The sequence below is a fragment of the Leptodactylus fuscus genome, chromosome 2 (assembly GCF_031893055.1).
Source record: "Leptodactylus fuscus isolate aLepFus1 chromosome 2, aLepFus1.hap2, whole genome shotgun sequence".
Lineage (NCBI taxonomy): Eukaryota > Metazoa > Chordata > Amphibia > Anura > Leptodactylidae > Leptodactylus > Leptodactylus fuscus.
Window position 1 is genome coordinate 249,870,391 of NC_134266.1, and position 144,179 is coordinate 250,014,569.

General features: G+C 44.9%; 1 protein-coding gene across 1 annotated transcript; it reads right to left on the reverse strand.

The window, feature by feature from the left end:
• Positions 1-29,874: 29,874 nt before the first annotated feature.
• Positions 29,875-85,676, reverse strand: WDFY2 (WD repeat and FYVE domain containing 2). The gene is made up of 12 exons (XM_075262957.1): positions 85,434-85,676; positions 72,170-72,237; positions 68,635-68,708; positions 58,055-58,109; positions 57,475-57,625; positions 55,893-56,005; positions 52,265-52,391; positions 37,632-37,737; positions 35,013-35,114; positions 33,147-33,277; positions 32,239-32,347; positions 29,875-30,447 (listed from the first exon to the last, which is right to left on the reverse strand). The coding sequence occupies exons 1-12, from the start codon at positions 85,568-85,570 to the stop codon at positions 30,418-30,420; spliced, it is 1,203 nt and encodes a 400-aa protein (XP_075119058.1). The 5' UTR covers positions 85,571-85,676; the 3' UTR covers positions 29,875-30,417.
• Between the last annotated feature and the right edge of the window lie 58,503 nt (positions 85,677-144,179).

Sequence of the window (144,179 nt, forward strand, 5' to 3'; positions counted from 1 at the left end):
ACATAGCCAATCATGTAACCCCGTATTTATAAATCGCCAATCATGTAACCCCGTGATTTGTAAATAATCAATCATGTAACCCCGTGATTTGTACATAGCCAATCATGTAACCCCGTATTTATAAATCGCCAATCAGGTAACGCCGTGATTTGTAAATTGCCAATCATGTAACCCCGTGATTTGTAAATAGACAATCATGAAACCCTGCAATTTGTAAATAGCCAATCATGTAACCCTATGATTTGTAAATAGCCAATCATGTAACGCCGTGATTTGTAAATAGCCAATCATGTAACGCCGTGATTTGCAAATAGCCAATCATGTAATCCAGTGATTTATAAATCGCCAATCCTGTAACCTTGTGATTTGTAAATAGCCAATCATGTAACCCCGTGATTTGTAAATAGTCAATCATGTAACCCCGTGATTTGTAAATAGTCAATCATGTAACCCCGTGATTTGTAAATAGTCAATCATGTAAACCCGTGATTTGTAAATAGCCAATCATGTAACCCCGTGATTTGTAAATAGTCAATCATGTAACCCCGTGATTTGTAAATAGCCAATCATGTAACCCCGTGATTTATAAATAGCCAATCATGTAACCCCGTGATTTGTGAATAACCAATCATGTAACCCCGTGATTTGTGAATAACCAATCATGTAACGCCGTGATGTGTAAATAGCCAATCATGTAACCTCGTGATCTGTAAATAGCCAATCATGTAACCCCGTGATTTATAAATCGCCAATCATGTAACCCTGTGATTTGTAAATAGTCAATCATGTAACCCCGTGATTTGTAAATAGCCAATCATGTAACCCTGTGATTTGTAAAAAGCCAATCATGTAACCCCGTGATTTGTAAATAATCAATCATGTAACCCCGTGATTTGTACATAGCCAATCATGTAACCCCGTATTTATAAATCGCCAATCATGTAACCCCGTGATTTGTAAATAGCCAATCAGGTAACGCCGAGATTTGTAAATAGCCAATCATGTAACGCCGTGATTTGTAAATAGCCAATCATGTAACCCCGTGATTTGTAAATAGCCAATCATGTAACCCCGTGATTTGTATATAGCCAATCAGGTAACGCCGTGATTTGTAAATAGCCAATCATGTAACGCTGTGATTTGTAAATAGCCAATCGTGTAACCCCGTGATTTGTAAATAGCCAATCAGGTAACGCCGTGATTTGTAAATAGCCAATCATGTAACGCCGTGATTTGTAAATAGCCAATCATGTAACCCCGTGATTTGTACATATCCAATCATGTAACCCCGTGATTTATAAATAGACAATCATGAAACCCTGCAATTTGTAAATAGCCAATCATGTAACCCTATGATTTGTAAATAGCCAATCATGTAACGCCGTGATTTGTAAATAGCCAATCATGTAATCCCGTGATTTATAAATCGCCAATCCTGTAACCTTGTGATTTGTAAATAGCCTATCATGTAACCCCGTGATTTGTAAATAGTCAATCATGTAACCCCGTGATTTGTAAATAGCCAATCATGTAACCCCGTGCTTTGTAAATAGCCAATCATGTAACCCCGTGATTTGTAAATAGCCAATCAGGTAACGCCGTGATTTGTAAATAACCAATCATGTAACCCGGTGATTTGTAAATAGCCAATCATGTAACCTCGTGATTTGTAAATAGCCAATCATGTAACCCCGTGATTTATAAATCGCCAATCCTGTAACCTCGTGATTTGTAAATAGCCAATCATGTAACCCCGTGCTTTGTAAATAGCCAATCATGTAACCCCGTGATTTGTAAATAGCCAATCAGGTAACGCCGTGATTTGTAAATAGCCAATCATGTAACGCCGTGATTTGTAAATAGCCAATCACGTAACCCCGTGATTTGTAAAAAGCGAATCATGTAACCCTGTGATTTGTAAATAGCCAATCATGAAACCCTGCAATTTGTAAATGGCCAATCACGTAACCCCGTGCTTTGTAAATAGCCAATAATGTAACCCCGTGATTTGTGAATAGCCAATCATGTAACCCCGTGATTTATAAATCGCCAATCCTGTAACCTTGTGATTTGTAAATAGCCAATCATGTAACCCCGTGCTTTGTAAATAGCCAATCATGTAACCCCGTGATTTGTAAATAGCCAATCATGTAACGCCGTGATTTGTAAATAGCCAATCACGTAACCTCGTGATTTGTAAAAAGCGAATCATGTAACCCTGTGATTTGTAAATAGCCAATCATGAAACCCTGCAATTTGTAAATGGCCAATCATGTAACCCTCTGATTTGTAAATAGTCAATCATGTAACCCCGTGCTTTGTAAATAGCCAATTATGTAAGGTCGTGATTTGTAAATAGCCAATCATGTAACCCTGTGATTTATAAATAGCCAATCATGTAACCCCGTGATTTGTAAATATCCAATCAGGTAACGCCGTGATTTGTAAATTGCCAATCATGTAACCCCGTGATTTGTAAATAGCCAATCATGTAACCCCGTGATTTGTAAATAGCCAATCATGTAACCCTCTGATTTGTAAATAGTCAATCATGTAACCCCGTGATTTGTGAATAATCAATTATGTAACGCCGTGATTTGTAAAAAGCGAATCATGTAACCCCGTGATTTGTAAAAAGCAAATCATGTAACCTTGTGATTTGTAAAAAGCGAATCATGTAACCCCGTGATTTGTAAATAGCCAATCATGTAACCCCGTGATTTGTGAATAACCAATCATGTAACCCCGTGATTTGTAAATAGCCAATCATGTAACCCTGTGATTTGTAAATAGCCAATCATGTAACCTCGTGATTTGTAAATAGTCAATCATGTAACCCCGTGATTTGTAAATAGCCAATCATGTAAGCCCGTGATTTGTAAATAGCCAATCATGTAACCCCGTGATTTGTAAATAGTCAATCATGTAAACCCCTGATTTGTAAATAGCTAATCATGTAACCCCGTGATTTGTAAATAGCCAATCATGTAACCCCGTGATTTGTAAATAGCCAATCATGTGACCCCGTGCTTTGTAAATAGCCAATCATGTAACCCCTTGATTTGTGTATAGCCAATCAGGTAACGCCGTGATTTGTAAATAGCCAATCATGTAACCCCGTGCTTTGTAAATAGCCAATCATGTAACCCCTTGATTTGTGTATAGCCAATCAGGTAACGCCGTGATTTGTAAATAGCCAATCAGGTAACGCCGTGATTTGTAAATAGCCAATCATGTAACCCCGTGCTTTGTAAATAGCCAATTATGTAAAGTCGTGATTTGTAAAAAGCGAATCATGTAACACTGTGATTTGTAAATAGCCAATCATGTAACCTCGTGATTTGTAAATAGCCAATCATGAAACCCTGCAATTTGTAAATAGCCAATCATGTAACCCCGTGCTTTGTAAATAGCCAATTATGTAACGCTCTGATTTGTAAATAGCCAATCATGTAACACTGTGATTTGTAAATAGCCAATCATGTAACCCCGTGATTTGTGAATAACTAATCATGTAACCCCGTGATTTATAAATCGCCAATCATGTAACCCTGTGATTTGTAAATAGCCAATCATATAACCCCGTGATTTGTAAATAGCCAATCATGTAACCCCGTGGCTTTTAAATCGCCAATCATGTAAGCCCGTGATTTGTAAATAGCCAATCATGTAACCCCCTGATTTTTAAACAGCCAATCATGTAACCCCATGCTTTGTAAATAGCCAATCATGTAATCCCGTGATTTGTAAATAGCCAATCAGGTAACGCCGTGATTTGTAAATAGCCAATCATGTAACGCCGGGATTTGTAAATAGCCAATCATGTAACCCCGTGATTTGTAAATAGTCAATCATGTAACCCCCTGTAACAGGAAGTGGAGTTGAGAGCCGGGTTTTATGCACAGACAGGGCACGTTACTTTAAATAGGACGGTTCAGCCCCTCAACCACTATGTTTGAGCTACCCAGCGTAAAGGTAAGAGGCTAATCTCAGCTCCTTATCTGTTCTTTTCTTTTAAGACTTAGTTTCTCGGGCGTAGTCTTGCTGCAGGGAGTTGCAGCAGGTTGCGGCTATTGTGAAAACCTTGTAACATGGTGTTTCAGGAAAGATGTTTTGTCTTTTATTCCTTTTTATTTTAATCTACTGTTAACACATATTGTGTACTAAGTCTATCTCTAGATTTGATCATTGCTATTATTTTAAATATGGTCTTGTACTGGCTTGTTTTTTTACTGGCTTGGTTTTTATTATATTTTTATGTTATTTTTGTGTGATATTTCTGTTTTATATTTTCCATGTCTTGTGTTTTTAAACAGTTTATGCACTTGATAAAGGGCATTTAGGCCCGAAACACGGTGAGTCTGTGTTGTGCACTCCAGTTTTTTCCCAATAAATCTATTGACCTGTGAGCACGGTCCTTTTGGTTTTTTACATTTCTTTCACACCTGGTCCTTTCCTATTGGTGTTCCTGTGACGTGCTGCTCCCTCCACCTAGTCATCAATCTTCTAAACGTAACTGTGAACGGGATCACAGTCACATTAGGTGAGAGGCCAATCAGGTCTATTTGTCACTTGTGGGTTTTTCAAATTGCCACAGAATATTTATGATTATCTGCACTATGAGTGTGCTCGGTGTCTACTTTTTGTTCTAATCATGTAACCCCGTGATTTATAAATAGCCAATCATGTAACCCCGTGATTTGTAAATAGCCAATCATGTAACCCCCTGATTTTTAAACAGCCAATCATGTAACCCCGTGATTTGTAAATAGTCAATCATGTAACCTCGTGATTTGTAAATAGCCAATCATGAAACCCTGCAATTTGTAAATAGCCAATCATGTAACCTCGTGATTTGAGAATGACCAATCATGTAACCCTCTGATTTGTAAATAGCCAATCATGTAAGGTCGTGATTTGTAAATAGCCAATCATGTAACCCCGTGATTTATAAATAGCCAATCATGTAACCCCGTGATTTGTGAATAACCAATCATGTAACCCCGTGATTTGTGAATAACCAATCATGTAACCCCGTGATTTGTGAATAACCAATCATGTAACGCCGTGATGTGTAAATAGCCAATCATGTAACCTCGTGATCTGTAAATAGCCAATCATGTAACCCCGTGATTTGTAAATAGCCAATCATGTAACCCTGTGATTTGTAAATAGCCAATCAAGTAACCCCGTGATTTGTAAATAGCCAATCATGTAACCCCGTATTTATAAATCGCCAATCATGTAACCCCGTGATTTGTAAATAGCCAATCATGTAACCCCGTGATTTATAAATCGCCAATCATGTAACCCTGTGATTTGTAAAAAGCCAATCATGTAACCCCGTGATTTGTAAATAATCAATCATGTAACCCCGTGATTTGTAAATAGCCAATCATGTAACCCCGTATTTATAAATCGCCAATCATGTAACCCCGTGATTTGTAAATAATCAATCATGTAACCCCGTGATTTGTAAATAGCCAATCATGTAACCCCGTGATTTGTAAATAGCCAATCAGGTAACGCCGAGATTTGTAAATAGCCAATCATGTAACGCCGTGATTTGTAAATAGCCAATCATGTAACCCCGTGATTTGTAAATAGCCAATCATGTAACCCCGTGATTTGTATATAGCCAATCAGGTAACGCCGTGATTTGTAAATAGCCAATCATGTAACGCTGTGATTTGTAAATAGCCAATCGTGTAACCCCGTGATTTGTAAATAGCCAATCAGGTAACGCCGTGATTTGTAAATAGCCAATCATGTAACGCCGTGATTTGTAAATAGCCAATCATGTAACCCCGTGATTTGTACATAGCCAATCATGTAACCCCGTATTTATAAATCGCCAATCATGTAACCCCGTGATTTGTAAATAATCAATCATGTAACCCCGTGATTTGTACATAGCCAATCATGTAACCCCGTATTTATAAATCGCCAATCAGGTAACGCCGTGATTTGTAAATTGCCAATCATGTAACCCCGTGATTTGTAAATAGACAATCATGAAACCCTGCAATTTGTAAATAGCCAATCATGTAACCCTATGATTTGTAAATAGCCAATCATGTAACGCCGTGATTTGTAAATAGCCAATCATGTAACGCCGTGATTTGCAAATAGCCAATCATGTAATCCCGTGATTTATAAATCGCCAATCCTGTAACCTTGTGATTTGTAAATAGCCAATCATGTAACCCCGTGATTTGTAAATAGTCAATCATGTAACCCCGTGATTTGTAAATAGTCAATCATGTAACCCCGTGATTTATAAATCGCCAATCCTGTAACCTTGTGATTTGTAAATAGTCAATCATGTAACCCCGTGATTTGTAAATAGCCAATCATGTAACCCCGTGCTTTGTAAATAGCCAATCATGTAACCCCGTGATTTGTAAATAGCCAATCAGGTAACGCCGTGATTTGTAAATAACCAATCATGTAACCCGGTGATTTGTAAATAGCCAATCATGTAACCTCGTGATTTGTAAATAGCCAATCATGTAACCCCGTGATTTATAAATCGCCAATCCTGTAACCTCGTGATTTGTAAATCGCCAATCCTGTAAACCCCTGATTTGTAAGTAGCTAATCATGTAACCCCGTGCTTTGTAAATAGCCAATCATGTAACCCCGTGATTTGTAAATAGCCAATCATGTAACCCCGTGATTTGTAAATAGCCAATCAGGTAACGCCGTGATTTGTAAATAGCCAATCATGTAACGCCGTGATTTGTAAATAGCCAATCACGTAACCCCGTGATTTGTAAAAAGCGAATCATGTAACCCTGTGATTTGTAAATAGCCAATCATGAAAACCTGCAATTTTTAAATGGCCAATCATGTAACCCTCTGATTTGTAAATAGTCAATCATGTAACCCCGTGCTTTGTAAATAACCAATAATGTAACCCCGTGATTTGTGAATAGCCAATCATGTAACCCCGTGATTTATAAATCGCCAATCCTGTAACCTTGTGATTTGTAAATAGCCAATCATGTAACCCCGTGATTTGTAAATAGTCAATCATGTAACCCGGTGATTTGTAAATAGCCAATCATGTAACCCCGTGATTTATAAATCGCCAATCCTGTAACCTCGTGATTTGTAAATAGCCAATCATGTAACCCCGTGATTTGTAAATAGTCAATCATGTAACCCCGTGCTTTGTAAATAGCCAATCATGTAACCCCGTGATTTGTAAATAGCCAATCATGTAACCCCGTGATTTGTAAATAGTCAATCATGTAACCCCGTGATTTGTAAATATCCAATCAGGTAACGCCGTGATTTGTAAATTGCCAATCATGTAACCCCGTGATTTATAAATAGCCAATCATGTAACCCCGTGATTTGTAAATAGTCAATCATGTAACCCCGTGATTTGTAAATATCCAATCAGGTAACGCCGTGATTTGTAAATTGCCAATCATGTAACCCCGTGATTTTTGAATAACTAATTATGTAACACCCTGATTTGTAAATAGCCAATCATGTAACCCTGTGATTTATAAATAGCCAATCATGTAACCCCGTGATTTGTAAATAGTCAATCATGTAACCCCGTGATTTGTAAATATCCAATCAGGTAACGCCGTGATTTGTAAATTGCCAATCATGTAACCCCGTGATTTTTGAATAACTAATTATGTAACGCCCTGATTTGTAAATAGCCAATCATGTAACCTCGTGATTTGTAAAAAGCGAATCATGTAACCCCGTGATTTGTAAATAGCCAATCATGTAACCCCGTGATTTGTGAATAACCAATCATGTAACCCCGTGATTTGTAAATAGCCAATCATGTAACCCTGTGATTTGTAAATAGCCAATCATGTAACCTCGTGATTTGTAAATAGTCAATCATGTAACCCCGTGATTTGTAAATAGCCAATCATGTAAGCCCGTGATTTGTAAATAGCCAATCATGTAACCCCGTGATTTGTAAATAGTCAATCATGTAAACCCCTGATTTGTAAATAGCTAATCATGTAACCCCGTGATTTGTAAATAGCCAATCATGTAACCCCGTGATTTGTAAATAGCCAATCATGTGACCCCGTGCTTTGTAAATAGCCAATCATGTAACCCCTTGATTTGTGTATAGCCAATCAGGTAACGCCGTGATTTGTAAATAGCCAATCATGTAACCCCGTGATTTGTAAATAGCCAATCATGTAACCCCGTGCTTTGTAAATAGCCAATTATGTAAAGTCGTGATTTGTAAATAGCCAATCATGTAACCTCGTGATTTGTGAATGACCAATCATGTAACCCCGTGATTTGTAAATATCCAATCAGGTAACGCCGTGATTTGTAAATTGCCAATCATGTAACCCCGTGATTTCTAAATAGCCAATCATGTAACCCCGTGATTTGTAAATAGCCAATCATGTAACCCTCTGATTTGTAAATAGTCAATCATGTAACCCCGTGCTTTGTGAATAATCAATTATGTAACGCCGTGATTTGTAAAAAGCGAATCATGTAACCCCGTGATTTGTAAAAAGCAAATCATGTAACCCCGTGATTTTTGAATAACTAATTATGTAACGCCGTGATTTGTAAATAGCCAATCATGTAACCTCGTGATTTGTAAAAAGCGAATCATGTAACCCCGTGATTTGTAAATAGCCAATCATGTAACCCCGTGATTTGTGAATAACCAATCATGTAACCCCGTGATTTGTAAATAGCCAATCATGTAACCCTGTGATTTGTAAATAGCCAATCATGTAACCTCGTGATTTGTAAATAGTCAATCATGTAACCCCGTGATTTGTAAATAGCCAATCATGTAAGCCCGTGATTTGTAAATAGCCAATCATGTAACCCCGTGATTTGTAAATAGTCAATCATGTAACCCCGTGATTTGTAAATAGCCAATCATGTGACCCCGTGCTTTGTAAATAGCCAATCATGTAACCCCTTGATTTGTGTATAGCCAATCAGGTAACGCTGTGATTTGTAAATAGCCAATCATGTAACCCCGTGATTTGTAAATAGCCAATCATGTAACCCCGTGCTTTGTAAATAGCCAATTATGTAAAGTCGTGATTTGTAAAAAGCGAATCATGTAACACTGTGATTTGTAAATAGCCAATCATGTAACCTCGTGATTTGTGAATGACCAATCATGTAACCCCGTGATTTGTAAATAGCCAATCATGAAACCCTGCAATTTGTAAATAGCCAATCATGTAACCCCGTGCTTTGTAAATAGCCAATTATGTAACGCCCTGATTTGTAAATATCCAATCATGTAACCCCGTGATTTATAAATAGCCAATCATGTAACCTTGTGATTTGTAAATAGCCAATCATGTAACCCCGTGATTTGTGAATAACCAATCATGTAGCGCCATGATTTGTAAATAGCCAATCATGTAACCTCGTGATTTGTAAATAGCCAATCATGTAACCCTGTGATTTGTAAATAGCCAATCATGTAACCTCGTGATTTGTAAATAGCCAATCATGTATCCCCAAGATTTGTGAATAACCAATCATGTAACGCCGTGATTTGTAAATAGCCAATCATGTAACCTCGTGATTTGTAAATAGCCAATCATGTAACCCCGTGATTTTTAAACAGCCAATCATGTAACCCCAAGATTTGTGAATAACCAATCATGTAACCCCGTGATTTGTGAATAACCAATCATGTAACGCCGTGATTTGTAAATAGCCAATCATGTAACTCCGTGATTTTTAAACAGCCAATCATGTAACCTCGTGATTTGTGAATAACCAATCATGTAACGCCGTGATTTATAAATAGCCAATCATGTAACCCCGTGATTTTTAAACAGCCAATCATGTAACCCCGTGATTTGTAAATAGCCAATCATGTAACCTCGTGATTTGTAAATAGCCAATCATGTAACCTCGTGATTTCTAAATAGCCAATCATGTAACCTACTGATTTGTAAATAGTCAATCATGTAACCCCGTGATTTTTAAACAGCCAATCTTGTAACCCCGTGATTTGTAAATAGCCAATGATGTAACCTACTGATTTGTAAATAGCCAATCATGTTTCCCTGTGATTTTTAAACAGCCAATCATATAACCCCGTGCTTTGTAAATAGCCAATCATGTAACCCCTTGATTTGTGAATAACCAATTATGTAACGCCGTGATTTGTAAATAGCCAATCATGTAACCCCGTGATTTGTAAGTACTGGGGTAGCAGGAGTAGCGGCTGTAATAGGACGTTACTGGCTGGAGTTACTCCAGTCGGTAATGCACCCTATTTACTTGCCAATCCGGGCAGGGGCCGGGATCAGTAAGCAGCATCGTGGGCCCCACAAACACTATTATTATACTCGGGGGGGAGTGGGGGGGTTGGTCTTTTCAGACCCCCGAGTTTAATGATCGGAGGTCCGGTGAGGTAAGGGAACATAAAAAACAATGTTACTTACCTCTCCGGGCAAGCTACGGGTCATGTGACATCCCGCACGTCATTGAAGATGGCCAACACCACCAAGGAGTGCAACAGAGCCAGAGATAGGTAAGTGACTGTTTTTTATGTTGGCCTAAAACGACCCCAGATTATAAAAATTGTTCAAGGCTGTTCACCATGGGGCAAAATACTGTGTATAGGGGCCACTATGGGGCGTAGTATTAAGTGCAGGCCACTATGGGGCGTAATATTGTGTGCAGGGGCCACTATGGGGCGTAATATTAAGTGCAGGGCCAATATGGAGCATAATACTGTGTGCAGGGGCCACTATGGAGCATAATATTGTGTGCAGGGCCACTATGGGGCATAATATTGTGTGCAGGGCCACTATGGGGCGTAATAGTGTGTGCAGGGGCTTCGCCATTCTTATTTACGCCACTGGGTTTAGTATTTGTATTTGTTTAGACTCTATAGGGGCAATGATAAACTATAGGAGACTAGGTATGCAATAAACAATTTGATAAATTGAATGTTTAGAGGTTTCAACTCACACACAGGCGCTCATTCACACTATGATATTTACTCACTGTCAGAATGGCAGTATAAGATAAACAAATTAACCCTTGTCACAAGCCCCATCTCTGGTCAGGAGGGATTTTTAGAAAAGAAAAAAACCTGAGTTCAGGAGAGAGGGGAAAATGTGTCCTCTTAGGAGCAAGTATTCAGTCCTAACCGGTTGCAATGTCCTCCTAAATGGTATATGTTGTGATATGTAAAACTGTGATAGTAAGGGCTAGATCACACTGAGTTTTTTGGCAGCGGATTTTGACACGGGATCCACCTCAAAATCCACTGCCATAAAAAACAACTTCTATTGACTTTAATGGGAGCTGCTCACTTCTTTTTTTCTGTTAGCTAGTAGCGGAAATAAAAAAGTGACATGCCCCTTCTTCCCCCGGATTTCGCCGCTGACTCAGCCTCGGCGGCCGCAGTACAAAACTCCCTCCCAATTAGGCCCATTCATTCGGGCCTAAACAGGAGCGGAATACCGCAACAGGATGCCGATGCACTGCACCAGCTCGCTGCGTGGTATGTTCACACGCGGAATCCATTTTCTGCCGTCTGAACATACCCTAAAGCTTTGCTCTGGAAGTTCTCCACACAGATCGGATAATGACAAAGGGCCCCCCCAGAGCTGTTAGCCTGGGGGACGCATGGTGTCATGGCCCATAGGGATAGTTTAGAATGTTATTTTAGGTGATGTGTTTTTTTCGGATACTTTCTGCTGTGTTTCTCCCCCTTCTTTTCCCTCAGGTATTATCATGGTACTTACCAAGGATTCCCCTGTGGTCAACGTCGCAGTGGTATCAACCGCCTTCCAGAGGTTTCCAGAGGTTTCTATCGTCAACTGATTGGTGGTCCAGATGTTTCTCCATCTCCGGGCAGAATAGGAGGAGCCAGATGATTGGTCCTTGACAGCTGGATGGACATACTTGGATATAAAAGGAGGAGATTTACAGTGGGAGGCTGTTGCCTCAGAAGAAGTTATTGAACCTTTTGCAGCTCCCGCCCTCCCACCCGTTTTTTATATGTAACACGTAACGCGTTTAACAGCTAGTATCGCTGGATTTTTTTCAATGTACACCTTGCTATACCACCCATTGCCTGTGATTTTCAATTTTTAATCGTCACCAATAAAGTGGAGTTTACTTTTTAAAGAAGGACGCGCTGGATGTCTTTTTTTCCTTGTCAATACTTTATGGTTATTGGTTATGTTGAATTCTTGGTTTATAGTTTATTTGATTTTGGTTATTTCATTAATTATATTGGTTAATATATTTACTTGTGTTTAATTGATTGATCCAATTGATTGAATTATTATAAATTTAACTCTTAATAAACATCCTTTATTCATCCAAATTTTGGTGTAGTGTCTTTTATTTAGGGTTATGTATAGTTTTAGTCATATACTTGGGCCTATGACACCATGCAGATGTCCAGCAGTAGCTTCTCCTCTTAGTGCTCAGCTCAGGGTGACAGGAGACGGAAACCTGCAGGACTCTCTCATACTTATTCATTTGAATGGGTTTGAACACTGTCCGGCCGTGAGCGCCGGTGAGCTTTTTATGTTCTCCGCCGCGAAACCGTTTTTTTTAAACCGGACACAGGGCGGACATGCAGTACTTTGTGTCCTGTTTAAAAAAAAAACAAAACGGTTTTGCGGCGGAGAGAATAAAACGCTCACCGGCGCTCACGGTCTGACAGGTTTCCGTCTTCTGCATGCAGGTGCTAGTGTGAACCCAGCGTCACTGTTACATTAGCTCTGGTCAGAGCTGGTTAGTCTTTTCACTCCTGAGGGGAGATCTCTGTGACTTAATAGCAAGTGTCTCATAAAACAAAATGGAGGAGGCTCTATCTCTAGGGGTTCCTGAGGTAAAATGGTGGCTGCTCTCTTACTGTACCTCAGATGACACTGTAGGAGACTGACTTGCTCTTCTTTCTCTGCTTGAAGTGAAATGGAGAGGTTTTTTTCTCTCTCCCCTCAGACATGATGAAACAGTCTCTCCATATCTGCTCCCAGATCAGATAGCGCAGGGGTAGGGAACCTTCAGATCTCCAGCTGCTGTGAAACTACAACTCCCATCATGCTCCATTCACTTCCATGGGAGTTCCAAGAACAGAAGAGCAAGTATGCATGCTGGGAGTTGTAGTTTTGCAGCAGCTGGAGAGCCGTACGTTACCTACTCCTGAGATAGCGGATTCTTCCTTCTTTCTCCCCAGTCCTCCTCACAGCTCTGCCATTGCAGTCTCGTCTTCCTTACCCCAGGCTCCACTTACTTCCATTCTCTGCTAGTTTATTCAAAGTGAACATTTTGCAAATAAAGTTCTTTTTCTTTATAGACTGTTTATGACAAGATTATGGCAGGATCTCACTCACATAGGGATTGCTGTGATAGTTCCTATGTCCCTGGTGAACCTGCTATAGTCTGGCAGGGTAACAGTGGGGGTTACATATGGATGTCCATCTGTCTGCATGTGTTCTGGCATCTCTTAAGAGCCTTATCTGCAGCTGCTTTGCAAATAAAATGTACTCTGGGCCTGTCCATTCACCCCCACAATACTGCAGGCTATTGATACTGTGCACTTCGCTGATGTGGGGGAAACTGACATTGTGCTACATAAAACTGCACTGTAGGAGCAAACTGTTGTCTGGAGTCAGAGGCCACAGGCTGAAATGGTAATGTAGCTCTGGACATTAATATCTTCAAATACATTAGATTACTTAGGTTAGTCAGCTTTATGTGATACTAGCAATACCCGTGACTTCGTCTGCAGCCCTGTTCCCCCTGTGCGCGACAGACCTGCAGCGCAGCCCCGGCCCGCCGTCTCCGTGACACCAGTCTCCCCTCTCCCTCCACGCGTGACCCCGGCCTCCCTTTTCAGTGTTCCCCCACCCTGCGACCCTGGCCGTCCCGGCCTAAACCCCCCTCACTCCCTGCCAACACCCCCCCATCCCGTGACCCTGGCCTCCACCACCACCACCACCCCTTCCCGCTGCAACCTCAGCCTCCCCTAGACCTCCACCACCCCTAGCCCACTCCCCCTGGACCTCCACCACCCCTAGCCCACTCCCCCTGGACCTCCACCACCCCTAGCCCACTCCCCCCAAGACCTCCACCCCTAGCCCATTCCCCCCGGACCTCTACCACCAGACCCCTAGTGCCCCGACGTGCATAGGGTCTAAAGACTGCAGCTGCGGTCCTGCACGCTGGTCGACGGGTAGACGGCAGTTTAGTGTATTTTGCTCCGGGTTCCTCCTCCTCTTTCCAACCCCTTGGGCCCCACGTGCTGGGCTCCACCGATGCTGGCACTTTCGGGACTTCGCATAAGTGCCGCCATTTTATTTCTGTTGCTCAGTAGTCGGCTTGACCCGCTACAGCTCCGCCCCCTGTATCGGCCCCTCCAATCAGAGAACAGCGGGAAGGCTGTGTGGCAGGCTTCAGTCTGCACAGCTCCGCCCCCTCCATCGGAGATCAGCGCAAATGAGTGGCATGATGTCAGCGCAGGTCCTTCAGCGTCACTTCAGGTCACTCCAACTGTGATTTCGACCTACGGGGATCTAAAGGCTCACTATAATCCGTGCGGCCGTTTCAGAGTGATTGAGGAACAAACATCCAAACACACAAACTATTGTATCTTATCCATCTTCTGACTATCTAGACACCATTTTATACCACCTATCAGTTGGTTTAGCACAATCGTAGCATGCATTGTTGTGTCTTATACCCTTTTCAGCTAAGCCGCAGCCCCTTGTCAAACTAGTCAGGAAAATTTACCTACAATTAGGGGTGTCATTATTTGATTAAGATGGGCAAGGAAATAGTCACATGGTGCATTCATTTATTTACTTGTAATTCTGATTTAACCCTATAGAGACACAGCTCAAAAGTGACTTGAGGACCAGGCCTCTTTTTTCAAAACTGACATGTGTCACTTTAAATGGCAATAACTTTGAGACGCTTTAACTTACACAAGTGATTCTGAGATTGTTTTTTCGTAACACATTGTACTTCATGTCAGTAGTAAATTTTTGTCAATATGTTTTGTCTTTCATTATGAAAAAATAGGAAATTTGGTGAAAATTTTGAAAAAAATGCAGTTTTCAAACTTTGAAATTGCAAGCCTTTCAAATAGAAATCCATACTACCCAAATTTTTTCATAAATATAATTAACCATGTCTCTGATTTATGTAGCAATCAAATTTTAATCACCCTTTCATTTTTTTTCAGATATTATAAGGCTTACAAGTCAAGCAGTAATTTTCCAAATTTTCAAGAAAATTTCCAAAACACATTTTTCAAGGGACCAGTTCAGTTCTGAAGGGTACTTGAAAGGCCTCTCTAATAAACCCCCCCGAAAATCACTCCATTCTAAAAACTGCACTCTTGAAAGAATCCAAAACAGCAGTTAGAAAGTTTCTTAACCCTTTCAGCATTTCACAACAATTACAACAAAATGGAGGTCAAATTTACATTTTTCAATTTCTGTCACTAATATATTCATTTAGCCCTAGAATTTACACATTTACTAAGGGTTAAAGGAGAAACTGCACCCCACATTTTGTTACACAATTTCTCCCGAACACGATAATACCCCATATGTGCTGGTATCCTAATGTACGGGCACACGATCGCTCTCAGAACGGATGGAGCGCTAATTGGATTTTGTAGGCCAGATTTTGCTACAATACTTTTCAGGCGCCATGTCCCGTTTGCAAAGCCCCCAAGGTGCCAAAACAGTGGAAACCCCCAAAATGTCACCCCATTTTGGAAACTAGACCCCTCAAGGAATTTATCAAGGGGTATAGTGAGCCCTTGGACCCTACAGGTGTTTCACAGATTTTTTTACCATTGAGATGTGAAAATGAAAAATTACTTTTTTTTATAATAAAATGTCACTGTAGCCCCAAATTTTTCATCTTCACAAGGGGTTAAAGGAAAAATTGCACCCCACATTTTGTTACAAAATTTCTCCCGAACACGACAATACCCAATATGTGCTGGTACCCTAATGTACGGGCACACGGTCGCTCTCAGAGCGGATGGAGCGCTAATTGGATTTCGTAGGCCAGATTTTGGAACAATACTTTTCAGGCACCATGTCCCGTTTGCAGAGCTCCCAAGGTGCCAAAACAGTGGAAACCCCCAAATGTGACCCCATTTTGGAAACTATACCCCTCAAAGAATTTACTAAGGGGTATAGTGAGCACTTTGACCCTACAGGAGTGTAACAGAATTGGCCCAACAAAAGGAAAAGTGACATTTTTTGTTATAAAATGTTGCTTTAACCCCAAATTTTGCATTTCCACAAGGGGTTAAAAGAGAAAATGCACCCCAAAAATTGTCAAGCATTTTCTCCCAACTACAGAAATGCCCCTTATGTGGATGTAAAGTGATGTATGGGCACACTGTAAGGTCCAGAGCTGAAGGATCGCTATTGGGATTTTAGAGGGCAAATTTAGCTGAAATCTGTTTCAGGCACCATGTTGCATTTGGAGAGCCCCTGAAGTGCTAGAACAGTGGAAACCCCCTCCCCAAATGACCCCATTTTGAAAACTAGACCCCTCAAGGAATTTATCAAGGGGTTTAGTGAGCACTTGGACCCTACAGGTGTTTCACATATTTTTTTTTACCATTGAGATGTGAAAATGAAAATTACTTTTTTCCAATAAATCGTCCATTTAGCGCCATATTTTTAATTTTTACAAGTAGTTAGAGAATTAAAAGCCCCCCAGTTTGTCACACAATGTCTCCTGAACACGGCAATACCCCATATGTGGCCATAATCTGCTGTATGGGAACATGGCGGGGCTCAGAATGGAAAGAGGGCTATTTGGCTTTTGAGGGCAGTTTTCTGGTGCCATGTCGCATTTGCAGAGCCCCTAAAGTACCAATACAATGGAAACCCCTCAAAAGTGACCCCATTTTAGAAACTACACCTGTCAAGGAATGAATAAAGGGGTATTATCATTTTGAGCCTAAAAATGCTTCCCAAAAATTAATGTACAAAATGAAAATTTTAATTTTTAAAGAAATCTGCCATTTCGGTGCCCAATACGTTGCACCCACTTCGTGTTGTCAGAGACCTGCACTCCTAAAACTATTAAGTGGGCCATCCTGAGGGGCAAAAAATTATATATGTAGGTATAAACTGCTGCTTGGGCACATAGCAGGGCTCAGAAGGGAAGGAGCACTGCGCTTTTTAGCTTTTGGGGTACAGATTTAGAGGGACTTTCTGGGTGCCATGATGTTTTTGCAGAGCCCTGGAGGTGCCAGTGAACTGGAATTCCCCAAGAAGTGACCCCATTCTGTAAGGGCAATTTTAGGGTCTCTGCAAAAGTGTCATGGCATCCAAAAAAAAAACAAACAAACCGTCTAAGTCTGTGCTACAAAAACCCAATAACCCTTCTTCCCTTCTGTGTCTGGCTGTGCCCTAATATCAATTTATACCCACATATGACATTACGTGCATTATCCGGGGTACACCAGTATCATACATGTGTCATATATGTGGCATAAAATGCAGTTTGGGCACACAGCAGGGCGCAGAAGGGAAGGAGCGCGATGCGGCTTTTGGAGCGCAGATTCAGATGTTTGGTATCTGGACGCCATGTCATGTTTGTAGAGCCTGTAGGGTACCAGAAAAGTGGATTCCCCAAAGGTGTGACCCCAGTTTGAAAACTGCACCCCTCAAAGAATTTATCAGGGGGTGTAGTGAGTATTAGTATCCCAGACGTGACTGCACAGCGGATGGCGAAGAGTGAATATATAAGCTGTGCGGAGGACATTGCAAACACCGAATTTCCTACTAGGTCCCAGTAGCTCCTATAATTGGGGGAGTCACTCTGGGGGTCACTTTGGGGTCACTTCTGGTATATTTTCCCTCGTAAGCTCTAAATCTGGGGTGTCCCCTGATATTCGCTCGCACAGCTTATATATTCCCTTCCTGACGCCGCCAGTTGTATTCTAATGATTTGGCGATTTTTGCGGGTTTTTATTCTTGCATTACTAGATGCTATATTTTCTTTACTTTTCTGGTGACGCAGCCATATAAGGGCTTGTTGTTTGCGGGATGAGATGTATTTTGTAATGACACCATTTTTGGGTGCCTACAACTTACTGAATACATTTTATTAACTCTTTTTTTGCTGGATTTAAATAAAAAAAATCAATTCCGGTATTGCGTTTTACCTTGTAAATTTTTCGCCATGCAGCGTACAGTATAAGTAACATATTATCTTTATTCTGTGGGTCGGTACAGTTACAGCGATACCTCATTTATATTATTTTTTTATGCGTAACTAATTCTGCAGAACAAAAACACATTTGGAGACATAAATCAATGTTTTTTGCATCGCCATCTTCTGAGAGGCGTAACATTTTTATTTTTTGGTTGACAGTGTTGGTTGGGGGCTTATTTTTTGCGGGACAATGTGTGCTTTTTATTGGTACTGTTGTGAGGTGCATTTGACTTTTTGATCACTTTTTATAGCACATTCTGTAAGGTGAGATGGCGAAAAATCACTACTTCCGGCGGGTTTTTTCCGTTTTTTTTTTCCGTCATTCACCGTGTACATTAAATATTGTTTCAGTTTTATTGTACAGATTGTTACGGACACGGCGATACCAAATATGTATTGTTTTTATTAATTTTTAGTTTTTTTTTTTTTATAATTCATTTTCTATAGAAAAAAAGGGTTTTTGGGGCTTGATAACTTTATTAATTGTTTCAAAACACTTTTTTTTTTTTCCACTTTTTTTTTTTTTTTTTTTTTAACTTTTTCATGTGTTTTTCATGAGTGAAGCTTGCATCACTGATCCTGTTTACAGAGTGAGTCACAGGCTTCAGTAAGAGCCTGCACGTTATCACTCTGTAAACAGGAAGTGAAGCTCGGCTCCTGCAGACGGACGGGACATCTTATCTTCAGGAGATCCCGCACAGGATAAGAAAGGTAAGTGGGACTCAGGACTGCCAGGGGTGACTAATCAGACCCCTGGCTACATGGTAGGGATACCAGCACCCCCCGATCTCGCAGCGGGGGGTGCCGGGGATCCCTACAAGATCGGGCAACCCGTTGTTTGCCGTGATCATGTTTGATCACGGCAATCAACGGGTTAAAACCCAAAATCAGCACTCATGTCTGATGGAGGGGGATGGAGCAGGATGTTAGGTGTCAGATACAACTAACACCTGCTCCAAGAACACCCGCACTGCGCTGCGGGGATTGTTTACATCCATGTGGTACTATTACCACATCGGTCGTGAAGCACTAGACATCCATGTGGTAATAGTACCACATGGGTCGGGAAGGGGTTAAGGGATGGGTTTGCTCCTGTTGGTGCGAGACCAGAGATCACCATTTTAGCCTTTGACCTCTGCACTTAATATAAGTGAATGAAGGCGCATTGTAATCCTGAGGATGTTGCAATCACAATTTCTGCAAAATATCTAGTAGTGCTATGTACAGTCCTATGAAAAAGTTTGGGCACCCCTATTAATCTTAATCATTTTTAGTTCTAAATATTTTGGTATTTGCAACAGCCATTTCAGTTTGATATATCTAATAACTGATGGACACAGTAATATTTCAGGATTGAAATGAGGTTTATTGTACTAACAGAAAATGTGCAATATGCATTAAACCAAAATTTGACCGGTGCAAAAGTATGGGCACCTCAACAGAAAAGTGACATTAATATTTAGTACATCCTCCTTTTGCAAAGATAACAGCCTCTAGTCGCTTCCTGTAGCTTTTAATCAGTTCCTGGATCCTGGATAAAGGTATTTTGGACAAACAATTCAAGTTCAGTTAAGTTAGATGATCGCCGAGCATGGACAGCCCGCTTCAAATCATCCCACAGATGTTCAATGATATTCAGGTCTGGGGACTGGGATGGCCATTCCAGAACATTGTAATTGTTCCTCTGCATGAATGCCTGAGGATTTGGAGCGGTGTTTTGGATCATTGTCTTGCTGAAATATCCATCCCCGGCGTAACTTCAACTTCGTCACTGATTCTTGAACATTATTCTCAAGAATCTGCTGATACTGAGTGGAATCCATGCGACCCTCAACTTTAACAAGATTCCCGATGCCGGCATTGGCCACACAGCCCCAAAGCATGATGGAACCTCCACCAAATTTTACAGTGGGTAGCATGTGTTTTTCTTGGAATGCTGTTTCTTTTTGGACGCCATGCAGAACGCCTTTTTTTATAACCAAACAACTCAATTTTTGTTTCCAAAATGAAGCTGCCTTGTCCAAATGTGCTTTTTCATACCTCAGGCAACTCTATTTGTGGCGTACGTGCAGAAACGGCTTCTTTCTCATCACTCTCCCATACAGCTTCTATTTGTGCAAAGTGCGCTGTATAGTTGACCGATGCACAGTGACACCATCTGCAGCAAGATGATGCTGCAGCTCTTTGGAGGTGGTCTGTGGATTGTCCTTGACTGTTCTCACCATTCTTCTTCTCTGCCTTTCTGATATTTTTCTTGGCCTGGCACTTCTGGGCTTAACAAGAACTGTCTCTGTGGTCTTCCATTTCCTTACTATGTTCCTCACAGTGGAAACTGACAGGTTAAATCTCTGAGACAACTTTTTGTATCCTTCCCCTGAACAACTATGTTGAACAATCTTTGTTTTCAGATCATTTGAGAGTTGTTTTGAGTAGCCCATGATGCCACTCTTCAGAGGAGATTCAAATAGGAGATCAACTTGCAATTGGCCACCTTAAATACCTTTTCTTATGATTGGATACATCTGGCTATGAAGTTCAAAGCTCACTGAGGTTACAAAACCAATTTTGTGCTTCAGTAAGTCAGTAAAAAGTAGTTAGGGGAATTCAAATCAATAAACTGATAAGGGTGCCCATACTTTTGCACCGGTCAAATTTTGGTTTAATGCATATTGCACATTTTCTGTTAGTACAATAAACCTCATTTCAATCCTGAAATATTACTGTGTCCATCAGTTATTAGATATATCAAACTGAAATGGCTGTTGCAAACACCAAAATATTTAGAACAAAAAATGATTAAGATTAATAGGGGTGCCCAAACTTTTTCATAGGACTGTATATACAGCTCTGGAAAAAATTAGGAAACCACTGCAACATGTTCCGTTTCTCTGATTTTTCTCTTCATTGGTATATTTTTGAGTAAAATGTACATTGTTCTTTTATTATATAAACTACTGACAACAAGTCTCCGAAATTCAAAGCAAAACATTTTGTATTTATTTGCAGCAAATGAGAAATTGTCCAAATAATAAAAAAGAAGGCGCACTGTCAGACCTCAAATAATGCAAAGAAAACAAGATCATATTCATTTAGAAACAACAATACTAATACTAATATGTTATAACTCAGGAATGATCAGAAATCAATATTTGGTGGAATAACCATTATTTATAATCCCAGCTTTCATGCGTCTTGACTTTCCACCAGTCTTTCACATTGCTTTTGGGTGACCTTATGCCACTTCTGGCACAAAAATGTAAGCAGTTCTTCTTTGTTTGATGGCCTGTGACTATCCATCTTCCTCTTGATTACATTCCAGGTTTTCAATGGGGTTCAAATCAAATAGGCTTTATTGGCACATCCGAATGGATATTTGGCATTGCCAAAGCTAGTAAAGTGTGTGTGTGTGTGTGTGTGTGTGTGTGTGGAGTTGGAGTCGAGGGGGAGAGTATGGGGGGGGGGGCTGATTTGGGGTATAACAGTCCGTGGAGTCTCATCTTCCTCTTAGTTGGTGACCGCTATATGGGGAGGTGGGGTGGGGTGAGTGATTTGGGGTATAACAGTCCATGGAGTCTCATCAACCTCTTAGTTGGTGACCGCTATATGGGGAGGTGGGGTTGGGTGGGTGGTTTGGGGTATAACAGTCCGTGGAGTCTCATCTTCCTCTTGTTTGGTGACAGCTGGACATGTATTGGGCAGCGATCTCCACAGTGGCCTCTTCTTCTCTCAGTAGGATGTAGAGTTTCCTATTCTCTTCTGCAGATATGAAGTCTGGGATGTGGGCAGAGAGTCTTTGGTAGTAGACGGCCCTCACAGCTGAGTATTTGGTGCAGTGTAGCAGGGGTTCAGGTCTGGAGATTGGGATGGCCATGACAGGGTCTTGATGTGGCATTCTGGCAATGCTGAAGGTGTCCACTTTAGGAAAATATATAGGTATGGGGGGGGGGGGATGATTTTTTTAATGTTGCAATTTAGGTTTGATTTGTCCATCTCAAAACTGTGAAAATTGCTCTGGCTACCGGAGGTGCAAAATTTCCAGAGACCCTTGGCAGTGAAAGGGTTTAACCTGACAAACTAATTTTTTATGGGGAAACTGAACGTTAACTGCGGGAAAACAAAGGATGGGGCAGGATGGATTTTAATATACGTAAGGACCTTTGGGAAACAGTCAGTGAGTAGGCCGTAGTACCCGGGCTGAACTGGGCATAGGAGTGACTATATCAGAGTCCATTAAGATACAGTGAGCTCCAGAACCGCCCAATAGCTACAGTAATGGATTGATAGCCTTATGTCACTTCATTACTGTAGTGATCGGACTGTTCGGGAGCCGACTAAATGATAACTGACTATGATGCACTGACTCCTATGTACTGTACATGTCAGAGTTTAGTCCGGGTCCTACCGCCCACACACAGACAATTTCCAAAGGACAGGACTGTATGCTCATGAGATTAGTGTGCATGTATATGGCAGAATCCTCATAGTTGCTACAGAACAAGTCACTGTGTTAGTGTATTGCTAGCTCTACAGTCTTTGCAGAACGTCTACATCTAATGCTAAATAAGAAACCCTGGCCTGGGAAATCTGGGACACGACCCTGTCCTTTGCGCTTCATATACAGAATTGGCATGATCCACAAGTCAGATTATTAGAATTTCCAGCAACAAATGGAAACAAAAAGAAATGCTACAATCTACGTAAATGTTTGCAAATACGTTTTATTTTCACTAGGTATTCAGTAACAAAATGTCTTAAAATCAACATATACAGAGATGAGAAAATACTACTTACTTGTATCTAGTTAAGAGCGCAACATTAAATTAGAATGTACAGAGAATAACCTAGAAACAACTGAAATAGGTTTTCTGGGTTAACAATATTGATATCCTTAGGATAAGTCATCTATACCAGAAGAGTCTGGGTCTGACTCTCGGCCTGGTCCTTGCCAATCAGCTGGATTGAGGGGGCCGTAGCACTCGGACAATTGCCCTGGTCTCTCTATTGTTTACACCGCTCTGTCCATCTTCTTACGGCACGTTCACATCTGCGCCCGATCTCCTTCTGTCGGGTTTCTGTCGTCTGCAGACAGACGACGGAAACCCGATAGACAGTGTCCGGCCATGAGTGTCGGTGAGCGTTTTGTGCTCTCCATGGCGAAACCTTTTTTTTTTTTTTTTTTTTTTTTTTTTTTTTTTTTTTAACCGGACACAAAATCCTGCAAGTCCGACTTTGTATCCGGTTAGAAAAAAACCGTTTGCTCAGCGGCGCACACGGCCGGACACTTTCCAAACCCATTCAAATGAATGGGTTTGAAAACTGACTGCAGGTTTCCATCTCCTGTCCAGTTTTGTGCAGGAAACGGAAACCTGCATAACAGAGGCCGGGGCGCAGATGTGAGCCTGGCCTTAGACTACCAAGTTGAGCGCAGGCAGACAGACCCATGTAAACAAGAAGGAGGATACAACATTCATATGAGCACTGCAGCTTCTTACTCTTGGACCTTCATCCATATGATCGTGATGGCTGAACCCAAGGAATGGACATCAGATATTGAGAACTCAGTAAAGCCTTTCGTGTGGTCCCTTGTAGTTTGTAAATTGCCTTGTAAACAAATGTAACAGCAGCAGTTCAACAACATAGGAAGGCGATGAAACCTTTCACAAGATACACTCAACCCAAACATTTCTTTGGAACCCCCTCACAGCAATGGTCACAGTGTAAGAATTACATTTCCCTTTAGTTTAACAACACTTTTTTTACAGAGATTCTTACCCAAAGACTGAGCAGTCTGCAGGCACTTAGTATTAACCGTTTATTACACAGAAGAAAGTTTAGTACCTGCAAAATTGTGCAGAGTGACACTACTACAATTCACACCACTTTCTCCCCACTAAGACCCATGGTGGACAAGAGGTACAAATAGGGGGATGAATATGCACAAAATCCAAACTGAATGCAAAGGTTTAGTGAAAATCCATGGGGCTCCTCTGCCATGAAGTATTTACAGTCCACCTGCTTGTATTGGAGTAGAAGTTATAGACAACCTTTCACCAACTCTTTGCATTATGCAATAAGCACCACTTCATTGATTCCAGCACAGTTAGAATGATTTCTCTAGCCCCCACCATTCCTGAGCAATCGTTTCTGTTACTTTCAGCACAATTATATACTCTCTGCTGTCAGGTGGGCGGTTCTTGGCTGGAGCAGAAAAACAGAGACCGCCCACCTGACTGCAGAGAGTATAATTCTGCCAAGTAGAACTGCTACAGTAGGACACCAAGTAATGTCGCCGTACAGTGGGAGATCAGTAGGATTTTGTAGACCAATATGGCTGGGTTTGAAATGTACAACACGTGATGCGTTTCAGATGGGGGAGGACTTTACAGGATTGGTGGTAGATTTTCGTATTTGCCTAGGCTCGGCGTCTGCGGAGATCCAGAAGAATGGAAAAACTGATCTATTCTATGACCGACACAAATGGAGCCTGAGGGACCATAATAACTATAATGAAGTTCATCGGGTGCCTGTTTTTGTTTTTAAACTAAAATCTCGGTCTCCTGGGATGTTTTTATCTGGAGATTTCTGACAGATCTGCACCAAGACTTGGACACAGATGTGAACCCAGCCTTATGTGTTTTAGCTACCTTAAAAGGGTTGTCCCATCACAAGGATCCTATCTATACTGCTTGTTAATGTGGATGTAAGACTTCTGTATGCACTTCTTCAACAAAACTGCTTTGTTTGTCCACTATCTTACTTTATTCAATTCATTGTTGACACAGCCCTGACTTATCTGCTCAAAAGTCAAGTGATGTATCTACTGCTCTCAGGGGGGAGGGGCTAAGTTCAGGGAGCAAGCCTGTGTTTCTAGCTATTCCTGTGTCTACACCACGTGACCTAGGTCCTGCTCTCAGATAGAGGAGAGGAGCTGCTTTCATTTCTGAACTCGTCTTCTGTTCTCCCAGTTATCAGGCTAGCTAATTCAATTGTGTTCATTATGGCAGAGACAGGCAGTCTCTGTATGTAACACAGAATGGAGTTGCTCCTGCCTGTACTTCATAGTCCAATATTGTGCATATAGTGTTGTTTAAGGACCTTTGATGACATCACAGGCCCTTCAGCCGCCCCATAGGATCACGCTATGCGGAGCTACACACTAATTTGGGGGCGGAGCTAAACAGCAGGTTGCATGTGAAACCCCGCCCACCAAATGATGCAAGGAACCAGGAAGAAAGAAGATTTTACAACCGTGAAGACTGGTGAGTATGCGACGTGGGAATACCCCTTTAATATGTCTACATGACTTCCTTACTCTGCACCTTCCACAACTCCATGGCTTACATCCAATGACATGTTTATCTTTGAGCATGGGATTGCTGCTGGGGGTGACAAAGTTTTGTAGGTTGCCAAGTAGCTGGAGCTTTATTACCTGGGAAACACCAAAAATTGCCTGCAAAAAGTTTAAAGGGGTTGTTTGGGATAATTTGTTTTATGGCCTGTCCTCAGGATATCTTCCGCATGTCTATTTTTGTCTAGACCGTGCATGTTTCAATCTGGACCAGTTTCCTTTCCGTATGTGTGACTGTACTGACCCAGTAAAAAATGGCTGGACATAAATGTGTATACGTCATAGACTGTATGTAGACAGCCTGTATTTGACTATAGACATGAGTACATGACATGTATTATACACAGCCTTCTATAGAACATTCTAGAGACTTCCCTCCATTTCAAGTTCCCTATTCTAGAAATATTCCAGAAACACTTCATGTGTCATATATGGAAGAGGTAACTGGATAATACCCAGGGGATGAAGAACATAAAACTATAACATGGTGTGACCCACTGAAATAACCCACAACCTTTTCCCATATATTACATTTACTGATAACTCACTTTATAGGTTTTGTCCTTTTAACCATTACTATGACACTAATCTCAATCTCCATTACACTGGACGGATTAGGATGTGTCAGTAAATAGATTTCTAAATTACTATACCTTTTATAGAAAGTGGATCTACAAGTCGCCACAATCTCCAGCATCCTATAAATCCTTAATACCACGAGTGGTAGTTCTTCATCTACCAGTTTAGAAATACTGAGCCAGGAAATGCTGGGACTTCTAGTTCCACTGCTGCTCTACCAGTCTTCTGGGACAATGTCCCAATCATTTGCCTTACTATTACAGTAAATGTAATACACATCGTCTTCCCAAGTATCTGGACAAGTCTCAGCACTGCTGATCCACAGAAGATGGGACACATGTCTATATATTATTCCAGGCGGCTTGTATCACAGGAGTGATCAGCCCAGATTTTATTTCTATCATAATTTACAATTGGAGTTATTATAATCTAACGTATTCCCATAATTCCAAATTTAGTTAAGACAATAATACTGTTAATAAAGATGTCAAATCCAGAAATAATATGGCCACATGGTATTCCAGTCTTGGAAAGTGACCAAACATTACTAGTATATCCAAGCCCTTACAGATTGATGGAAGTCCGCTCTGCACCCCACATGCATGGAACGGCTACAGAACCCTTGTTATTGGGGTGGGGACAGCTGCAGTGTTCCACTGAATGCCAGGGTCCTTTCATTCAAGAGGTTGGTATGGGCCCTGCATGATGGCCTAGTAGAGGCAAATTGCTAGCATATGACCGGAATACCCTTTTAGGGCCAACTGCACATATAATGGTGAAAATGTATAAGGGTGGGATCTGTATAGGAGACATGCAGATTGTACCACAGATTTGCAGCAGAAAAATCTGCCCCGTTTTCATTGCCCATAAACTGCTTAGAAATCTGTATTAAAATTTTTAGGCTGTCTGTATTTGTTAAAATGCTGAACTATGAATTATCAGCACCATAAACGTCCACATCTAGAGGATAATACTTGTGTCACCAGGGACAAAAACCCCAAAAAAGCAGCACAATATATATATATATATATATATATATATATATATATACACACACACTCACCGGCCACTTTATTAGGTACACCTGTCCAACTGCTCGTTAACACTTAATTTCTAATCAGCCAATCACATGGTGGCAACTCAGTGCATTTAGGCATGTAGACATGGTCAAGACAATCTCCTGCAGTTCAAACCGAGCATCAGTATGGGGAAGAAAGGTGATTTGAGTGCCTTTGAACGTGGCATGGTTGTTGGTGCCAGAAGGGCTGGTCTGAGTATTTCAGAAACTGCTGATCTACTGGGATTTTCACGCACAACCATCTCTAGGGTTTACAGAGAATGGTCCGAAAAAGAAAAAACATCCAGTGAGCGGCAGTTCTGTGGGCGGAAATGCGTTGTTGATGCCAGAGGTCAGAGGAGAATGGCCAGACTGGTTCGAGCTGATGGAAAGGCAACAGTGACTCAAATAGCCACCCGTTACAACCAAGGTAGCCAGAAGAGCATCTCTGAACGCACAGTACGTCGAACTTTGAGGCAGATGGGCTACAGCAGCAGAAGACCACACCGGGTGCCACTCCTTTCAGCTAAGAACAGGAAACTGAGGCTACAATTTGCACAAGCTCATCGAAATTGGACAATTGAAGATTGGAAAAACGTTGCCTGGTCAGAGGAGTCTTGATTTCTGCTGCGACATTCGGATGGTAGGGTCAGAATTTGGCGTCAACAACATGAAAGCATGGATCCATCCTGCCTTGTATCAACGGTTCAGGCTGGTGGTGGTGGTGGTGTCATGGTGTGGGGAATATTTTCTTGGCACTCTATGGGCCCCTTGGTACCAATTGAGCATCGTTGCAATGCCAAAGCCTACCTGAGTATTGTTGCTGACCATGTCCATCCCTTTATGACCACAATGTACCCAACATCTGATGGCTACTTTCAGCAGGATAATGCGCCATGTCATAAAGCTGGAATCATCTCAGACTGGTTTCTTGAACATGACAATGAGTTCACTGTACTCCAATGGCCTCCACAGTCACCAGATCTCAATCCAATAGAGCATCTTTGGGATGTGGTGGAACGGGAGATTCGCATCATGGATGTGCAGCCGACAAATCTGCGGCAACTGTGTGATGCCATCATGTCAATATGGACCAAAATCTCTGAGGAATGCTTCCAGCACCTTGTTGAATCTATGCCACGAAGAATTGAGGCAGTTCTGAAGGCAAAAGGGGGTCCAACCCATTACTAGCATGGTGTACCTAATAAAGTGGCCGGTGAGTGTATATATATATATATATATATATATATATATATATATATATATATATATACACACATATACATATACATACACACACATATATACACACATATACTGTATATATGACTTTACTGATGTGGTTCAATTCAGTCAAATGGACTGTTTTGGTGCATAAGTATAGGTAGTTTTTGGTAGTTCAAAATGAACGGGACTAAAATATAACATCTGTCTTGTGTATGGTCTGATATGTAAGATATCCATAGGCCACACAGAACCCTACTCATGTGTCTCGTAGCTACAAATAAGACTAGCTTTCTTAGAGGGAGTCTATCACTGCGCCAGCTACTATAAACTTCTTCCACAGTGCTGTAGATGCTGGTAGCAAAATACCTTTCTTATGTTTCACAGCCCCAGGGATGCAGAGAAAAAGCACTTTTATTCATTATTCAAATGAGGATCTTAGAGCCCAGGGAGAGTTTTCTTCTATGAGAGGGTTCACACGGTGTAACGTGCCGCGGCCGCAAACTAGCGCGGCGCATACGATCCCCGCTCCCATTGAAATCAATGGGAGCGTGTACGGCCTGCAAAAGGTCCCGCGGCGTAGACGTGCGACATCACGCGGCATGTTACACCGTGTGAACCCTCCCTATTACTGAACACTGCTGCATCATCACTAAACACACCCATCCTGCATTCAGCTCCTCCTCTGGGCAGTGGAATTTGATCCTACCAGTGTCAGTTGATCCTCACACTGCTCAAGGGGAGGAGTTGAATGCAGGGTGGGCGTGTTTAGTGATGATGCAGCAGTGCTCAGTAATAGAAGAAAACTCTCCCTGGGCTCCAAGATCCTCATTTGAATAAAGAGTAGAAGTGCTTTTACTCTCTGCATCCCTGGGGCTGTGAAACTTAAGAAAGGTATGGTTTTTATTATGCTAACAGCATCTACAGCACTATGGGAGTGGTTTAAAGTAGCTGGAGACAGTGATAGACTCCCTTTAATGGCTTTCTAAAAAGCAATGATCTAAAATTTCCTGCTGAGCTTTAAAGACTGAAGCGCCTTTTGAAGGTTGGGGTCTGCAGCCTGAGAAGCCCTTCCCTGAATACTGAACAAATAGGCAATACGTAAAGACCCCAAGTCTCAGCCTCGTCTCGCACTTCATTATTCATACAGTATATCCATAGTTGCTAACATGTCTGAATTTGCAGATAGTCAATAACCATCCAGGCAAATCCATCTGGTCTCAGCCCCAAAAGGGACAGGGTTTGTGCACACGCCAGCCTAAAGTGGGTGTTCCCTGAATGGGTTGGGACAGTCCATAAATACCCTAATTTTTGCCAATGAAAAGTTGGCATGTATGTAGATGACCTAATGCAATGTAGAAATTCTAATTCTCATTCTATTTTACATCTATATTAAATTCTAAACATTTAGTTTAGAAGATTAAAATAAAATAAATTAATTTTTAGCGAATATTGCTTCATTAAATTACAATGACTTGTATATGCTATGGAGGTGTGAGATGGTATTCTCCTTGTAAGGATCCATGGAGAGCAGCAGAAGGGGGAGGAATGAATGAGTTGCCATTAAAGGATGAAATTGCTGTAACATTTTGGGGTTTTCTTCCAGACGTAGTCACATTAATACTGCAGTAGGAATGTATGATTGAAATAAAGCATGATGGGGGGGGCTTAAGATAAAAGATGGAGGACACCATCTATATATACAAACTCCAGTATATAGCACAGAAAACCTCTGCATAGTAAACTCCAAACCAAACAACAAACCCAAAAGTAGGTTCAAACAAGGAGATGGAGCTGCCATAGGCCCGGGCTCAGATTAGTCTATACCATTTATCATTCAATGTAGCAAGTATAAGGAGAGCATCTCCCCTCCAGAGCTGTATTCAACAAAACCTTAACATCTAGATACTCCGCCTACTGCGCTCCTGTAGAGTCTGCATTGAATCTTCTACTTCTTGTGGTACCGGTTCTGAGATGGATCCATTAAATGTTATCAAGAGACGACTGGTGTCATATCCCAAAGCTGCAGAATAAGAGGAACAAAATGGTGAAAAATTGGTTCTGTTCACCAAAGAGATGTTTTGAGGTTCTCCAGGTTGAAAATACTCATGTCCTAACCTAAGGATCGGTCATTGATATCAGATGGGTGGTTTTCCAAATCTGGGCACCCCCACCGATCAGTTATCATATGAAACACAGAATAAGGAGCTTGAAGGAGACGGCTCCGTTCTCTGTGTACTGCCCAGGCCCGGATACTATAGATTAGTTCCTCTTAACTTGCATAGGAACAAAGCTGCAGCGACCTGGTACAGCCACTGCACAGAGAACACCGCTGTCTGCTTCCTGCTCCATTCTCTGTGTATCAGCTACTGAAAACAGTTCATTATGGGAATGTGGGACCCCGATCAATAATTGGAGCCCAGAACCCCCCCCCCCTTTAAGTCTAAGGCCCTACGCGAGTCACAGCAAAAATAATGCTGCGCAAAAAAATAAAAATCACAGCATAAACGCAGTGCATTATTTCCAAAAGAAACGTCCGCAGAGTTTTCCTCTGCGCACTTTCTGCCCCTAATATATATATATATATATATATATATATATATATATATATATATATATATATATATATATATATATATATATATATATACAGAAAATGCCAGATGTGATTTCCAAAAAAGTGACACTGTTGTTCAACTCAGTCATCCGACCTAAGATCAGATAACAGGTCGGGTGCCTCGACAACAATGTTTAAACAATGGGGATAATAATTTTACATAGCAGTTTAACAAAGCAGCATTGCTAAAGCAATGTATTTAGGAAAACTGTTAGATTTACATAAGGTAGCAGTATAGATAGGATCCTCGAGATGGGAATACCCCTTTAAAGAGGACCTTTCATCAGATTGGGCACAGGCCGTTCTATATACTGCTGGAAAGCTGACAGTGCACTGAATTCAGCGCACTGTCGGCTTTCCCGATCTGTGCCCCGGGTAAAGAGCTAACGGTGGAGGTACTGTAGCACTTTACAGTCTGTCAGGTACGTCCTTCTCCACAGCAGCGCCTATCGCGCTGTACAGTGTGAGCGGGGAGGAACACCCCCTCCCTCTGCTCACAGTGCTCGTCCATAGACGAGTATTATTAGGAGGGGAGGCGGCGTTCCTCCCCGCTCACACTGTACAGCTCTATAGTCGCTGCTGTGATGAAGGACGTAGATGACTGACTGTCAGGAACGCCCTTCTGACTGTAAAGCCCTACGTTACCGGCACCGATAGCTCTTCACCCGGGCACAGATTGAGAAAGCTGATAGTACGCTGAATTCAGTGCACTGTTGGCTTTCCAGCAGTATATGTTACTGCCTGTGCCCAATCTGATGAAAGGTCCTCTTTAATGAGTAATAAGAAATCCAAATAAAAATAAGTGCAATTATTTATTTATTTATTTTTTAAATTAACCATGCCAAGTATATAACTTAGCTCAGGCATACCCGAACAGTCAGGCAGTTGTATCTTGCCCATTACCTATCATTTAAATCACCGCCAGGGTTTACTACACTAAATTGTAAGCTTTACATACATTGGTCCCTTTACGCATTAGTATTTATATTGTACTGTACGTTCTTGTATTATGAAAATATGAACAGTCTACAGTATTATTCTGGCTGTCAAAACTATTGGAACCCTCATATAAACCAGATAGACTGCATTATAAGTCAATGCGGTCTCTCAAGGTTCTGTTGAAAATGGATCCAGCATAGTTATTATGGCCCCAGTATGAATAGAAGATCACCGCCATGATCCTAAATCACTACTAACCTTAATGATCTTGTCTGTTCCTGAAGTCAATAACCAAACTCTTGTCGGGTCAAAGTGTACATGGACTATATTGTGTTTACTATTATGGAATGTCGCAGTAGGCGCACGTCTGAAAAGAGACAAAGAAGAACAGCTAAGAGTCCAGTCAATATAAACACAGGTTTTACCCTTTAGACCTTGTTCACACAATGCAGTTTTCAAATAAAAATTAATCTTTTTCCTTTCTTGGTTGAAACAAAAAATGGGATTTTTTTTGTACTCACCGTAAAATCCTTTTCTCATTCTTTCACTGGGGGACACAGCACCTTAGGTATAGACCCGGCCCAGCTATAGAGGTAAGTTTCTCTTGTCTGGCTTACTTTGCGTCATGGATTGTTAATAGGGGTTGAGCAAGATTAGAAAACATGCCTGATTTCGTCTTCTGGGAAGTGACGTCACATCCGTTGATCACACGGCCATGCTGCAACTCAGTGCTATTCATTATAATGGGACTCAGCTGTGGCATTGCCATGTGACCAATGGACATGACGTCACTTTCTGCAAGGAAGAAATCAGCCATGTTTTCTGATCCCACAAAACCCCTTTAAATATAAGAAATAAAAATCCACTGAGCTTAGAGAAGTATCACCATTTGTATCACATAGAGGACAGGACTAGACACCCAGAGGACACCGGACTACTCCCATCATCCAATCCCACACATGTAATATAGTATAAGAACATGTATAAAACCCCTTCATGCTCCACATGACACAGAAATAACTAATTTAATTAATTAATTAAACTTTTTCTCCCTTCCTTTCTTCCCCTCCGAATATATAAAATAAAAGATTTAATTCCTAAAACACTTACAGATTTTTTTTGTTTTTATAAATTTGTGCTCCTGCATCCAGCTTTCCCTTACTTACTGTTCATCCGTGATGGACTCGTAGCAGCTATCACACACACGTACTTCAAACTCAAAGCCCATGAGGGGAATCGTGGACCTCTTGGAGCTGCATTTTCCACAAACTGCTTTGCCACATTTCCTGCAGTGATGCTAAAATAATAAAACAGGAATTTTAGGAGCCTCAAAGTATCAAAACAGCGTCAAAGAAAAAGTGTCAGTCTTCTGTATAGTTATAGGAGTTTGTAAAATGTTAAAAATGTGAACAACAGCGCCACACTTGTCTATTGGCTGTGTGTGGTATTGCATATTATGCCCATTCATTTTGCCCCAGAAAACCTAAAATCAATTACAAAATATTCTAAATTGATACATAAGGAGCACAATGTGATCTCCAGAACAGAACTACTGTATGACGTATAAGTGAATGATAACATGTGAATTGTCTGACCCCCTGTATAAGCAATGCCGCCCCTGCTAGCTCTTGTGTCACCCCCTCTACATCAAAGATTGTAAGCTCTTCCGAGCAGGGCCCTCAGTCCCATTGTGTGAAATGACTTTTTTTGTAGTGCATCTTTCTTTCTGTATTTGAACCCTACAAATTGTACAGCGCTGCGGAATATGTTGGCGCTATAGAAATAAAATTTATTATTATTATTATTTATTACTGTGGCTGCATTTGGGAATTGTCCTTGCCAATGTTGTGCAGCTGGGGGGGGGGGGGAGGGAAGGGGGCGAGTGACTGGGGTCCCCTATTCTATTCTATCCAATGTGAGAATCTTAAAACTGTGACTGGTTGCCAAATTAAGATTTTTTTTTCTGATACAGTTTTCATACTGAAGAACCATGTGAAATAAATCAAACTAAATAAAAATAATAGGCAAAACCATTAATACAGAGGTCTAATCTTATAAGGAGTCACCGACTAGGCAGATTACTGGATATACAATACTGAATGCCACATGGGGTCTCTGGCTCCCTCTCATGGACAGCTGTGGATATGACATGCACAAAGTGAGAACTGGAGAGAATTACAAATCTATGTCTATAGATAGGATGTACGATGTAAATAGGATTCTCTTGTGGTCCAGGACCAGGCACAATTTAGTTTTTTTTTTTTGTATGTGCAGTTTTGAAGGCTGTAATGTTTTTCTCATAGGTCCCATTCAACAAATGTGTGTCTTTTCGGGCTTTATTTTTATGTTGTTTTTATTTTAGAATGTGTTTTAATTTCTTTAATATCCAGGAAAATATAAACAAAATAGGAGGGACACTCTTTGTATAAGCTAGGATCAAGAGGTCCTATGGTTGTTTGTCATATACGGCAAAAGCCCTTCATGCAGACACTCCAAATGTATTTAAATAATAAGCTATGGACCTGGTGTAGATAACCAGAGAATCACTGACCAGTTTATGATATCTCTGTGCCTACAGAAATAAAATTATACATCTAAAAAAGACTGTGCATCATCCATGTAAAAGATTGAGGGACATTAGACATTCCCATTAATCTGTTCTGAACAGCCGATATGCAGAGAACGGAGCAGGAAGCAGACAGCACTGCTCTCGGTGTAGTGGTTGAACTCATTCACTGCATTTTAGCACCAATTCAAGTGAATGGGAACTGATCGGCAGTACCTAGTCTGTCCACTACGCAGAGAACAGCGCTGTCTGCTTCCTGCTCCATTCTCTGTGTACCAGCTGTTCAGAACAAGGGTGACGTGTTACATCAATAGACTAGAATGTTCTCAAAAACAGGAAACTCCTATTAGATAACTTTTCCCCATTCCTTGAGTCGTCTTCTGCGAACCTCTCTGGCTGCATGGCAGGAGCTTACTCCTATAGAGCTCACATTTACGGAGAAATAACATTAAGAACTCATACACACCTGTCGGAGACCAATCTTTTTGCTGTCCCACATCTGTTTGAAGTTCCAGAAGAAAGGCTGGTCACACTTCTGACAAGAGTCACTGTCTAACCATTCTGGGGTCTGAAAAACAGGCAAAACATGAGTGAGTAGTCCTCTAAATAGAAAGACTAGAGGGTGGCTGTGTTTCACTGGTTCTACAGACATGAAGGGGAGTGAGATCCTTTGGTTGAGAGAAAAATACAGTTAAGTGCCAGTGTGGTGAACAAGTGTAACTTTTTGACATTAACAGCCATTCCAGGGGCTTAAAGGGGTTGTCCATGATTTACAGATATTTCCAGGAAGCCAGGAAAGGTGAAAATTTAAAAGGGGACATCACAGGTGACATATGTGAGTGTCATCCTAGGTCCTTTACTTATCTATTTGTTGCCGGACCACTGGGTCGCTCGCCCTGCGGGCGCTGTGTTGCGGTGTGCAGCGCCGCACCCAGTAGAGTAGGGACCCACTATAAAGAGATCGCCATGAAGTGGCTAGTGGGCTTATGCACATTGATCAATATGTACAGTATACTAAGAACCTCATATTCGGTATTGTAAAATTTGCTAAGAAGCACTAGATCAATGTATAAGGTTTAGAGATGAGCGAACACTAAAATGTCCGAGGTTCGAAATCCGATTCGAACAGCCGCACACTGTTCGAACGGATTTCGAACCCCATTATAGTCTATGGGGGGAAATGCTCGTTTCAGGGGTACGCAAAATCGATAAAATTATACTTACTAAGTCCACGAGTGACGGTCGGGCTGGATGCTCCTTGAAGTCTTCTCCCGGCGCAGCGCCCCCGCGACGTCTTCCGGCTGGAATTCACTCTGCCTAGGCATCGGGGCCTAGGCAGAGCCGACTGCGCATGCGCGGTCGGCTCTGCCCGGCCCGACGCCTGAGCAGAGCCGACTGCGCATGCGAGGGCATGCCCGCGCATGTGCAGTCGGCTCTGCCTAGGCCGGATGCCTAGGCAGAGTGAATTCCAGCCGGAAGACGACGTGGAGACGCTGCACGCAGAAGACTTCTAAAGGTAAGAGAAGAACCAGCGTTGATTGGCCGACTGTATAGCATTCTGCTAATCAACGCTGGTTCTGCATTGAACCTTAAACTTCGAACAGCTAGTAGTGTTCGATCGAGTACGAGTATTTCAAATACCCTAGTATTCGATCGAACACCTACTCAATCGAAAACTACTCGCTCATCTCTAATAAGATTGGGATGTGCGGCCATGTTTTTCTCTTTTCGTACATCTAGGTCCTTTACTTAGGCTGCTGATTGGTCTTAGCAGTCACATGTGGGAAGGCCTTCCACCAGAACAAGCCCTGAGGCACCGCTGGGCTGATCAGCACCCTTGGATACAGTACCGGAGTGTTGAGTATTGGGGAGTATGTTTTATTGTTTTTTTTCCTCATCATCCTTGGTCTCCTGAAAAAAAGTCTAATTCCTGGGCAACCCCTCTAAAGCTGCAGTCTGGAGGCCTATGGTTACTTCTCCATCAATGTATAACCCTTGCCGAGTACTCTGCGCCTACGCTAATATCAGTATTATCTGCATACTGTCTAACAAAGCACCAGAACACAATGTCATATATATCCAGTGCACAAAGGATTTTATACATATATATGCAACAGGACAGATTCTCTAAGCTTTAAAAATGGAGCGGCGTTCAGAAGACACAACCCACATAAGGGCTGTTCTATTACCCTCCGTAGACAAAGCATCACACACTAATATGTTCCTGCGCTGTGATCTTCTTTACCCAATATAACTTTTTCCCTATGACACATAAAGCGAAGGATGAGCAGTCACATTCACCAAGGTTATTCCAATGACTATTGTCAGTATAAATGTAAGGTAATGTGACCTGTGCTTAGGATGACAATCAGGGAAAATGGATTCGCCATAGTCAACTGCTTTGTCTCACTTTTCGCGATCGCTGAAGGACGGAGTTCATTACTTTTTAATCATCTCCCATTATCAGTCCTTAGTTACATGGAACCGATCCAGTCATTAATGGGATGTACCGATTATAAAACTGCTGCCTGTCAGCGCCCGGGAGAGTAGTGGGCACGATAAAAGGACGGCATCGCAAATGTGGGCTCTGTTCAAAAGATTATTTAGGAGGCCAGGATCTTACATCCAAGTAAATAGGAAGGCAAAGGCTTCATCCCTTATTTTGGTCAATGATTATGTTTGACCCTTGGTAGACACAGAGTTCAAGAAAAAGCATCACCAGAAATGGCCCTCTTTTTTTTTTTTTTTTTTTAATTATATTTGTATTGTAAACAATTAAGTATTTTTGTGATAATAAATGTATACACACTTTTTTTTTTCATTTTCCATGTAACTATCAATATAAAAGTACTAAAAAAATTTAAAAAAAAGAATGTAAAAAATCTTGAAATTTTTCTCTCTGACCACTAAGCCTAATAATAGGCAGACACTTGCCAATTCTGTAGAGGTCATTATGTGCCCCCCACCCCCACCCCGAGCTAGATAAGTGTTTATTACAATGCTATAATGTCACATTTATAGGCCAGGATTTATGGCCATCTCAACAATCGGACTATGACCAAAATGAAAAATCTAGAAAACCAACCTCTTGTCTCTCAACATCCATGTTCCAGACCACAATCCCGCCATCAGCACTGCAAGAAATGAGCTGCCTGGAGTGGTGCGCGTAGGCAATGGACTGGATCTTGTCACTGGGAAACAAAACAACAAGATTGGTTTAGTGAAAAGGCCACTATATATATTTTTTAGGGATTTACCCCTCTGCACTCTCAGCAATGGGTGGAAACCTATTATCTTATAATGCTCACAGCAAGTAGAGGAGAATCTGCTCTGTAACAACCGTAATATGCAGGACACCTATAGCGGAATACTGACATGTATATATGTGAATAAAGGGCATGTGCTTTGATTGAATGTTTATTTGGCTGCAGCATCAGCCTCCATCTCTGCTTCCGCTCACTTCTCCACTTTCCATAGGCTTCTATAGATGTGTAATTTGGTACATATGACATGCAGTCTGTCTTGAGACAGATATAACAGAGATTTCAGAGTGAAAGTCAATTTGGCAGTGGAGGCGAGGGAGAAAACAACTGGATAAAAGGAAAAGGAAGCGTTTTTCTCTGCTAACATACTACAGCGTTTCTGATTTGCTTGGACTATTTATCTTTTTTTAGAGATGAGCGAGTACTGTTCGGATCAGCCGATCCGAACAGCACGCTCACATAGAAATGAATGGATGTAGCCGGCACGCGGGGGGTTAAGCGGCCGGCCGCTGTCAAAGCGGAAGTACCAGGTGCATCCATTCAATTCTATGGTGCGTGCTGTTCGGAACGGCTGATCCGAACAGTACTTGCTCATCTCTAATCTTTTTATTTTAGTTCCTATGGGCTACAGCCATCTTGTTACAAATCTTGCATTCGTTATTGTAGGAGTGGTTTACTTTCTTTAAGCACAGTCTTTAGAGGGAATTCATCACGTTGCAAATTTTTGTCCTCTTTTGCAAAAACCTCGCTGACTTTCATGCTGTCGCAGTCTTCAGCAAGTGTCTGCTTTGCATAGAGGTACACCCTAGCTGTCAATTTCCTGGAGGAATAACAGAGGAACAGCACAATGCTGGGGAAAGAATTATAACTTTATGGACACTACAAGTAGTTACAATAATAGACATGTCAGGCGAGCAGACGGGTCCTTTTCAAAATGTCAGAGAAATCTCTGAGCGGTGCCAAAGGGGTTTAATTGTTCTATTCTACGTTTCTAAAATTCTGCTATCGGAGATCATTTGGACTTGTCTTCCCCTTTCCATATAGAATTCCTAATCCTTTGACTGCTTTTCAGTCCGCTCCAGGACAGCGCCCCACGCAGGCGGCGGGAAACAATCCTTCAGCTCAGTAAGGGCTTTGAGACATTGCAGAATAAGTTGGGCTCCAGCAGTAAAATGAACTGTCATGCAAAATAAATTACAAATTGTTCCTGTGCATTAAAGTGTCCAAACACAAAGATATGAAAATCATTCCTTGGCAGACACTTGTTTCCAAAAGCAGTTGTAATGCTGCATGACCCGTCTCTAGGCAACAGCCGTCAGATGGCCTCCCCGGGCGCAACGCACCATCCTCCGTGGGATTGTGTGCAAAATACTAACACACGATTGGACCCAGTTCTCACAAATAGAGGACAAAAAAAACAGCAGCAACAGATGTCACGGACTCATCGTGACTCAATACGGATTTATATTAGGTACACAGATGGGAAGCACAGTGTGACAGCACAGTTCCATATGTGATGTACGTAGAGGCAGCAATTTCCTTGCACCGTTGGAGTCCTGGGTTCGAATCCAGCCAAAGTCAACATCTGCTAGGAGTTTGTAGGTTTTCTCCTTGTCTGGGTTATTTCCAGGTACTCTGGCTTCCACACTCCATATAGAGGATAGACTATATAGGACAGTGAGCGGTGATATCTAACGCAAAATAAGTAATGCAAAGATGTAGCAAACAGTGTTGAGCGAATAGTATTCGTCGAATACCTTGCTCCCATAGGAATGCGTGTAAGCGGCCGTCAAATACTTACTGTACTTAACCCCTTGGTGTTCGGCTGCTTACACGCATCCCTATGGGAGCGAGGTATTCAACGAATACTGTTCGCTCAACACTAGAGATGAGTGAACACTGTTCGGATCAGCCAATCCGAACAGCACGCTCCCATAGAAATGAATGGAAGCACCTGGCACGCAGACTTTGCCAGCGGCCGGCCGCTTAACCCCCCGCGTGCCGGCCGCTTCCATTCATTTCTATGGGAGCGTGCTGTTCGGAACGGCTGTTCCGAACAGTGTTCGCTCAACACTAGTAGCAAAGTTAGGCCCCTTGCACATGACCGTGCACTATCCTGGTTTTACCTCGATAGCCCACTGGCCCATTCATTTCTGTCGGCCCATGCACATGACCATGTATTACACAGATTAATGTGCGGGCCATCACTCAGGACAGGTCCTATTTCTGTATAGGTTATGCCACAATCTGAATTTCTATAACTGGTCAAACTGCAGCAGTGATATCTTATAAGATTTAACCAATTGTAGAAGTTCGGTTTAGCTCTGATACATCTGTGTACAATGGCAGATTTCTAGAATCAGGTCTAACTTTTACTTGCCTGAAGTGTTCTGTCTTGTCTGGGGACCGTTGTTACATTTTTATTTTGGCAACCCACCCCTCTTTTAAGCTTTAAGAGAAGGAAGGGGGAGGGGGGACTTCTGCTGCAGCCAGTACCAGACACTAGAGATGAGCGAACACTAAAATGTTCGAGGTTCGAAATTCGATTCGAACAGCCGCTCAATGTTCGTGTGTTCGAACGGGTTTCGAACCCCATTATAGTCTATGGGGAACAGATACTCGTTAAGGGGGAAACCCAAATCCGTGTCTGGAGGGTCACCAAGTCCACTATGACACCCCAGGAAATGATGCCAACACCTCTGGAATGACACTGGGACAGCAGGGGAAGCATGTCTGGGGGCATCTAACACACCAAAGACCCTCTATTACCCCAACATCACTGCCTAACAACTACACACTTTCCACATTCAAAAAAACCTCTATCAAAGTGGGAAAATACCTGGAAACCTTCTTTACTCCCCAAATGGATGGACACAAACCCCAATTTAAGCTCAACAAACAGTAACAACCACCCCTTTAAATCACGTTCCCCATGACAACCACAAATGGAATAGGCAATGGGAATTCCAAAAGCCCTCACCCTTAACTGTCATTTTGAGTGTGTGTGTGTGTGTGTGTGTGTGTGTGTGTGTGTGTGTGTGTGTGTGTGTGTGTGTGTGATGTGGTAAGACCTTCCAAAATTCACTTTTCTAGCCCTTAACATGAGCCCTTCCAAACAAAGTTACATGACCTTAAGCTGAGCTACCAGCAGAGATTGAGGCCCTTGGCATGAGTAGAGCCTTGCACCAGCAGTGTTTTTGGCACTTAGGGTGAGTTGAGCCTTGTACCAGCGTGTGTCCCTTAACATCAGGCGGGCCCTAAGTTCTGCGCTTTGCACAAAAGTTCCACATTAACTAGGCTGAATGGTACAAAGATTAGTAGGCCCGAGAACCAGGAACAGGTCTTGCAATGGCTGTCGGATAACGCTTAAAGCACATTGTCCACCAGCCAGTCAGCCTCTACCTCCTCTTACCCAACAGTCTTGTCCTCCTTCCACCCAAAATTCCCAATCTTCTCAGAACAATAACCCCAACTGTCCCTGCTCCCCAGAGCTGTTCTCCCTTCCTTTGACTGTACCGCAACCTGCCCCTCCATTTCGCGATTCCACGGACCTAACAGACGAGTATCTGTGTCCAGATGCTCAAACACTAGAGTCTCCTCCATTCCATCTCCGGTCGATTTGGTGGCGGATGACCAGCAACCCACCCTCATCGACGACGATGAGACGCAGTTGCTGTCAGGGCAGCCAGTTGACATGCGCATTGTGCAGGAGGAGGAGGCGAGACAGGAGTTGGAAGAGGAGGTGGTGGACGACGAGGACACCGACCCCACCTGGACAAGGCAGATGTCAAGCTGGGAAAGTAGTGTGGATGTTGAGGCAGGTGCAGCACCAAAAAGGGTAGCTAGAGGCAGAGACATGTCCAGAGGCAGAGGTCAGCTGCTTTGCCGAAGCCAGGCCAGACCCGGAATGTCCGAAGATGTTCCCTTTTGTACCCAGCCCAGAAAAACTCCCCCATCGAGGGCACGTTTCTTGAAGGTGTAGAGTTTTTTCAAGGAATGCGCCGAGGACAGATATAGTGTCGTCTACACAATTTGCCTCTCGAAATCGAGTAGGGGCCCTGAGAAGAGCAACCTGTCCACCACTTCAATGCACCGTCATTTGGAATCCAAGCAATGGAATCAGTGGCAGGCAGCAACGGCAGGACAAACGTCGCCCGCCGTTCATGCCACTGCCTCTGCTCACAGTGCTGGCGATGCACTCCAGAGGACGAGCCAGGACATCACTTCATCTGCCTCCGCCACTTTGTTGACTTCTCCCTCATCCTCCCCTGTTTCTGTCTTATCTCCTTCTCCTGCACCATCAAAGGCACCATCAGGCGCTTCTTTACAACAACCCACCATCTCTCAGACATTGGAGCGCCGGCAGAAATACACCGCTAACCACCCACCCACGCAAGCCTAGAACGCCAACATCGCTAAACTGCTGGCCCAGGAGAGGTTGGCGTTCCGGCTTGTTGAAACTCCCGCCTTCCCGGACCTGATGGCAACTGTGGCACCTCACTATGCCGTCCCTAGCCGTCTCAACTTCTCCCGGTGTGGCGTCCCCGCCTTGCACCAGCACGTGTCACTCAACATCAGGTGGGCCCTTAGTTCCGCGCTTTGCTGCAAGGTCCACTTGACCACCGACACTTGGACAAGCGCCTGTGGTCAGGGATGCTGCAGTGCTTATCTTTAATGACAGGCAGGGTGAATGTGGTGGAGTCTGTTCCCCGGGTGCAAACTGGGGTGGCCTATCTCCTCTCCCAGGCCAAAATTCATGGCAGGAGTAGACTGAAACCCTACGACGCTGCAACCTCCACCACAGCTACTAGCGGCAAACGCTAAAACACTGGTGTGGGGAGACGTCAGCAGGCGGTGCTGAAGCTCATCAGCTTGGGGGACAGACAGCACAGTGCCTCCGAGGTCAGGGATGCCATCCTGGCTGAGATGGCATTTTTTTTTCCCTGCTACACCTGGGGCCTGGCATTTTTACGCCTGTGATAATGGCTGGAACCTGGTAGCGGCTCTGGAGCTTGCCAGCCTCCAACACGTTCCATGTTTGGCCCACGTCTAACCTAGTGGTGCAAAGTTTTTTAAAAACATACCCAAATGTACCGAAGCTACTGTTGAAAATGCGGCGCTTGTGCGCCCACTTTTGCAAGTGCACAGGAGTCGCTGCTAGCCTAAAAACACTCTAGCAAGGCCTACATCTGTCCAAACACAGGCTGTTGTCCATCATTCACACACGCTGAAACCCTACAATACCATATCTTGAGCAGGGTGTGTGAGCTGCACAGACCTTTGATGGAGTTCCATCTACAAAACCCAAGGGTTCCTCAAAGTCAGCAACCAAAGTTTCTGCACCATGAGTTTCCAGGGGTGGCAGAGTTATGGCTAGGGGAAGAGGCATGGATAGGGATGATGTCTAGGGGCAAAAGCAGTGTGGATGTGGAGGCAAGCTAAGCAGGAAAAACTGGGGGTACAAGCTAAGGCATGGACTGGGGTGATGTCTAGGGGCAAAAGCAGTGTGGATGTGGAGGCAAGCTAAGCAGGAAAAACTGGGGATACAAGCTAAGGCATGGACTGGGGTGATGTCTAGGGGCAAAAGCAGTGTGGATGTGGAGGCAAGCTAAGCAGGAAAAACTGGGGGTACAAGCTAAGGCATGGACTGGGGTGATGTCTAGGGGCAAAAGCAGTGTGGATGTGGAGGCAAGCTAAGCAGGAAAAACTGGGGGTACAAGCTAAGGCATGGACTGGGGTGATGTCTAGGGGCAAAAGCAGTGTGGATGTGGAGGCAAGCTAAGCAGGAAAAACTGGGGGTACAAGCTAAGGCATGGACTGGGGTGATGTCTAGGGGCAAAAGCAGTGTGGATGTGGAGGCAAGCAAAGCAGGGAAAATGGTGGCTAGAGGCAAAGGGATGTCCATAGGCAGCAAGGGCAAAGATGCAAAACTCTCCCGTTTCAAGAATTTTCCTGACTTGTTTCCCCACAAAACATTCCTGGGAGGAGGGCTGAAACACCACCCTCCTCCTCCTCCGCTGTTAGATTTACCCCAGCTACGAGCTGAAAACGCTGCAACACTGGTGTGGGGAGACGTCAGCAGGCTGGGCTGAAGCTCATCAGCTTGGGAGACGGACAGCACACTGCCTCTGAGGTCAGGGATGCCATCCTGGATGAGATGGCAATTTGTTTATCCCCGCTGCCCCTGGGGCCAGGTTTTTTAGCTTGTTGGAGGGCTCTGGAGCTTGCCAGCCTCCAACACGTTCCATGCCTGGCCCACATGTTCAATGTAGTGGTGCAATGATTTTTAAAAACATACCCCAAATTAGCTGAGCTAAGGGTGAAAGTGCGGCACTTGGACACCCACTTTCCCAAGTCTACAGTACCTGGAGCTAGCCGCAATACACTCCAGCAAGGCCTACATCTGCCTGAAGCACCTACTGTTGTGCGAGGTCACCACACGCTCTAACCCTAGATACCGTATGTTCAGCAGGGTGTGTGAGCAGCAGAGACCTTTGATGGAGTACCAGCTACAAAACCCAAGGGTTCCTCAGAGTCAGCTCCCTCACTTTCTGCACCATGAGTTTCCATGGGTGGCAGACTTATGGCTAGAGGCACAGGCATGGATAGGGGTGATGTGTAGGGGCAAAAGCAGTGTGGATGTGGAGGCAAGCTAAGCAGCAAAAACTGGGGGTACAAGCAGCCGGTGGCATCATCACTGACAAGCACAGCTGTCTGTCAGCTGACAGGCTGACTTTCACCAAAATGAACAGACAATGGATAGACTCATCATATACATGTCAGTTACATGACAAATTTAGTGCAATTTGCAAGTCCAAGATGGTTTGGAGATCTGCGGAGAGGAATCTCACCACCTCTTGCGGGTGCCATCATTTGGAAGGCAAGCCCTGGGCTCAGTGGGTGAGAGCAAGCGCAGGATAATCGTCGTTTGGCCTGGCGGCCACTGCCTCTTCCACTGTTGACAGGGCTGGCGCTGCAGTCCAGACCAGGAGCCAGGACACCTCCACATCTGCCTCTGACACTTTGGGGAGTTCACCCTTATCCTCACCTTTTCCTGCCATTTCTCCTTTTGCCCGCGCCATCATGCGCCTCTTCCCAGCAACTCCCCATCTCCCAAGCCTTTCATTTCATGCTAAAGTACAGCGCAACCCACCCACATGCCCAAGGCTTCAACGGCCTCATCTCAAGAAATCTGGCCCAGGAGATGTTGGAATCCCGGCTGGGGGACACTCTGCCCTTTTTGGGCAGAGTGTCTACTGCGCCACCGCACTGTGCCGTCCACACCAGCACTTTCCCCCAAACATGAGGCGGTCCCTAAATTCAGCGCTTAGCCCTAAAGTTCCATGTGACCAGTTACGAATGGACAAGTGCATGCGGACAGGGACGCTACCTTTCAATTTGGGCACAGTGGTTGAATGTAGTTGAGGCGTGGACCGGGTCGCAAAATGTGGTGGCCTGACTTGTCTCCCCACACAACATTCCTGGGAGGAGGGCTGAAACACCACCCTCCTCCGCTGTTAAATTGACCCCAGCTACGAGCTGGAAACGCTGCAACACTGGTGTGGGGAGACGTCAGCGGGCCGTGCTGAAGCTCATCAGCTTGGGGGCCAGACAGCACACTGCCTACAAAGTGAGTCATGCCATCCTCGATGAGACGGCAATGTGGTTTTTGCCACTGCACCTGGGCCCAGGCATGTTGTCATGTGTGATAATGGCCGTAACCTGGGATTGGCTCTGTAGCTTGGCACCCTGCAACATATTCCATGCCTGGGCCACGTTTTTAACTCATTGCTGCTAATCTTTTGAAAAAGGTACCCCAATGTTCCTGAGCTACTGGTGAAAGTGTGGCGCTTGTGCGGATAGTTTTTAAAGTGTATAGTTGCCGCTGCTAGCCTCTATGCACTCCTACAACGCCTGTACCTGCTGGAACAACGGCTGTTGTGCGACGTCTCCACACTGCTGGCACTAAACATATCATGTGTTGAGCAGAGTGTGTGAGCAGCACAGACCTTTGATGTAGTTCCAACTCCAAAACCCTCGGGTTCGTCAAAGTCAACTCCCTCAGTTGCTCAACCATGAGTGGCCATGGGTGGCAGACTTATGTGAAATCCCATCCCATCCATTGCACTGGACACGAAACATTAGCATGCGCTCAGCACAACTTCGGATATGGCAGATGCGTTAAGCAGGGTGCAGGGTACAACACAGACCAGGCCCGAGCACCAGGAACAGGTGTTAGAAATACTGCAGCATCTGCCATTTCCTTCCAATTTTGGGGTTTTGGACCCGCCACCGACTTGTCTGGACCTAAGTGGGGATCATGAGACACAGTTGCCATCAAGGCAAGCTGTGGTCATGTGCGGTTTGCAGTAAGGGGGCAGTGCGCAATTGGAAGAGGAGTTGGTGGATGACGAGGCCACCGACCCCACATGGACAGGGGTGATGTCTAGGGGCTAAAGCAGTGTAGATGTAGAGGGAAGCTAAATCAACAAAAAACCTGGGTAGAAGCAAAGGCATAAACTGGGGTGATGTTTAGGGGTGAAAGCAGAGTAGATGTGGAGGGAAGCTAAGCAGCAAAAACAGTGGGTAGAAGCAAAGGCATGCAAAACTCTACCCTGTTGGAAGACTTATTCCTAGGTCTGGAACACGTTAATGGCCCCCCTGGACAAATTACTGCCACTCAGGGGCCTAGTGTCACCAGGAGGGACAAGTATAGGCGCATGTTGTGGGAATACCTGGCCGACACCAGCTCTGTCCTCTCCGATCCCTCTGTGCTCTACAGCCTAAACTTATTTTCTCATCTTTTTTTCTGAACTGCACATCTCTTGCCTGCTTCCTTTGGGATCTTAGAAATGGTGGTCCACTTCCACAGATGGTAACTTCAATAGACAGTGTAACGGGAGTAGCTGAGGGATCGCTGTCTTAACCACTTTTTGGCACAAAATTAACTTCCAAAGCCAAATATGGTGCAAGTATATGATGCAAGGACACCTACACACCTATCTCTGACACATTGGGGAGTTCACCCTCATGCGCCCTTTTGGCCTGCACCATCATGCGCCTCTTCCCAGCCACTCCACATTTCCCAAGCTTTTCATTGCAGGCAGAAGTACAATACAACCCACCCCCATGCCCAAGCCTGTAACAGCCTCATCGATAAACTGCTGGCCCTGGAGATGTTGGTGTTTGTTTATGCTTCTGGAGACCCAGGCCTTCCGTCAGCAGATGGCAGCTGGGGCACCTCCCTATGCTGGGCCTAGCCGTTACTACTTCTCTTGGTGTGCTGTCTCTGCCTTGCGCCTGCATGTGTCCCATAACATCAGTCGGGCCCAGAGCTCTGCGCTTTGCTGCAAGGTCCACTTGACCACCGACACATGGACAAGCGCCTGTGGTCAGGGATGCTGCAGTGCTTATCTTTAATGACAGGCAGGGTGAATGTGGTGGAGTCTGTTCCCCGGGTGCAAACTGGGGTGGCCTCTCTCCTCTCCCAGGCCAAAATTCATGGCAGGAGTAGACTGAAACCCTACGAAGCTGCAACCTCCACCCCAGCTACTAGCGGAAAACACTGTAACACTGGCATGGGGAGATGTCAGTAGGCCGTGCTGAAACTGATCAGCTTGGGGGACAGACAGCACAGTGCCTCCGAGGTCAGGGATGCCATCCTGGCTGAGATGGCATTTTTTTTTCCCTGCTACACCTGGGGCCTGGCATTTTTGCGCCTGTGATAATGGCTGGAACCTGGTAGCAGATCTGGAGCTTGCCAGACTCAAACACGGTCCACGCATGGCCCACGTTTTCCAACTTGTTGGTGCCATGTTTCTTTGAAACCTACACCATTGTGCCTGATATACAGGTCAAAGTGGGGCCATTTTCGTAAGTGAGAACTAGCCTCTGCTAGGCAGAAAACATTCAGAGCACACTCCTCTCATCTTCGCACCGTTGGCTGGCGGAGGAAGACGAGGGGGTTGGAGTGGCATCTGATGTCCCTATCCCACACGAGGCTAGAGGGTGCACTTCAGTGCATCCCATTGCTTCACCACAAATGGTGTGAAGGGGAGTGGAAAATGGAGGAAATGGAGAGTGACCCTTACAGTTGGGGCCAGCAAAGGCATGCCAAGTAACACACTGGCACACATGGCTGACTTCATCTTGGGTTGCTTTTCAACACATATTTCACATCATGAAGAACAAATAATACTGGATTTTTTCAAGCCTCGAACCCCGGTCTAGGTCTAATGTCTGTTCCTTTCTTATATTAGGGGAGAGGGAAAAAAAATTACTTCAGTGATACGTTTAGCGTACATAGACTGACTATTAATGTGTATCCCACTTAGTGTTGTTAGGGTTACACACCGTCACAACCTGGCTAAAGCTTCTATAGCTGTTAATAAAGTCAACATAACTTTACGGTATCCAAAAAGACAGCTGGTACCGACAGAGAGCAAGACAAATGTCACCCAAAGCTGTGAGCTCTGAACACCCACAGTGACTTTGGCGTCATCATCATTATAAGGGAGCGGGTGGTAATAAATAACTTGGCAGTGCCTAAAACCCAAAAAGCTTATACAACTATATTTACATTAAGATACACAAATGAAACTTTTCAGTAGCATGTCATGAGACAAGCTGATAAGCTCTTCCTTTGTGCAGTGCTATTTGAAAGTTAAACGCTGCCTTTATTTTAATTCTGGAGAAGGTGCAGACATTAGATTTAGAACATGTTGTCTTCATTGTCCAAATCCTCTATATAGGTAACGTGTTTTTCGGGCCGAGCTGTCTGGGAACGAGCTGGTGCAGCACTGACAACCTGGGTGAATATGGCAAGAGCCTGAGATGTAGGGTGAATGAATCCCCAAATTATTTGTGGAATTCCCAGTGAGACAATGGCACTGTATACCAGTATTAAAAATTGTGGGTGCACATAACCCCCATATATTCTTTGAATTCCCAGTGAGACAAAGGAACTGTATAGCAGTATTAAAAATTGTGGGTGCACGTAACCCCCATATATTCTTTGAATTCCCAGTCAGACAATGGCACTATATACCAGTAGTAAAAATTGTGGGTGCACGTAACCCCCATATATTCTTTGAATTCCCAGTCAGACAATGGCACTGTATACCAGTAGTAAAAATTGTGGGTGCACATAACCCCCATATATTCTTTGAATTCCCAGTGAGACAAAGGAACTGTATAGCAGTATTAAAAATTGTGGGTGCACGTAACCCCCATATATTCTTTGAATTCCCAGTCAGACAATGGCACTGTATACCAGTATTAAAAATTGTGGGTGCACATAACCCCCATATATTCTTTGAATTCCCAGTCAGACAATGGCACTGTATACCAGTATTAAAAATTGTGGGTGCACATAACCCCCATATATTCTTTGAATTCCCAGTCAGACAATGGCACTATATACCAGTAGTAAAAATTGTGGGTGCACGTAACCCCCATATATTCTTTGAATTCCCAGTCAGACAATGGCACTGTATACCAGTATTAAAAATTGTGGGTGCACATAACCCCCATATATTCTTTGAATTCCCAGTCAGACAATGGCACTATATACCAGTAGTAAAAATTGTGGGTGCACATAACCCCAATATATTCTTTGAATTCCCAGTCAGACAATGGCACTGTATACCAGTATTAAAAATTGTGGGTGCACATAACCCCCATATATTCTTTGAATTCCCAGTGAGACAATGGAACTGTATAGCAGTAGCAAAAATTGTGGGTGCACATAACCCCCATATATTCTTTGAATTCCCAGTCAGACAATGGCACTGTATACCAGTATTAAAAATTGTGGGTGCACATAACCCCCATATATTCTTTGAATTCCCAGTGAGACAAAGGAACTGTATAGCAGTATTAAAAATTGTGGGTGCACGTAACCCCCATATATTCTTTGAATTCCCAGTCAGACAATGGCACTGTATAGCAGTATTAAAAATTGTGGGTGCACGTAACCCCCATATATTCTTTGAATTCCCAGTCAGACAATGGCACTGTATACCAGTATTAAAAATTGTGGGTGCACATAACCCCCATATATTCTTTGAATTCCCAGTGAGACAATGGCACTGTATAGCAGTAGCAAAAATTGTGGGTGCACGTCACCCCAATATATTCTTTGAATTCCCAGTCAGACAATGGCACTATATACCAGTAGCAAAAATTGTGGGTGTATATAGCCCCAATTCTATTGCTAGGGGACTTGCAGGGTATTTCTGAGGTGAAGGTGGGGGGGCACACCGTTGGAACGGGGATTTGGGGTGTATATATGGGGTATACGGGAATACACTGTCAGTGTGTTCCATTCAGGATCCTGGGAAAGCTGGGTTGCGGCGATTGAGCCCGTCAGTGCCACGTTACACTGACAAGCTTCTCCCTGGAATTGAAGTTATATGTAAGCCCAATATATTCTTTGAATTCCCAGTCAGACAATGGCACTATATGGCAGTAGCAAAAATAGTGGGTGTATATAGCCCCAATCCTATTGCTAGGGGACTTGCAGGGTATTTCTGGGGTGAAGGTGGGGGGGCACACCGTTGGAACGGGTATCGGGGGTATATATCGGGTATACGGGAATACACTGACAGTGTATTCCATTCAGGATCCTGGGAAAGCTGGGTTGCGGCGATTGAGCCCGTCAGTGCCACGTTACACTGACAAGCTTCTCCCTGGAATTTAGCTCTTATAAGAGCTGTTGGTTGTCTTCTCCTTCCTATCCTAGCCTGTCCCTGCCTACCCAGAATCTAACCCCTAGCTAACTGGACGGAAACCTCCGTCCTCGGTGAATTGCAAGCTCAGAATGACGCGAAGCTGGGCGGCGCTGTTCTTTTAAATTAGAGGTCACATGTTTTCGGCAGCCAATGGGTTTTGCCTACTTTTTTCAACGTCACCGGTGTCGTAGTTCCTGTCCCACCTACCCTGTGCTGTTATTGGAGCAAAAAAGGCGCCAGGGAAGGTGGGAGGGGAATCGAGTAATGGCGCACTTTACCACGCGGTGTTCGATTCGATTCGAACATGCCGAACAGCCTAATATCCGATCGAACATGAGTTCGATAGAACACTGTTCGCTCATCTCTACCAGACACAGAATAGTGAGGAAAGGGGCAGGACTGATCTCCTGGGACACCGAGGATTGCGTGGTAAAATAAATAAAATCGATGGACGCAAGGAAATGAAGAGATGAATGTCTGGGAGGTTTATAGATTTTTTTTTTCTTGTACATTTTCCATTAGGTTATTGTTCATTTATAGGTTATATAAATTCATTCTATTCATTTGAAGATATTTTCTCCCCCATGATTGCCGAGAAGGACGGCTCCCAAGGTGCTCAATACTCACAGCATATAAGATGGCGAAGAAGCGAGTAAGAATGAGAATTGTGTATTGGCTACTGTCCCTAGCTGTGTACAATCTTATTAAAGGATGTAGCTGACTGTGAACATGACTATCAGTAGCAATGATGGCACTGGGGTGAGGTGTAATATATATATTTTATCGGTTTTCAGTGCTCCATTGTCCACTGTCTGGTGACGCCACACACATCACTGGTTTCTTACCATGTGAGCTTCAGAGAATCCGGCAAAGCAGCCCCAACACAAGCCAGAAAGGGCACAGATGGTGGATAAAGGAGCAGAGACTTTTTGTTCTCTTATTATTAGTTATACCACGCGTTGCTCCACATCATGGACACTCCTTTACAATGGTGTATGACATGGAGCATTTTGATGTGTTGTACAGAGAGTTACTTTCGTCTACCAACATGACAGAACCTACAATGCCAACATGAACAAAGCCATAGGAGAATTTTGTTCTGTAGAAGTTATAACTAGAGATGAGCGAGTAGTACTCGATCGAGTAGGTGTTCAATCGAATACTACAGTATTCGAAATACTCATACTCGATTGAGTACCACTCGCTGTTCGAAGTTAAGATTCGATGCAGAACCAGCGTTGATTGGCAGAATGCTATACATTGCCAATCAACGCTGGTTCTTCTCTTACCTTTAGATGTCTTCTCCCTGATCAGCGTCCCCACGTCCTCTTCCGGCTCTGCATTCATTCTGCCAGGCATCGGGCCTGGGTAGAGCCGACTGCGCATGTCCGCTTGTAGTGCGGGCATGTGTAGTCGGCTCTGCCCAGGCCCGATGCCTAGCAGACTGAATTCAAGGCCGGAAGAGGACGTGTGGACGCTGTGCAGGGAGAAGAATCCAGCCCGACCCTCACTCATGGACTTGGTAAGTAGAATTTGATCGAATGTTGCCTACCCCTGAAACGAGAATTTCCCCCCATAGACTATAATGGGGTTCGAAAGCCGTTCGAACAGTTGAACAGTGTGCGGCTGTTCGAATCAGATTTTGAACCCCGAACATTTTAGTGTTCGCTCATCTCTAGTTATAACCCTTCATGAAAATGAATGAGTAGTGAACAATTTCTTACTGATGTCCTTGCAGTTCTAGAGCTGTTCCTTTCCGTCCTCCGATGTCCCATATGATAATGGAATGGTCGGAACTTCCAGAAAACAAAAGTCTCTGTACCGGGTCCCAACACAAGGTCGTCACACCAGCTGGGAAATAAGCACAGGTTAGTAGAGTCATTGGAAGATTCACAGGTCACCTGAGAGGGTCCTGAGTCACTGGTCGGTGCTTAAGGGTAAGTTCACATGGGTTTTTTTGGACCGGAACCTGAGGCGGAGGCCGCCTCAGGTTCCAGTCCAAAATACGGATGTCTGTGCAGTGCAGTCGTGCACTCCGATCCGGATTAGGCCCAAATGAACGGGCCTAGTCGGGAAGGAGTGTCCTCCGTGAATCCGCCTGAAAGAATGATCATGTCGCTTCTTTTTTTCCGGGAAACAGAACAAAGGGCTCCCGGAAAGAAGAACTGACCGGCTGCCATTGATTTCAATGGGAGCCGTCTTTTTGGTCAGGATTTTTAGGCGGATACAGCCTCAAAATCCTGACCAAAAAACCCCGTGTGAACTTACCCTTAAGCAACAGGGTCACACGCAGGAAGGAGAAGCAGATATGCTGTGACGTCACCTATTGTCAGTGGTGGGTGCAATACTGTTATTTAGCATTAGCTACAGAGGTTTTATCTTCTAATGTAATTCTTATAGAAAGGAGATCTTCTATTGTTATATTCCCTTGCCGGACACTCAGTTCCCAAGCGGACCTGAAGAATGGAAACCTAATACGCGTACATAATGGGGTCCACCGGGTTTACACCCAAAAAATGCGGAAAAATGCAGAGAGAGAAGACCTGCGTGCAGGAGTTTTTGAAGCGGATTTGGGGAGAGAAACCCCAAACAGGGTTCAAGCAATGTCGATGTACAAAACAGCTTCAGAAGTCGCTATACAAATACAAAGAAGAACACACTAAAAATATCAGGAAGCATAAAACACAATGCCGTGATAAGTCAGCTCTGTCATACGAGTCATGGAAAACGCCGACAGCTAAAAGGAGCTGGGGATTAAGAGAAAGTCTGTGCTTGTAAATTGCTGTAATTAGAGGTTGATGTTAATTCCTTGATGATTAGCGAAGTCTGAGCCCACGGATGGCGGCTATATGGGGAAAAACTGAAAAATCTCACAATAACAACGTACAGTGCGTTATAAGCAGCAACACTGAGCTAATAGTGCCCAGATGGAAAATAGAAGCATATCCCTATGTGCCAATTGTGAGAGCGACACAATAGCAATGTCACAAGGAGAGGTATAACAAAAGGCATAATCGGATGACTAGTCTCCCGGTAGTAAGGGCTCTACATTAGGAGGTCACTAGAAAAATCTGATATAATGCAGATTAATCACTATTAGTTTAATGGGGTACAATCAGCAGTCACAGTTATATACTGGATATAGTGCGTTTTGGATCAGGTCTGTGCAATAGCCGACGGTATCTTTCAGCATACACAGAACAGCAAGTCAAGTGAATCTTATAATACTAGCAGTTATGTGTAACAAAGGATGATAAATGAGATTCTTCATGAGTAATAGCTTCCGTATCAGACGGCAGTGACTAAGTGTGTGTGAATCTATACGGAAACCTGTAATGCTGACAATGTTGGATATCCACATACGATTGAGTCTGGCAGAGGCTACGCATGAGGACGTAGTAAGCGTATAGTTGTTCTTATTCATTAGATGAAACTCAACCAAGCCCAAAGATTTTTGGGATTGGACATATACGAGGTGTCCGGAAAGTAAGTACCACAAAACGAAATGGTGGACTTTAGCCGTTATCTGGATTTTTTCATTAAATGAAAATGTGACCGGAAATGCACCGTTGTGGTGCTGCAGGTAGACCGAGATGTCAGTTTCCTATTCCTCGCTGCGCCATGTGAAAGGAGAAACTAATAAGAGTAAGCGCTCTAATGGGAAATCAGTTTAATCACTGTTACTTATTACAAGAATTACTTGAAGTGCCGTCCGCCTGCCTCGATACAAGCAGTGCAACACCGGGAGATGGACTGAAGCACGCATTCAGACTCCTGGCATGGCCCTCACCGTGACGAATGCAGCCTGGATGCGGTTCATGAGCTCTTCGCGGGTTGGCACAGGCGTTGCGTATACAACAGACTTGACATGTCCCCACAATAAAAATCAAGTGGGGTCAAATCCGGCGAACAAGCGGGCCACAGCACAGGTCCGCCGCGTCTGATTCACCGATTGGACCAGCCATCGGTTGTTGATGTGTTTACGGATGATGTGGCCAAAATGGGGAGGTGCTCCATCCTGCTTGCCCTCATGTTCAAAGGCACGTCTTCAAGCAACACTGGCAAAACATCCTGCAGAAATGCACTGTGTCTGTCTACCTGCAGCGCCGCCACGGTGCATTTCCAGTCATATGTTCATTAATAAAAAAAAAAAAATGCTTCATATACCGGCTAAAGTCCACCCTTTCATTTTGTTCACTTATGTTCCGGACACCCTGTGTTAAAAGTCTATGGAGCAAGGCTTTGGAGCCGCAGTTGGGACTAAATTTGGGGGTGGAGTCAGAAGATTGCGATTATTCTTAATTATACAGTTATTAGTACTGTAGAAGATGTACAGTTTGTTATTTACTATCATAGGAATCAGACACTTCGTATGTTCATGAATTAGAGGAGCTTTACTGCTTCTGTCCAACCATCAGCCATTTATGAAGAAGTCAGATAGGCTGTGGAAAAATATAGGAGCCAGATTTACGCTAGATTCACACTAGTGTTTGGCTTTACGTTCTTTGGGACCGCTTGGGGACCCGAATAACGGAAGGCTGACCCCACTTAAAAAATGGTTACCTGGGTTTCTGTCTGGAAGCTGGAGAAAAAAAGTCCTGCTTGCAGGCGTTTTTTCTCTACATTTTTTTTTTGCACCTGTTTGGGGATGGGTACATAAAAAGTATAGCAAGCGCTAGTGTAAACCATGTATCAGTGGGTTTTACCTTCTAACTCTACTGTCCTGGTATTTATTAAGAGGTGCCCAATGTTCCCAAAGATGTTGGAGGAAAGAAGGATTGAGCATGTTGTATTTTAATATACCGTTCTTCTGATTCTGATAGGTGGATGTATGAACTCTAGGACCCCACAAATGCTGAGAATGCAGGGGCCAATGCACTGAACAGGGACCCAATAAATATCTGAGAATGCAGGGGCCAATGCACTGAACAGGGACCCAATAAATGCTGAGAATGCAGGGGCCAATGCACTGAATAGGGACCCAATGAATGCTGAGAATGCAGGGGCCAAGACACTAAACAGGGACCTGACAAATGTTGAGAATGCAGGGGACAAGGCACTAAATAACTTCTCCTTTGTTCTCTTTTCATGCACAGTGGTGCCCTGGTTATTCACCATGTTAGGAACACCAATGTGCAGGGAAACCAGTAAAGCGGCCATATTGCTAAATAAGCTCTGCAGCCCCTTTATTCTCAAGATTCGTGCAGGTCTCCAAGGTCACACCCTCATGGATCGTAACGTGACGACCTGCTCTATCAAAATACCATAACTGTAAAAATATCCCTTTAACCTGGCAACTCCTCTGAGGTCAGCAAATGGCTCGATCACCTAAATGGAGCAAAAAACACTCACCTGTATGTCCCTTAAATGTAGTAATGAGGCTACAGTTGTCTTGTTCAAGTTTCAGAATAGTGACCTGCCCAGAATGGTCACCGACAAACACGTGTCTAGTCTCCACATCAAATCTGTTACATCAGAGTCAAGGGAAACAAACCTGAATACTTGGCCCCCGTGACAATGATCTGGTTTTGTGTTTGGTTATAATTAAGGTCAATCATTGTGTCAACCCACTGAGCTCTGAACCTGCAGCTCCACAAGCAGTCATGTCAAAGGCGGCAGCTCAACCAATAACATGGTACACAACTTGAACCTTTCCGATTGCAAACAAAATCCCTTTCTTTAAGTATTTCTTTATACCTCCTAATCTTTAAGAATTTGTTGAATAACAGGAAGATGAAAGGAAGCAGTAAAGCCGTCTTTTACTTACAGGCCATGAGATTTACAGAGTACTGAATAGTTAATAAAGCAGTGTAAATCATCGGGGCAGAACATAAGGCTCTGCTCAATTACAGGCGCTGTAACTGGAGAGGGTGAGCTGTAGGTAATAGAAAGCGGTGGCGCGGTTCCCATGGCTGGTCTTGCAGGTAACACGTGCGGCCACAGCTGCTGCTCACAATGCAGATCTCATCATATACAGCATAGAAGTCCTTAAGGATCAATTCTGTATAAATTCCCCCCAAGAAATCAGCAATGTGTTAATTTCTTATTCCAGAAAACGTAAGTAATTCTGTCATCATGACTCTCAGCTCCATCCGAAACCACTGTAATTGTTGCGATCATTAAAAAGAATTAGAGGTCTTGATCGGAGATGACATTTCATCATCGGTGCCCAGCTTCATTTGTGTTTTTGTGTCTGAATGGGCATAAAATTCTACAATCATGCTGAAAATCTTTGTTTGTCGAGGAAGTTGTAGGAGCAGAGTGGAGACAACTCCATAAGACTCAACAAGCACATAAAGATGGGAGCCAAGTGATGTACGATCTCCGAGTGCCATCAGTGTCTGGAACAACGTTAGGGGGTACACCCAAAGTCACCTTAATGGCAAATCAGTCTAGTTATAGACCGGTATCACACCTAAGTCCAGTGCACCCTATGATCGCTGGCACTGTGAATGAAGTACAATGTTACACATATAGTAGAATTGTGCAATATTCCCAAAGGACTCTTCACGCTATTATCAGGTTCCATTGGCACACGTCTGGGGGGAGAGTGGTCGTACGTCACCTGCTCAGAAGAGTCGGGATTCCCAGTATACATAAGAGGTAGCTAGTCCTCGCTTTATTCTGACAAGTATAGCCACCTTAGCAGACGTTCTTCACTCTTCCAGTTCTTTCTTGAGTCCACAATATCCCCATTGGACTCTGTTGTATGGGTGAGCTGTTCCAATCCAGCCATTATTCTAACCAAGGCAGTATGGTGAACACTGTCCTTACCATTCTTGTCGACAGTTTTCAACATGGCACAATACTAGACTGAAGATGTACAGGGAAACTTGGAGGAGTGGAAGACTATTCCAATTGTAAAAGTAATAGAAGTGTGATAAAATGTTACGAAGACACCACAATGAAATTCCAATTTCAGATAAAAGGATACTGTAGACATGAAGCACAGGCTGTAGTACGGTAGTTTCCCAGGCGTTCTCCAGTCTCTGAGCAATGCCAGGTAAAGAGTTTGTCCTGACCTGTACTCAACATCCACTCCATCTCCAGAATGAAGAGAACCATGGTTACTCTGCTCTGGTGCGCTGTATGGTAACAAAGCATCGGGTTATTAATATTACTGTAGGCTCAAGTGGGTGACAGTGCTATAGATACACAATCATAGTTCTTAGATTATAGATACACTTATCTGGAGAACTTCAGTCTACAAAACTGATTGAAGAACAATAGTCTACAAAAATAATGAAGACAAAAAAGTTGTCCTAGAGTAATCGATATTGTAAGTTATTGTGCGTACTCCAATGGAGAAGGGGGAACAAATGCGGCTCCCCCCTCCTTGCGAAATCAAAAACTAGCACATATACTGCATATTTTTGCCACATGGCATGTATGAGATTTCCTAAAATTTCATTCAATAGTGTAACAAATAGAAATATGACTACAAAGTGATGGAAATTGCTACAAGTGTCAGAACAGTCCGTACAGTCAAAAGAGCAATTACATGATGTTCTTACCAGAGTATGTTCTTGTAGGGTTCATTTTGTTGTAATCCTCAGATAAAATAAATTCCTGGATAAAGAGAAATAAAATTCTTTTAAAAATATTTGTTAAATGAAGAACTGCATATACATGTTTGGTGCAGTGATCTGAGCCAAAGTCAGGAATGCATCTAGCAAGATGAAGGATAATCCCACTTTGGCCACGTTTCCATCCCTTGACCTCTATGGGAGTTATGGAACTGATCACATTTAGCTGACCACATCAGAGAGGCAGAGAAGGGTTCATGTCATCCCAGAAAGGTTAAGATGGAAATAATCAGTCCTCCTGTCTCCATCACTTAGACTATGTTCACATTTCTATTGTGTCAGGTTTCCATGGCATTGATATTAGTTCCTTACTCTTTGTCTCAGGCTGGAGGGGGGGGGTCACCTAAAACCAATATATTTCGGTCATTCTAAAAGCTTAAAAATTGAGTGTTTGAAAGATGTAGAAGGATGCTTTTTAGCGTTTCATCTTTTACATGACACCAAGATTGCAGTTCTACCTGTATTATTCTCAGTTATCACCAATTGAAAATACAGTTGTAGTTGGGAGTAGCTGCAGACGCCTATAAATATCACAGACCTGACAGTATCAAATGATATCTCTGAAAGTAACAGGTAGAACTGCAGTCTTGGTGTCATATGAAAGATGAGAAGCTCAAAAGCATATTTTTATGTTTTCTAATGCCAAAGATATAACTGGATGAAGTAAGGTCCACACCAGCCTCTGCTTTCCTATAGTGTACAAGAGCCTGTACATCTTTCCGTATCATGAGCTGTGCCCTTCTTTCACTAGAAAGGAGAAAAGAAAAAGATGCAGGATTCAATAAAAGTATATACACAGATGGACAAAACTGTTGGTACCTCATTTAATTAAAGAAAAACCCACAATGATCACAGAAATAACTTGAATCTGACAAAACTAATACCGTAAATAAAAATTCTATGAAAATGAACAAATGAAAGTCAGACATTGCTTTTCACTGCAACAGAATTAAAATAAATAAACAAATAAACAAACCTCATGACACAGGCCTGGACACAAATGAAGGTTCCCGTAACTTAATATTTTGTTGCACAACCTTTTGAGGCAATCGCTGCGATCAGACGACTCCTGTAACTGTCAATGAGACTTCTGCACCTCTCAGCAGGTATTTTGGCCTCCTCATGAGCAAACTGCTCCAGTTGTCTCGGGTGTGAAGGAGACCTTGTCCAGACGGGATGTTTCAGCTCCTTCCAAAGATGCTCAATAGGATTTAGGCCAGGGCTCATAGAAGGCCACTTCAGAATAGTCCAATGTTTTCCTCTTAGCTATTCTTGGGTGTTTTTAGCTCTTGGTCTTGGGTCATTATCCTGTTGTAAGACCCATGACCTTCGACTGAGACCAAGCTTTCTGACAATGGGCAGCACATTTCTCTCTAGAATCCCTCGATAGTCTTGAGATTTCGTTGTACCCTGCACAGATTCAAGACACCCTGTGCCAGATGCAACAAAGCAGCCCCAGACCATAACAGAGCCTCCTCCATGTTTCCCTGTAGGGACAGTGGTTTTTTTTTTCAAGATATGCTTGATTTTTCCATCTGTGAACATAGAGCTGATGTTTCTTGCCAAAAAGTTCGATTTTTGTCTCATCTGTCCATAGGACATTCTCCCAGAAGCTTTGTGGCTTGTCAACATGTAGTTTGACAAATTCCAGTCTGGCTTTTTAATGATTTGTTTTCCACAATGGTGTCCTCCTTGGTTGTCTCCCATGAAGTCCACTTTGGCTCAAACAACGACGGATGGTGCGATCTGAAACTGATGTTCCTTGACCTTGAAGTTCACTTTTAATCGCTTTAGAAGTTTTTCTGGGCTTTTTTGTTACCATTCACATTATCAATCTCTTTGATTTGTCATCAATTTTCTTCCTGCGGCCACGTCCTGGGAGGTCGGCTACAGTCCCAAGGATCTTACATTTCTGACTAATATGTGCAACTGTAGTCACAGAAACATCAAGCTGTTTGGTGATGGTGTTATTACCATTACCTTTAACATGCTTGTCTATAATTTTCTTTCTAAGCTCCTGAGACAACTCTTTCCTTCACTTCCTCTTATCCATGTTGAGTGTGGTCCATACGAAGTCACCGAACAGCACAGTGAATATCTGTAGCCCTATATACAGGCCACCACACAGCACAGTGAGTATCTGTAGCCCTATATACAGGCCACCACACAGCACAGTGAGTATCTGTAGCCCTATATACAGGCCACCACACAGCACAGTGAGTATCTGTAGCCCTATATACAGGCCACCACACAGCACAGTGAGTATCTGTAGCCCTATATACAGGCCACCACACAGCACAGTGAGTATCTGTAGCCCTATATACAGGCCACCACACAGCACAGTGAGTATCTGTAGCCCTATATACAGGTCACCACACAGGACAGTGAGTATCTGTAGCCCTATATACAGGCCACTGACTGATTACAAGATAGTAGGGACCTGTGATGCTATTTAGTGGACACACTGAGATGTAACATGTCCCTTTGGTCACATTTTCAGGGGTATCATCATTTCTGTCCAGGCCTTTTTTATGATTTTATTATTTATTTTTTTTAATACTAAAACAATGTCTAACTTTCATTTGTTCACTTTCATACAATTTTTTATTTATTACCACTTTTGCCAGATACAAGTTTCTGTGACCATTGTGGGTTTTTCTTTCATTAAACGAGGGGAAACAACAGTTTTGTACACGTGTGTAACAAAATGTATTAATGACATACAGTAAATAATGCCAGAAAATCAGCAGTTACCTGAAAGTTAAAGGGGTTGCCCAGGCAAAAATGAACAACCTGTTTATGTTTTAAACAGGCTGGGGGCATTGATAAATATAAAAAAATATCACACTCACCTTTCCATAGTGCTCCGATGCCTCCTTGCACGGTCCGGTTTTCTTGGTTCCGTGCTGACGTGTGGCAGAAGTACCAGCCACACATGAGTGCTGAGGCCATTCAAGAGCCTCAGCGAAGGGCCTGAGATGAGCGAACACTGTTCGGATCAGCCGTTCCGAAAAGAGCACGCTCCCATAAAAATGAATGGAAGCACCAGGCATGGCGACCGGCCGCCGGCAAAGTGTACGTGCCAGGTGCTTCCATTCATTTCAATGTGCGTGCTGTTCGGAACGGCTGATCCGAAGAGTGTTCGCTCATCTCTAGTCACTACCTGTAACATCATGGGTTGCTTCCAGAGGCCTGCTGAGGCCACTGACTGGCCTCAGCAGTCAAGTGACCACCGAGGCCAATCAGCGGAAGGGTTGTGTGATATCACAGCCAGTGAACATTTTCACTTTGAGAAGTAGAAGGATCGGAATATGCCAGAAGGACACCGGAGTATCAGGTTGTTTAGGCATTAAATAAAACATTACCCCTTAATTAAAGTTAGAGGTATATTATATCATATATAATATTTTATAAGCCCTAAAAAGTTAGTACGGAGGCTTTCACACTTGTGCCCGTTGTCCGGTTTGTGCATTGCGCCGGGATTCCGTCTGCAGCGCCGGCGAAACTGGACTGGGGACAGAAACCCGGCGGTCAGTTTTAAAATCCATTCAGTTGAATGGGTTTGTTAAGGTGACCGCCCGTGTCCGCCTGCTGCCGAAATAGGTCATCACACTCTGATCAATGGGCGGCAGCTGGGCTCTATACTACTATATAGGGCAGTGCTACAGCACTTCAGTCGGCGAGTGAGGGTCTATCCTAACAAGATGACTGGAAATAATCCATTAGGGGCATTGTATTATTAATGGCTACAGGTTGTAACAATTAGCATCATTTCTGATATTATGTGTGATATTCTATTCCATCATGATATATTAATGCCACGCTGTACTGCCGGGAGCCGGTGTGCTGTAAATCACTCCTTCCTTCTGCTCAGGTCAGCTATAATTGTCTTAAGCTAATGAGGACAGGAGAAGGCCTAAAATGGCTAAATACAGACACAAAGTAGAGCAGGCGCAGGGTGTTCTGAGGATACAGAGCGGATATTCAGGGCCGGTTAGGAATAGGACTCGGACACATATAAGATGTGAAATGTGAGGTGGGTTAAAAATATCATGTGTGCAGCGCCATCTATAGTATATATAGGTAACCTCCAGGTCAGTGCTGTGACTTCATTTGGAGAACCCGTGTAACGCGTTCTAGGAATACACCAAGTATGTAAATGTAAGAGCTGGACAAGTTACCGGCTGAGGGTGCTGACTGTACAGTAGTCCAAAACCAACATTACCACTAGCATATAACACTCACCTATACGTTGTCAATTACAGGGTGGACATCTCGTACCACTATTATGTACTTTATTATACATTAGTCAATTATTTTACCACAATGTTATGTTTTATAGGATTAAGGTGGTCCTTATATGAAGACACCCCATACTATTACTATATTACTATGGAAGTCACACAGGGGGTCCCATCCAAAGTGCTAAATAAGAACGATTCATGTCCTGGGCGGCCTGATGTAAGATTTGCTGCAGGGGATATGTATGCACAGAATGCACTGAAACCCGCTAAAGGTAAGGGGTCAGAGATGCCGGGTCAAAAGCAACCAGATGATTTCAAGGGTCTCCATTTTAGGAGGAGTTGCCTTCATGAAAACCCCCTTAATTGTATACAAGGAGAGAACAAATGAATTTTTTATGAATGCATAAAAAAAGCTGCATGTATGTTGAGTTTTGAGGAACAAATTTAGAGGCCTTTTCCTCAAATTCTGCTTCAACAAGATGCCTATAATCTGCCTTCCATTAATTTGAATGGTGGGCACAGGCAGAATTTTTCAGCTAGTCTCTCTCCCCCCTCCATCTAGCAAAATAAAAAAAATAAAAAAAAACATCCTGCCCTATTTTCAGTTCACTTTATATTTCCTACTAAATGAATGGGATGCAGAACAACATAGAAACAGATAAAAACAAACAGGGACAACACGGTGGCTCAGTGATTAGCACTGCAGCTTTGCAGCGCTGGAGTCCTGGGTTACAATCCCACCAGGAACAACATCTGCAAGGAGTTTGCATGTTCTCCCAGTGTTTGCGTGGATGTCTTCCCATTCTACAAAGACATACTGACAGGACAAAAAGAAAAAAGAAAACGTACATTGTGATCCCTATATGGGGCTCATAATCTACATTTAAAAAAAAACAACAACACAAACAACAACAACAACAACAACAACAACAACAACAACAACAACAACAACAACAACAACAACAACAACAACAACAACAACAACAACAACAACAACAACAACAACAACAACAACAACAACAACAACAACAACAACAACAACAACAACAACAACAACAACAACAACAACAACAACAACAACAACAACAACAACAACAACAACAACAACAACAACAACAACAACAACAACAACAACAACAACAACAACAACAACAACAACAACAACAACAACAACAACAACAACAACAACAACAACAACAACAACAACAACAACAACAACAACAACAACAACAACAACAACAACAACAACAACAACAACAACAACAACAACAACAACAACAACAACAACAACAACAACAACAACAACAACAACAACAACAACAACAACAACAACAACATGGGGATGGGGTTCCTATGGTTCGAAAATCTGCTTCAAAAACTTGTGCAGATTTTTTTTTTGCTACGAACGGTGCTAATCTATGTAAGTTTTGCACCGCACATGGTGTGGATGAATGAGCTGCAGAATCCTCAGCAAGATCCAGTAGGATACTTCTTTCTCTGCAACCTGAAAAACCGCTGTCTACCACATAATTAGCCTCAGAATAAGGGCATGTTCACACCTGCGCCCCGGTCTCTGTTTTAAGGTTTCTGCCTGAGACACTGGACAGGAGACTGAAACCACAGTCACTTTTCAAACCCATTCATTTGAATGGGTTTGCAAAGTGTCCGCCCTTGAGCGTCTTCTGGTCTCCGCGTCAAAACCAGTTGTTTTTTTTTTTGTTTGTTTGGGTTTTTTTAAGGGCAGGTTCACATCTGCACCCCAATCTCTGCTTTTAGGTTTCCGTCTCCTGTCGGCAGAAGACGGAAGCCTGAAAGTGGAGACCGGGGCACAGAAGTGAACCCACCCTAAGCACTAAAACTGCACCGTGTGAACAGCTTCACATGCTACAGTATCAGATAAAAGAGACTTAGATTATTTTATTATATTTTCAGATTATTCCTTTCCCATAATGTCACAGAACATATTACCAAGCGATTATTGGACATGTTACAGGTTCAGCTGTACATGAAGGATGTAACCCGCACTGCAAACGATCCATAAAACCACAAATATACAAGTAAGAATAAAAGCTGATCCAGCTATAAAGGGGTCCTGGCTGTTTATCGAGTCCGAACACTTCTCTCCACAAAACACTCTTCTTAATGTCAAGAATACAAACCCAAGTGGGAACAAAGGCGGCATTGTGGAGATGAAATGCATGGTACAAGGGCATCTAGTTACACTGGGTAATGAGATAGCTGTTTCTAGGTCAAGTGGAAGCTGACACATTGCAATGAAATGTAATAGATGAGGCTTTTGTTTTTATCGCTCTGCAACAATGAACTGGCACTGCTCACAAATATGGCCACGCCAACATGGCACTGGAGCCAAGGCTTCATCCTTTCTAAAGCGGGCACAAGGGGTGTAAATTTAGTGGGTGCAAAAGTTATGATTGCACCAGAGCCTTGGAGGTCCAGAGACCAGTACTAAAAATGAAGCATAGCTATGTTATAGATATACGATTGCGATCTCTGGTCTTCTATACCTTTCTGTATGACAGATTACCCAATATACTCAGCAAGGCTACCTGATCGTCCCGACATTACCCTGTAGTTCAATTCCCCAAGTCTATAGTTTTTTTTTTTAGTAAGAAATGTACATATGCGCCATATTCCAGCAGGTGGTGCTATATGCATCACCCTATAATGAACAATTGGTATGATATCATAGAACATATCTGGCTATATGTGCACATAATAAACAGAGTATATACTAGTAAATCCTAATATAACATGGAATTGATACGAGTGCTTTATGCCAAGCTTAAAATATTCAGCCTGTTATTTAAGAAGGAATTCTAAATAAGGCCAAAAATCGGCCAACTCTGCCCTAAGTGCCAAAAGAGCTTATCCTGTGCCACGTCATAATACAGAGGTAAAGCTCAGATGACACTGAAGCTTGTGGGTATATCAGCGGACCACACACAGGCACAACATGTGAGCCCAATTGTCACTTTATGTGCTTTAAAGGGGCTCCATCAGCAAAATTATGATGTATGAGCCCCATATATGCCTTTAATCCAAATCCCGTGCATGCACAATAGTGCTCCCTCCGGAGCACTACTGCGCATGCGCTGGCGCCATTTTTGTTGTAGTTCTAAGTATCCCTTAGAACTTTGCCAGCAATTGCAGTACGCTCGCGAACTTCTTCATTCCGTTAGAAAAGAAGATGAAGGCGGGGGAAGAGCCAGGAGAGGAGGGGGTTGCTGGAAGAAGAAAGAAGAGGAAGGTGTGGCAGCATGAAGACGTCGGACTGTGCATCACCGCCCACGATAAGTATGATTTACACACGCATTTCTGTGGTACCCCACAATTACCCATTTCTCAAAATCGGACAACTCTGCACTTCGTGGCATCTTGCATGCGACTAATGCCAGTGTTGTTTCATATTTAACAGCGGAAGTCGTGACTAGGGCCGGCTCCAGGTTTTTATGGACCCTTGGGCGACAGAGCTTCAGTGGGGCCCCTTGTGGAGGAGGTGGGAGTTTGGACACTGCAGGCGGACAAAGCGAGTGACGTCATGCAGGAGAGCGGCATCACCTACGCCATACCTCCCAACTTTTGAAGAGTAGGAAGAGGGACAAAATGTGCGGCATGCACTGCGCGCCGCGATAAACTTAGCTCCGCCCACTTTTGTTGACTCCGCACAGTCTCATTCATTTTTCATGTGCCCCCAAACAGTATAATCCCCCTACAGTCACCCGTAAATTATATGCCCCCCCTCCATCTCTCCCCCAGTTTCATATACACCCTTCCTCTGCCCCCAGTTTCATGTCACCCCCTCCCTCTGTCCCCAGATTCATGCCGTTCTCCCCCCCTTCATCTTCCCCAGTGTCATGCCGTTCTCCCCCCCTTCATCTGCCCCAGTGTCATGCTGTTTCCCCCCCTTATTTGCCACAGTGTCATGCTGCTCCCCCCCTTCATCTGCCCCAGTGTCATGCCGTTCTCCCCCCCCTTCATCTTCCCCAGTGTCATGCTGTTCTTCCCCCCACCCCACTTAATATGCCCCCAGTTTCATGGGCCCCCTTCATTATGTTCCACCTTAATGTTTAACAAAAAACAAAAACACTCACCTTCCAATGCTCCCCCGCCGCTCTCTCCGCTCTCACATAGTTGTAGGCCTGATGTGACGTCATCACATCGCGCCTACAAATGCAGAAGCTGGACCGCAGCGTTAAAGCAGGAGCTGAGCTGTGACAGTTCCTGCTTTAATCGCCTATGTATTCAGGGACAGGCAAGTGCTTGGGCAGGCAAGTGCCGGGGGGCCCCCAAAGGCTCTGTGGGCCCCGGCACTTGCCGATTATGCCTTGTGCTGACGTCGGCCCTGGTTGTGACGTACATCACGACCGCAGATATCTTCATTTACATAGGTGTCCAAATACTTATTGGTAGACAGTGTAGTCTAAAGGGGCCGCAGGTAACTACTTTTTAAGTGAATTGGGTTTCCAGTTTTCAGGTCCCTAAGCAGACTCAAGGAACAGGAACCTCAACGCTAGTGTGAACCTAGCGTAAAATAGTGATTGACCCTACAGACTATAATTGGGAAAAGTGCAAACCTCCATGCAGGACTTTTCTCTCCATCAATTTCCAGTGGAATCTGCAACTGGTTCTCTTATAGAGACTGACGCAGATGTAAATGAGGGGAAAAAGTGAGGAAAAAGCATATGGCAACCCTTTTTTTTTTATAAACATAATTTATAGAATTAGAATATAAAATCCAAAGAATTCTCCAATAAGCATCATGGATTACCAAGCCCAGTGCCATAAATTAGTGGCCATCCTGGATATTACACTTTATTGCAGTTCTGCTGTAGTCAAGCAAATTGGACTGTGTTGCATTACCAGGCACAGTCGCTAATAAACGCATGGCGCCGTGCCTGATCAATAAGGAGGTGGCGATCATCTACAGTCACTGTGACATTGAGCTAATATCCTATAGATAACCCATCAATATCAAAGTCCCAGAAACCCCCTATAAGTTTATTTTCCTCCTCAATTTAACATCACAGTTAAAAGTGTTTTTTAGAGATGAGCGAACACTGTTCTGATCAGCCGTTCCAAACAGCACGCTCCCATAGAAATGAATGGAAGCAGCTGGCACGTACACTTTGCCGGCGGCCGGTCGTTTAACCCCCCGCGTGCCGGCTACGTCCATTCATTTCTATGGCTATGGGTGCGTGCTGTTCGGAACGGCTGATCCGAACAGTGTTCGCTCATCTCTAGTGTTTTCCTATAAAAAGTTCTGTGACTAGATAATATACAGCTTCTCATTTCATCTCCACTTTCAAGATCTCCGTTTACGGTCAGTGGACAGGAAAATTCTTATTGACACCCATTGGCTGTAAAGCTCATCATATTTCTGATATTTTCAGCAAATCTGGCACCAGAAATCAGATTTCCACTGTGGATCTGCATTTGGCTGCCCAAGAAGTTTCTGCACGATTGTCATGCAGAATATGTGCCAAGATGTCGTTATAGGTCACGGTTTTATACTTCAATGTGAAATCAAACCCAAAGCCATGGCTTTATAAATGCAGTCACAGAATCCCATTAAAAGCAATGGGAGAGAGTACCTTGAGACTGCGGATTTTGGCAAAAAAAATAGGTGACATGAAAGACCTGCTATGGAAACGTAGCCGGAAGCGGATCACAGTCTCAACATTTCTGAACCATTCCCTGCAAATTTGGGTATATGAAATGGTATCTGAAAAGGGGAGCTGATGTGCAAAATCCCACCCAAGAGTAGACATGGCCAACATGGGTTGGGGCAGAGCCAGTCCAGGCAGGGTTTACCAATTGGGCTAAAACGGCGGCTTAGTGGTTAGCACTGCAGCGTTGGAGTCCTGGGTTCGAATCCCGCCAGGAACAACATCTGCAAGGAGTTTGTATGTTCTCCCCGTGTTTGCATGGATTTACTCCTATACTACAAAAGACATAGTAATCCCTATATGGGGCTCACAATCTATATTTAAATTATATATATATATATATATATATATATATATATATATATCCAATTGGTAAGTATTACATGACACATGGATGGCTTTTAGTAGGATATTATCAAGCTTCTGGATGTCTCCATTCACTGACAGCAAGAAAAGAATGGTTAGGATCAGAAATACAAAATATAAAAGTTGCCTAAATGTTCCTAATCTAATAAATCAGCCACAAAATCTAAATCTGTCCATCTTAGACAAGAGACAGAATTGACAATATACTTACTGAGATAGTACCATTGTCTAGCCCCACAGACAGCCTCCGGGTTTCCGGGTTAAAAGACATGCATGAACATGGAGCTGAAAAATATGAACATGAGGTGATGGTTAGCAAATGTTCCTATACCCAGCGCTAAATTCCTGACAACACCTGACATGGGACACTTATAAAGAAATGCTGGCTGTATGTAATATAGAGGTCCCTATTATAGAGCCACAACATGCCGAGTGCCATTGTATGGAGTCTCTGTGAGGCCGATGTATGGAAATAGGATGAAGCATGCTACATGCAATACCAGAGGAACACGGATAAACACTACTGACACATACGATTGTGTGCATGGAGGTGGATGATAAAATCTGTATGCTCAAATGAGTCTGTATGGTTATATGTCTCATACAGGTTTTGTCAGACAAAGCCTTGGGAACCAGATGTGACCCCACAGCTACTAGCAGCAACAGATACGATTATACCGAAGAGGACAAAAGAGGTCAGAGCCATACTGAAATGAGGCCAAAGAGACAGCGCTATAGGACTGGTCGCTGATAACATGGTCACTGGGTTCCTGAATCGGTGTCATGTAACTGGCTCAGAACAGTCGGCGTCTTATTACATCTTACGTCTAATTATTTTTTTCAGTAACCAGTTTATGACGGATTGAATAGAGGAGCAGCGTTACGCTTTACTGCTGCTCCATTCAACGCGTCCTGGTTACTGCAGGAAAATTGCCATTGGAAACATAAAATGGTGGTAGAAAAAAAAAAACAAACCCTGGTCCATATAGTCTGCCCTTATATTCTTACCATTTTGTCTTAGGCCGGTTCACATTTCGATCAGGGAGTCTGTTGGGGAACCCCCGAACGGAAAACTATCCACATAAAAAAAAAATCAGTTACCTAAGGAAACCCACGGACCCCATAGATTATAATTGGGTCCGTGTGGTTGCCGCTCATTTTCCACACGGAAAATGCAGAGAGAAAAATGCTACTTGCAGGACTTTTCTCTCCGCATATTTCATGCAGACAGGGGAATGGAATGGCCCGAGCGCAGATGTGAACAGAGCCTTATAGGAGAGACGTCTTTATCCCACACATGGTTCACTTACTACAGATTTCCTAACTACATCTGCTGGAAGTCTCAACTACTCTCAGTGTAATAATATATCCTGACGTTGCTTCTGATCCCCCCCCGACCCAAGTAATTTCAGATTGTGCCCCCTTGTTGTAGTCTTCCCTCCCGAGCCTTATTTATACCCTCAATATATTAAAAAGGTTTCAATCATTTCCCCCCTTTCTCTTCTTTTCTAAAATCCATAGATTAAGTTCTCTAAGGCTCACCAATATATTTTATGCTTCAGAGCTTCCACCATTGTTGTAGCCCCACTTTGCATCTGTCCTATTTTATCAGTGTCTTTTTTGTAGGTCGGGGTCTCTAGAACTGGACATCTTATTCCAGATGTGGTCTGACCAGTGCTCTATACAGCAGGATCACAATCTCTCTTCCTACTGGTTATATCTCTAGCTATACAGCCAAGCTTCCTCCTTGCCTTCCCTGCTGTCTGGCAAAACTCATTCTTACTAGATCCTTCTCTTCTGAAGTCATGAATAACACAGAATTGCTAAAATAACATTCTGAGGATTCCTTTTCCTCAAGTGTGCTAACAGTAAAGTGAGATCTTTTTCTTTGTTACAAACCCCTCCAGGAGTAACAACCCTATTCCACTGATTTTTTGGGGTTATTTTATTTTTTTATGTAGATTATGAGCCCCACATAGAGCTCACAAAGTACATTTTTCCCTATCAATATGTCTTTGAAGTATAGTAGGAAATCCATGCAAACACGGGGAGAACATACAAACTCCTTGCAGATGTTGTCCTCGGCAGGACTCGAACCCAGGACAACAGCGCTGCAAGGTGGAGCTAATCTGTGCAATGTCCCTAAAGTCAATTTGCAGCAGAAATCCAAAATTTTAGCTGCTGGTACACCCAGTTCTAGTGGACTAACATATTGAGGGTGTCTCTGAACAGGAGGGGGATATAGATCTTGTCACCACCAACCCCCCCCCCCTCAAAAGAGAAAACTTTCAGTGAATTGCGCCATAGTGTTTGCCTTCCCTCAGACTGCTGAGTTAAACTTCCATATCATTCAATGCACTTTGCCCTCAGTAAGCAGTGACAACACAACCCAGGCTGAGGATCACGCAACAGGAGGATGACGCCTCATGCCGATAACGGCAGCTTCATCAATGGCGAGCTTCTGCTTCTATATTAAGGAAACGCTCCCTTTACGTGCGAGGTAATGGGGTAGAGTGGTGGGAACATGGCCATCAAATGTCTCACTTTGAGGGTCAGAATGAACGCTATCTACTAAGGACTGTATTCCAGATAGAAGATATAGGCGGTCAAAACGGCCATGGTCTCCTTCAAGGATGTGCTGAAGATCTCAGGTAAGTGCTGAGATCTTCACCAGTCAGAGACTATTAGTATATCACACCAGTATTGTGGTGAGAGTTAAAAAAAAATTATATATATATATATATATATATATATATATATATATATATATATATATCTATCTCTGTCTAGATTCCCACCTGTCCCAACCACTAAAAAGGCAGCAAGGTGAGATGTGTCGCAGTGTGCCAAAAATGCACCAAGTCCTGGCATATTTTTGGACCCTTCCTATGTGGACGCCAGCTAGTAAATCTGAGCCGGTATGTGAACCCAGCCTCTCTCTGCTGACCAGTCCCATAAAAGCTGTAGACAATCTGATTTACCTGCAGCTGTTCTGTTATTTTATAGTCGTACACTTTAGATAGCTATTGGATAAACCCACGGCTGCTGGGACCCCTGCAGATCAGCTGTAAGCACAGGCCGTAGTGAGGACTGCAGAGGTTGTCCATTCAAGTCTATGGGACAACCACTGCAGTGTTCACTACATCCACCATTACAACTACTGTGAGTAGCGCCGGGACATAGTAATAATCTGATCTGCAGGGGTTCCAGCAGTTGCACCCTCACAACTTAGTTCTTAGTCGTGAGTGTTCTCAAAGTTGAAACGAGCCTTACAAATAAAGGGAAAAGCATAAATGAATGAGCAGATGTACATAAGAACAATGGAACAAAGAACAGATAGAAATCTCAGCACTGACCACCACCAGATCTGGATCTGACTATTGGATTGCATATACACCTGATGAAGAGCTCTCACCCACCCTCTTGATTGCTTCACTGAGTCCCAATGGGTATGGGGTGCTCCAACTACACCAATTCTTGACATTAGGATGTAAGTTTTACAAAAAGTCCACAGCTTATCACTTACAGGACATCCCCCCTATAGATTGTAAGCCCTCGCGGGCAGGGCCCTCTACCCCACTGTGCCAGTCAGTCATTGTTAGTATTATATCTACCTGTATATTCTGTGTATTGTATGTAACCCCCAAATGTAAAGCACCATGGAATTAATGGTGCTATATAAATAAACAACTTTAAAAACCTGAATGATCTCTAACATTTATCAGTAACGTAAACCATAGACTTACCTGGCATAGCATGATAAATACTGGGCCAGAACTGGCCGCTGTCCCTCTTCATCCACACACGAACAGTCCTAAAGCAAAGGCAAACACAAGGTTTATACATATATATAGGAGTTACTTAGGCAAGGACAAGGAACAAGAGATAACTTAGTGTTAAGGTGTCTGTACATGGTGTGGCCGAGCCGCGGTAGCCACATGGGGTTTACAGATAACTGCTCAGCGTCACCTGCACAAGATAAAAACACAGCAAATTGTATTTCTCTTTTATAGCACCAACATATTCCGCAGTGCTTTACAGACATTGAATAAGTGAAGCACACAAAGTAGCGGCAGGGATCTCAGACATGTGGCCCCTGATACTAGCATTGGCCTATCCATTGTCCTGGCCTAATGGAGGACCACAACAATGGAGAGGCGTACCGATGTAATAGCTTTTATATGGGGAGCACAGCAGACCCCATTGACTATAATGGTGTCCACTGTTCTAAAACTGAAACTGGCTGCGCTTGTAGGACTTTTTCATCAAGCAATTTCAGGCGGATCCTGCGACGGAGCCTCCAGATGTAAATGCAGCCCAAGGCGATTCACAACTGGATTGGTAGGGTTGGGAAAAGTACCCCTTATCCAATTTTAAAGCTCCCCAAGCTTGCAGGGACCACACCTGCAGCCTACAAGCAGCTTTGGTGTAGATCCCCTGGCACCTCCAGATCCGGATGCACTGCTGTTATGGATGTATACCTGGAACAGGGGAAGAGAGTAGTGAGGCAAGTACTGGCTGGGGACAATAAATTATGAGGAGCCACTGCAGGGGTTAAGCAACAATAAATTTATATTGTATAAAATTTGATAGGAATGCAGCCCTTGAACTTCCAATTTGTTTCTATGTGTGGTCCCTGATCTACAGTTGACTATACTCTAGAGCACTAGCACTACACACACAGATGCTTTGTCACATTCTGTTTTTCCTTAATTTCTAATTGAACACTTTCATAATAATGATGAACAAACAATAGATTAAACGATGCCACATTCTAAGAATACAAGAAATGGAAACCTAATGGGTAACATGTGACCTTACAATGTTGTCCCATTAGATTCCAGGACATCCAGATACACCGCAGGAGGAGATCTGGAGCTCATTCCGGGCTGCTCATTTTATTATGGGAGTAAACATTACAGCGGGTGGAGTTCTGCTTGTGTGACATTTGCATCATCTATATCCATACAAGTAAACAGCACAGTCTGCCACGGATACAAGGCAACGCACTACATGCGAGGGAAGTAAGACGCTGGATAATAGAGCACGACTGCTCAGGAAAAGGATTTTCCTCTGGGGGAACAATAAATGCACCGTGTTAAGACTCCCCGAGCCCGGAACGTACATGATGTGGCTCCAGGTTGCTTGCAACATATAAGGCCTTATTTACACGGACAAAAATTGCCATTTTTAAAACAAATTGCTTTCAATGTGTATTCACCTGGCTGTTGAAATATCTGCAGGGTCTTGCTGGGCAGACTGTTCTATGACTGGATAAGTCTTCATACACAGTGTCCTATCAGTTTTTCTGCTGCTAATAACCCCATTAGAGACGTAACACATTTTACCTTTGTCTCTGAGGCCATATATTATAAGGAACAGTTTGCTGCACCTCCCCTATCCATTACTACTACTATTGGTTTGCAATTCTGCCAGGAGTAACTGCAAAATAGCAAGCAAATAGCTTAGAAAACCAAAGTGACCATAATATAGGAGATACAGGGACACTGGACAGAAAATGTAGGATATCACGTAACGCTACAGGTACCTTTTTTACCATGGCCAACAATATCCTTTGGCAATTAATTTTGTTAGAAGGGTCCCCCTGATAAAAAGCGGGTGAGAGAGCGTTGATCCCCTTATAATATCTGGACAAAGCCTTATCTAAATAAGGACCCGATGACGATCAACTGGTTAGCTAAAACCACTGGAGATCAGATGTTATAGTCAGAAGGGGCAAGAACTGCACGTTTTTCCTACAGTGGCCACTACAGGATAAATGAGGTATTACAAGACGTGCACGCAAAATAAATGGGCACTGGGCTGCTCTCTGCTTTGAATAATAATGTGCACAACTTTATTTTGATTTCACTAGATTTTGTATTCTGTACATGAGTGATGAAGATTAGTAAGAACATGGTCAATGACCATGATGAGAGAGTCCTGGACCTCTAATCAAACTTTTTAGGCCTTGTCCCTTGTTTACCAAAACTGACCACCAATTTGCAGGTCAAAGAATGCCCCATACATTGGTCCCTACATAGTGTAACTCCCCTATATTGATCCCACAGTATATTTGCCCCTTTATTGGCCCCCAAACAGTATACCACCTCCTTAACTGGCCCCAACAGGGTACATTGCCCCCTCTTTTGGCCTCCACATGGGACACTGCCCCCTATATTAGGCCATTGCCTATTGAATTATATATAATGGTAAAATCGAACCTTATTTTCCTGTTTATCCAATACATACAAGTCTCATAACTATGTAATTGTACATCCGTCCCCGCCATCTAAGGCTTCCTGAAGTCAGGCTTTTAACCTTTTCCAGTGCACTGCAGGTGGCCGAGGACGGTTGTGACCCTGCAGCGGTAACTTGTGGTCTATGCTAAGCTGCAGGAGGCTACTGAAGTGAAGATAAGAAGCATTTCTATTCTGCATCCACATTTATGTAGCAATTACCATTTCCAAAACATCTAAGAAGGTAAGTACTGTAAGCACGCCACTGAATGTGTGTGGGAGGAACACGCTTGTCAACGCGGTAAACATTATCCTCACCGGATCATACAAGGAAGCTTATTAGTATTACTGCTGCTGCGGTACTACAAGGTCCATCATGCCATGCCAGCCTGTTGTATGGTTCATTTATGGCTCAAACGGTATCATATCTGAAATAGTATATGAGACAATGGAGGAAATATATAGGCTAAGTGCAAAGGAAAATACAAAGCCCATGGTCACCTATTAGGAAAGCAGAAAAAAGAAATGCATAGATGTGACTGGTTGTCGTCTCCCTCAATTTCATTCAAGCTAGTTCCATGTACAGTACAGGCTGGGGTCATCTTCCTGGGTGCGGGCGGCAAGTCTGAACCTCCACGTAAAATTTTAAGGAGACGATATAAAGACATATTTGTACGGTGACTGCTGAGCAGCCAAACTCATCCCAACTATTAGTGGGGGACACAGGACCCAGACCCCACTGATCAATACTTGGATATGTGTCATGATAAAATCAGTTATTAGACTTATTGCTGAAGGACATCTTGTTATCTCAGGTCATATGACTATTAAGTTTATATAAATTGCATTACATTAAATATAATTGATAGTCACACGTGTTATGGCTCTTTTAACAATTGTTTTTAGGGGATCCAACCGTACAAAATTATCCATATCCACATCCCTGTAGTACCCAACAAGAGGTTTCGAGTTCCCCATGAAAATATACACAATGCCATTAGATCCAAAGTCTATGGGACTGATGAATATAGGCAAGTACAGAGCCCCCCTACCTCCCTCAGCCCAGAGCCCCCCTACCTCCCTCAGCCCAGAGCCCCCCTACCTCCCTCAGCCCAGAGCCCACCTACCTCCCTCAGCCAAGAGCCCACCTACCTCCCTCAGCCCAGAGCCCACCTACCTCCCTCAGCCCAGAGCCCACCTACCTGCGTCAGCCCAGAGCCCACCTACCTCCCTCAGCCCAGAGCCCACCTACCTCTGTCTGTACTCTCCTATATTCATCAGTCTCATAGACTTTGGGACTTACTTCAAATATGGGACACAGGACTCCTGTTTTTATGATTGATGGGGGTCCCAGTGGTGGGTCCCCCAACAGTCAGACTCATCAATTCTTTGGATAAGTGATAAGTTATGGACTTTTTTCTATGTAACTGATATGTTGGCTATCTTATACATTATTTTGGCTAACAGTGTTGCATTCTTGCAGGCTCCAGTCATACTAGTGTTGGGTGACCGAGCAGGGAGCGCCTTCAAAGACATCCTATGCCCCAGTATGGCATATAGAGAGAGACATCAGAATTGGAGAACCCCTTTAAATATTAACCCCCTTTCCTCCCTCCGTGCTGATTTCTTCTAAACTTTTTATCCTGTAGGAGTGATGAGCAGACACAAGCTACGGCAGCTCCAAACCGGGTTATGTCTTGCAGGCAAGTGTGACCCAGATATTAAAAGTGGTTTCTGCAGTTAACCGTTTCATATATGTAAAGTAATGGATTTAAGTAATATCTAGAAATTCTAGGAATAAAAAAAAAAAAAAAAAAAAAAAAAACATGTAAAATTGCCTACAGCTAACAATTCTAGCAAGCGACTATTAAGACATAAATAATTAAAAGAAAAAAAAAATTGCAGTGCACACAAGACACTCACATACACAATAGACGACCTTTAAGCTTATTTGTTGTAAAATAAAATTTAAAAAAAAAAAAAAAATTACAACTTTTTCCATTTCCTTTCAGCTTCACTTTCTTATCTTGCAAACATCTTTGCTGTCAGTAAATAGTATGGACCCTTAGGGGACTCGCAGCTCCCACCTAATATTCATATGAAGGGAAGCTGATGATTTGGAAAGACCCCATGCACATGACTGAGTGTGCATCCAATGTGGGAAGGGGTTTGCAGCGGAATGCACTGAGATGACACCCCAGTGTTATGCATTCAAGTCTATGGGGGCATCTGATCCATGACGTTCCAATGACACGGATGATTATAGAACGGGTTCTGTCCTGCTCTATGTTATCGGAATAGAATGGATTGGAAATCTCCATAGACGTGAATGTAATCGGATGTCACCCGCTGCAAACTCGGCCCTGGAGACTGGAAGGGTGCATTGAAGGGGTTTCCTGGGAATAGCGGAGTATAACTTTTTCTTCTTTTTTTCTATGCAATACTGGTGACAGAGGGTAGGGGGCTACTTAAAGGAGTTGTCCAGGCTAATTTTTTTTTTTTTTTATTGAGGTGGGGAAAAAAAAAAAAAAACATACCTGTCAATAGTGCTCTGGGGCCTTCCAGCACAGTCCAGTCCTGCAGCTCTGTTTTCTTCTGAAAGAATGGAACTAGGGCATAACAGCTGCAAGAAGAGGACACTAGAGCACCAGGAACAGGTAGTTTTTAGAGATGAGCGAACACTAAAATGTTCGAGGTTCGAAATTCGATTCGAACAGCCGCTCACTGTTCGAGTGTTCGAATGGGTTTCGAACCCCATTATAGTCTATGGGGAACATATACTTGTTAAGGGGGAAACCCAAATTCGTGTCTGGAGGGTCACCAAGTCCACTATGACACCCCAGGAAATGATACCAACACCCTGGAATGACACTGGGACAGCAGGGGAAGCATGTCTGGGGGCATAAAAGTCACTTTATTTCATGGAAATCCCTGTCAGTTTGCGATTTTCGCAAGCTAACTTTTCCCCATAGAAATGCATTGGCCAGTGCTGATTGGCCAGAGTACGGAACTCGACCAATCAGCGCTGGCTCTGCTGGAGGAGGCGGAGTCTAAGATCGCTCCACACCAGTCTCCATTCAGGTCCGACCTTAGACTCCGCCTCCTCCGGCAGAGCCAGCGCTGATTGGCCGAAGGCTGGCCAATGCATTCCTATGCGAATGCAGAGACTTAGCAGTGCTGAGTCAGTTTTGCTCAACTACACATCTGATGCACACTCGGCACTGCTACATCAGATGTAGCAATCTGATGTAGCAGAGCCGAGGGTGCACTAGAACCCCTGTGCAAACTCAGTTCACGCTAATAGAATGCATTGGCCAGCGCTGATTGGCCAATGCATTCTATTAGCCCGATGAAGTAGAGCTGAATGTGTGTGCTAAGCACACACATTCAGCTCTACTTCATCGGGCTAATAGAATGCATTGGCCAGCGCTGATTGGCCAGAGTACGGAACTCGACCAATCAGCACTGGCTCTGCTGGAGGAGGCGGAGTCTAAGATCGCTCCACACCAGTCTCCATTCAGGTCCGACCTTAGACTCCGCCTCCTCCAGCAGAGCCAGCGCTGATTGGCCGAATTCTGTACTCTGGCCAATCAGCACTGGCTAATGCATTGTATTGGCGTGATGAAGCAGTGCTGAATGTGTGTGCTTAGCACACACATTCAGCTCTACTTCATCCGGCTAATAGAATGCATTGGCCAATCAGCGCTGGCCAATGCATTCTATTAGCTTGATGAAGCAGAGTGTGCACAAGGGTTCAAGCGCACCCTCGGCTCTGATGTAGCAGAGCCGAGGGTGCACAAGGGTTCAAGCGCACCCTCGGCTCTGATGTAGCAGAGCCGAGGCTGCACAAGGGTTCAAGAGGGTGCGCTTGAACCCTTGTGCAGCCTCGGCTCTGCTACATCAGAGCCGAGGGTGCGCTTGAACCCTTGTGCACACTCTGCTTCATCAAGCTAATAGAATGCATTGGCCAGCGCTGATTGGCCAATGCATTCTATTAGCCCGATGAAGTAGAGCTGAATGTGTGTGCTAAGCACACACATTCAGCACTGCTTCATCACGCCAATACAATGCATTAGCCAGTGCTGATTGGCCAGAGTACGGAATTCGGCCAATCAGCGCTGGCTCTGCTGGAGGAGGCGGAGTCTAAGGTCGGACCTGAATGGAGACTGGTGTGGAGCGATCTTAGACTCCGCCTCCTCCAGCAGAGCCAGCGCTGATTGGTCGAGTTCTGTACTCTGGCCAATCAGCGCTGGCCAATGCATCCCTATGGGAAAAAGTTTATCTCACAAAAATCACAATTACACACCCGATAGAGCCCCAAAAAGTTATTTTTAATAACATTCCCCCCTAAATAAAGGTTATCCCTAGCTATCCCTGCCTGTACAGCTATCCCTGTCTCATAGTCACAAAGTTCACATTCTCATATGACCCGGATTTGAAATCCACTATTCGTCTAAAATGGAGGTCACCTGATTTCGGCAGCCAATGACTTTTTCCAATTTTTTTCAATGCCCCGGTGTCGTAGTTCCTGTCCCACCTCCCCTGCACTGTTATTGGTGCAAAAAAGGCGCCAGGGAAGGTGGGAGGGGAATCGAATTTTGGCACACTTTACCACGCGGTGTTCGATTCGATTCGAACATAGCGAACACCCTGATATCCGATCGAACATGTGTTCGATAGAACACTGTTCGCTCATCTCTAGTAGTTTTATTTGGTTTCCTTTCACATACCCAAATATTTTAGCCTGGACAAATTAGCAGGGCGGCCATCATAGCATCCACTGTGGGGCCTAAAAACTGAAGGGTACTGACACCTAGGGTGCAGTTAGGGCAGCTGAAGGGGATATGGAAAACTGACTGCCCCTCCATTACTACTGGGACACAAATGCCTTCATGTGACGTCACTATGCTGTGATGTCATAACCTAAACCATGAATTTTTGTGCGTGCATTATCCCTGTGCTGTGATGTCATAATGGGCATTATGTTGGCATTGTGACATCATCATGTGCATATTGATCAACTATACAATAATTAAGCCGTAACTTTCTGCTTAAGGCGGTCATGGTGGTGTGAGTTTTGCTATTGGGCTATGTCTAGCACTTTAATATGAACAAGCCTCCGGCCATTTCCTTCCCTACAAGCGTTACTCGGTCTGCACATTCAGCATGTAGGAGATACAGTGATTCATGCTGGTTATCCTGTACAATGGACAGCGTCAGCACACACATATCCTGTGCAGCACACAACACAAATGCACAACTTGGCTAAACTTAACTTATTTGTCAGAAATACTAATAAATAACATGGAAACATATTAGCAAAGACAACAAAGTAATAATGGACAGAGGTTACTGCTCTCAAGAAGGTTTCTTACCGTGACTACAAACATTACCTTTGTTTGCTGAGAGATGACATTTGGAGTTGTTAGCGCCTCTAGTTTGTTGGCGCAGATGGGAAAGAGTAACATGAATATAGAATAAGAAATCCTCAATGTCTAAACTATCGCCAAGACACAGATATACCTAAATAGGAAATACAGAGCCCTGAACTATTATATATTGTATGACTAGATCCCAACATCCTTAGTGCCAATATACTGTGCACTACATCTAAGTGACCGACTCACTAAAATAATTATATTATACCGTTATTAATGATATCATTAGATTACAGTTTATTACATATTTGCATTCATAGACTTTTTAATAAATTTGAGAATCTTTACTAATTCTGCCTATCCATGGGTGTCAGAGTATACTTTTCTGTCCGCATAGCTAAGTGAGGGCTTATTCTTTACGTGACGAGTTGCACTTTGATTTGCCACCATTTTTGGGTACATATAGTGGTTTTATTAGCTTTTACTTACCGTATATACCCGAGTATAAGCCGACCCGAATATAAGCCGAGGCCCCTAATTTTACCACGAAAAACTGAGAAAACTTATTGACTCGAGTATAAGCCGAGGGGGATAAATGCAGCAGCTACTGGAAAATTTCACAAATTAAAGCGGTCGGAGTTTTTGGGTGCTGAAAATCTCGGCTTATACTCGAGTATATACGTACAATTTTGAGGGGGGTCCGTGTGAAATAATACACAATTCTACCATAATTTTTTGCATTTTGTTTTTACAGCGTTCAATCTGCATTGTAAATGACATGGCAGCTTTGTCCATCTGGTGATTATGATTACGGTGATACCAGATTTATATTGATTTTTACTGCTTTTACAAATAAAATGTCACTTTTTGAAATTGAACAATTTTCCTGGAGTCACCATATTCTGACGCCTATAACTTTTCTTTACTGTACTGCTGACGGAGATAAGTCAAGGCTCTTTATTTGAAGGATATGTTGTACTTTCTATTGGAACCGATGTTTGGCATCTGATCACTTTTTATAATTTTTTTGGGAGAAAGCCTAAAATATGTTACTTTGCACATTACGGTATTTTGTTTTTATTTCATGCTGTTCACCATACAAGATGATGAATGCTATTTTTGGATAGTGGGGATATATACGCATGTGGGGCTACCCAACATGTTTGTTTACATTATATTTTTTTAATATAAAAGTGGGTTTTATTAAAACTTATTATTTATTTTTGCTTATTAATTATTATTATTATTATTATTATTATTAGGGGCCATGAACAGAAAAACCTTTAAGACTGCAGAGTGGAAAGCAATGTTTTTTATGTCTATGGGACCCTCAACAGCAGTTTTATACAGTCTAATAAAGTCAGATCACTGCCTTAGTTTAGATTCATTTAGAGCAATGTCAATGTTTGCAATCTGTACATTTTTCCCCCAAGAACTATGATATGTCACCAGGTTATACACTGTACCCCTCCAACCCCCACCCAAAAAAATAAAAATGGAAAGTGTTCCAAATAACCTCTCAACAGAAACAAAGTTTTATTCAATGCTAATCCCAGAAACCTGCGCCACAAGTGCTTTCCCGGGAGCTGCAGTGTCCTGGATACTTTTCCAAGCCACACCAGTGTTTTTGTCAAAACAATTTCTAATCAAAATAGCATTATTGTATGTAGGTCATTAACCCAAACCTGTCATATGAGAAGAGTCCACCTTAAAAGAGAACCTTTCCTCATCTCTGCCAAGTCCAGTTCTTTACATCATTTAAATCTGCTAATCCATTGATTCTGGCACAGTTGGAATTTTTTCTCTAGTCTCCATCATTTTCAGGCAATAAGTGCTGTTAGTTTTGTTGCCTAATATACTACTTAGTCACTAAGAACAGACAAAGGGTCCTCCGGTTTGAATGGAGTGCTGGTCATACATACTTGCACCATTCATATTTACAGGACTACCAAACAGACGCAGAGATCAGTCAACTCAGACAGTTACATAGAATGAATGGCGTTGCAGAGTGTAAATTCATGACCGCTTCTCCATCCAACAGGGGGAGGACCCACCAATCTAGCAGCAGTGCCCAGTTACACTATACTAATGCTTATACTATATACAATACATAACCCTTGTGGTAGGGATAACAATGAGATCTCATACTTGGACAATATTTTTGCCCTAGTCACTATTACAACGGTCCCTGGAGTTACGCAGGTCTCAGCTTACAATATTCTCAGGGTACAATGGTCTTTTCTGGCTCACTGACATGTGAAACCACAACAGCCCTGGACAAACTTACAGAATATACCGTAAGCTTCAACATACAATGTCACAGGCACTAGTGGTCAGTGGCTTATATGATTGTCTAGAAGAACCAGCATGGGCATTACACTGGTATATCACATGTATTACTGATGGGCAGACTAGTAGCGCCCTCTACAGTATAGTGCAGTACTACATGACTCGTACAACTCCTTGCTACTTTGTATTTCAGGGTAGCTTCATGTACCCCACACACCCTGAAAATCAGGTGCAACACAGATCTGGATTTCTCTGACCAGACTAAATTTTTCCCCGTCTTAGTGACACAATATTTGTGTACTTTGCCTCTGGACTCTACACTTTCTGTTTTCTTTAAACAGCAATGGCGCTCACACTGGTTGTCCGCTGTTATGACCCATCCATGCTAAGGAATGACGAGTTATACACTATGTCCTGACACATTAGTTGAAGTATCAGCAACTTTCTCCACAGTCCAAGTCAGTTCATCAGAACGATTATTGACATGACCCTATGACCTTTTCCGTCAATGTCCACAGGATTCCCTTTCAACTGATTATGACAATAGGGGTCCAGCACACCCTCCCATACACATGAGCACTGCTACTCCTACTTCAACTATGGGAATGAATTAGGCACCCGATTACTGCACTTGGCTATCAGGGCCATTGTGATAATAGTGAAGGTACTACTGGACAGTAGGTCACTGGGAGGACTCCTAGAAGTATAGCTAGCTATCATGCGAAGAGTCCATCTCCCGACATAACGTTCATGCCGGTAAATCCGGCAAACACACAGACCAAATTTCACCCATGTGTATATACAGTAGGTAGGATAAAACAAGCCACATATAAGATATTTATCAACAAACCTTTAGCAGACCCAGCAAAATATGGTGAAATCTGCAGAGACTGCTGACTATGGTGGCCATACATATAGGATTAAAGGGGACCTTTAATGTCCTCCAACATTGGCGGTGTTATATACCAATGGAAAGTTGGAATCAGCGCCGTCAACTTTGCGAGTACGTGCCCCCGGTACAGAGATATCGGTGCCATTAGTTGCAGCATTGATATCACTGCACTGTCAGAGGGGCCGGGCTCACAGATCAGAGTCATAGCTGGGTGGTGAGGGGTAACCCTAGGACGGTATATTAGTGCACCAGGGGCACATACCAGCAGTTGACAGTAAACTGAATTCACATGGTCAGCATTCCATTGGTATATAACACCACCAATGTCAGAGGATATGAAAGGTCCTCTCTAACAAAAGATACTACTAAAATAAGCTAAGACTGCAGAAGATCTCAGGTGTATGGGGCCCCACGGTGGCTCAGTGGTTAGCACTGCAGACTTGCAGCGCTGGAGTCCTGGTGTTCAAATCCCACCAAGTGCAAAAAAAAATCTGCAAGGAGTTTGTATGTTCTCCCCGTGTTTGCTTGGATTCCCATCCCATAAGACATACTGATAGGCAAAATACTTTGTATTGAGTTTGACCAGCTGAGAAAGCAAGTTTTATCTTAGCCATAGGGATCCTTTACAGTAAGGCCATGGAACTCCCTGCGCCAGGATGTGGTGATGGCTGAGCAGTGCAAGAGCGGCCTCCATGACTTTCTTGAAAGTAAAAATATTACAAGTTATGGGAACTAGAATGTTTGGGATGGAATGTTGATCCAGGGATTTAGTCTTAGGGCTCGTTTACATCTGCGCCCGGTCTCCCTTCTGCAGGTTTCCGTTTCCTGCATAAAACAGAGCAGGAGACGGAAACCTGCAGGAGTCTCTCTCATACCTATTCATTTGAATGGGTGAGAAAGATGTCCGGCCGTGAGCGGCGGTGAGCGTTTTGCGCTCTCCGCCGCGAAACCGGGTTTTATAATCCGGACACAGAGTCGGACATGCAGTACTCTGTGTCCGGATTAAAAAATCCGGTTTCGCGGCGGAGAGCACAAAACGCTCACCGCCGGACCCGGTCTGTGATTTGCGTCTTCTGGCATGCAGAAGACTGAAACCACAGAACGGAGTGCCGAACGCAGGTGTGAACCTAGCGTTACTTGGAGATGGGAAGGAATATTTTTGCCTTCTTCTGGATCAACTTGGAAGTTTTGTAAATTGGACTTGATGGACTGTGTTTGTCTATAGGGCACGTCTTTGCTTTTTGTTTTTATGGACTCATGGTCCATAGATCAAAGCAGACATGCGAATAATTACACAGAAATCAATATGCTTGTATTCCTGTGTAAAAAAATAAATAAATACAGAATGAGAAAATAGACACGTAACTAAGGGCTCATTCACATCTGCGCCCGGGGTCTCTGCTTTCAGGTTTCGAAACTGGACAGGAGACGGAAACCTGCAGGCATGTTTCAAAGCCCATACATTTGAATGGGTTTGAAAAGTGTCCGGCCGTGAGTGCCGGTGAGTGTTTTATGCGCCCCGCGGCAAAACCGTTTTTTTTTTTAAATCCGGACACAGAGTCGGACATGCAGTACTCTGTGGCCGGTTTAAAATAACCGGTTTCACAGCGGAGAGCATAAAACGTTCACGGCCGGACCCAGTCTGCCAGGTTTCCGACTTCTGCATGCAGAAGACGGAAACCTCAGAACAGAGTCCAGACGCTGGTGTGAACCTAGCGTAAGGAGTAAGGCTGGATTCACACCTGACCCTGCATTCTGACGGAGTGTCCAAACATAGATGTGAACAGAGCCCGAGTCAGTACTAATCTGGAAAAGACATGAATAACTTGGCTAATAGGAATAGTCAATCGGCCACACTTTCCATCAGATGGCACGTGCCATGTTTAACCCTTTATAGCCTGGTCATATGATAGGTTCCACTACAAATTGTACAGTGATCCGGAATATGTTGGCACTCTATAAATAAGATTAGAAATAAAATTATTATTGGATGCAATATTGCACGTGTAATGACTGCTAGCTGGCTATGCACATGTATGGGGAATCAATGCCCATCTGATCAGGGTACCATGACCTGGGCATACAATGGAAGCATGCATCAATGTCATCCCTGTGTCAGTCTCTACTGCACCTGGCATTGTGTTACTGAGCGCGAGCACCGGGGGCAGCTGCAGGTAATACATAATGAGGAGGGGGCGCGGGCTGCAGGTACCTGTCCTCCGACACACTGATCACCCCGTCCTCCTTGGGCACAATCACTGCCATGTTCACCACGTCCTGAGATCCCTCCACCTTGTTGAGTAATATGGGCTTGCGGGTGAGGGGCTTGGGGTGGATCTCCGCCGCCATCCTGCTCTACCTGGTGCCCGTACCTATCAGCAGCGGGGCACAGACTGGCAGCCGCACAACTACACACTCAGCCTGCAGCCTCAGCTCCGAGCACCAGTCAGCTGACTGACACGTCACGCCTCAGGACACGCCCCTCACTCGTGCTTTTTTTTTTTTTTTTTTTCCTTCACTCATCTTTATTAATATGTATACTTTGTGTCTCTCGCTCCCTCCCCCCGTCACGTGACGTTTGTTGCTTTCCCGGTGCAGAGGGCTGCAGGTCACGTGACTGCCATCCGTAGTATAAGAGTGTTGGGGCCCTCCCTGCCCCTCTGTACTTCCTCCTGGCACATAACATGGACATGTCTCCTCAGCTGGAGTCTGTTTACAAACTGCAAGTGTCACTTAAGACAAGAATCAGATGCATGTTCTATACATAATATTATTAACTACTTCATGACCGGGCCATTACGGACATGTTCGCGCGTTTCTTCTGTAAGGCTATAACAATTTTTTTTCGATTCAGGTTATTCAAATAATTTTTGTATTTTTTTTCCTCCATGATACATAAGGCTTTATTTTTATTTTTGCAGTTTTTTTTCCCTTTTTTAATATCTGGATAAATTGAATAAAAAGGTGTAAAAATGTTTATAAATAATTTTCCCTCTCCATAGCAATCGCTTCTGGGCCCTGGAGCCTCAGGGGGGCCAAAGGTCTATCCAGGTCATGCAGGCACCTTGTAAACCACATGACCGCCAACAGGGTTGAACCTAGTCTGTCTGCTGCTGTGGCCAACTATACAAAGGCGTCCCCCCCACACACACAAAAAAAAGGACCCGTCCAGCCAGGGCCGCCGATAGGCCAGTATTACTGGTACTGGCGTCAGGGGCCCGGCAAAATTGAAAAATGGAGGGGGCCCAGTTTTGGCCCGCCACCGTGTGCCGGCCCCCTGGCGCTCGCAGCAGTCATTCAGGGCCGGCGTCAGCACAGGGCATAGTCGGGCAAGTGCCGGGGTCCACAGAGCCTCTGGGGGCCCCCGGCACTTGCCGGTCCCGATTTCAGCTCATCGGCGTCTGACGGACGCCGATGAGCAGAATACATACACGATTAAAGCAGGAGCTGTGACAGCTCAGCTCCTGCTTTAAACGCAGCTGCCCGGTTTCGGCGTGTGTAGGCGCGATGACGTCATCACATCGCGCCTACAATTATGTCAGTGGAGTGAGCAGAGAGAGGAGCGGCGGGGAACGATGGAAGAGGTAAGTGTGTTTGTTTTTTCCCCCTACGCCCAACAGCAGCACAACTGGGGTATTCCTGCCCCTAATGAGCTGTTAGGACAGGTGGAATTTTTAATTACCTAACAGCTTTTGACCACTATAAGAGGCCGGAAGACATGCTCCTCCCTTGTGTTTTTTTCTGTCCTGTGGGACAGGACAGGTGGTCAGGGGGGGAGCAGGTGTGCTGACCTCCTATAGGGGTCCACTACTGTCCGTACCTGACAGTGGAAGATCTTTTTCTTGGACATCCTCTTCTTTTTTCAGCATGGGTCCTCTTCTCCCGGCGGGGACCCTGCCGGCTCGTGCGCGCTCCTGTCTGGCTGGCGCGCCGGGTCGGGGCTTTCCCCGGGTATAGGAACGCTAGACCTAGGAACCTTTCTCAGGTTCCTCGGGTCCGCCGTCTAGCAGGGTCCGCCGCGTATGCGCAGTGCGCGGGTCTCGCGGCGGACGGAAAGAGAATAACCCCTAGACACGAGCATTGCCGTGGTAGTTTGGGGGGGTCCCCCGGTCCTTGGGACCATACCTGAGTCGGATCCCCCCCCTCCCCCCTGTCTTCCCCCCTCCCCTTTTCTCATGGAGATTCTGGCTCCGTTGTAGCCCCTGCACCCTGGGCGGGGCTCCGGGCAAAACCCCGCCCCCTGGCCTATTTAAGTCCCCCTAGAGCTTCAGTTAGTGCTTGTCGCTCCGGTTGCAAGCACATCAGTTGGTGAAGCTCCCTGGTCATTTCATTGCTGGAGAGCTGTCTTCATTGACTAAGGTTTGGTGGACATGGCCGGGGGGGGGGGGGGGGGGAGGGAGGTTGGGGAGTTGCATCCCTGGGGGCAGTAAGTAGTTAGTGTATCCTTTTCCTCCTCCTCAGAATGTCTTCTTCTTCCTCCACTGTTCCTCCTAGAAGGAAGGCTGCTTCCAAAAGGAAGCATCTGGCGTGCGCTTCCTGTAGAGTGCCGCTGCCTGATGACTCCCAATATTGGTTCTGTCAGGGCTGCAGGGCCCCCTCTGTTGAAACAACTCTCATGCGAGAGATGGTTTCCTGGGTGAAGGGGTACGTCCAGGACTCCATGAAAAGGATGGAAGCCGTCTCCCTGGCCAAGAGGCCACGGCTGGATTGTGAATTGTCCCTGCCGCCTCTGGAAAAGCTGCGCCTCAGGGATGTGGAGTCGTCTTCTAGTACGGAGGAGGAGAAGGAGATTTTTCCCCTGGACAAAATGTCCAGAGTATTCAAGACCCTAAGAATCAGAGACCGGGAAGGCGGGGAAGGCTCTAGCCGTAGGTCTCGTACCTTCAGGCCCTCTTCGGAGATTCTCCGCCTGATGGAGGGCGAATGGAGGCACCCGGAGAGATCCTTTGCGCCATCCACACGCTTCAAGGCACTTTTTCCCGTCTCTGAAAGTCAACTAAAGGCGTGGGGTCCCCCACCAAAGGTGGACGTCGCCGTGGCCAAGTTATCAAGGCGCTCCATCCTTCCATCAGAGAACGGCTCGGGCCTCAGGGACCCCATGGATCGCCGAGTCGAAGGATCTTTGAGGCGTGTATATTCGTCCGCCTCTGCCCAGGCCTCTTTGGGCATGGTCGCGAATGAGGTAGCAACTGGCTTACGCGCAGAACTGTCATCCCTGGCCAAGGACATCGATTCCGGCGTGGATCGTGATGATCTCCTCGCGGCAGTGTCCGACATCACGCTGTTGGTGGATCACCTGACAGAGGCTACCCATTTTCAGACCTGTCTGGCGGCTAGATCCATGGCACTGGCTACTGTGGCTCGCCGACCCATATGGCTGAAGCCCTGGAAGGCTGACCTTACTTCCAAAAATAGCCTCTGTGGTCTCCCCTTTGAGCCCGGACGGCTGTTCGGAAGGGAGCTCGACCACATCATGGAAGGCTGGGCCGACTCCAAGGGCAAGAACCTGCCACAGCCCCTTGAAGGTCGGAGTACCTCCTTTCGAGGAAGAGGCACCCGGAGAGGCACCAGAGGCCAGCGGCGATCCGGGAGAGGAAGAGGTCGGGGCTCATCTCGTGGCCGTAAGAATGCCCCCTTCTAATTCCCTCTCAGTACACCCCCCCTTCCTACCCCCCCCCTCCCCTGGGGTGGGCGGTCGTCTTTCCCTCTATATGGAGGCCTGGCGGCAGAATATTCGGGACCCCTGGGTCATCCAGACGATCCAGGAAGGCTATAAAATTAATTTTGTTTCCCAGCCGCCAGAGAAGATGGTAAGAACCCGCCCTCTTCAGGGCCCCAAACAACTTCATCTGGAGAGATTGATTCAGGAGTACGTGGACAAGGCCACGCTAGAGATGGTTCCTCGCGCAGAGCAAGGCACAGGCGTCTACTCTCCAGTCTTCATGGTCCCCAAGCCATCAGGCGAGTGGCGTATGATCATCGATCTCAGGTATCTGAATCACTTCATCCGCAGGCTGCGGTTTCGCATGGAAACCATAAGGTCAGTACTACCTTTCATGCACCCTGGAGATCACTTTGTCACTCTGGACCTGAAGGACGCCTACCTCCACGTACCCATCTTTCTGGCACACCGAAAGTTCCTAAGGATTGCCGCCCTGCGCCTTCAAGGCATATTCATAGTCCCGTACCTGGACGACTGGCTTCTGAAGGCTCATTCAAAGGAGGTTCTTACCACACAGGTGCAGACCGTCGTAGCTCTACTAGACAAGCTGGGGTGGCTGGTAAACTGGCAGAAGTCAGTGATGGTGCCATCAACACGAGTTCAGTTCCTGGGACTTATTCTAGACTCTCTCAACATGACGGTCTCTCTACCCTCTCCTCGCAAAAGGAAAATTGCTCGGGCAGCACATCATTTGTCTTCCACACGGAAGGTCACCATCAGGACGGCTATGAAGGTCCTTGGATTGATGTCCGTTGCCCTAGATGCAGTTTCTTGGGCCCTATGGCATATGCGCCCTCTACAGAACGAGATCTTGAGAGTCTGGAATCACAGTCCTTCAGGTTTACAGAAGCCAATCCAGTTAACCATCAGCACCCGGCAAACCTTGCCCTGGTGGACCCATCTGCGAGATGGGAAGTCCTCGGTCCAGCCCGCCTGGACCCTGTTGACTACAGATGCCTCCCTCACAAGCTGGGGAGCTCATCTGGGGGAGACCCCGGTTCAAGGTACATGGAATCAGCGGGAGAGGACGCACTCATCCAACTGGCGCGAGCTTACCGCAGTTCATCGAGCCCTTCTGTCATTTGCACCACTTCTACGAGGGAAAGCGGTCAAAGTAAGATCAGACAATCTGACGACAGTCCACTATATCAACAAGCAAGAAGGAACCAGGTCCCCCTCGCTCATGCAAGTCACCAACCTGATCTCCTGGGCAGAAGGAAACCTCTCCCAGCTGGCCGCGGTACATATCCAGGGCCGCCTGAACATCCTAGCGGATCAACTCAGCAGAGGCCGGCCGACCGCAGGCGAATGGTCCCTGAATCAGGACATCTTCCACTACCTGACCAGGAGGTGGGGTCTCCCCGAGGTGGATCTGATGGCCACCCAACACAATGCCAAAGTAGAAAGGTTTTGCTCCCTGTACCGGGAAGACAACCCTTTGGCTGTGGATGCCCTGTCAATACCATGGAGGTTCGAACTGGCATACGTGTTCCCTCCCATCCCGATGATACCGAAGGTATTGGCGAAACTCAGGCAGGACCAGACTTCGGCAATAGTGATCATGCCGTTCTGGCCAAAAAGGGCATGGTTCACCGACCTTATCCTTATGAGTCGGGGGAACTACTGGAGGCTTCCACCAGTCAGGAACCTGGTGTCACTGAACAGTCGGCCGTGCCTGGGCCTAGACAAATTCAACCTCACTGCCTGGAGGCTAACCGCGCCATACGCGCAGACAGAGGATTGTCCCAGGGAGTGCTAAGTACCTTAGCCCATTCAAGAGCAGAGGCAACCAATCAGAGCTACCAAAGGATCGCCCGGATATTCCGAGATTGGTGTACAGGCAGCCACCGCAATCCAGACAGAGATGCAGTCCTAGAGTTCTTACAGAACGGCCTGGAGAGAGGCCTCAAGGTTCAAGTGTCAGCTCTATCTGCTCTCCTGGAGACACGGTTATCACAAGATCCTCTTGTCAAACAGTTCCTTAGGGGGGCTGCCAGGCTCCGCCCCCAGGTACGGCCCCCTGTCCCCAGGTGGGACCTGGCCGCGGTTCTACAAGGGCTATGTGCGCCCCCCTTCGAACCATTATCTGAAGTGGACTGGAAGTACCTGTCATTTAAAGTGACCTTTCTGTTGGCAATAACCTCCGCCAAGAGGGTTGGCGAATTGCAGGCTCTAGCAGCCTCCGAACCTTTCATAACTTTCTTTCCTGACAGAGTACAGCTAAGGTTCGTCCCAGGATTCTTGCCGAAGGTACCCACACTTCAGAACACCAATCAAGTGATCACCCTACCGGGTTTCTTTCCCTCCCCTGCCACTGAGCAGGAGGAGAAGCTACACACACTGGATCTGGTAAGAGCACTACGTATCTACCTGGACCGTACAGCACCGTTCCGAAGATCAGAGAATCTTCTGGTTAATGTGTTTGGCCACAATAGAGGCGCTAAAGCATCAAAGGTAACCCTTTCTAGATGGATCAGAGAAGCTATCAGCTGTTCCCTACGGGCTCAGAATCTTCCTGTTCCAGATTTCCTACGAGCCCATGCCACCCGATCAGTGGCGACATCATGGGCAGAAACACGGTTCCTCTCTCTAGAGCAGATATATGCTGCAGCCTCTTGAAGCTCACAGCTGACTTTTGCCAAACACTACAGATTGGACTGGCGTACGGCCGATGCTACAGCATTTGGACACTCCGTCTTGGCATCAGCCTGCCAGGAGGACCCGCCCTAGGGGAGATAATACTTGCTAAATCCCCAGTTGTGCTGCTGTTGGGCGTAGGGGGAAAGAAAGATTATGAATGATAATCTGTTTTCCCTTAGCCCAAACAGCAGCACAAGGCTCCCTCCCTAAGAGGTGCTATTGTACAGATTTTGTGTATGTGTGTGTAGCTCTTGGCATAAATTGCTCTCTGTATATCATACTTGTTAAACAATACAAAATTTTCACAAAAACAGCCCAGATCAACCAAAGTTAGAAAAATCAAGAAAAACGCACTTACATGCCCCAGTATGAAAAAATCGCTTGGTAAATCCTCGGGAGTTGTAGAGTGCACGGGATGTCTTCCCCCGTTGGAAGAGCGCAATTCAATAGAAAGAAAGATCCAGGTTTCCCAGCACAAGATACTCCAAGTTTGATAGTAGTATAAAACTTAGCTTTTATTTGTTGCCATCATACAGCCGATAAAATTGGATTATGCGAACATGATGTTTAAACAGGAAGAAGTTTGTGTCCTTGCGCCTACGCGTTTCGGAGGGCAACCTCCTTATTCATGGCATAAAAAGTACATTAAACAACATCCTTAAATAAGATAAAAACATAAGAAAAAGATTCAACCCCTTCCGTTTCCGTAATCACCGGGTTGTCAATCACTATAAGTATATACAAACAGCTGAAGAAGAGGTGAAGAGATATTTGAAAAGCACAATATACGACATTTGAAAGTTATATAATACGTTTGTTAAGAAATTCTAGCATTAAATTATTATGAAAAGATAAATACACGAGAATGCAGTCTAACTAGTAAGTTAAACGGATCTATCATACCTATACTAACAGGGGTATACCTTCCTTACCTATTGTACAATTAAGTTCAACATCTTTATTTTATGACATCTTTTTATAACAAATTTTGAAAAACATCTATTGAGTCACACTTATTTAAAATAACATTAGTACAGAACTTACCTTTTTACTGATTCATCATCTTATGACGCGCTGTTCCTGCTTTAATCGGCACTGGTCTAAGCGAGTACACGCAATCAACACAACCATAGTATGAAGACACAATGATGGGAGCAATAAAGTTTGTTGTATCAGGGAACATGCGCAAATACTATAGTGCGCATGTGCATGGCACTTAAGACGCCATCTTTCTTAAGGGAATTGTACAATCGCAGCTGCGCACATTTACTCCCTCACTACCACTCTTCCCACGGCTGCTCTACGAACAACATTTACAGTGTTGTAATAGGAGTGAATAGAAATGTTTGGATTTCGAGTCACCTTGATATTCTGTCTCGATCGGAGGTACTTTTCATGACATGATACTAATATTTTTTCACGTGTGTCTGTTATCCCGTCTTGTGTTACGTAACTTACTAGTTAGACTGCATTCTCGTGTATTTATCTTGTCATAATAATTTAATGCTAGAATTTCTTAACAAACGTATTATATAACTTTCAAATGTCGTATATTGTGCTTTTCAAATATCTCTTCACCTCTTCTTCAGCTGTTTGTATATACTTATAGTGATTGACAACCCGGTGATTACGGAAACGGAAGGGGTTGAATCTTTTTCTTATGTTTTTATCTTATTTAAGGATGTTGTTTAATATACTTTTTATGCCATGAATAAGGAGGTTGCCCTCCGAAACGCGTAGGCGCAAGGACACAAACTTCTTCCTGTTTAAACATCATGTTCGCATAATCCAATTTTATCGGCTGTATGATGGCAACAAATAAAAGCTAAGTTTTATACTACTATCAAACGTGGAGTATCTTGTGCTGGGAAACCTGGATCTTTCTTTCTATCATACTTGTTACTAACACAAGGGAGGAGCATGTCTTCCGGCCTCTTATAGGGGTCAAAAGCTGTTAGGTAATTAAAAATTCCACCTGTCCTAACAGCTCATTAGCGGCAGGAATACCCCAGTTGTGCTGCTGTTTGGGCTAAGGGAAAACAGATTATCATTCATAATCTTTCTGTGTTTAACATTAAGATGGAACATAATGAAGGGGCCCATGAAACTGGGGGGCAAATGAAGGGGAGGGGGGGAACGGCATGACACTGTGGAAGATGAAGGGGGTGGGGAGAGAATGGCATGACACTGGGGCAGATGAAGGGGGGAGAGAATGGCATGACACTGGGGCAGATGAAGGGGGGGGAATGGCATGACACTGGGGCAGATGAAGGGGGGGAGAATAGCATGACACTGGGGCAGATGAAGGGGGGGGAGAATGGCATGACACTGGGGCAGATGAAGGGGTTGGGGAGAGAATGGCATGACACTGGGGCAGATGAAGGGGGGGAGAATGGCATAACACTGGTGCAGATGAAGGGGGTGGGGAGAGAACGGCATGACACTGGGGCAGATGAAGGGAGAGAGAACAGCATGACACTGGGGCAGATGAAGGGGGGGAATGGCATGACACTGGGGCAGATGAAGGGGGGGAGAATGGCATGACACTGGGGCAGATGAAGGAGGGGGAGAATGGCATGACACTGGGGCAGATGAAGGGGGGGAGAATGGCATGACACTGGGGCAGATGAAGGGGGGGAGAATGGCATGACACTGGGGCAGATGAAGGGGTTGGGGAGAGAATGGCATGACACTGGGGCAGATGAAGGGGGGGAGAATGGCATAACACTGGTGCAGATGAAGGGGGTGGGGAGAGAACGGCATGACACTGGGGCAGATGAAGGGAGAGAGAACAGCATGACACTGGGGCAGATGAAGGGGGGGAGAATGGCATGACACTGGGGCAGATGAAGGAGGGGGAGAATGGCATGACACTGGGGCAGATGAAGGGGGGGAGAATGGCATGACACTGGGGCAGATGAAGGGGGGGAGAATGGCATGACACTGGGGCAGATGAAGGGGGGTGGGGAGAGAAGGGCATGACACTGGGGCAGGTGAAGGGGGGAGAATGGCATAACACTGGTGCAGATGAAGGGGGTGGGGAGAGAACGGCATGACATTGGGGTAGATGAAGGGGGGGAATGGCACGACACTGGGGCAGATGAAGGGGGGGAACGGCATGACACTGGGGCAGATAAAGGGGGGGGAACGGCATAACACTGGGGCAGAATGGCATGACACTGAGGAAGATGAAGGGGGGAGAATGGCATGACACTGGGGCAGATGAGGGGGGGAACGGCATGACAATGGGGCAGAGACGGGGGGGACATGAAACTGTGGGCAGTTGAAAGGGGAGAACAGCATGAAACGGGACAGAGATGGAGGGGGGACATGAAACTGGGGGCAGAGGAAGGGTGTATATGAAACTGGGGGAGAGATGGAGGGGAGGCATATAATTTACGGGTGACTGTAGGAGGATTATACTGTGTGGGAGCACATGAAAAATGAATGAGAATGGGCGGAGTCAACAGAAAAGTAGGCGGGGCTAAAAAAATTTGCGGCGCGCAGAGCGTGCCACACATTTTCTCCCCCTTTCTCCTCTTCAAAAGTTGGGAGGTAATACATAATTGGTATGTCACAAAATAAAGTAGTTTTAAAATGGTGGTGGTGGTGGGGCCCAGAAACTTAGGCTGTATGGGGCCCCAAAATTCCTGATGGCGGCCCTACGTCCAGCTATCTTTGGTTGCGTGATGGGGCCCCCTAATTAGGACACCCCCCCATTGGTAGATCAAAAAATCATCCTATTTGAGAGCCCAAAATCAGGGACCATTTGCGGATTTAACTTGTAAGGCCAGCCTTAGGGTGCCTTCACACGGCGCACCGCTCCTTTAGGCACATATACACGTGTCCGTGTTTGATTTCAATGGGTGCCGATATACACGCGCTACCCATTAAAATCAATAGGTAAAAAAGCCTCCGATTGATTTCAATGGGTAGCGCGCGTATATCGGCACCCATTGAAATCAATGGGCTCTGTTTTGAAGCACCGCGCTCAGACAAGTGTATACGTGTCTAAAGGAGCGGCGCACTACGCCGTGTGAAGGCACCTTTAGATCTCAGTTTTCCTATGCCAATGATGGTAAGTGTCATACAGAAATCCAGCTCACAGTAATTTGTGTGTCACTATACAATCACATTACCATTAGGTGTAATATAGTGTAGGGCGACTTATTTCTGCAGGACAGCACTTGTTGATGATAATTGCCTTCATCCTTAAAGAGGCTTTGTGAGAATACAAAGTTTTTACAGTGCATTCACTGCACTGTATACATATGCTTACTGTATAGTAGATGGGACCCCCAGTTCCCTGACTATTAGCTTCACCCTCCCCTACTGACACTCCGACTCTAACTCCACTGTACGCCAGCTGTAGCTCCATAGAATAGAGTGTCTGGAGGGGAGGATCCATTGCCTCTTATGGTCGTGACCATGTGAACCCCTTTGATTAGCGCCCACTTTATGGGTGTTACCTGCACATAAAATGCCCAAGTCATATATAAAGTGCCTGCTAGTCCAGAGGCCTGGGAGATAAAGCTGCTGTTTCTCAAGCTGTGAGGTGACCCCTTTTTTCAGGAGCCTAAATACACTTCAAAAAGTTTTATATCCTCTTTAAAATAACCATTTGCATTTAACCCTTTCACACACCAGGATGTAAAAAGTTGGCTCTGTATGCGGTCTTGTTAGTTGTTATGTAGTTCTTCTTTTATATATTTATTTAGGCTATCAGATGTTTTAACTGTATGACAGCAAGTACAATTGAATCCATTTAAAGTCAAGGCAGACTTGTCTTATTTCTATATATAGCACGCTTGTTAAAGGCTCATTGATACTCTTGAATAATGTAAGGCCTATGTTACACTAGGTACACACTTGTGTTGGGGTATCCAGAAACCTAATTCTCTTAAAAAAGACTATAATGGGGTCCGCCAGGTTTCTGCCCAAAAAAACTTTTTAAGGCTAAGGCCCCACGTTGCAGAAACGCAGCTTTTTTTGTTGCAGATTTTGTTGCAATTTTTTAAGCCAAAGCCAAGAATGGCTCCAAAGGAATATATAGGACATTCTTATACTTCTTCTACCTCCTGCTTAATCCACTCCTGGCTTTGGCTCAAAAAACCGCAACAAAATCTGCAACAAAAAAAGCTGTGTTTCTGCATAGTAGTGCCTTAGCCTAAAGCGGAATGGGGAAGGGAATCCTTGAGTGGAGATCAGGCGCAGGTGTGAAGCTAGCCTTACAAACATCAGATATTAGTTTATCTATTCATTCATTTATAAAACAAAACACTTTTTCTTCTGCTTAAGAAAATGAGTACCGTATTTTCCGGACTATAAGGCGCACATAAAAACCTACGATTTCCTCAGAAATCGTAAGTGCGGCTTATAGTCCGGTGCGCCTTATATATGGATGGAAGCGGCGGCAAAGTCTGCATGCCGCTTCCATACATACATAAAAGGCACCGTAAGGGTGCATTCACACTACGGAACGCCGGCGTGTATCACAGCCGTACACGCCAGCGTTACAGCAGGGCTGCCGGACACTTCCTATTCATTTCTATGGGAGCCGGCATGCGATCGCTCCCCATAGAAATGAATGGACAGACACTTCCCATTCATTTCTATGGGAGTCGGCATGCGAGCGCTCCCTATAGAAATGAATGGAAAAAAGCAGTCCATTCATTTCTATGGGGAGCGCTCGCATGCCGGCTCCCATAGAAATGAATGGGAAGTGTCCGGCAGCCCTGCTGTCACGCCGGCCTGAAACAGAACGTGAAACTTACCGAGCGGTGCAGGGCGGGCGGGCATTCAGGCCTCCTCTTCCTCCGATGTTCCGTCCTTCTCCTCTGGCGCTCGCTGATAATGGCCTGGGCGCATGCGCAATATCATGCTTCTACTACGGCTACTGCGCATGCGCCCAGGCCATTATCAGTTAGCGAGCGCCGGAGGAGGAGGACGGAACATCGGAGGAAGAGGAGGCCTGAATGCCTGCCCACCCTGCACCGCTCGGTAAGTTTCACATTCTGTTTCAGGCTTTTATTTTAAAAAGGGGGGGGGGTAGTTTAATCTAACTTTTACGGTTGGGCTCTATCAGCATGATTTTGCTGATAGAGCCCCTCCTCGCCTGCCGAGCGCTTCCAATAGAAGCGGCTGGCACGCGGGGGGTTAAGCGGCCGCTGGCAAAGTCTGCCTGCCGCCGCTTTCAATAACATATAATGCGCACCGGACTGCGGCTTATAGTCCGGTGCGCCTTATATATGAACCGAGACGGACTATAAGGCGCTCATCGGCAATGCGCCTTATAGTCCAGTACGCCTTATAGTCCGTAAAATACGGTAGTATTAGGGTAAGTTCAAACAGAGTTTTATGGACTGGAACCTGAAGCAGAGGCCGCCTCAGGTTTCGGTCCAAAAACTGGGTAGCCGCGACTGAAAGGTGGTGCACTGTATCGGCATCCAGCTGCGCACTCCGCTCCACATTAGGCCCAATGAAGTGGCCTAGTCCAGAGGAGGGTGTGTCTTCAGGACGAATCGCGAGGCGACTCGGCCTGAAGAATGAACATCTTGCTTCTTTTTTCCGGGAGCCAGAAGAAAAAGCTCCTGAGCGGCTCCCATTGATTTCAATGGAAGCCATCTTTTTGGTCAGGATTTTGAGGCGATTATGGCCTCAAAAGCCTGACCAAAAAACTCTGTGTGAACTTACCCTTAGGGTACACAGAAATGGACCTTTTGTGAGAAGGAGTTTGCTACCTCCCCCAAGAATATTCAGCAGCTACCACATTACACTGATACACAATACACCTTTGTTATGTATGTCACGTTTGTAAATTTGTAGAAAAACAACTTAGGAGTTTTAGGCAAATGAGGTAGTTGGTGCACTGGGGGCGGGCCTTCATCCCTGGGAATGCTGCTCTTGCTTCTCAAGTAGGATGGGTAATGTCATAGTGTGGGAAGATGAACTTCCACTGCTCAGAGATGGTAGAGGTCCAAGTGGAAAGAGCAATGCTCATGTAAGCTGAAGCTCCCCCCCCCCCCCATTGTATAACATTCAAAGGTGTTTTTCTCCAAATCTACAATAACATTACAGTTGTATTGCATTCAGCATTCAAAAGCATTCCGCTTTTGAGGATAATAATGTTTTTAGGGGGGACTGTGAAGGTTATAATCATGTAATGTATGAAAAACATTGTTATCCTTAAAAGCTGAATGTTAGATATAGTTGCTTATGCTTGAAACTGCTATAATGTTATAGGATAAGATGGCGCCTGTATCCAGGATGGGTTCAAGTAAAACAAATGCTTGGCCTGCTGCCAGAAGACATCTCCCCAAAGTTACCACGCAGGACCGGGAGCAGCTATACAGTATATGGCTATATATGGAACTGCTTAAATATTTTCTAAATAAATAACATATGTCAGCTCACCCACAGATCTTCTGATTTAAAAAGAAAAAAATGTCCATTACCTTATGGAGAAAGGAAGGTGCTCGGAAAATTCGGCCTCTCAGCCCAAGGTGTAAGTACAAGCGTCCATGAATTGAAAAAATCCAGCATCTATTCCTTTATATAAAACGTAACTTTTATTATGAAAAAGTTTTCCGGAGCATGAGCCGCTCCATAAAATCAAATACAAGTATGCATGATGGCAGAGATGAAATGACGTCTGACTGACGCGTTTCGGGGCGTTATTGTAGCCCCTTAATCATAAATATTTTCTGTTTGATTGAGATATACCATACCAATCAGGAATGAATATGAAACCTTACATTGTTGTTATCTCTCTTCCTTTCTCTGCTACTATTTAATCCCCGTGTTTTTAACCCCATCCGCAAAATATATTTTTTTCTGTCCCACCAGGGATCTCTTGGTCACCTGTACAATATACTGAAATACTATAGTGCAGTACCTGGCACACAGACTCCTTTTGTGCAGTAGGGAAAGGCGTCCAAGAGGCCATTGTTTGGCCTTATGGCTACTATGGCAACACCACAGATCCCATCTCATTGCAGGGGCTGAAAGGAAAGTGGGGAAATCTTGCCCCCTAACAACCCTGATGCTGTAATGACTATTGATCATGGCATCTGAGGCATCTTTTTTTGGCCGTGTTCACTTTGCCCTCTATTTGGTCAAAACGACACAAAAAAAGCCAATTGCCCCCCTTTTAATGCAGAGTTTTCCTCCGTGGACTTTCTGTTACAATTATATCTATGGGAAAGCCGCCGGCGTTTCCGTAGATATGATTGACATGCTACGATTTTCAAATCCGCAACGGTTTTGAAAATCGCAGCGTGTCCGCACTGCGTTTTTTTCCGCAAAGCGGGCATGGGATTTGCATGAATCCCATCCCCTTTGCTTGCACTGTAAAACGCCACGATTATTCCCGCCGCGTTTCCGCCGCGGGCAAATCGCGGCGTTTACGTCCCGTGGGGCCCCAGCCTTAAAATGACGCAAGTCATCTCAAGTATCTTATTTAGGCCACGGCAAATTGGCAAGCGCTACATAACATCTGGAAAAAGATGGTGCTAATGCTTCATCAATGAAGTATTCAGCAGAAAAAGGTGCAATTATGCCAAAAAAGGTGCCAGTAGCTTAATAAATGTGCCCCAGGTTGTATTCTGACTCCATGCCTGTGACATGACAGCACGTTTTTGCTGCAAACATTTGCACTAGAAAGCTTCTCCGACTAGTTCAGTAAATTCCCCTCAATGCCTATATACAAGAGTTAAATGCATTCACTTATTACATGCAAAGCTCCCTACTGCTGCCTGGGTATAAATCAGCAGAGAAAATCAGTACAAGTAAGTCCTGCGAAGCTTTTTATTGACTCTCCCGGAATAATCACTGTTTAATTGAATCCAGTGACATTTACAGCTGATAAATAAAAAGAGACAACACGGATCTGTTCTCACCAACCACCTTACTAACCGACTGCACACAAGGTAGCAGCATGGTCACTGCTTAAAGGGGATAGATTGATCTTTTTTAATCTAAGCTACCCCGCCCTTTTAAATTACTTAGGTCACAGTTTCTGATTTTCGAGTGACGTTCCGTTTTCCCGTTTCGGGAAACCAATCACCAATATTATCGCCCCAACCCTGACATACTTACCTGTCTTCCTATCCAGATCTTCTGGACAGGGAAGGTCACTTGTTTGTGGGTGGTGTCCTGTGCCCAGAAGACAAGCAAGTATGATTGGGCGGGGTGCTGAGTTAGGCTGAGTTCACACAAGGTATTTCAGTCAGGATTTTGATCAATCAAAATCCTGACCAAAAAGACGGCTCCCATTGAAATCAGTGGGAGCCAGTCAGTTGGTTTTTTTTTTCCGCGAGCGATTTCCGGAAAAAAGAATGGACATGCTCATTCTTCAGACAGAGTCGCCTCGCGAATCCACCTGAAGACACTCCCTCCTCCCAATTAGGCCCATTCATTTGGGCTTAATCCGGAGCAGAGTGCGCAACTGTATGCCGGTGCACTGCACCAGCATCCAGTCGCAGCTACAAGGCATCATGGTAGCTGTAGGATAAAAGAACAGTAAGCTACCCATGTAAACAAATGCAGAAGATGCCAAAAGTTCACAGAGAAATCTGGAAATCACTCAAAACACTGCTAAAGGTATATGGGTGCATTTATTAACCCATTAATAACAGTAACAGACCTTTTTTTGAAAAATTATTTTTTGCCCTTTATTGTTGTGGTTTTTTGAACCAAAGCCAGAAGTGGATTGAGCAGAAGGGAGAAATATACAAACTTCTTATACTGTATATTTCACATTCCTTTTGTAGCAAATTCTTGGCTTTGGCTCAAAAAAAAAGCAACAAAATCTGCAACAAAAAAAGCTGCGTTTCCACAGGGTGAGGCCGTAACCGCAGCACTAAAGCGCTGCGGGAAGAACCGCTGCGTGATCGCATTGAGGTTCTTTCCGCAGCGCTTTGAAGAGAAAGTTCACAAGTTTTCCTATGCGGACTTTCTCTTAACATTATATCTACGGGAAAGCCACCGGCGTTTCCTTAGATATAATTGACATGCTGCGATTTGCAAAGCTGCAACGGTTTTGCAAATCACAACATGTCCGCACTGCGTTTTTCACAAAGTGGGCATGGGATTCACATTAATCCCATCCCCTTTGCTTGCACTGTAAAACACCGCGATTTTTCCCGCAGCGTTTCTGCTGTAGGCAAATCGCGGCGTTTACGTCCCGTGGGGCCCCGGCCTAAGTTGGTATAACAAAACTTAATGCCATGTATATCAAAGCACAGTAAGAAAAAGCAAATTCACCTTGTAAATACAGACTTGGCACTGCTTTGCGGGCCTACCAGTAAAACAAGAAGAGTTAGAAATGGGTGAGGTTGTAGACAAAGTAAGCATTGTGTTATAAAATATAAATTAAGCTTGTGGCGCCTGGTAAGACTGCGCCTCTAGGTGTCTGCTGCCCCTTTTATTGAAGGGGATAGAAATGTGTTCCTAGAAAGTGTTTACTTTTTGAAATATACATTCATGGTTGACGTAAACTAGTTAAGGGAGCCTTCACACGGAGTAAATGTGTGTGTATTTTTGCAAAATACACGTGTAAAAATAAGACTCCCATTGACTTTAATTACATTTTGAAGGCGTATTTTTACAGGCATATTTTTACAGGCGCATTTTTACACGTGTAAAAAATATCATTGAAGTCAATGGGAGTCTTATATTTACACGTGTATTTTTACACGTGTATTTTGCAAAAATACACGCGTGTTTACTCAGTGTGAAGGCTCCTGAATATCGGGCAGTGTCACAGGATGGAACTTGAATGGGTTTGCAAAGTGTCCACCCGTTAGCGTTTTATGGTCCCCGCGGTGAAAGCATTTCTTTTTCATCAGACACAAAGTCAGACATGCAGGACTCTGTGTCTGGTTAAAAAAAAAATGGTTTTGCCGCGGAGACCGCAAAACGCTAACAGGCGCTCACGGTCTGCAGAAGACGGAAGCTGAAAGTGGAGACTGGGGCACAGATGTGAACCCGCCCTTACCGCTTTTTTAAACAGATCAGGTTTTTGCTTATAGGGTCCCCAAGCAGACCCCAGAAACTGGAACGCAGGTGTGAACATGTCTATAATTCTTCTTGTGGCAGGATATGGCGGTGCGCCAGAATTACTTTGGGTGCAAAGTCATCAAACTGATGACTGATATTTTTGTACTACATAGTCTAAAGATACGCCAAAGCATCACTGTGATCCTCCTGGTGTATTTTTAGACTGTCTAGAAAATTAGACAGGATTAGTAAATCTTCCCCAGGGTATATTACATACACGGCATTTTACAGTCACTGCAAGGTGGATGGGATTCTAGCAAATCCCATCCAAACATTGCCGGAAAATACACGCAACGGACATGCCGTGATTTTCAAAAATGTGTTTTTTGGAAAGCGCACCATGTGAATGATACCTATGGAAATCCCAGCAGTTTCCCTATATGTATAATTGAAACAGAAAACTGCAAAGGAGACGTCTGTGGACTTTCTGTGAAAAGAACTATGGGAAACACTGCAATGCATTGCCACTGCAGTTTTTCCCGCATTGCTTTTTTCTGTGGCTTGCTACCTGGGGTCTTAGTCTAAAGGGGTTTCTCATAAAAGCAAATTATCATGAAGAAACCCCATTTAAGACTTTGAATTTGCATCTGTCATAATTCAGCTCAATGTTAAAATAAAAACGGATGGTCCCATCTGTCTTTCTATTGTTGTAATCCTCTAATGCAATGGATCCCGAACTGTGGTCCACAACCCACATGAAGACTGCCTGGGGGGGTTTGAGCCATCAGTGGTAAATTTTGCCTCATGGCACACTTTTTTTAATCAGCCACTACTTATTGAATCATTGCAATAGGTGGTATACAATAATTTACTCACCTGTCCACACTCCTGTCCGGGCCGGCCTTCGCTGATGCCTCTAGATGGCGCTACATCTACGTCAGGAAACTGAAGAACGCCAGTGTCTTGGCGTTCTTCAGTGTCTGGTACACCGCAACATAGAGGTGACAGCAGAGTCAGGGTGGACACAAATTTTGCTAATATGGAACCCCCAAATTTCTGATGGTAGAATAGAATAAAAGGAAGATTACAGTAAAATAAGAGAATACAGGTAAAGGAGATTTATTTTTCAAACGCGACTAAGAACTGTAGAGGGGGGAAAAATTCTCGCCTAAAAGTGTCCGCCTTCAGAAAGAACCACTGCTCTAATGGATCAAAACAACGGACAGGCGAGGGAAGTGTGAACGTAGACTTACCTTATCCGACACTCCTAAAAGCTAGAAGATTCTCCAACACTAAAAATGTCCCATTGCCCTATAACATGTACAAGGTAAGAGATGAAAGCCACCCAGACATCTCTGCTGTTGCTTATCTGGATAAGATCTATGCAGGAGGTGCCGTATTATAATTTGGAGGTTGTACCAAGCCTATGTGCTGGAGGCCTATGATAGAAAAGAATTGTATTTTCACTTTGCCTTTAACCCATCATAAAATATAGGTCTGGCACCCTGTGACATTAAATTGGCCGGGTCCACAAACAAATATCTCATGCCTACATATAATAGCTGAAATAGTTCCGTCTGCATAAGATACTGACACCAAGATTCTCAGAAAGACTTGGAACAACTAAAGGAAACCAGATGTCAAGCAGAAAAACCCACAAACAAATAGACTGTATGCAAGATAAGAACGGTCAGGAACTGTGCAAAAGATAGGACAAACTGAAATCATGAAATGGGAAATCATGACATGAAAAATGTAATGGGCGGCCAAAACAGGATGTAGTCAGGAAACAAGCTGAAACCAAGAACCCAATGATCTTACGCAGATACAAGACACATATAGGATTTCTAGAGGACTATCACTAAAGGGTTTACTGTGATCTCTACAATCTGCAGCCTGGCAGAGATTCCTAAGGGATGAACCCCCACATATAAAGCACTGATGGCCATGTAAGATTTCAAGAAATGATACAACTGTCCATGCACATTAAGGCCCCATATAGCGTCCAGCAGTGCTGCTGAAAAAACTGTGGTGGAAACAGATCATGGTTTTTCCTGCAACACTTTTCATAGAAAATTAACAGAGGTTTCCTCTGCGGACTTTCTGCTTCCATTATACCTATAGGGAAACCGCCGGCGTTTGGGATCCGGGATGGGATTTACTAGAATACCATCCGCTACAAAGTGACTGTAAAACGCTGCATCTTTTTCCACGGCATTTATACCACATGGGGTCCCAACCTAAGGCCGGTGCCCCATGGGCCGGAAACGGAGCGATTTGCCCGCTGCGTTTTACAATACTTGCAAAGTGGATGGGATTTATGCGAATCTCATGCCCATTTTGCAGAAAAAAATCACAGCGCGGACATGCTGCAATTTCCAAAATCGTCACGGATTCGAAAATCGCAGCATGAAACGCCAACGGCTTTCCCATAGATATAATTGTAACAGAAAGTCCGCAGAGGAAAACTCAGTGAACCTTCTGTTCAGAGTGCTGCAGGAAGAACCCGAGAAGAGATGCGTTCCCAACACTGTTCCCGCAACGCTTTAGCGCAGCGTTTCCAGCCCGTGGGGCCTTAGCCTAAGGCTGAAGCCCCACATTGCGGAAACACAGATTTTTTGTTGCAGATTTGGTTGCATTTTTTTTTTGAGCCAAAGTCAGGAATGGATTGAGCAGAAGAGAGAAGTATAAGACTTTTTTTTATAGCGCTACCATTCTTTTTTTAGCCATTCTTGGCTTTGGCTCAAAAACTCCAACAAAAAAAGCAACGTTTCCACAACGTGGGGCCTTAGCCTTAAAGGGTTTGTCCCATCACAAAGATCCTATCTATACTGCTTGTTAATGTGGATGTAAGACTTTTCCTAAATACACTGCTTCAGCAAAACTGCTTTGTTTGTCCACTATCTTACTTTATTCATTTCATTGTTGACACAGCCCTGACTTATCTGCTCAAAAGTCAAGTGATGTATCTGCTGCTGTCAGGGGGGAGGGAGGAGGGGCTAAGTGCACGGGAGCCAGCTTGTGTTTCTAGCTATTCCTGTGTCTACACCACATGACCTAGGTCCTGCACTCAGATAGGGGAGAGGAGCTGCTTTCATTTCTGAACTCGTCTTCTGTTCTCCCAGTTATCAGGCTAGCTAATTCAATTGTGTTCCTTATTGCATAGACAGGCAGTCTCTGTATGTAACACAGAATGGAGTTGCTCCTGCCTGTACTTCATAGTCCAATATTGTGCATATAGTGTTTTTTGAAGACCTTTGATGACATCACAGGCTTTCAGCCGCCCCATAGGATCACGCTATGCGGTGGGTGGAGCTACACACTAATCTGGGGGCGGGGCTAAACGACAGTTTGAATATGAAACCCCGCCCACCAAATGACGCAAGAAACCAGGAAGAAAGAAGACTTTACAGCAGTGAAGACAGGTGAGTATGCGACATGGGAATACCCCTTTAAGCGGTTTTCTAAAAAGACAAGCCAATTTGGAAATCCCCAGTGATCACCTTTTGTCGGTCAGTGAAGCTGCAGCCAGATCTTACACAAATGTAGTACCAGCTGCTGTAGAAATGTATTTCATAACAGTCATACAAATGAATGGCCAACTATGTAATATATGAGTGACCCAAGGCCACCAAGCCAATAGCTGCCCATAGTAAACATACCAGATATCAGCCGACTCTGACCACTCATGAACAATTATTTTACTCTGAGGTCTTTTCAGAGTATACTGATAGCAATGTGTGTTGGGGTTCGCGTGCCTGTGACCTTACTTACCGATCCCCGCTCCTAATCACAGCCGTCTCCGCATCCGCAGAAGGGGAAGCGTAGGCGGCCGTGAGCAGCAGTGGTGATCGGTAAGTACATAAGGCCTGTTACCTGCCGGGCCCTCTAATGTCCCGGGCCCTGTGGCAGCCAATACTGCTGCCACCTCCGTATTTACTCCGCTGAATACAGAAAGGAGCTTACAAGTGTAAAGGGGAAGAGCCTGACTTGCAAGATTTACCTACAGACTGCTACAAGTGCTTTGGCTCACCTCTAAAATTGCATCCCCTGTAACACCTGTCTGTAGGTAAATACGACAAATCAGGCCCCGCCCCCGGTGCACTTACAGCCTTATTTACATATTGATAACAGCGCTTCATCAGTTTGTAGCCACAAAGGCATGTTTTCATTTCTATGTAGGGCCACTATTATAGGTTTGAAAGGCATTTTGGAACTGATAGACTCCCTTTAAGAAATATACAAAGGATTAGCATTCCATAGGAAGACAATATTGCCTTTGGATATTTGCAGATAACAAGATAAGCAGATGACTTAATATATGAATACTCAACACTTGTCAGGTTTAATTGCAGTAAGTATTACTTACCATATGCACCACTGTCATAGCAATAGAACAAAACATGTCTAAATGTGTCATACAATTCATTACTCAGAATACAATACCTCAATATATAGAAATAGAAATGTCTGAAATATTACGACTGAAATCAGTAGTATAGCGACAGGGAGTGCAGGGCGAGCATCTGGAACCAGGTGGCTACTCCTGGGGCCTACTCTTGGCACAGGTCCTAACACTACCTCAGTGTCCTATGGGCAGATTTTGTGTATGCAAAAAAATCAATTAATGCTAATGGTGATGTAATCATGTTATACAAAGTTTACAATGACATACTCGATTCTATATTATATACAGCGTCATGTTATCATAGATGAAGTCACAGTAGCCATCCATGGCTACAAAGGTTCAATGTACAGCTGTTGATGTGGGTAGTAGTAGTAGTAGTCTTGCTTATATAGTGCATCCAGTTTTGCACCACCTTGCAGATGTCTTCAGTCTGTAGCCTTAGTACAATGAGTCCGCCTGCAGCGCTGCCTGTAATACCTATTCTAGATCATCTCCTATATGACACAATATCATTTTAAGTGAGTTCCATTGAAAGTAATGAGAGTAATTAACGGACCTTGCTGAACATTCGTTCCCAGAAGGCTTTTTTTTTCCTGAATGCCCTCTCAGGGCACTGCTGATTTCAGCATGTAATACCTGCTGACTGTAGAGTTAGTGGCACGAGTCTCACAATGAAATGAAAAGAGGTGTCTGGGGAATGCCCTATAATCTGATCTCCAATCTCTGCCTGAATAATATGAAGGGATGCGAAAGAGGAATTCATTAAAAGAAATTGAGTAGAGATGAGCGAACAGTGTTCTATCGAACTCATGTTCGATCGGATATTAGGCTGTTCGGCATGTTCGAATCGAATCGAACACCGCGTGGTAAAGTGCGCCATTACTCGATTCCCCTCCCACCTTCCCTGGCGCCTTTTTTGCTCCAATAACAGCGCAGGGTAGGTGGGACAGGAACTACGACACCGGTGACGTTGAAAAAAGTAGGCAAAACCCATTGGCTGCCGAAAACATGTGACCTCTAATTTAAAAGAACAGCGCCGCCCAGGTTCGCGTCATTCTGAGCTTGCAATTCACCGAGGACGGAGGTTTCCGTCCAGCTAGCTAGGGCTTAGATTCTGGGTAGGCAGGGACAGGCTAGGATAGGAAGGAGAAGACAACCAACAGCTCTTGTAAGAGCTAAATTCCAGGGAGAAGCTTGTCAGTGTAACGTGGCACTGACGGGCTCAATCGCCGCAACCCAGCTTTCCCAGGATCCTGAATGGAATACACTGTCAGTGTATTCCCGTATACCCGATATATACCCCGATACCCGTTCCAACGGTGTGCCCCCCCACCTTCACCCCAGAAATACCCTGCAAGTCCCCTAGCAATAGAATTGGGGCTATATACACCCACAATTTTTACTACTGGTATACAGTGCCATTGTCTGACTGGGAATTCAAAGAATATATTGGGAATACAAATACCCTCATTTCTTGCTACTGCCATATAGTGCCAGTGTCTGACTGGGAATTCAAAGAATATATTGGGGTTACGTGCACCCACAATTTTTACTACTGGTATACAGTGCCATTGTCTGACTGGGAATTCAAAGAATATATTGGGAATACAAATACCCTCATTTCTTGCTACTGCCATATAGTGCCAGTGTCTGACTGGGAATTCAAAGAATATATTGGGGTTACGTGCACCCACAATTTTTACTACTGGTATACAGTGCCATTGTCTGACTGGGAATTCAAAGAGTATATTGGGAATACAAATACCCTCATTTCTTGCTACTGCCATATAGTGCCAGTTTCTGACTGGGAATTCAAAGAATATATTGGGGTTACGTGCACCCACAATTTTTACTACTGGTATACAGTGCCATTGTCTGACTGGGAATTCAAAGAATATATTGGGGTTATAAATACCCTCATTTCTTGCTACTGCCATATAGTGCCAGTTTCTGACTGGTAATTCAAAGAATATATTGGGGTTACGTGCACCCACAATTTTTACTACTGGTATACAGTGCCATTGTTTGACTGGGAATTCAAAGAGTATATTGGGAATACAAATACCCTCATTTCTTGCTACTGCCATATAGTGCCAGTTTCTGACTGGGAATTCAAAGAATATATTGGGGTTACGTGCACCCACAATTTTTACTACTGGTATACAGTGCCATTGTCTGACTGGGAATTCAAAGAGTATATTGGGAATACAAATACCCTCATTTCTTGCTACTGCCATATAGTGCCAGTTTCTGACTGGGAATTCAAAGAATATATTGGGGTTACGTGCACCCACAATTTTTACTACTGGTATACAGTGCCATTGTCTGACTGGGAATTCAAAGAATATATTGGGGTTATAAATACCCTCATTTCTTGCTACTGCCATATAGTGCCAGTTTCTGACTGGTAATTCAAAGAATATATTGGGGTTACGTGCACCCACAATTTTTACTACTGGTATACAGTGCCATTGTCTGACTGGGAATTCAAAGAGTATATTGGGAATACAAATACCCTCATTTCTTGCTACTGCCATATAGTGCCAGTGTCTGACTGGGAATTCAAAGAATATATTGGGGTTACGTGCACCCACAATTTTTACTACTGGTATACAGTGCCATTGTCTGACTGGGAATTCAAAGAATATATTGGGGTTATAAATACCCTCATTTCTTGCTACTGCCATATAGTGCCAGTTTCTGACTGGTAATTCAAAGAATATATTGGGGTTACGTGCACCCACAATTTTTACTACTGGTATACAGTGCCATTGTCTGACTGGGAATTCAAAGAGTATATTGGGAATACAAATACCCTCATTTCTTGCTACTGCCATATAGTGCCAGTGTCTGACTGGGAATTCAAAGAATATATTGGGGTTACGTGCACCCACAATTTTTACTACTGGTATACAGTGCCAATTTCTAACTAGGAATTCAAAATGCGCAAGGCTCCCGGAAAGGGACGTGGACGAGGCCGTGGGCGAGGTCGGGGGAATGGTTCTGGGGAGCAAGGTAGCAGTGAAGCCACAGGGCGTCCCGTGCCTACTCCTGTGGGGCAGCAAGCATTGCGCCACTCCACAGTGCCAGGGTTGCTTGCCACATTAACTAAACTGCAGGGTACAAACCTTAGTAGGCCCGAGAACCAGGAACAGGTCTTGCAATGGCTGTCAGAGAACGCTTACAGCACATTGAACAGCAGCCAGTCAGACTCTGCCTCCTCTCCTCCTATTACCCAACAGTCTTGTCTTCCTTCCTCCCAAAATTCCGAAGCTTTACAGAACAATAACCCAAACTGTCCCTGCTCCCCAGAGCTGTTCTCCGCTCCTTTCATTGTCCCTCAACCTGCCTCTCCACGTCACGATTCCACGAACCTAACAGAGGAGCATCTGTGTCCAGATGCTCAAACACTAGAGTCTCCTCCATCTCCGTTCGATTTGGTGGTGGATGACCAGCAACCCACCCTCATCGACGATGATGTGACGCAGTTGCCGTCAGGGCATCCAGTTGACCGGCGCATTGTGCGGGAGGAGGAGATGAGACAGGAGTTGGAAGAGGAAGTGGTGGATGATGAGGACACTGACCCGACCTGGACAGGGGGGATGTCAAGCGGGGAAAGTAGTGTGGATGTTGAGGCAGGTGCAGCACCAAAAAGGGTAGCTAGAGGCAGAGGCAGAGGTCAGCAGCTTAGGCGAAGCCAGGCCACACCCGGAATCTCCCAAGATGTTCCAGTTCGTACCCAGCCCCGAAAAACTCCCACCTCGAGGGCACGTTTCTCGAAGGTGTGGAGTTTTTTCAAGGAATGCGCCGAGGACAGATATAGTGTTGTCTGCACAATTTGCCTCTCGAAATTGATTAGGGGCTCTGAGAAGAGCAACCTGTCCACCACTTCAATGCGCCGTCATTTGGAATCCAAGCACTGGAATCGGTGGCAGGCAGCAACGGCAGGACAAAGGCCGCCTGCCGTTCACGCCACTGCCACTGCCTCTGCCACTGCCTCTGCCTCTGCCACTGCCACTGCTGACTGTGCTGGCGATGCACTCCAGAGGACGAGCCAGGACACCACTTCATCTGCCTCCGCCACTTTGTTGACTTCTACCTCATCCTCCCCTGGTCCTGTCTTATCTCCTTCTCCTGCACCATCAAAGGCACCATCAGGCGTTTCTTTACAACAACCCACCATCTCTCAGACATTGGAGCGGCGGCAGAAATACACTGCTAACCACCCACACGCGCAAGCCTTGAACGCCAACATCGCTAAACTGCTGGCCCAGGAGATGTTGGCGTTCCGGCTTGTTGAAACTCCCGCCTTCCTGGACCTGATGGCAACTGCGGCACCTCGCTATGCCGTCCCTAGCCGTCACTACTTCTCCCGGTGTGCCGTCCCCGCCTTGCACCAGCACGTGTCACTCAACATCAGGCGGGCCCTTAGTTCCGCGCTTTGCACAAAGGTCCACTTGACCACCGACGCGTGGACAAGTGCATGCGGACAGGGACGCTACATTTCACTGACGGCACACTGGGTGAATGTAGTTGAGGCTGGGACTGCTTCCCAAACTGGCCCGGTGTACCTCGTCTCCCCGCCTAACATTCCTGGCAGGGACACGAGAAGAACACCCCCCTCCTCCTCCTCCTCTACCGCCTCCTCCTCCGCCACCGCCTCCTCCTCCGCCACCGCCTCCTCCTCCGCTGTTAGATTGACCCCAGCTACGAGTTGGAAACGTTGCAGCACTGGCGTTGGTAGACGTCAGCAGGCTGTGCTGAAGCTGATCAGCTTGGGGGACAGACAGCACACTGCCTCCGAGGTGAGGGATGCCCTCCTCGATGAGACGGCAATATGGTTTGAGCCGCTGCACCTGGGCCCAGGCATGGTCGTTTGTGATAACGGCCGGAACCTGGTAGCAGCTCTGGAGCTTGCCGGACTCCAACATGTTCCATGCCTGGCCCACGTCTTCAACCTAGTGGTGCAACGTTTCCTAAAGAGCTACCCCAATGTTCCAGAGCTACTGGTGAAAGTGCGGCGCATGTGCGCCCACTTTCGCAAGTCGACAGTAGCCGCTGCTAGCTTAAAATCTCTCCAGCAACGCCTGCATGTGCCACAACACCGGCTTTTGTGCGACGTCCCCACACGCTGGAACTCAACGTTTCAGATGTTGAATAGAGTGGTTGAGCAGCAGAGACCTTTGATGGAATACCAGCTACAAAACCCTAGGGTGCCACAAAGTCAGCTGCCTCAGTTTCACATCCATGAGTGGCCATGGATGAGAGACCTTTGTGACATCCTACGGGTCTTTGAGGAGTCCACAAGGAGGGTGAGCTCTGAGGATGCGATGGTGAGCCTTACAATCCCGCTCTTGTGTGTTCTGAGAGAATCCCTGATTGACATCAGGGATAACTCAGATCACACAGAGGAGTTAGGGATAGCATCCGATCCGTCACAGCTGGAGAGTAGGTCCACACATCTGTCCGCTTCACTGCGTTTAATGGAGGAGGAGGAGGAGGAGGAGGAGGAAGAAGAGTTGTCCGATGATGTGATGGTGATACAGGAGGCTTCCGGGCAACTTCGAATCGTCCCATTGTTGCAGCGCGGATGGGTAGACATGGAGGATGAGGAGGAAATGGAGATTGAACTTTCCGGTGGGGCCAGAGGAGTCATGCCAACTAACACTGTGGCAGACATGGCTGAGTTCATGTTGGGGTGCTTTACAACCGACAAGCGTATTGTCAAAATCATGGAGGACAACCAGTACTGGATCTTTGCTATCCTTGACCCCCGGTATAAAAACAACATCTCGTCTTTTATTCCGGTAGAGGGGAGGGCCAATCGCATCAATGCTTGCCACAGGCAATTGGTGCAGAATATGATGGAGATGTTTCCAGCATGTGACGTTGGCGGCAGGGAGGGCAGTTCCTCCAGTAGGCAACCAAGTTCTCACCGGTCCACACAAACGAGGGGCACACTGTCTAAGGTCTGGGACACCTTGATGGCACCCCCTCGCCAAAGTGCCGCCACGGAGGGTCCTAGTGTCACCAGGCGTGAGAAGTATAGGCGCATGTTGCGGGAATACCTTTCCGACCACAGCCCTGTCCTCTCCGACCCCTCTGCGCCCTACACGTATTGGGTGTCGAAGTTGGACCTGTGGCTTGAACTTGCCCTATATGCCTTGGAGGTGCTGTCCTGTCCTGCCGCCAGCGTCCTATCTGAGAGGGTGTTCAGTGCAGCCGGTGGCATCATCACTGACAAGCGCACCCGTCTGTCAGCTGAGAGTGCCGACCGGCTCACTTTGATAAAAATGAACCACCACTGGATAGAGCCTTCATTTTTGTGCCCACCTGTGTAAAGCACCCCAACATGAAACTCCATGTCTGTACTCAACCTCTCCAATTCCTCCGCATCCTCATACTCATCCACCATAAGCGTTGCACAATTCTGCTAATACTAGGCTCCCTCCAACATGATTTCCCCCAACTCTGCTGGTTAGAGGCTCCCTCCACCCTGATTTCCACCAACTCTGCTGGTTAGAGGCTCCCTCCACCCTGCTTTCCCACAACTCTGCTGGTTAGAGGCTCCTTCCACCATGAATTTGCCCAAACTGGGCTGTTTAGAGGCTCCCTCCACCATGAATTGGTCCAAACTGGGCTGGTTAGAGGCTCCCTCCACCATTAATTGGTCCAAACTGGGCTGGTTAGAGGCTCCCTCCACCATGAATTTGCCCAAACTGGGCTGTTTAGAGGCTCCCTCCACCATGAATTTGCCCAAACTGGGCTGTTTAGAGGCTCCCTCCACCATGAATTGGTCCAAACTGGGTTTTTTAGAGGCTCCCTCCACCATGAATTGGTCCAAACTGGGGTGGTTAAAGGCTCCCTCCACCATTAATTGGTCCAAACTGGGATGGTTAGAGGCTCCCTCCACCATGAATTGGTCCAAACTGGGGTGGTTAGAGGCTCCCTCCACCATTAATTGGTCCAAACTGGGCTGGTTAGAGGCTCCCTCCACCATTAATTGGTCCAAACTGGGCTGGTTAGAGGCTCCCTCCACCATGAATTTGCCCAAACTGGGCTGTTTAGAGGCTCCCTCCACCATGAATTTGCCCAAACTGGGCTGGTTAGAGGCTCCCTCCACCATGAATTGGTCCAAACGGGTTTTTAGAGGCTCCCTTCACCATGAATTGGTCCAAACTTGGCTGTTTAGAGGCTCCCTCCACCATGAATTGGTCCAAACTGGGGTGGTTAGAGGCTCCCTCCACCATGAATTTGCCCAAACTGGGCTGGTTAGAGGCTCCCTCCACCATGAATTGGTCCAAACGGGTTTTTAGAGGCTCCCTTCACCATGAATTGGTCCAAACTTGGCTGTTTAGAGGCTCCCTCCACCATGAATTGGTCCAAACTGGGGTGGTTAGAGGCTCCCTCCACCATTAATTGGTCCAAACTGGGCTGGTTAGAGGCTCCCTCCACCATTAATTGGTCCAAACTGGGCTGGTTAGAGGCTCCCTCCACCATGAATTGGTCCAAACTGGGGTTTTTAGAGGCTCCCTCCACCATGAATTGGTCCAAACTTGGCTGTTTAGAGGCTCCCTCCACCATTAATTGGTCCAAACTGGGCTGGTTAGAGGCTCCCTCCACCATGAATTGGTCCAAACTGGGTTTTTTAGAGGCTCCCTCCACCATGAATTTGCCCAAACTGGGCTGTTTAGAGGCTCCCTCCACCATGAATTGGTCCAAACTGGGTTTTTTAGAGGCTCCCTCCACCATGAATTGGTCCAAACTGGGGTGGTTAGAGGCTCCCTCCACCATTAATTGGTCCAAACTGGGCTGGTTAGAGGCTCCCTCCACCATTAATTGGTCCAAACTGGGCTGGTTAGAGGCTCCCTCCACCATGAATTGGTCCAAACTGGGGTTTTTAGAGGCTCCCTCCACCATGAATTGGTCCAAACTTGGCTGTTTAGAGGCTCCCTCCACCATTAATTGGTCCAAACTGGGCTGGTTAGAGGCTCCCTCCACCATGAATTGGTCCAAACTGGGTTTTTTAGAGGCTCCCTCCACCATGAATTTGCCCAAACTGGGCTGTTTAGAGGCTCCCTCCACCATGAATTGGTCCAAACTGGGTTTTTTAGAGGCTCCCTCCACCATGAATTGGTCCAAACTGGGCTGGTTAGAGGCTCCCTCCACCATGAATTGGTCCAAACTGGGGTGGTTAGAGGCTCCCTCCACCATTAATTGGTCCAAACTGGGCTGGTTAGAGGCTCCCTCCACCATTAATTGGTCCAAACTGGGCTGGTTAGAGGCTCCCTCCACCATTAATTGGTCCAAACTGGGCTGTTTAGAGGCTCCCTCCACCATGAATTTGCCCAAACTGGGCTGGTTAGAGGCTCCCTCCACCATGAATTGGTCCAAACTGGGGTTTTTAGAGGCTCCCTCCACCATGAATTGGTCCAAACTTGGCTGTTTAGAGGCTCCCTCCACCATGAATTGGTCCAAACTGGGGTGGTTAGAGGCTCCCTCCACCATTAATTGGTCCAAACTGGGCTGGTTAGAGGCTCCCTCCACCATTAATTGGTCCAAACTGGGCTGGTTAGAGGCTCCCTCCACCATGAATTTGCCCAAACTGGGCTGTTTAGAGGCTCCCTCCACCATGAATTTGCCCAAACTGGGCTGGTTAGAGGCTCCCTCCACCATGAATTGGTCCAAACGGGTTTTTAGAGGCTCCCTTCACCATGAATTGGTCCAAACTTGGCTGTTTAGAGGCTCCCTCCACCATGAATTGGTCCAAACTGGGGTGGTTAGAGGCTCCCTCCACCATGAATTTGCCCAAACTGGGCTGGTTAGAGGCTCCCTCCACCATGAATTGGTCCAAACGGGTTTTTAGAGGCTCCCTTCACCATGAATTGGTCCAAACTTGGCTGTTTAGAGGCTCCCTCCACCATGAATTGGTCCAAACTGGGGTGGTTAGAGGCTCCCTCCACCATTAATTGGTCCAAACTGGGCTGGTTAGAGGCTCCCTCCACCATTAATTGGTCCAAACTGGGCTGGTTAGAGGCTCCCTCCACCATGAATTGGTCCAAACTGGGGTTTTTAGAGGCTCCCTCCACCATGAATTGGTCCAAACTTGGCTGTTTAGAGGCTCCCTCCACCATTAATTGGTCCAAACTGGGCTGGTTAGAGGCTCCCTCCACCATGAATTGGTCCAAACTGGGTTTTTTAGAGGCTCCCTCCACCATGAATTTGCCCAAACTGGGCTGTTTAGAGGCTCCCTCCACCATGAATTGGTCCAAACTGGGTTTTTTAGAGGCTCCCTCCACCATGAATTGGTCCAAACTGGGGTGGTTAGAGGCTCCCTCCACCATTAATTGGTCCAAACTGGGCTGGTTAGAGGCTCCCTCCACCATTAATTGGTCCAAACTGGGCTGGTTAGAGGCTCCCTCCACCATGAATTGGTCCAAACTGGGGTTTTTAGAGGCTCCCTCCACCATGAATTGGTCCAAACTTGGCTGTTTAGAGGCTCCCTCCACCATTAATTGGTCCAAACTGGGCTGGTTAGAGGCTCCCTCCACCATGAATTGGTCCAAACTGGGTTTTTTAGAGGCTCCCTCCACCATGAATTTGCCCAAACTGGGCTGTTTAGAGGCTCCCTCCACCATGAATTGGTCCAAACTGGGTTTTTTAGAGGCTCCCTCCACCATGAATTGGTCCAAACTGGGCTGGTTAGAGGCTCCCTCCACCATGAATTGGTCCAAACTGGGGTGGTTAGAGGCTCCCTCCACCATTAATTGGTCCAAACTGGGCTGGTTAGAGGCTCCCTCCACCATTAATTGGTCCAAACTGGGCTGGTTAGAGGCTCCCTCCACCATTAATTGGTCCAAACTGGGCTGTTTAGAGGCTCCCTCCACCATGAATTTGCCCAAACTGGGCTGGTTAGAGGCTCCCTCCACCATGAATTGGTCCAAACTGGGGTTTTTAGAGGCTCCCTCCACCATGAATTGGTCCAAACTTGGCTGTTTAGAGGCTCCCTCCACCATGAATTGGTCCAAACTGGGGTGGTTAGAGGCTCCCTCCACCATTAATTGGTCCAAACTGGGCTGGTTAGAGGCTCCCTCCACCATTAATTGGTCCAAACTGGGCTGGTTAGAGGCTCCCTCCACCATGAATTTGCCCAAACTGGGCTGTTTAGAGGCTCCCTCCACCATGAATTTGCCCAAACTGGGCTGGTTAGAGGCTCCCTCCACCATGAATTGGTCCAAACGGGTTTTTAGAGGCTCCCTTCACCATGAATTGGTCCAAACTTGGCTGTTTAGAGGCTCCCTCCACCATGAATTGGTCCAAACTGGGGTGGTTAGAGGCTCCCTCCACCATTAATTGGTCCAAACTGGGCTGGTTAGAGGCTCCCTCCACCATTAATTGGTCCAAACTGGGCTGGTTAGAGGCTCCCTCCACCATGAATTGGTCCAAACTGGGGTTTTTAGAGGCTCCCTCCACCATGAATTGGTCCAAACTTGGCTGTTTAGAGGCTCCCTCCACCATTAATTGGTCCAAACTGGGCTGGTTAGAGGCTCCCTCCACCATGAATTGGTCCAAACTGGGTTTTTTAGAGGCTCCCTCCACCATGAATTTGCCCAAACTGGGCTGTTTAGAGGCTCCCTCCACCATGAATTGGTCCAAACTGGGTTTTTTAGAGGCTCCCTCCACCATGAATTGGTCCAAACTGGGGTGGTTAGAGGCTCCCTCCACCATTAATTGGTCCAAACTGGGCTGGTTAGAGGCTCCCTCCACCATTAATTGGTCCAAACTGGGCTGGTTAGAGGCTCCCTCCACCATGAATTGGTCCAAACTGGGGTTTTTAGAGGCTCCCTCCACCATGAATTGGTCCAAACTTGGCTGTTTAGAGGCTCCCTCCACCATTAATTGGTCCAAACTGGGCTGGTTAGAGGCTCCCTCCACCATGAATTGGTCCAAACTGGGTTTTTTAGAGGCTCCCTCCACCATGAATTTGCCCAAACTGGGCTGTTTAGAGGCTCCCTCCACCATGAATTGGTCCAAACTGGGTTTTTTAGAGGCTCCCTCCACCATGAATTGGTCCAAACTGGGCTGGTTAGAGGCTCCCTCCACCATGAATTGGTCCAAACTGGGGTGGTTAGAGGCTCCCTCCACCATTAATTGGTCCAAACTGGGCTGGTTAGAGGCTCCCTCCACCATTAATTGGTCCAAACTGGGCTGGTTAGAGGCTCCCTCCACCATTAATTGGTCCAAACTGGGCTGGTTAGAGGCTCCCTCCACCATGAATTTGCCCAAACTGGGCTGTTTAGAGGCTCCCTCCACCATGAATTTGCCCAAACTGGGCTGGTTAGAGGCTCCCTCCACCATGAATTGGTCCAAACTGGGGTTTTTAGAGGCTCCCTCCACCATGAATTGGTCCAAACTTGGCTGTTTAGAGGCTCCCTCCACCATTAATTGGTCCAAACTGGGCTGGTTAGAGGCTCCCTCCACCATGAATTGGTCCAAACTGGGTTTTTTAGAGGCTCCCTCCACCATGAATTTGCCCAAACTGGGCTGTTTAGAGGCTCCCTCCACCATGAATTGGTCCAAACTGGGGTGGTTAGAGGCTCCCTCCACCATTAATTGGTCCAAACTGGGCTGGTTAGAGGCTCCCTCCACCATTAATTGGTCCAAACTGGGCTGGTTAGAGGCTCCCTCCACCATGAATTTGCCCAAACTGGGCTGTTTAGAGGCTCCCTCCACCATGAATTTGCCCAAACTGGGGTGGTTAGAGGCTCCCTCCACCATGAATTGGTCCAAACGGGTTTTTAGAGGCTCCCTTCACCATGAATTGGTCCAAACTTGGCTGTTTAGAGGCTCCCTCCACCATGAATTGGTCCAAACTGGGGTGGTTAGAGGCTCCCTCCACCATTAATTGGTCCAAACTGGGCTGGTTAGAGGCTCCCTCCACCATTAATTGGTCCAAACTGGGCTGGTTGAGGCTCCCTCCACCATGAATTGGTCCAAACTGGGGTTTTTAGAGGCTCCCTCCACCATGAATTGGTCCAAACTTGGCTGTTTAGAGGCTCCCTCCACCATTAATTGGTCCAAACTGGGCTGGTTAGAGGCTCCCTCCACCATGAATTGGTCCAAACTGGGTTTTTTAGAGGCTCCCTCCACCATGAATTTGCCCAAACTGGGCTGTTTAGAGGCTCCCTCCACCATGAATTGGTCCAAACTGGGTTTTTTAGAGGCTCCCTCCACCATGAATTGGTCCAAACTGGGCTGGTTAGAGGCTCCCTCCACCATGAATTGGTCCAAACTGGGGTGGTTAGAGGCTCCCTCCACCATTAATTGGTCCAAACTGGGCTGGTTAGAGGCTCCCTCCACCATTAATTGGTCCAAACTGGGCTGGTTAGAGGCTCCCTCCACCATTAATTGGTCCAAACTGGGCTGGTTAGAGGCTCCCTCCACCATGAATTTGCCCAAACTGGGCTGTTTAGAGGCTCCCTCCACCATGAATTTGCCCAAACTGGGCTGGTTAGAGGCTCCCTCCACCATGAATTGGTCCAAACTGGGGTTTTTAGAGGCTCCCTCCACCATGAATTGGTCCAAACTTGGCTGTTTAGAGGCTCCCTCCACCATTAATTGGTCCAAACTGGGCTGGTTAGAGGCTCCCTCCACCATGAATTGGTCCAAACTGGGTTTTTTAGAGGCTCCCTCCACCATGAATTTGCCCAAACTGGGCTGTTTAGAGGCTCCCTCCACCATGAATTGGTCCAAACTGGGGTGGTTAGAGGCTCCCTCCACCATTAATTGGTCCAAACTGGGCTGGTTAGAGGCTCCCTCCACCATTAATTGGTCCAAACTGGGCTGGTTAGAGGCTCCCTCCACCATGAATTTGCCCAAACTGGGCTGGTTAGAGGCTCCCTCCACCATGAATTGGTCCAAACTGGGTTTTTTAGAGGCTCCCTCCACCATGAATTTGCCCAAACTGGGCTGGTTAGAGGCTCCCTCCACCATGAATTGGTCCAAACTGGGGTTTTTAGAGGCTCCCTCCACCATGAATTTGCCCAAACTCTGCTGGTTAGAGGCTCAATCCACCCTGATTTTCAAAACAAATGTTGGTGCCAACCTGAACTTACTACAAGGGCCAAATTCACTGCTGGTGACAAGCTCTCCTCACTGCAAGTGCCAAATACACATGTTTCAAGGTGTTTTCCTACTGTCAGAGAGGTGGTATTGAGTGTGTAAAGTGTGTAGTTGTTAGGCTGTGATGTTGGGGTAATAGAGGGTCTTTGGTGTGTTAGATGCCCCCAGACATGCTTCCCCTGCTGTCCCAGTGTCATTCCAGAGGTGTTGGCATCATTTCCTGGGGTGTCATAGTGGACTTGGTGACCCTCCAGACACGGATTTGGGTTTCCCCCTTAACGAGTATCTGTTCCCCATAGACTATAATGGGGTTCGAAACCCGTTCGAACACACGAACATTGAGCGGCTGTTCGAATCGAATTTCGAACCTCGAACATTTTAGTGTTCGCTCATCTCTAAAATTGAGGAGAGATGAATTAAGCAATGTGAAGCTCACAGATCCCATACGTCCTATTCTATATTCATATGAGAGAGGGAAGAGGTCTGCCGTTCTTATTTCTTACTGCACCTTTGGAGCCACTTGAAAGCGTCTAGCAAGGAATCGTACCAATTCCTTAGTATTACTCCAGTATCAGAAACGTTCCATTTTGCTTTCCAATTGAAGACATGTCAAGTGGTGCGGGCTCAGACCACCCCATAGTTTCCTTGCAGAACTGTAAGGTTACTTTTAGTCTGATGTAACCAGGCCCAGTCTTATGTTGTTGGGTTCCCTGTATAGTACCTTCCCGTAGTCATGGTTTACTATAACTAATGATAATGCCAACATATAGTTCCCAAATAATAGCACCGTTCATAAGGTAATCTAGTAACAGTGCATTACAATGTCTAAGTCATACTGCTATGCAACTTCTATTAAGATTCTTAGAGAACAAGAACCTGGGATACCAGGCTGTCTACAAGCCGATGTGCCTTATATGCATCCCTATGTCCAGCACTGGACTCAACCATAGAAATGTGTTCAGTCTGTATGTATATTATCAGAATGCATGGAATACTCTCGGTATGTTAGGGCTAGTTCACACGGGGCCAAAGGGGCGGATTTTGACAGCAGAATCCACGTCATAATCCGCCCCTTTACAATGGTTGTCTATGGAGACCACTAGCGAGCTGCCCTTTCTTCAGGCGGATTCCGCGGCTCGCTGAGCCACGGCTTCCGCCTGACAGCCGCAACCACCGGCGTCGGCCCATTCATTTGAGCCGACTCCGGGGTGGGGGAAGCCGCCACCGAGACATCATGGCAGGCGGGTTTTTACCATATTTTGACTTTGCTCCCCGAGTCAAAATATGGTCAAAACCCACCCCACCGCCCCCCGTGTGAACGAGCCCTTAAAATATGCAATTTATGCAAAAACCCTAATGTATTTTTCTTAAAAGGGGTTGTTTATTGTGAAGTTGTCTGGAATTTCTACGGCTAGGTTCACATCTGCGTTGGAGCCTCCATAGGTGACTCTGCCGCAATTTGTTGGAGAGAATAAAGTCCTGCACAGAGGTTTCAGTGGGCGGGAGACTCAGCAGACGCCATTACAGTCTATGGGGTCTGCAGGTATCTATGGGTAACCGCTTTTTCAGCAGATAGGCTTTCCATCTTTTGGATCCCCATGTGGACTTGAATGATGGAGAGCCAAACACTAGTGTCAACATAGCATAAGGCTAGATTTATTTATTTTTTTAAGTTAGTCCCCAATACCCACAATGTCAACCCAACCCTGCAGATAGCTCTGAATCAAACAGTGTTTTCTCCTTGTGAATTGGTGCCTCTGTTGCTGAGATACTTTTGCCAATATGAAAATGACCTCTTTGAAGCAATGGCAGTACCCTTATTGCTCCAAATAGTTAATGTGCATATTGACAAAAGCATTGAAATCTCAGCAATGGAGACTATTTTCTTGTGGCCGTGGGCATGTGCAGTCGGCTCTGCCCGAGGCCTAGAAGTTTGAAAGAAGACGCGTGAAGAGGCCGTTCCTGAAGAAGATGGAGGCGTCGCTGGAGCGTTTTCTCGCAGCATTGGGGACGCCCCCAGTGCTGTTTGAGTGCTTGGGACCACTCCCAGTGCTGCGAGAGAACTCATTTGCTAACCGAAGAAAACCCAGATTTCTGCTGAACAGCAGCGCGGAAAAGATATCTAAAGGTAGGAGAAGAATAGCCTTTCTTAAGGCTATTCCTACGTGTGAACAAGAAAAATGTGATTTTAATGGCAGAATCCCTTTAAGCTTGTCTACAGGGAAACTGAATTTAAAGTATTCCCTAATACATCTATCATGAATGGTAGCGACACAATACTATGGCAGAGCAGGAGCCAAAACCTAGAATTATCATTACTGCCCTGAATATCACAGTCTGTTTAGGAGCTATGGCTATTATATTTCTTCTTTTGCTTTTATTGTTCTTGTTCATGAAAGGAGAAGTCGGGGAGGAGAAGTATAGAGCAGAATTGTAATGTATGCAATTTTCTAGTACAAGACTTGGCTTACTGCTCCATTTCTATGTGTCCACCTAAAATTATGAGAAATAGTTCTGTTCCATAGTAACAAATGAATGAATAGGAAACAATATAAGTGTACATTTCTCGTGTTCTTGAGTTAGTATGTTACAAGAACGATTAACGCCATGATAACAGGAACCACATATTACTAGAATAACCACTTGTAATGTCTCACCGCCTAAAATGGTAACTGAGACTGAAAAGTTGACATGTTCAGACAAATGGCTCTGACCTGACTGATGTCGGTGGTTTTACAGTAATAGTTGTATCAAATAGCTATAACCAAATAAAACATAACCCTATTTGGTCTGTACCAAAGCGGAACCTTTACATATTACAATATAATGAACTATATACTATTTATAGTTAGAATTTATAGACAGTGAACTCACTCCGTAAGACCACCTCTTTGAGAAGACCACCCCCTTTTCCAGACCATATGACGGACTTTCAGTTTTTCATATATCTTCTTTGAGAAAACCCCCAGAGAACCAGTTTTTAAAGACATTCTATCATTGGATACCCTTTTTTTCTGACTAACACGTAGGAATAACCTTAAGAAAGGCTATTGTTCTCCCACCTCTAGATGTCTTCTCTGCGCCGCCGTTCAGTAGAAATCTGGGTTTTCTTCGGTATGCAAATGAGTTCTCTCGCAGCACTGGAGGCGGTCCCCAGCACTCAAACAGCACTGGGGGCGTCCCCAATGCTGCGAGAGAAATCTCCAGCAACACCTCTAACTTCTGGAACACCCTTTCCCCGAGTCTTCTTCAGTCCTGGGTTTAAATCTTCTAGGCCTCGGGCAGATCTGACTGGGCATGCCCGGGCCACAAGAAAATGACAGTTTTGGAAATCTCACCGTATTTTCCCACAATGTGGGGCTGAAAACCCATCCTCTTTGCAGGAAGTGTAAAATGTTGTGTTTTTATACCATAAGCAAGTTGTGGCGTTTACTTCGCATGTGGCCTGGGGCTTAAGGCTGAAGCAAATCTTGCGAAAACACAAGCGTTTCTGCTGTGTTTCGCTATGTCGGGTCTTAGCCTTAATCAATAGGAAGAATGTGAGCATATCCACAGGTAAGATTGACATGTGTTTTTAAAAACATAGTTTTTCTGTAGTGTTTTTTTTTTTTCTGCAATTTGTGGGTAGGATTAGCTAGAAAGTTTGCTGATACTGTAAAATTCAGCATTTTTTTTTCTGCTACAGTTCTGCAATGTAGAGCCTTAGGCTAAAGCAGTGATGGCGAACCTATGGCATGCATGCCAGAGAGGGCACGCACAGCCCTCCATGCTGGCACGTGCACGGTCGCCCGTATCGCTCACTAACAGGGGAATCCGGTACAGGATTCCCCATTGATGAGCGATCGCTGCCTTCAGTTGTATGTGCAAATGCAGTCTAGGCCGCAGATTACACCATCGTGGGCTTAACCTGACTGCAGAGTTTGACCTCTGCCCCGACGCAGGCGCGATGACATGAGTCATCAGCGCCCGCAGGCAAAAGGAGGTGGACGCTGGCGGCTCTCCATGGGTAAGTATAACAGTGCGTGAATGTCATACTGAAGAGCATATAATACTGAGGGGGGGCATAATACTGATGGTATACGTAGTGAGGAGCATATAATACTGGGGGTATGCGTAGTGAGGAGCATATAATACTGGGGGGTTGTACTGAGGAGCATATAATACTGGAGGGGCATATTGCTACGCATATAATACTGTGTATGGGTGCCACTGTGGAGCATATAATCCTCTGGGGGGCTACTATGGAGCGTATAATACTGTGTAGGGAGCCTACTGTGGAGCATATAACACTGTGAGGGCTACTGTGGAGAATATAATACTGTGTGATGGGTCTACTGCAGAGCATATAATACTGTCTGGGGTCCCCTCACTATATTGAACAGTATCTGTTTTATAGCGGACGTGATATTAGTACAGGAAGTAATAACATTGCCCGGTCACTATAAAACAGATCCTGTGCGATGTAAATAGTGAACATTACTTGTTCAAAGTAATAAATGCAGATAGCTTTACATTTCAGTACAAAGTTATTTGTATTATTGAAAGCTCTGTAAAGCCCCATTCACATGACTGTAATTTGTGGTCTGTAACTGTCCGCAATTGTGAATCCGCGCAGCATTAAGTTTAAATTGCCGTGTTGGCACTTCATGATAATTTAGTGGGTTTGGGTTGCAGTTTAGGCACTCGGTAAAGGTTCGCCATCACTGGTCTGCATTGTGTGTCCTCAGCCTTATATAGATTCATTGCAATGCTGCACATAGGATCAGTGACCAACCATTAGATCTCATGACATCTACATTCTTGATCGCCATAATGAAACCTAGCACAATGCTTGCAGATGCTTACCATACCATCCGTTGTCATCAGGACTCCACATTATACATAAAACACCATCAGAGAGTGCATAAGAATGCTAACAAGGGTGGATAATCTTAATGAATAGCCTACTTTGTAATTATCTATATGGAGAAAACAACATTTGCCCCAGAGCCACTGAGTCAACTTGTATTTACAGGAACTAGGTCTAATGTTAAAACGCAGGAAATGAAACAAAAACCTAAATATTGAAGGTCTCCGAATACAAAGAACAATCGCACAATTTGTGCAAATTGTACTGCTCATAGTCATTGACTAACACTTGAAGCGTAGCTGTTGTTTCATTTTTCTTTTAGCTATTGTACAGAGAGGGATTTGCTGAACATTTCTGTAATATATTTTATTAACCTATTGTACTTTCTTTTAGCAGAAAATCAGTTCTATAATTCTCCCTGGCAATGTTTAGGTGGAATTCACCGTGTACAGGCAATACACTAAATTATTGCATTGCTAAGGTCAACTTTATAACTTGTTTTCTGCTAAAAGATAGTACAATAGGTTCAAACAGGAAACTGGGGAAGGTGAAAAATAAAAAAACATACAAATCCATGCTCATCTTTCCCCAGTGTTCTGCTGTCCCCCACCGTTGTCCAGAGCGCCGGGGACAGGTGGGCATGTTTGTTTGGACCCAAAGGATGGAAACCAAGTGCTAGTGTGAACCTAGCCAGGGCCGCACCTCTAATGAAGCGAAGTGAGGCGGCCACCCCAGGCAGCCCCACGGAGGGGGCGGCCGCGGCGGCAATTTGACCTTTTTTTTTCTTTTACTTTTTTTTCCCTAAACTAGCGCAGGACAGGCTGCTCTGAAAACAACCTGAGCGGCTCTCTCCTGCGCTGGTTTAGACCTCACGCCTCCTGCACTGATACGCAGACGTCTTATTGCCAGGTGCAGTGAAGAGGCAGCGGGAGCAGCAGCGAGGTCGGTAAGTAACAGACTTTTTTTTGCTTTATAATAGGCCGCGTACCTGCTGGAGTATCCTCATCAGTAACGGCCTTTTTACCTACCTGCCCGGGCCTGCTCATTGCCGCCCCATGCTTCCCGTTCTACTATAGGACGCAGAGGGCGGCTGTGAGTTGGCCCGGGCCCAAGCCGCAATCCTACTACAGCTATTATTATACTCGGGGGTCTTTTCAGACCTCCGAGTATAATAATCGGAGCCCCAGGGGAGGTGAAGGAACATAATAAACAGTTTTACTTACCTCTCCGGGATCTCCGGGCGGGGTTTCATATGCAACCTTTACGTTTAGCTCTGCCCAAATTAGCGTATAGCTCCGCCCACCGCATAGCGTGATCCTATGGGGCGGCTGAAGGGCCTGTGATGTCATCAAAGGTCCTCAAACAACACTATATGCACAATATTGGAGTATGAAGTACAGGCAGGAACAACTCCATTCTGTGTTACATACAGAGACTGCCTGTCTCTGCCATAATGAACACAATTGAACACAATTAGCTAGCCTGATAACTGGGAGAACAGAAGACGAGTTCAGAAATGCAAGCAGCTCCTCTCCCCTATCTGAGAGCAGGGAGCTAGACACAGGAATAGCTAGATACACAGGCTCGCTCCCTGCACTTAGCCCCTCCTCCCTCCCCCCTGAGAGCAGCAGTTACATCACTTGACTTTTGAGCAGATAAGTCAGGGCTGTGTCAACAATGAATTGAATAAAGTAAGATAGTGGACAAACAAAGCAGTTTTACTGAAGCAATGTATTTAGGAAAAGTCTTACATCCACATTAACAAGCAGTATAGATAGGATCCTTGTGATGGGACAACCCCTTTAATCCTAGCGGGCTTCGGGCCTGTATGGTAATGTCCCAGATGTCACGTGGTCTGGGATATTACCATATAAGCTCAAAGCCTGTGCTAGTAGTAACAGCCTGTTACCATACAGTAACAGTGTTCACTTTCAGCAATGTACTCACAATCCAATCTTATGAAGTCACATAGTGTAAAGAGTCGCTTTGACAAAACACAGGCAGAATTCTGATTTTCTTCACTATTTACCACCATGGTTTTCCAGCACTTTTGGAGCTTGCAGTGTGTGCTTAAGAACTGTATCATGCTCCAATGGTCACAAGTGATAGTGTTTTTCCATCAAACTGTAGTGAAAAAAAAAACCCTGTCCTATAGTTACCTGACTGTGTATCATCATAATAGGAGTGAGGTTTTACATAGGGAGCAGTTCTATAATAGTGATGACAGATATCATACAGACTCAGGGTCATGTATAGGATTATTTAGTGTATGACTGTAGCTCAGGGAATTGTCTACATTTTGCAGTTTGGATAAGGAACTGGAAAACAAAAATGTTAGCCACTAGGTGGCACATGGGCACATTTCACTATGCCAACTAACATTCAATCAGGACAGCAAGTACAATTCAGCCTAACACAAATCTGTACAGGTGCTGAAGGGTGAAAACAGGTGAGAACATTTCCATTAGGCAGGTTCTTTAGTCTAGGATTGTACTTTTTAGGCTAAGGCCCCATGTAGCATTGCGTTTTTTTCCACGGCATTTCTCATTATGATTTTGCAGAGTTTTACTCAGCGGACTTTCTGACCCTATTATACCTATATGGAAAACGCCAGTATTTCCATAGGTATAGTTGACATGCTGCAATTTTCACGAAAACACGTGGTTTTTTTTTAAATGCAGCTTTTGTTGCATATTTTTTCTGCAATGTGCAAACGGGATTAGCCAGAGTCCTATTCGCTTTGCAGATACTGTAAAACGCTGCATTTTTGCAACATGAGGCTAAAGCCCCACATAGAGGGCCACAGCAAAAAAACGCTTTTCACAGAAACTCTGCCGAGGTTTCCTCTGTGGACTTTCTGCTTCCATTCTATCTATAGGGAAACCACCAATATTTCCACAGGCAGTGGCGTAACTACCACCATAGCAGCGGTAGCAGCTGCCACAGGGCCCGGGGCATTAGGGGCCCGGTGACAGCTGCTACCGCTACTATCATTATTCTCGGAGGTCTTTTCGGACCCCCGAGTATAATGATCGGGGCCCCCTGTTGGTGGAATACTTTCCACCAACAGGGGGCCCCGAAGCTGCAGCAACGGCTGAGACACAGGAGCTGCATGAAGGTCTGGCTCCTGTCAGCGCTGCAGGACGCTCCCCCTCTCTCCCCCCTCCCTTTCTCTGCTGTCCTCTGCCCACCAATGAGAGGAGGAGGCGGGGCTTATCCCTGCCGAGCTCCTGCCGTCTGCACTGGAGGAAGAAAGGAAGAAGGAAAATGAAACTAAAGCTACACAGGTACGTACTGGGGTTACTTATTAATGTCAGGCATTTGGGGGGATTACTTGTGTTTTAGTAACTCCATGTGCCTCATATTAATAGCAGTTAACCCCATCATCTCCCTGACATTAACCCCTGTGTGCCTCACCATAAGAGTTACTGATATGTGAGACATATGGGGGTAATAGTAATGAAGATACTTTATTATTACCTCCATGTCTCTCACATATCAGTAACCCTTATGGTGAGGCACACAGGGGTTAATGTGAGGGAGATGATGGGGTTAACTGCTATTAATATGAGGCACATGGAGTTACTAAATTGTAATGCACATGACCAGATTTTTTATCCACAATTTGTCCTGGTATAGCGGTCAGCGGGTGACGTGACAGTATTTAGTCCTGTAGGGCCACTATTGGATATAATACTGTGTACAGGGGCCACTATGGAACATAAAAGAGCGCGCAGGAATGCGTAGGAGGGACTCGGTCGAGATCTTCGGTGTCGGGGGGGCCCCATGTCAAAAGTTCGCCACGGGGCCCCGCCATTCCTAGTTACGCCACTGTCCACAGGTATAATTGACATACTGCGCTTTCCAAAACCACAATGGTTTTGGATATTGCTTCTGCATCTGCACATATTTTTCCACAGTGTGTGGATGGGATTTGCTAGATTATTTATATTGCATTTGTATGTCACATCATGTTAACCCATTTTCACTTGCCCAATTGTATGCTTCTGTGGGTGTGGTATTGGTTTTATATGTATCTAGTTTAATCAGTACTTGTATACCATGAGTAAGGGCGCTTGCTCCTGAAATGCGTAGGTCTTCTACCACAACTTATGGATGCAATGATTTATTATTTTTTTTTAATCATCATTAAAAGTTATGTTTTATTTTCAATATATTTTTTGTTTGGTGCTGATTTTTTTTTTTTTTTTTTTTTACAATTTTTCTTCAAATAAGATAAAGACAGTATAACAATAGGAGACCTAGCACAGCTGCCAAAAACAGCATATAAGAATATACATATATATATATATATATATATATATATATATATATATGGTCTCCACAAATTCAGCATCACCAGCACATACAACAAAACACAAAAGAAACACATAAAGCACATACAAAAGAACACGAAAAAGAACCAGAAAAGAACAAAACTGTGTTGTAATCCAATACATGGACAACTGAGCACGTGAGTAGTATTACAATATCATGGCCTATATCAAAGTGCTTTGCATGCAATCCAGCATTGGGACATGTACATTAATATAAGGATCATTAGTGATGATAAAAAGAGTAACCATAGGTCATCAATATATTTATTTCTTCTACCTGGATGCTTCTGGAACATGTACAGATTTATCTTACAAAGCGGAGTGATGTGTAATATAGAAACCACTTCTCAAAAGCAGGACCACTCCAGGAATCAGCCTTAGGGTGCATTCACACTGAGTAAACGCTAGCTTATTCTGAACGTAAAACACGTTCAGAATAAGCGGCGTCTAAAGCAGCTCCATTCATTTCTATGGGAGCGGGGATACGAGCGCTCCCCATAGAAATGAATGGGCTGCTTCTTTCACTCCGTGCAGTCCCATTGAAGTGAATGGGGAGTGCCGGCGTGTACGCTCTGGCATGAGCAGTGCTTGCCGTATACACCGGCACTCCCCATTCACTTCAATGGGACTGCACGGAGTGAAAGAAGCAGCCCATTCATTTCTATGGGGAGCGCTCGTATCCCCGCTCCCATAGAAATGAATGGAGCTGCTTTAGACGCCGCTTATTCTGAACGTGTTTTACGTTCAGAATAAGCTAGCGTTTACTCAGTGTGAATGCACCCTTAGGGCTGGATATTGTAATGGTAAGGAATTGCCTATTATATTGTATGTTGCTCCACCCCCATATAGTGATTTTAGCAGATCACACATGGGATAAAGATGAATGTTGAATCTGTCCATTAACTAGTCAGTAAGTACCTGTTAGACTCAGGCCGGTGCCTCCGCTGCACTGCACGGAGGCTGCCGGCCCGCTCTGTATTCTGCACCAGGCCCAGCGCTTCCAGTCCCTAGAGGAGGAGGGCCGGAACCTCTGCAATAGTCCGGACTCCTCCTGGGTCTGGAACCATACTTCCGGGGTCAGCGGCGGGCCAGGGGCTATTTAGACCTCATTCTGGCTCCAGCCCACCGCTGGTTATTCAGTTTACCTCTGAGAATCAGCTCTCCTGCGCCTCACTCCTGCCTGTCTGCTGTCTGCGCCTCACTCCTGCCTGTGTTCCTGTTTCTGGCCTCCGTGTATGACCCTGCTTGCCTCCTAGACCACCTCTTTGACTTGTGATTTGGATACCTTGTGACCTCCAGTGTATGACCCAGCTCTTCTAACTACTCTTCCACTGCACCCTCTGTTACTTCTTGACCTCCTGTGTACCGACCCGGCTTGTTTGACACCGTCTGGCCTACTCTTGGTTTGTGAGTGACTGTATCGGCCTGTATGTCTTTCCTGCAGTGCTTCCGCCATCCCCTGGCGATCATCTGTACTGCACTCAACCCTGCTGACCAACTTCTCCTGTTTCTTCACCCACTGAGGTAAGTGGTTTTGGGGTTTTCTGGTTCCACTGCAACTTGGGCTGCGCTGGGTGTGTGACACTCTCTGGGCGGCTGTGGTTCTGGGCCCCAGAATTTACCAATTCCAACTCCACCATCAGGAGCTCTGGCGAAGACTTCTGGGGCCTGGTTCCGCCCCACATTGGAGAGCATTGGACACTCAGTGCTGTTTTGCCTCGGTGTGTGTGGGATTCTGGTTTACGGGACTAACTGTCCATTATTATTGCACTAGGTTCCTAACAGTACCTTAGGGTAAGATAAAGTAAATAATGCTTCTTTTATTATTTTCTGACACTGACCCCTAGGGAAATTGTTTGTCCCGCTTGAAAAAAAGGCTGAGGTCACACATTGATTTTTTGTTGTTGTGGATTTTGATGCGTTGTTTGAGCCATAGTCAAAAATGGCTTGAAAAGGAATGAGGAATATAAAGGAAGCTCTTATACTTCTGCCTTCTATTAATTCACTCCTGGCTTAGCAAAATCTGCAACAACAAAAAAAAAGAAGCTTTTCTGCAACTTGGGGCCTTAGCCTAAGGCTATGTTCACATCTGCAATGTCTGCAAAAATCAGTAGAGGAAATAGTCTTGCGCAGAGATTTTTTTTCCTCCACCAGTTTGAGCTTAACAACACCCAATGGACACCATTATAGTCAATGGGGTCAGCCGTGCACCATGTATAACCACCTCTCTGTTGTGTAGGTCCTGTGATAGATGGAACAACAGGGAAACAGCACTAGTGTGAGCCTACAATAACATCTTTTCAATATGCTCACATATTTACCAGTATTGGTTTACTCTCTTCTAACTGGTCTAAGCATAACCTGGGCTTAGCAAGGAGTAAGGGCTAGTTCACATCTGCGCCCGGGGTCTCCATTATGCAGGTCTCCGTTTCCTGCACGAAACTGGTCAGGAGACGGAAACCTGCAGTCATGTTTCAAACCCATTTTAACCGGACACAAAGTCGGACATGCAGGACTTTGTGTCCGGTTTAAAAAAAACGGTTTCTCCACGGAGTGCATAAAACGCTCACCGGCGCTCACAGCCGGACACTGTCTGGCAGGTTTCCATCTTCTGCCGGCAGAAGACGGAAACCTGATAACGGAGACCCAAACACTGTGTGAACCCATCGTAAGACTTGTTCCCATCTAAACAAAATTTCCTAAAGACAGTGTAACAATACGGTATATTATTCTATATTATAAAATAGTCCCAGATGCTAAGTATTCACCATGACTACAAATGTGTTCCTTAGTGATCCAAGTGATTCAGCATCGGCTTGTACCTTCCTCTCCTAAAGGCTAAGGCCCCATGTTGCGGAAACGCAGCTTTTTTTGTTGCAGATTTTGTTGCCTTTTTTTTCCGCCAAAGCCAAGAGTGGATTGAGCAGAAGGGAGAAGTATAAGATTTCCCTATATATTTCCCATTCCTCTTGTACCCATTCTTGGCTTTGGCTCAAAACACCACAACAAAATAAGCCGCGTTTCCACAACGTGGGGCCTCTGGCTTACTCTGTTTTTTCTAAGGCTTGGTTTACAATTTCATATTCTCATTTCCTTTTCCTGACATCTGCCATAAATCTAGAGCAGTAGGGGAAGGTTATGCAACAGAATTACTCTGCCTTACTTACTTGTATAGGTTTAGGTAGTAAAGCTGTTTAACTGTCTATAAAATACCCTTCTCTACAGGATGTAAAGCGAGTCAAAGAAGTCATACATTTACCCATACTCTTCCTTTTTTTTTCCTTTCACTTCAGTAGGCCTTGCAGTAGAATCTTAGCTCTGGTTTACCTCTATGTCTTCAACTTCTAGCTGGTAAAAATCGTTCGACCCAGCCAAAGAATTGTAACTTTTAACCGCATAAGCAGTCGCTAATCTTACAGTCCTGGGTTCGAATCCTGCCAAGGACAACATCTGTAAGGAGTTTGTGTGCTCTCCCTGTGTTTGCGTGGGTTTCCTCCGGGTACTCCGGTTTCCTCCCACACTACAAAGACATACTGATAGGGAAATGTAGATTGTGAGCCCTATACGGGACCGCGACTGACAATGTCTGTATAGTGCAGTAGAATATAATGGTGCTGTATAAGTAAGGAACTACATAAATAAATTAGCTGTCACATACTGTCCTTCTTACTGTCCTTACTGTCACATACTGTCCTCTTCTCACTCTAAAATGGGTGGTCTATTACCTAAACAGCCCCATACAGGACATTTTTTATGTCTACCAGGCTTTGTATAGTAAGTGTCTTATCACCACTCCAGGCATTTCTCATAGTCTTTGCTGCAGGACACTCCCCGGGATCACCTCTAGTTGGCAGTAATTGCACAACAAGAACCAGCAGGTGAATTTGATATCAAAGTTATTATTATTGTTGTTTATTTATATAGCATCATTAATTCCATAGTGTTTTACATACGGTACACAAAATATACAAACAAATATACTAACAATGACCGACTGGTACAGTGGGATAGAGGGCCCTGCCCGCAAGGGCTTACAAATCAGAGTGAAGCATATTTAGCATATTATTCTGGAAGGACATTTTATTAAAAGATAAGACTTACAATAGGTTCAAACTAGCGTTTGGGATTTCCTCCTTCAGATCCGCTTGAGACCCAAAAAACAGAAACCCTATCTGCTTAAAAAGCGGTTACACGTGAAAACCTGTGAACCCCAGACTATAATGGGGTCCTAGTACACACTATGTATGTTTTCAGCTCACCGCATCAATAGTGAAAAAAAGATGCATCTCAGGTAGCTCAGGACCCACATGGATCATAATTTGTTCTACGGAGAACTACAGGAGCGTACTGCGCACGCGCGCAAAAGCGGCCTCCCAAAAATGGCCGCCGACCAGCATGCGCAATCGGCTTTGCCTGTGTCTCACTGGCAGACTGCGCAGGCGTCGGAGTTTGGACCAAGACGGAAGATGATGAAAGAAGAGGCGGTTGCAGCTGAAGATGGAGGTGTCGTTGGAGAGAGTTCTCTGGCAGCACTGGGGACGCCCCCACTGCCGTTTGAGCGCTGGGGCCCGCCCCCAATGCTGCAAGAGAACTCATTTGCATACCGGTAAAAAAAGAGTATTTCTACCGAACGGCGGGCCGGAGGCGACTGATTAAGGTAAACGAAGAGCGTTTCTTAAGTAACTAGAAAAAATATTGTTTTAATGGTAGAATCCCTTTAAGTCACACCTCTGATTTCAAGTGTGAACAAGGGGTAGTTTAGTATCTATTGTGTTAGTACTAGCTCATTGCTGCTGCCTACAAGCAACCATTGGAAATAAACCCCTGCTATATAACACATGAAGTTTTAAAGTTCAATTGAATCAGTCTTAAAGCTTTATTTCTAGACATCATATTTGATTCACCCAAATGTAAAAGTCATGACACTCCTCATCCTCCCTCATATATTCTGCCTGAAATACCATAGAAAGAGCTATTTGTTCTCGGCATACTATGGCTGTTACTGCTCCTGCCTCCCTACTGACTGTCATAAAAACTACAAAGTTGTTCTATTTGTGTTCAAAGCTCTCCATTCTTCCATCCCTCTTTACAGTTTCTCTCTTTAAAATGTGCCTTTTTAATATGTCCTTTTTGCTTTTTCTAGAGCAATCTCCCGTGTGAACACTTTAGTAGTACTGTTACATCCCAGTAGCGGTTTTCCTACCTCTTTACTGTCTATACTTTGGAATTCACTAGGTATCATACATATATATATATATATATATATATATATATATACACAAATTTAGCAGATTTTGGGGGGCTCAGTCATTTTACATTGTTAATCGGTTTGTCTTCCATCAATATTTTTACTGCTTCATCTTGCCTTGTATTCTCCAGGATGGCTATAACAACAAAGAAAACTTAGGCTTGGTTCACATATGTGCACTGGTTTCCGAACGGAAACCTTATCCACATAAAAAAGCGATTACCTTAGGAAACCCGTGCACCCTATAGACTATAAAGGGGGTCCACATGGTTTCCGTTTGGTTACCGCCCGAAAAATGCAGAGAGAAAAGCAGAGAGGAGTGGCAAGCGCAGATGTGAACCAAGCCTAAAAGGGATACTCTGGTGATTTTTTTTTTTTGTTTACTCATTTTGTCTGAAAGACCATCCCCTTAATAGTAATAGTTGTCTACTCATAGTATCTTCCATTATCCTTCTTTAATCAGTCACCTGATCAAAGTGTCATCTCTTTTTTCTGGCATAAATTTGTGTGAAAACCGAAATCTCTTTCTGCTGCCTGGAGATGTGACCTTAGATTCATCAAGTCACGCCCTACCTCTTCCGTCAAAATGCTTCTCTTCTGCCTCTCACATAATCTGCACCCTATAGCCCACCCCTCCCTCACATACTGACCATAGTTCCCCTTCTCTCACAGTTATACACAAGGACAAAATTGATGTTCCCCCTCATTGAATGAAAGAAAGACCCCACAATGGTCACAGAAATTACTTGAAACTGACAAAAGTAATAATAAATAAAAATTCTATGAAAATGAACAAATGAAAGTCAGACATTGATTTTCGCTTCAACAGAATAAAAAAATAAATAAAACTAAACCTCATGACACAGGCCTGGACAGAAATGAAGGTTCCTGTAACTTAATATTTTGTTGCACAACCTTTTGAGGCAATCGCTGCAATCACATGATTCCTGTAACTGTCCATGAGACTTCTGCACCTCTCAGAAGGTATTTTGGCCACTCCTCATGAGCAAACTGCTCCAGTTGTCTCGGGTGTGAAGGAGACCTTTTCCAGGCGGCATGTGTCAGCTCCTTCCAAAGATGCTCAATAGGATTTAGGTCAGGGCCAGTGGCGTAACTACCACCATCGCAGCGGTAGCAGCTGCCACAGGGCCCGGGACATTAGGGGCCCGGTGACAGCTGCTATCATTATGCTCGGAGGTCTTTTCGGACCCCCGAGTATAATGATCGGGGCCCCCTGTTGGTGGAATACTTTCCACCAACAGGGGGCCCCGAAGCTGCAGCAACGGCTGAGACAGGAGCTGCAGGTCTGGCTCCTGTCAGCGCTGCAGGACGCTCCCCCTCTCTCCCCCCTCCCTTTCTCTGCTGTCCTCTGCCCACCAATGAGAGGAGGAGGCGGGGCTTATCCCTTCCGTCCAGAAGAGAAGAGGAAGAAGCTGCTCCAGGAAAATGAAACTGAAGCTACACAGGTACGTACTGGGGTTACTATACTTATTACTATCAGGCATTTGGGGGGATTACTTGTGTTTTAGTAACTCCATGTGCCTCATAGTAATAGCAGTTAACCCCATCATCTCCCTCACATTAACCCCTGTTTGCCTCACCATAAGAGTTACTGATATGTGAGACATTTGGGGGTAATAATAATGAAGATACTTTATTATTACCTCCATGTCTCTCACATATCAGTAACTCTTATGTGAGGTACACAAGGCTTAATGTGAGGGACATGATAGGGTTAACTGCTATTAATATGAGGCACATGGAGTTACTAAATTGTAATGCACAGGACCAGATTTTTTTTTATCCACAATTTGTCCTGGTATAGCGGTCAGCGGTGACAGTATTTAGTCCTGTAGGGGCCACTAAGGGACATAATACTGTGTGCAGGGGCCACTATGGGACATAATAGTGTGTGCAGGGGCCACTATTGGGTATAATACTGTGTGCAGGGGCCACTATGGGACATAATACTGTGTGCAGGGGCCACTATTGGGTATAATACTGTGTGCAGGGGCCACTATGGGACATAATACTGTGTGCAGGGGCCACTATTGGGTATAATACTGTGTGCAGGGGCCACTATGGGACATAATAGAGCGCGCAGGAATGCGTAGGAGGGACTCGGTCGAGATCTTCGGTGTCGGGGGGGCCCCATGTCAAAAGTTCGCCACGGGGCCCCGCCATTCCTAGCTACGCCACTGGTCAGGGCTCATAGAAGGCCACTTCAGAATAGTCCAATGTTTTCCTCTTAACCATTCTTGGGTGTTTTTAGCTGTGTGTTTTGGGTCATTATCCTGCTACAAGACCCATGACCTGCGACTGAGACCAAGCTTTCTGACATTGGACAGAAAATTTCTCTCTAGAATCCCTTGATAGTCTTGATATTTCATTGTACCCTGCACAGATTCAAGACACCCTGTGCCAAATGCTGCAAAGCAGCCCCAGAACATAACAAAGCCTCTTCCATGTTTCACAGTAGGGACAGTGTTTTTTTTCAAGATATGCTTCATTTTTCCGTCTGTGTACATAGAGCTGATGTGCCTTGCCAAGAAGTTCAATTTTTGTCTCATCTGTCCATAAGACATTCTCCCAGAATCTTTGTGGCTTGTCAACATGTAGTTTGGTTATTACTTTTGTCAGATTCATGTTATTTCTGTGGCCATTGGGGTTTTTTCTTTCATTAAACGAGGGGTACCAACAATTTTGTCCATATGTGTAGATCATTATGCCCCCATCACTTCATACGAATCTGTAGTGACCTCATCCTCACAGTGTAAGGCTATGGCAGGTATATAGTATTATGAGCTCTGCAGTGTTTTGTAGAAACAGGAACTAGATATGGGTACAGCTACTATACAAAGATAGCAGCATCAGCAATGTGATGCCAGGAGGCTGCTGGCCCACTCTGCTTCAAGCGTCGTGTCTGATGGTTCCGAACCCTGAAGGGGGAGGACTGGAACCTCTGCAATAGTCTGCAGGGGTTGCCGGTCTCCACCTGGGACTGGCGCTTCCAGGGTCAGGGGACCAGCGGCAGGCCGGAGGCTATTTAGGTCTCATTCTGGCTTCGTCTCGCTGCTGGTTATTCAGTGACTTCAGCTCACCTGTGCTCATACTCCTGCCTGTCTTTTCCCTGCCTTCCTGCGTTGTTCCTGTATTAACCTCCGCGTATGACGCTGCTTGCCTCCTAGACCACCTCTCCTTAAGACCTGTGATTTAGATACCTCATGACCTCCAGTGAATGACCCCGGCTTGCCTGAAGACCACCTCTCCTTGACTTGTGATTTGGATAGCTCGTGACCTCCAGCGAATGACCCTGGCTTGCCTGAAGACTACCTGTGATTTGGATACCTCGTGACCTCCTGTTTATCGACCCGGCTTGGTTGACTACGTCCTGACTATCCCTGGATACTCCGTGACCTCCTGTGTACCGACCCGGCCTGTACGACTTTCCTTCGGTGCTTCCATCATCCCCTGGCAATCATCCGTACTGTACTCAACTCTGCTAACCAGCTTCTACTGTTTCTTCACCCACCTAGGTGAGTGGTTTTCTGTTTCCACTGCAACTTGGGGTGTTCTGTACATGTCACGATCTCTAGGTGGCTGCGGTTCTGGGTCCCAGAATTTACCAAGTCCAACTCCACCATCAGGAGCTCTAGGTAAGACCTCTTTGCGGCCTGGTTCCCCTTCAGTATGGAGAGCGTTGGACACTCAGTGCTGTTTTGCCTCGGTGTGCGGGGTACTCTGGTTGCCCGGGACTAACTGTCCATTGCATATTGCACTAGATTCCTAACGTTCTATCCACTTTGATGACCACTTTATATAGCTAAAATGACCTCTGCAGTGTCACATTAAACAGACTAACAAGCTATATTTGACATTTTCTATCAGAAAAGCCCCGAGGGTGCCGTGGGCCCTGACAGTGGCCTGGGACCCTGGAGCACTGGGACTGGCAAATTTTTTATTTTTTCACTTTCCCTGGCCTCCTGCCACAATACTAAAATATCTTGGACAACCTTTTTAATTTTCAGACTCCTTGTATGCAGTTTGTAACTTGAGAGTCTAAAGAGAGTTGGACAAACATTACATTACAATATAGGTCCATATTTGTCCTTTTGCCATACAGATGTACGCCTGTTATGTAGGCAAAATTTTTTTTGTGAAAATAGATCTACATGACACCAAGTTGTGTATTTATCACTGTATTTATACAGATTATGTATGTGGCAATATTAATAAATCTTTCCAAACTTTCTATAACCTTTGGTGCCTGCTTCTCTTTCTTCCCTGGATTCTAACATTATTCAGTTAACTCATGTTAAACGTTATGCAACTCTATGACCTTCCAAAATGTTTTGCCGAAGTTGTGATGTCAGAGAGTTGTGTAGCTGAGGGTATGTGGTGTGATTGTTTACACACACGTTCACACAGCACCCTCTATGGACCTGGTGTGTACACTGCTCCCTATGTTCGGTATGGAGATGAACAGAAGAGTAAAAACAGATACTATGAACATGCTCAGCTCAGTCTGAAATGTCAAGTAAGGAAGGGTTGCATAACATTTATCTCGCTCCCTCTTCTCCTCCCTACTCACTTTGCATCCAGGTTTAAGTAAATAAAGCATTTAGAAAGCTCAAATAAACATTTTGGGAAACAGCTATGCTGGTGAGCGGTCTGAGGTGGGGCTGTGGAATACTCAGAAGACACTTTGAGTGACATCCGAAACATGCACTCATCCTGATCCCTTTAACCATAGGGCCAATGGTGCACTTGCACTGGGCCCTATAGTAGCAGGGCTCCTGGGCTGTGCAGTACCTGCTATTTCAGGCAGTGGGTCCAGGCAGACCCAACTTCAATTTATCCTCTCTGGACAAGAAAGAGGTGAATAAAATGCTGAAGCAAGAGCCTTATGTTCCCTCCTTAACCTTTTGGCCCCTCTCTTTGCTCCTGTTATCTTGGAGCAGTAGGCGCGATGTAGTGACGTCACTTACATTGCACCCTCTGTTCTCTGAAGGCTTGGTGACCACAGACGAAAACAGAAGAAAACAGGGGAAAGGTGAGTATTGAATTTTTTTTTTGTCTTTGTTTGATATATACTATGGGGCAACTAGCAAAGCGACTTGAAACTATAAGTGCAACCTGGAGAGGAACATGAACAGTGGGGACAACCTGGAGGGGAATATTATAAGATGTTGTTTGAGGGGCCACTGGGGTGGGAAAGGTTAATATGTGAGGGGCCACAAAGAGAGACAGGTTAATGTGTAATGCATGCAGGGGCATTTGATTGTGTGATGGACCAACAAGAGGCAATATATTTTGTGGGGCCACAAGGGAGGCATTATACTGTACTGTGTGAGGGCTGCTAATGGGCATTATATTATATGGGTGCCATTATAATTTGTGGTGGTAATGGAGGAGTGCCCACCTTTAGGCTGGTTATTATTGTTTATTTATATAGCACCATTAATTCCCTGGAGCTTTACATTTGGAGGTTTACATACAATACACAGAATATACAGGTAGATATAATACTAACAATGATCTACTGGCACAGTGGGGTAGAGGGCCCTGCCCGTGAGGGCTTACAATCTATGAGGGAAGGGGGGTAGAGACAGAAGGTGAGGGGGAGACTGTACAGATGGCGGTGTGGTGACAGAAGTGTTATTGGAGGTTGTAGGCCTTCCTGAATAGATGAGTCTTCAGGGTCTTCTTGAATCCTGTGATTGTGGGGATCAGTGTTATGTGTCGTGGTAAGGAGTTCCAGGATATGGAGGATGCACGGGAGAAATTTTGGAGATGGTTGTGTGAGGAGCTGATGAGGGCAGAGCGGAGTAGGAAGTCCCTGGAGGATCTGAGGTTACGTATAGACAGGTAGCGGGAGATGAGGTCAGAGATACATGGAGGGGACAGGTTGTGGATCGCTTTGTATGTTAACGTTAGTAGCTTGAACTCAATTCGCTGGGCTATGAGTAGCCAGTGGAGGGACTGACAGAGGGGAGCAGCCGATGATGATCAGAGGGTGAGGTGGATTAAGCGAGCAGCACAGTTTAGGGTGGACTGGAAGGGGGGTGAGGGTTTGGCTGGGAGTCCATGGAGAAGGGTGTTGCAGTAATCTAAGCAGGGGATTATGAGGGTCTGGACGAGCATCTTGGTAGTTTCCGGGGTGAGGAAGGAGCGGATTCCATGGATGTTCTTGACCTGGAGGCGACAGGAGGTGTTGAGGGTTTGAATATGTGGCATGAAGGATAGGTCAGAGTCTAGGGTTACTCCAAGGCATCAGGCCTGTGGGACAGGGGTAAGTGGGGTTCCGTTAACTTTGATAGATGGGTCGGGTGGAGGGGCCAATGTATTAAAACATCCATGCACTAAACTCTATGGGGGCTTCTGCTCTGTTCCAATGACAGAGTGCAGGATAAGACCTGCTCTATAGTCATCCAAATAGAACGGAGCCTCGGATGACTCTTCGGGAGAGCCTCGACCTGCACTCTCAGTCCTGTGCATTAAGCCTTCCTCAAATACTGGGACTCTGCCATTGGCAATGTTTGTACAAGCATTTATAGTTAGCTCCATTAGTCACATGTCATAAAAAATGGTCACTTACAATAAAGCTATTTTAAAGTCACACTTTAAAGGGGCTCTATCACTGGATTTTCGCTATTTTAGATAAACATATGCCTGAATAGACTTTGAAATAAATTTTTTGAGAGAAGTCCTCAGTAGTTGATACCTTTTTTAATGGCTAACTTAAAAAGTTTTTTTGATGACATATCGAGCTTTCGAGACTACTATAGAGGTCTCTTCATCAGGATAGTATAACACAATTTCTGAAGTTAGGCATATATATACACCGAGAAATGGAGTGTTAGATGCAAAATAGATGGAAAACAGACTAGACTTTATAAAGGCTATTCAAGTCCTGCTAATCGTTTGTTAAAAGACCCCTCCGTTTTAAAGAATTACCTTTTTAAACGTATATATGTAAATGAGCTGTCCATGCACTGTGGGCGTTCCGTGCACCCCTCACATCATACTCTGTTCCCGCCTCCTCTCTTGGTTCTTCTATGTAAGCCCCTCCTCCTGCTTTCGATACACAGCCTCACAACTGTCTCTTCCCTGCTAGTGGTACAGGACCTGTGATGATGTCACTACTGCTCTGTGATTGGCTTGTCCCTGTGATGACGTCACTACACTAAGTCCTTCTAAGTAGTGATGTATGCAGAGTAGGGGCTGCAGCTAGCTGTGTCTATCATAGCATAGATCTACTGTACACATGGAGATCTATGATAGACACAGCTAGCTGCAGACTCTGCATAATCACTACTTAGAAGGACCTTGTAGTGACATCATCACAGGGACAAGCCAATCTCAGAGCAGTAATGACATCATCACAGGTCCTGTGCCACTACCATGTTTCCCCGAAAATAAGACCGTGTCTTATATTAAATTGTTACTCTAAATATAGGACCTGTCTTATTTTCGGGGGGCGTCTTATTACAACCGGCAGTCATGCCGGCACTTCCTTAGTGGAGCAACAGCATGACTGCCGGTTGTAGGTAGGGGAGGGGGGAAGGTATCATACTTACCTTTCCCTTCTTCCTAGCAGCGCTGGTGCTGTTTGTCCCAGAAGTGGTGGGCGGGGCTTAGTGGAACTTTCGTAGGCGGGGCTTAGCTAACTTCACTTCACTGACATAGCAGCCATGCTGTGCTCCTTGTGCACAGGAAAGCCGGCTGCTGCCTCTTCTTTATGGCAGCTGCTGTCTCTGCCTCTGGGATGAGCTGGGAGAGCTCATCCTACAACAGCAGAGGCAGCAGCCGCCTTTGCTGTGCACACGGAGCACAGAGCACGGCTGCTGTGTCAGTGAAGTGGAGCTCTCTAAGCCTCGCCCACGAAAGCTCCGCTAAGCCCCGCCCCCCCCCCCCAAAAAAAAAAAAAAAAAAAAAAACCACACACCACTGCCAGACATGCCTTATTTTCGGGGGATGCCTTACATTAGGCAATTTAACAGAAACCCCCGCATGCCTTACTTTCAGGGGGTGTCCTACTTTCGGGGAAACACGGTAGCAGGGAAGAGACAGTTGTGAGGCTGTGTATCAAAAGCAGGAGGATGGGCTTACATAGAAGAACCAAGAGAGGAGGCGGGAACAGAGTATGATGTGAGAGGTGCACGGAATGCCCACAGTGCACGGACGGCTCATTTACATATATACGTTTAAAAGGTAATTCATTAAAATGGAGGGGTCTTTTAACAAACGATATGTCTATCTAAAATAGCGAAAATCCAGTGATAGAGCCCCTTTAAACTACTGGCAATAATGGGTGAATATGGGGAAGATCCCCCAAACAATGCTTAGTTATGCTTAGCTAAAAGAAACGACAATAGGTTAATAAAGTATACACAATAGCCAGACAACAGTCACACTTTAATATCCCAGTCAGCTACACTGCACTTTTAGACAAGCTGCGTCTAAGACAAGCCTGATCATACCTTTACAATAGGTCCTAACCTACCCTGGGGTCTCTACTATGGGTTTTACGGGACGCCCTGTTACAGCCAACGCCCTCCACACATGGTGGACATGCAAAAGAATAAACGATTCTGGAACTCCGCAGACTCTTTCATTGACTTTTTGTCTATTATGACTCCCATCTTCCTATTAGGTCAAAAGCCGTCTGTGTTCTGGCATGCATCTAATAAAATCCTACAATACTTCCTCTTGGCGTCCCGAGTGCATCTAGATGGAGAATGCCAACCGTTGACGTATAAACACAATTATGAAGATGAATGCTATATTATCAGAAAAAAGGGAGCAATTCAACAAAGCGTAGACTCTGTGGATGGAGCAAGCAAATATCCTTGATTTAGTCTTCATTCACATGCCTTCTACTACTACTACTTCTACCTTGCAGCCCTCTCTATAGGCACACAGTGCTCTATATGCTTTACATCATCATTATTATACAAGTTTAGAATTGTAATTCATTTACTATTGTTATTCCCTTTTATGTACTTTCATTTTATTATACTTTGGTCACTTAAAGGGGTTGTCCAGGCAAAAATGAACAACCCTTTTAAAGTTTAAAAAACTGGGGGCAGTAAAAAAAACAAAAACGCATACTCACCAGTCCCCGTTGCTCCAGTGTCTTGCCGCACCTCCCATGTGAGCTGCTCCCACGGTGTCTTCCGACATTGTGTTGACATCACACGTCCTCTTCCTGATGCCTGTTGAGACCACTGATTGGCCTCAGTGGTCATGTGACTGCTAAGGCCAATCAGCAGCTTCCGTACAACTCAGGAAGAGACCCGGGAGAGTAAACGAATTGGGACCCGCAGGGTAACAACGGAGCAACTAGGATTGGTGAGTATGCATTTTCTTGTTTTATTCACTGCCCCCACCATATTTAAACGTTTAGCCTGGACAATCCCTTTAATATTTATCCTTTTGTTGTGATATGATGTATTATATGTAGGCTTGCCATATAATAAAAACCACCTTTGAAAGTAAAATAGATCCTTATGTATAACAGAGAACAATTAAAACGACATAAAATGTGGACTACCACCAGTTGGGGCATATATCCCCATATGTGTGACTAAACTACAGCTCCACATGACTGGACATCACCCATTGTTTATGG

Excerpts from the sequence above, each read along its gene's own strand:
- WDFY2 (XM_075262957.1), bottom strand. The coding sequence starts at position 85,570 with ATGGCGGCGGAGATCCACCCCAAGCCCCTCACCCGCAAGCCCATATTA. Across the intron at positions 57,626-58,054 it reads CCCTACAAGAACATACTCTG|CGCACCAGAGCAGAGTAACC; the intron begins GTAAGAACATCA and ends GTTACCATACAG. Across the intron at positions 30,448-32,238 it reads GAACAGACAAGATCATTAAG|CTTTGGGATATGACACCAGT; the intron begins GTTAGTAGTGAT and ends CTTATTCTGCAG.